This window comes from Anguilla anguilla, chromosome 4 (genome assembly GCF_013347855.1).
Source record: "Anguilla anguilla isolate fAngAng1 chromosome 4, fAngAng1.pri, whole genome shotgun sequence".
In the NCBI taxonomy this organism is placed as follows: Eukaryota; Metazoa; Chordata; class Actinopteri; order Anguilliformes; family Anguillidae; genus Anguilla; species Anguilla anguilla.
This window is the reverse complement of record NC_049204.1, coordinates 9,358,743-9,473,874: the sequence shown is the minus strand read 5'-3', so window position 1 is coordinate 9,473,874 and position 115,132 is coordinate 9,358,743. Positions and strand designations below refer to the sequence as shown.

Sequence of the window (115,132 nt, the reverse complement as noted above, 5' to 3'; positions counted from 1 at the left end):
GATATTGAGTGATAGCGAGTAATGAAATAGAGATAATAAAGTATTTTGTTAAACAGATGCTCCAAACTTCCAGAAGTAGTGCTTCATTAAGGGATAAAATCCTCTCAATGCATATGAATCGATTTCAACATTGCAATTTCCTCATTTACGTGAATTATTTAAAAAATGAAAACAATATGCCCCAGGCAATGCAGCCTTAAAACCCTTTCCAGACACTCCATATCCTTTTTGTCAACAGAAATTAGTAACCATGGAAATTAACAGGCAAAAAGAACAAATGACACAAAGAAAAATAAAATCATAATAAAATTCTGAGCACACATAAATTTCTGCTTCAGAGGCTTTCAAGCTGAAGGTTTAGATGCTGTGAAGGACAAATCATTGTGGTGACTTCATCAGAGTCTTCTACCACCAAGGTCTTTCCAAACATCGGGCACAAAGGTATCTTTGTGGACAACTAAAAAACTTTGAACACAATTGATTCACATTTCAATTCTGAAAGCACTTTGAAATTGCCGAGAGAGAACTAATACTGATAATCATTACGGAGATGGCGAAGAATGTCAGATCTATGGTGAGTCCATTTTTCTCATTGTGAGGAAGGTGAACGCTTGATACGCTGAAAGAAATGATGCAAGAAAGAGTGAACTGAAAACACATCAGACACAAAAAAACAAATGCCATACAGGCAACCTTGGCTTCACTTGTTGTCCTACAATTGGAAGATCAGGAACCTGATCGACACAAAACAGAATGTTGTTATTAAACTGGGAAGTAGACAAAAGAGAGCTACTCAATGGAGGAAAAAATGAAAGGCTGAGCAATGCTTCCATCAGGATAATAGCCTATTTTTTTTTCTCTCAACAAAAGATATTTAATTATCTCAAAAATCCTCACACTAAGTGCTCTGGGAGCCTATCGTTTCTTCCTCATCAAGTCTGAAAATCTTAATTTAACTTAATTTTCTGGCCATTTAAACAAAGGTAACTAAAAAAAAGAAAAGAAATGGAAATACTGTGCTCTGTAGAAATGCTCATTACCAATCATCAGGAAACAATTTGACAAAGCCTGCAATGAAAGCTTTTATGAAACCAGAACCTGTGCTGAAGTCCCATGGACGGTGCTTTGCTGGTTGTAAACTTCAGTCGCTATGCAGATGCAAATGCAAATTCCGGAAGCCTTTTGTCTGGCAGTAAATGCACAAATTTCCACCTTTTTTCTCTGAAGAAAAAAAAAAACAGACCTGGCTTCCGTTTTCCAATAATGAATAATTTTTTGTCCTGGTGAAAAACTACTAATTTATCCATCAGTAATTACATGAAATTCTAACACAAGAACATGTTTCCTCCCAAGATTATGGGCCTTTCTTTATTAAATATGAAATATTCTATAATGAACTTTATATGGTATAATGTGCTAACAGTTGAACATACAGTTCATAATGCAACATAATACAACTTAATAAAAAATTGATTCTACCATAGAACCCCAAATCAACCTTTAAAGACCCACTCTTGGTTTTGAAAGCTAAACCCGTACACATAAAATCCTGTTTTTATTTGTGCGGACTCAAGACTGATGCTGAGCTAAACTAATATATGCACCTTTAAAATGAAGAAGAATAAAGAACCTATAACCATTTGTATGATTCATTATGGCTTAATTAAGACTTTTCGTTCTATCTCATCCTTGAAACTTAAAAAAATCAGGAAATATTATCTTTAGATTTTATTTGATAGGCTTACCTGGAATGTAATAGATTTCAAGTGGTGTACATAATGACCTCAATTATGAAGACATTGTTCCAGCATCAAACCTGCTCTTAAGATTTTACTGGTTAATTTTTCTATATTATTTTAAAAAGGCATATAATTTATGGGTATAGAATACATGGATCATATTGTTAAAGCTTAAAAGACTGCACAGTATGGGATGTGGATTTTAAAATAGAATACTTGAATAGAATGCAAGGTCTGATTACAATTATGTTTTCAACTGCAGCACTTTGAAATCACTGAAGCCAAATTTTATAACCCAGCAAAAAGCATCCTGGATCCTTTCCAATCAGAATTTGGTCGGTATAATTTTTTGCAATCATATTTCTCTGCAGTAACCCTATGCAATCAGGTAATCAGAGAGGAACATTCAGAGGACAAATAAATGTGAAAAATGTGTGCACTCTCTGTTTGCATGAACTTTGTCTGGAGAGCTCCCACTTAAGGCTCAATTACAAACCAAAACATTCGTGTTGTGATTGTTCAAATTCAACATTTAGCCTTTCGACCGCAGCCTGTTAAAATTCTGATAGAGGAACCTAAAAGGTTAAATACAGCAAATACACCTTTTTTGAGTCACAATTAAAAAATAAACATTTGCCAAATGTACTGTGTGAGAGTACCCACTGATTTGTTTATGTCAAGCATGTATTCTGACCTAAGTGCCAAAAATTCCATCAACATACAAAAAAATAGAAAAGTGAATTCTTTCAGTGCTTCAAATACCAAAACAGTAGCATAAGGGTGGAAAAACTTATGGACGTCGACCATAAAATGAGGAATGAAAAACTGGAATGCTTACTTTTATTTTAAATCTTTCATTGAATTCCATTTCTGAGATGTATACCACAGAATTCCACAGTACCCCATTACCATTTAAGCCTATTGAGTTTTCAGCAACAAACATTTTCTTGACAAACTCATAGACTGACTTCATGCTGTGGGTTTCAAGGAAACCTAATGGGGTTTTGTACATAAAGGAAATAACACAAACTGAGAGCACCTTCATTTTTTCTGGTCTGCGTTTAATTGAATGATAAGGCATATGTGTGTACACACACACACACACACGCACACATATACACACACAGAGCATCAGCAATTAATATGGCATGACCATGGTGTCTCAGTTAAGTGATACTGATACACACAAACGTACCCAGCATTACCCCATTTTGTCAAAGCTGATTCTGAAGGATACAGTTTGTATGTAGATCAAAAGGTCTATTTTTTCCAATAACATAATGTCACATAGAATTGTTTCTTCTTGATTAAAATGTGTCCACTTTTCTTTAAGTTAGAATTCTTTCTGCAAAAATGCAGACTTAATGTGTACAATTTATTTAAATTCAATTGCAGTGATTGAATGTAAATAATGAATTAAACTGTTCAAACGGTTGTATAAGTGACCTTCCTTACAGTGAAAAGACAACTGTAGGCATTTCATTTTTCATAAACCTTTTTTTTTTTTTTTTGAAGATTGGATTAAACTCTGTTTCTGATTCTGCAACAGAATTTAACGATTGTATATATTCTCACACATTTTCCATATCTCCCACAGCAGCAAATAAACAGTGGACGATGGGGTAAAGTTACTGCCAATCTTGCAATCCAATGTTGACAATGCAGAAGAGCTTGTACATTTTGTAAAATTAACTTGACAAGCAAGTATAAATAAATCCTTTCTGGTGTGTAAGTGTTCATCAGCTGTTTTAAACATTCCTTTAAATGGTGTTCTCTTCCACGCGGCAATTTGTTTTATGTGATACTTTGATGTGACACTTACAAGTTTGAATGACCACATTCTTCAGATGACAAGATGAAAAAACAAGTTACTTGAAATAATTTAGGAAGCATCAGGTAGCAACATTGCTTTGGAGTGCAGCATGTGTAATTTGTGTGAGCTAAGATAGCCAATGTTGTTTCTTGTAACTTGGCCTCATTTTGATATCAGGACTTTCACTGGCAGGCTAATTACGTGAAATACAGTCCTTAACTGCACGTCTTAGTTGTGTTGATCAGTTCCCAGCAAACTGTCAGCTAAGCCTTTACAGTTGATGATTTAAAATCAGTAAAATCAAAAATGTTCTGGTCACAGAAGCTAAATAAATCATTTTACAATTGTGTGACTTGTGTCTTGTGTTAAATATATAGTAAGACTTACAACATTGTTTTACTCTCTCCACAGCTTAGCTCATCAGACGCAAATCAATCAGCCCAAGAAGAAATGATGGGAACCAGGTCAGTGTACAGAATAGATCCTGTCTAATGTGGTGATGGCGACAGAGGGTGATGCATTAACAGTGGTAGACAGGGAGACGTCAAGGTAATGGAAATCTTTACCGTGTGCCTTTGATGACCATAGTCCACAGACTATCAATTAAGCAGGGTATATGATGTAGAAACCTATGGCCATCATTTTATTTGTGTTATTATTTAGAAAGATGGACAGGGTTATGTGACTGTATAAGTTTACAATATAGTATTTTGGCAAAAATCTATTAACTCATTTTATTTGCTAATAACTGGAAGTAATTTAAAATGATTTTGTGTCCCACTGTAACAAAGATCACAATAATGAAGGAATCTGCTTTTTCATGCAGGATGAAAATTTAAAAAAATAAAAGGACAGAATATGTGCACTGCATTTTGAAAAGTCAAGTTTATTGATCAGTTCTGTTTTGAGGTGAGATACGGTACAGGATGTCTGTACTGATTTATAAAACCGGTGTAAAACTGAAATGCTCTGAGTGTACAATCAGCAAGGGAAATTGACTGACATTGATTATATGGTGTTACACATCATCTGACCCTCCAGGGAGGAACAGAAGATCTGAGAGATGCGGAAATTCCATTTTTTATCAGTGTTTTATTCAAGGTGTAGGAAGAGAAAGATCGTGACCAACAAAAATAGACAAAAGACATCTGCTTCTCACCCTTACATGATTTAGGTAAAAATAATAAACTAAAATGAAAAAGACATCAACCAAAACGGTAGGACGGAGTGTGGCACAGTGGGTAAGGAACTGCGCTCGTAACCGAAAGGTCGCAGGTTCGAATCCCGGGTAAGGACACTGCCGTTGTACCCTTGAGCAAGGTACTTAACCTGCGTTGCTTCAGTATATATCCAACTGTATAAATGGATACAATGTAAAGTGCTATGTAAAAAAGTTGTGTAAGTCGCTCTGGATAAGAGCGTCTGCTAAATGCCTATAATGTAATGTAATGTAAAAAAACAACACAAACAGCCTTTCAGGCAGCTAGCTTCTTTTCACTGTCTCTGCCTCTTTCTTGCTCTGTCTGTCTGTCCTGGTTTGGGGATGCGTTCAAGTCTCAGACACCTATGGTGTTTCTCAATACCAAGAATGTCAAGTTCAGACTTGAGTTATTGTTAAGAACGTTCTTGTCAAGTTTCTTTGGTAGATCGCACTTCCCAGAATACAAGGGAAGAGAACACTGCTCTATGTATTTGAGATGCAATGCGTGCTTGTGATGTGCAGTTTTTCTACCACTACAAAACAGCCAGCAGCAACCTTTCCTGACAGTCTCCTCTTGCTCAGTGCATCAGATTTTTTTTTTTTTAAGGCTAATACACTAATTTCAGTTATCACTCTTATACTGATATACAGTACAATGCCCTCCATAATGTTTGAGACAAAAAACATTTCCTTGATTTAGATTTGTAATAAAACAATTCGCATGTGCATAAAGTGCAGATTTTCATCTTTTATTAAAGGGTATTTTTATGCATTTTGGTTTCATCACGTAAAAATCACTTATTACAGCACTTTTATTCCTTTGACATCTTTGGCGTCCTCAGCAACAAGCATCCCTCAGTCTTGTTGCCAGGTGATGTCCAGCAGTGTCCTTGGCCACAAGGGTCTCCTGAAGAGGGTTGTCAGGCAACTGCATGTGTCTCCTCTCCAGTCCATCTTCCAACCAAGACCCACGCAATGGGGCAGTGACATCATTACGTCCACCTGTAAGCAGTCCCAGACTGGCCAATCAGGAGAACCAGGAGAATTCCCAGTGGTCTGGCCGGTCAGTTGGCCCGGAGAGTCCCGCCAGTGTTAAAACGCAAAATGAAATACGTAATTCAAAGCTAAAGAAAACACAGTGCAGCCACATCCAGTCAGATCTATTGGCCTACACTCCCTTCTCATAACAAAGTTTTGATGTTACCGAGGAGGTCAGGGTTGTGTCAGCTCATCAGGGTCTTATATAACTATCCCTTCTTGTCAGGAATTTCAATTACAGCTGTCTAGAGGTGGAAGTCACATTTACCATGTAAAAGGAAGTGGACATTGAAAATACAATATATTTGTACAGGCCAACTGCAGATAAATTGTTGGCACAATCAATAAATAAATGAAACACAGTTTTCTTTGTTCAATTCGCAAAATGGTTGTGTAAGGAAAGAGCACAACCTGAGCAAGAATAAATGAAGATGATTGCTTTTCAATCTACAATCTTTTTTTTAATTTGGCAGACACAGCAGTGCACAAATCAGCTTGGTTGGTAAGCAAACATCACTGCAGGGTTGGTTTTCTTCTTTGTTTCTTTTTTTAATCAGAATCAGAATCAGAATCAGGTTTTATTGCCAAGTAGGTTTACACATACAAGGAATTTGTTTTGGTCAGGTGGTGCATAACAGTGAACATAAAATAAGATAAATAAAATGAAATAAAATAAAATAAAATAAACATAACATAAACATAGTGCAAACGGTAAACAGTAAACAATAAACAATAGTGCAAGGGGATAAAGTGTTAGAAACATTGAGGTGTAGTCTGAAAAGGTGGGTTTTTAGATGTTTTTGGACAACAGCCTGTGAATCTCCCTTACTGACTCATTGAAGAAGGCTGTTCCCCTATTGGAAGATGAGGGCACGGAAGAGACAGGCCTGAGAGGTCTGGTTAGAGTGTATTATGTCCTCATTGTCTGAAGATAGGAAGGGGAAGTATCTTCTTGTGGCATTGAATGCTTGGTTACCAAAATATCAATATACAGTTCATGTTTTATATCACAGTATCTGCATTCGGGGCAAGTATGCTACTTAAATGGAATGACCTACAACTAGAGGATTAAACCCATCAATTAAATGCCCTATACAGACAAAAGACTGCTTTCATTTTTGCATATCAACTTTACAAGCCCTTTGGAGGGATATTTGATCCTGTGTGATCTGTGTGTAGGGTAATGCCAGGTAGATTTTATCAGGTAATATCTTGTTTTACTCAATGAATGGGCAAATAAATTAACTGGCAATATGCCCGCTCTCATAGGTTCAGCTGAAGCAATCTCCAAGCATCCATATCCTACTCAGAGTTATTTGGCTTATAGCTGGATCAGGCCAAAACTGTTTGTTTGTGCTGTGGGTGTTTGAATACAGATAAGAATGCCCTGGCCACCCACAGCTCATTGGTCTGTTCAATCAAGCACCTTTTTTTACCACCGTGAACCACAGTAATATGGCCCCCATTCATTTGACAACACAATGTCAGTATGAAAAACTAAATATTAAACATATTCTGATCCTGTGAGTTCCACATGTGATACAGCTCTTTTTTTGAGAGCTTGAGCTATTCAAAGGCTGATTGTTTAAAAAGTGGTTCTTCATCTCCACTGGCAATTAGGCAGTGTAATCATTTCTATTTAAATGCAGTTGTTTTCATTACACCTTATAATGTACTCATTACCACCAAATTAAATACAGCTGGGAAAACGTAACACATTTTGGACAAATTGCAGACTTCGTTGTTGCTATGATGAAGCATCCACACCCTTAGAGACAGGTTTAGCGATGGAGGTGGACACTAGTGGAGACAAAGTGAACTTGCAGATAGGCCTGGGATATTGGCTGTTCAGAGACCTGGCCTTCCTCACAAACTCAGGCCATATAAGTTAATGGGTTTCAGTTCCTGTCGGTCAGTGCTTTGGATAATGAAACAAGACAACAGTAATTGGAGCTGTCATGAAATCAAGTCTACAGTAGGCACACTCATTAATACCACTGCAGGGCAAGCAAAGCCATGTTTTTTTTTCCACTGGATTTACGAACAATACTCATTTTTTGACAAAAGCATCCGAGACAAAAGCATCTATTCATTTTTTAAATATCCCAGCCCAATTGCTCACAGGCTGTTAGCATTAGTGATAATTAAGGATCCATTTTTAATTCAGTCTCCGGTTGTATGTACAGTAATTCCTGCTTCAAACAATTTATTGACCCACCTGGAGAAATGGTTTTTCCATTGTGAATATTACCTTCAGGTTCCCATGTAATTGTTTATCCCAGCATTTCATTACCTTTGCCAACAGTGCTAGCATGCGCTTTGCAGCTTGTAGGACACTGAGGTCAAGCTACATTCACGCCTATTTTGAGGATCACTGTGATCACTGTTGTATGAATGATTTCACAACAGTTTTGAATAATGCTGTCTGTGGGTATTCAGCTGTCTCTCAATTACGAGATCACCCTTAAAGTTTTGCCCAATCAAGTATCAAGCAGACATGACTAAATCATTATATTGTGTTCATAGATGCCAAACCCAGGGCGGCCAATGGTATATAAATACATCTCATAAAAAACATATTTTCAACGTACAAAAATTCCAAGTTACTCACACATACAAAGCACTGTCTATAACTCATTCATTCAAACTGGCAAAATCTAGGACTGCCAATTAAAAGTATTGATTTCAAAATGATGCCAAGTTATTGTACTACAAACAATATAGGCTATCTCCCCTCACCAAAATTAAAGAAGCTGTATTTCAAAGCAAAGCTAGCCAATGTTTCCAAAATTGTTGCAAGTCACTTGGCACTGTGTTTTTTAATCTTACCATTTTACAATGTCATTCAAACTTTAAGAATGGTATTTGTCAAAATTATACACTCCCCAGAAATAAGGGGGCCTTGCTGAAATCTGACTCCCATCTGATTCTCTGTTGCCCATATCAACAATTGCTTTTGAGGGGATACAGTAGATGTCCAGATGTGTCAGCACAGAGATACTGGTATGTGTCAAACACTGCAATCTAGAAATAAGAGGGGAGTCTAATTTTGACAGCCAGACGGTCAACTTGCCGAAATGTGACTCCCCCCTCTTACTGATTCTCTGTTGCCCATATCCAGAAATGCTTTTGAGAGTGTACAGTAAATTCCCAGATGTCTCATCACATTGATTTGTGTGTGTGTGTGTGTGTGTGTGTGGGTCAAACACTGCAATCCAGAGATAAGGGTGGGGGGGGGAGGTTGATTTGGCAACCAGACTGCAGCCTTGCAAAAAACTGACTCCCCTCTTTTACTGACTCTCTGTTGCCCTTATCAACAAATGTTTATTAGGCTGTATAGTAGATGTCCCGACTTTTTCACTACGGTGATTGTGGTGTTTTTGAAACACTTCAGTTCAGAGACAGGATTTTGATTGCACAAAAACAAAGTCAAGAGTGAACTTTTCAATGTAAACTCTGTTAGCCATATGAGGTAGGTTAGAGGTTAGAGGTAAGTTTAGGGTTAGGGTTACAGCTAGGGTTAGGGTTAGGGTTATACTTAGGGTTAGGGTTATGGTTACAGCTAGGGTTAGGGTTAGGGTAACAGCTAGGGTTAGGATAATACTTAGGGTTAGGGTTATGGTTACAGCTAGGATTAGGGTTAGGGTAACAGCTAGGGTTAGGGTTAGGTTTATAGCTAGGGCTAGTGTTACAGCTAGGGTTAGTGATAGGGTTTGGGTTAGGGTTACAGCTAGGGTTAGGGTTAGAGTTATAGCTAGGGTTAGGGTTAGGTTTACAGCAAGTGTTAGGGTTAGGGTTACAACAAGTGTTAGGGTTAGGATTATAGCTAGAGTTAGGGTTAGGGTTATAGCTAGGGTTAGGGTTAGGATTACAGCTAGGGTTAGGGATATAGCTAGGGTTAGGTTTACAGCTAGGGTTAGGGTTATAGCTAGGGTTAGGGTTAGGGTTACAGCTAGGGTTAGGGTTAGGGTTAGGGTTACAGCTAGGGTTAGGGTTACAGCTAGGGTAAGGATTAGGGTGACAGCTAGGGTTAGGGATAGGGTTATAGCTAGGGTTGGGGTTAGGGTTACAGCTAGGGTTAGGGTTAGAGTTATAGCTAGGGCTAATGTTAGGGTTAGGGTTATAGCTAGGGTTGGGGTTAGGGTTACAGCTAGGGTTAGGGTTAGAGTTATAGCTAGGGCTAATGTTAGGGTTAGGGTTACAGCTAGGGTAAGGATTAGGGTGACAGCTACAGTTAGGGATAGGGTTATAGCTAGGGTTAGGTTTAGGGTTACAGCTAGGGTTAGGGTTTCAGCTTGATTGAGGGTTAGGGTTGCAGCTAGGGTTAGGGTTAGGGTTACAGTTATGGTTAGGGTTAGGGTTACGGTTAGGGTTATAGCTAGGGTTAGGGTTAGGGTTACAGCTAGGGTTAGGGTTAGGGTTATAGTTAGGGTTAGGGCTAGGGTTGCAGTTAGGATTAGGGTAAAAGCTAGAGTTAGGGTTAGGATTAGGGTTACAGCTAGGGTTAGGGTTAGAGTTATAGCTAGGGTTAAGGCTATGGTTACAGCTAGGGTAAGGATTAGGGTTAGGGTTATAGCTATGGTTAGGGTTACAGCTATGGTTAGGGTTTCAGCTTGCTTTAAGGTTAGAGTTACAGCTTGGGTTAGGGTTACAGTTAGGGTTAGGGTTATAGCTAAGGTAAGGGTTAGGGTTACAGCTAGGGTTACAGTTTCAGCTTGGTTTAGGGTTAGGGTTACAGCTAGGGTTAGGGTTATGGGTAGGGCTAAGGTAAGGGTTACAGCTATGGTTAGGGTTAGAGTTGGGTTAGGGTTACAGTAAGGGTTAGGGTTCGGGTTAGGTTTATAGCTAGGGTTAGGGTTAGGGTTACAGTAAGGGTTAGGGTTCGGGTTAGGTTTATAGCTAGGGTTAGGGTTAGGGTAACAGCTAGGGTTAGGGTTAGAGTTATAGCTAGGGTTAAGGCTATGGTTACAGCTAGGGTAAGGATTAGGGTTAGGGTTATAGCTATGGTTAGGGTTACAGCTATGGTTAGGGTTTCAGCTTGCTTTAAGGTTAGAGTTACAGCTTGGGTTAGGGTTACAGTTAGGGTTAGGGTTATAGCTAAGGTAAGGGTTAGGGTTACAGCTAGGGTTACGGTTTCAGCTTGGTTTAGGGTTAGGGTTACAGCTAGGGTTAGGGTTATAGGTAGGGCTAAGGTAAGGGTTACAGCTATGGTTAGGGTTAGAGTTGGGTTAGGGTTACAGTAAGGGTTAGGGTTCGGGTTAGGTTTATAGCTAGGGTTAGGGTTAGGGTTACAGTAAGGGTTAGGGTTCGGGTTAGGTTTATAGCTAGGGTTAGGGTTAGGGTAACAGCTAGGGTTAGGGTTACAGCTAGGGTTAGGTTTATAGCAAGGTTTACGGTTAGGGTAACACCAAGGGTTAGGGTTAGGGTTACAGCTAGGGTTAGGGTTAGGGTTAGGGTTATAGCTAAGGTTAGGGTTAGGGTTATAGCTAGGGTTAGGGTTACTGCTAGGGTTAGGGTTAGGTTTATGGTTACAGCAAGCGTTCGGGTTAGGGTAACAGCTAGGGTTAGGGTTTGGTTTACAGCTAGGGTTAGGGTTACAGCTAGAGTTAGGGTTAGGGTTAGGGTTAGGGTTTCGTTTACAGCAAGGGTTGGGGTTCGGGTTACAGCTAGGGTTAGGGTTAGGGTTATAGCTTGGGTTAGGGTTAGAGTAATAGCTAGGGTTAGGGTCCCAGAATCAGTTAATCACATTTGATGTAATGTTTTTTTCTATTTATCTAATAGTTGCTAATATTTTTATTTCTGGTCAAGCACCCTGAGTTGTAAATTGTTAAAAGACTCTGCTATGGGGCAATAAAGACGAAGGGAAGACTGGAATTTGAGGGAGTGGGACCATTGATCAAAACAGTTTAAACTATTTTCCTTGGAAACTCATTAGCTTGGATATAATAACATAATATAGTAAACCAGTATGAACCTTGACAGAGTCTCTGGAGTACTTCTCAAAGAATGGTTTTGTTCCATACATCCCCTCTTTCTTCCTCTCTCCGAATATAATTAGATCATTGAAATCATAGCCACCTTTTTAGATTATTAATGACCAGCCTGTTTATCTTAGTTCTTATACTGGGAGATATTGCACTTTGTAATGAAGAGTGAATGCTCACATACATATTAACATAATGTGTCCATTTGGTCAGCTCAATTGCTCAATTATTGTTCAAAGGAACTCACAAAGTCATTCAAGCAAATTCCATTTCAGAAAATCAAGGGAAATTAATGTGCTAAAAGATGCCATAAAAAGGTGCTATAAAGCCAGGAGCATTCCTGCAAACTAGAGCATTAGATCAGTTGTGCCAACCGGTGATCTAGCAATACAAAGAAAATCCTTAAAATATTTCAAGGCAGTCTACTGCATACACTTTCAAGGCTCAGGAATTCTCTTTTTTTTTAAAGCGCTTATTGAAGACACTTACAAATCAAGCGTCCATTCATCGTTCACACATACCAAAAATGTTTCTGGTCTTACTTCCAGCTAAGGGGATTGATTACTTCACAGGAGCCAATGATTGAACCTGAATCGCCTGGGGACTCATCTGATACATATGATTAGTAGACATGCCGCTGCTAAATTCATGTGTAGGAAGAACATTTTGAATTTGTGAAGGCACATTTTACTCATTAATGTCAGACACACGCTCATTTCTCGGTCATTTCTTTCTCAGTTTGCACACATGTCCAAGTCTTTGAACTCCAGTGAAAAATAAATGGATGGAGTAAATTGATGCACAACTTTAATTTTAACTAATACAATCAATGTAATATTTTTTTAGCAGTTAAATATTGACTAAAATTTAAGATAAGAGAAAAGGAAGCCAGATGAAATGGGATGTCAGTCATTATTTCAGAGCGTAAAATAAGTTGAATATAATGGCCTTTCACAAGAACATTATATTGCTAACCTGAAGTGCAGCCCTAAGGAATCATGAGTTACGGAGGTCTGATGTTTATGGAAGTAATGATATTGTCTCTGTATTTAGTTTTAAATATGATCATTTGATAAAATAACAAATTGTCTGTGGTTATATGCATACACACACTTTAGAATAAAATTTGTGTCCGTACACACATGATAAATTCTCTTTGAGAAGCCGTGCTAAAGTATTCAAGACCACGGATCACTTGGAGAGCACTTGCAGAAATGGGGCACATTGCAATATAATGTAAATGTGTGGACACTTTGAAAAGTATAATAAATATATTTTCCATAAATGTGAAATCTGAAAGTGGCAATAATTAGTTTTCATTTTAACACATTTCCCATATATTTTGAAGAGTAATTATTTCTGATCTTGAAACAAAATTTTTCTTTTTTTTCAGTAATAGCAGTGTTTTCCAAGAATGATGATTGGTGGTTACCTTTTTATATTATTAACACTGCAATGAGGACACAGCTCATTGTGCAACAATGACAAGACAAATTACGGATGAGCTTTCCAAAAAATAAAAAGCTTTTTTTCAAAAGGGAAAAAAGGGCTCAAGAACATCATACATTAAAATGTTCTTTCCCTGCCTCCGTATTGATAGTTTACCCCTTCTGAGATCATACAAGAAGAAAAACATTAGGTGTGAGTGTGAGTTCATAAACTATGACAATATGATAATTGCTCACAAAGACATGAGTTGTTTATGAAATGTTCGGGTCTGAGAATGTGAGACATGTTTGTGTTCAGAAAACTGCCTTCTTAATTGTGTCCTCACTACTTTCATCAGCTATGATTTAGGTATCTTTTAAATCACTTTAACTTTGCCTATGTAAGCTCTTGGAAATGGACATTTTCACTTCTCTAATAACTCCTTGTGAAAATACGAGATTTGTATGCCGTGCTGATCATTTTCTGTTTGGGTTTTCACATCTATATCTTCCCGACCTCTCTGCAAAAGCAGAGATTGGCACATTGGTTCTGTTCACCAATGCAGGTAAAGCATCACGCACACATCTTTTTTTTTTTTTTTTGTCTTGAAGTGAGGCAAAATATGGGAAATGGCCAAGGTAACAATAATCAGCATTGTGAAACATCAAGCTTTTGGTCAAAAATCTACCGTTTAGAGAATGGCATGCCTAATATGACCCATGGAATTTATGATGACCTTTCTCAGCCTCATCTGGCAGTCAGCTCAAAACCTCCGGCCATCAGAGGATATGCTGCAGAGGCTTGAAAGCAAGATTGGCATCACATTTCTGCCTCAGATAGAATAGATTAACATGACCCTCTTGGTCGACCTAATCATCGTAATTAAACTAGGGTTACCATGGTGATGCTTGTTTGGGGATAAAAATGGTATCAGTTGACATCTCCTGGCCTACCACGTTTTGTCACACACCAAAATGTTTCATTGATATTTCATTTGCATTTTTAATTTATTTCCAGATGAAGCCAAGCTGCTTAATATGCAATTAATTAATGGCTGGTGCAGATTAGTGTTGAGCCAGGAAATGGCTACCTCTTTCTCAATTGTAACCAACAATTGGCCTCTCTCTTTCATTAGCAGGCTCTTACTCTTCAAAGCAAAGCACCTGCTTCCAAACACTGCTGATACAAGTTAGTGTAATCAAGGTAAACAGATTGTTGCTTCCTTGCTATTCTTACTTGTCACAGAGACATCCGAAAGCAGAATGTGCATCATTTTTTTGTTTGTGTTTTGGTTTGTACCTCTCATTCACAGTGCAGTGCACAAAAAATAATATAATATTGCTAGGGAAATGTAAGAAGAGTTCCTATTTAAAGAGCCAAAGTAACTTTGCTGTTTAGATGATGTTGGTAACTTTAATATAACATTAGATCACTTTAGCTAACACTCTCATCTACGGACATTTACAAAGTGCATGCGGAAGATGTTAAGAAACATGCAGTAATGATGCAAAGTGTCACAACCTGTAGCAAGTGTCATTGCATAAATCAACAGATATTTGGATAAGGTACATTGTATCTTGCTAAGACAATGAGGTAGCAGATCTGTAAATTTTAATATCATTGTGGCATTCGGTCCGCCAGAGAGGCGGATTGGTTTAGGCTGCACCGGCTGGTGGAGAGAGCACCCGCACTTGGGCTGCGTTAGTTAATCAGCCCAGGTGCTTAAAGGTGTGCTGCTCTCCACAGTTCGGGGCCGAGACCGGGAGCTAACACGGAGAGTGCAGTTATGATTTTTGTTTTGTTTTATTTTAAGCAAGAAAGAGAAAGAAAGCAATCCTCAGCTGGTATGCCTGAGGAGCTGGACCTGGCCGGGAAGGCAGGTCAGCTACGGGCGGCGCACAGGAAAGTGGTCGTGCCGTTTAACCTTCTTTTGTCTTTGTTATTTTAGCTTGTTATTTCAGCTAATTGTTTTTGCCTGGAACCCGTGAGGGTGAAGGGTGAAGTGGTCCGTTTTTTGTGTTTGTGTGTGCGCGCTCTCTCCCCATGCGACAGAAACGGTGTTCCCCGGTACTGCCGCATCTCTCCTCCCCAGGGTGTCACTCTTGGCGTGTGACAATTACATTTTACACATAATGCACTTTCACAAAGTGCATAAGTCAGGCAATGTGCCATAATGATACAGAAAGTTATGTAAGGGACTATACCTCACTGAGTGTGTCACTATAAGCAAGGGTAGGTCTGGAGTCCCCCTGGTCACCTGTGGTGTCCCTCAAGGCTCAGTCCTTGGTCTCATTCTCTTCCTGATCCATTCCTTCCCACTCGGCCAGATCATCCAGCAGCACACCATCTCCATCCACACTGATGATACCCCCACCCATCTAATATTCGCAAAAAGAGTCAGGGCCTCATTTATAAACGATGCATATGCACAAAAAAGATATGTATGTACGCTACGGATTTAGGATTTCTAAAAACAAACTTGGTGACAAAACATTAGTGCTGGATGAAGAATTCAGATTGTCCAAACCCCTCGCATGTGTTACATTCAGAGTTTCAGTTTATGCCATCAGGGAGACAGGATGCAGTCACACAGCACAGATGCATAATATTCAAGTGCTCTTTTATCCAAGAATCCATTCAAATGCTGAATGCAAGGTCCAACAATGTGATTTCAATCTGATGGTGAGGGTTTTAATCAGGGAAATATTTAGGTGGATGTAAAATTTGTATGTTTTGTGTGGATGTATCTGTCTCTCATTTTTGTAACTGTTTGAAACTATGTCACTTTTAGATGGCAGGAAGCCTTGTGGATATCTGATCTTCTACATACATTTCAATTTCAGTATTTCTCATGTGGGACAACAATCTCGTATTGAGAGAACTGGAATCTTTCCATTCTCATCTATTAGGAATGGTCATATGTTGCATGATGTATTTGATGTTAAAGATCTGTGACCATTTGAAGACAGTAAGACAACTTACATGCTCTTTGTGTCCTATTACTTTTTATCATTTAAGCTCTGCTCAGCTATCCGTGAGTCCCTTGACCTTAACCAGCCTGTCATTAAATCCCTATAATGGTCTGTGCAGAGACCTTTTAAGGGGCAGGGGGCCAAAATGAGAAAAGGACAGACCAACCTAGGGCAACAGTTTTACAACACCCAGTTAATCGTACAGAATATATTTCACCAAATGAACGTAAATTAATGACAATATCAATAATAATACAAATGTACATTTTTTTTAAAAATCAAATCAAACAGGCATATCTGGGCACTTGAGGCAAATGCGCTTGGTGCCTGGGTACCTGGAGCCTCCATGCACGTGACTGCATGTAATCCACAAGCACCAATTAAGGCTCAGGTGTCCAAATTCATTGCTGGAGGCCGGCAGTGTCCACTGGTTTTTAAGCGTTCTTCAGTACCGGAGATTCGTTGAAGTTATTGATTAGCTAAAGAGTCCGTATACTATGTTCTAAAGGCTTTAATTAGCTGCTGATTAAAAGGAAACCACAATAAACCGCAGACACTGTGGCTCTCATGGACTGATGCTTGATATCCTGGAATAAAGGTCTGAATTGCTATTTTAGACTGGGGGTTTTAGAATTTCTGTAAAAATTAATTAAATAAACAAACATGAATTAGTTAAAGGGTCGTCACAAAAAGTACTTTACCTTTGGTACATAAATTGGATTACTTTGCAGTACTTTTCAAAATGGCCTTGCAAGACAAATTGTCTGCTTTTAACATTATGTGCAAAGGGATGCACACAAACATGCATGCAAAAAAGACTTTTAAAATATCATGTGATCAGGTTTCCTGAAATTACATTCTCAACAAGTACATGTTGTGCCAAACAAAGATTTCAGAAGGTCTATTCAAACTTTCTCTTTTCCAGCTACTAATGGGAACATTAATAGAACTTATATGTCTAATAGGACTGACTACACACAATAAGCATCCTAATATGAAAGATTTTTTTTTTTTTTTTTAAACTAATGGCTTATGTACTAACAGCTTTTGATAGCAGGCAATGGAGCTCTTATCTTTGCTTTAACCATTAGCCCGGCAAAACATCATGGGTATGTACAATAATCTGGATAATCATCTCCTTTATAGAATGACCATACATCCTTGTATGTATTCTTTATTAAATGCTTAGCCTTTTTCCATTTCAAGCAAATGGGCAAATGTGTATTCTGGTGTGTGCAGGCTTTATCAGCCGTCCGTACACTTTTTAAGGACCACAGAATTAAACATCAAATATGGAATGAGGAAGCAGTAGGTATTTGGAGACCAGCTCTGCATATCTAACTTAAGACAGGAAAAATGTGTCCCACCCCTGGATTCCTTATATAATTCTGGGCTGCCCACTTGTTTAATAGCCTTATTATAATTACTATGAGAAACTTTGACCTTTTATCTGCATTTTATTAGTTCTGTCGTGGCTTTTTGCCATAATACCTTCATAGCTCAAACAAAAAGTGGAAGTATATGTACCTATTCTAGCACAGTACTTAGTTTACTAAAATGATTCATGTTCTGTTCATTCATTCAATTAAAAACACAGTTTCAAGTCTCACAATATTATAACCTCATCACCCCATATCTCGTCTCATCTTTTGGGATTTATCTCTCATCTAATTGCATGGTCAAAACAACACCTTGCTGGATTTGAAAGGCACTTCAATGAAAAATAAGTGTAAAAAAATCTAATTCACTTGAATTTAGAAACAGGAGTTAGAGGTGAGATATTTTGAGTATTTTTCTCCTCCTGAAAGAGAATGTAAGGGTAGGATTGTTTTTGACAACCTGTTCGGTTCAGAGTCTGAAGGGGACTCTGTTAACTGTGTGTATGTGTGCTCTAGACCACTGCTGCAAAATGCTTCCCTTGTTTGGCTATATGAGCTTTTCTCGACCTGAAGGAAGTTATTTCAGAACCCAGTGGCAAATTGCTAAGGGATGAGGCAAGATTGACATCAATGCAATATATTGTTCCCCCAAATCATATGTACACAACGCGGCCTTGTACAACTTGTGTGCTGTCCAAACGGCACTTCTTCCTGCTTGCTCAGTCCACCCCTGAGGGCAAGTTTTTCCCTTTCAGATGAATTTTTCTTTCATGTTCATACATGCAGGCTGTCAACATGGTTCTGAAGGGATTTTGTTTTCAGTTGCCTGCAGTTTTTTTGCCTCCAGGTTGCCCCAGTTACTTTCTTTTAAATTTTGATGAGCTAAATGTTTGGTGACTAATAAGGACAAGCTCTTTTTTTTACAACTACCCTTTAAATCTGAGTATCTAAACAAATACCAGGATTTTGAAACTGCATTATGTCTGCTGTTATCTTGTTCTTGTAACTTCCTGTTCTTGCGATGCCCACAAGCTGAAACTGTAATTCCAGAGAACAGCAGCACTAAAATTATTTCCTGGATTCACATGTTTCAAGTCAAAGAGGATGAAATAATTCTGCTTTTCTTTTATACATCACAATGAAATATTAGAAGTCAGATAATCTCATAAGTATGAGTCGAACTTCTTTTCCTGTTGCCAAGGGAGAGAGAGGGGGTCTTTGTTCAGGTTGGGCTCACAGGAAGTAGTTGGTCTGGGACTGCGGAGGACACTCTTCCACCAACACGTCGACAAGGAGAACGAAGGAATGCTGGGAGAGGGATCCCTTTTTGATCAGGCCGTGCTGATGGATTGCCTGGAGAAAGACAACAGGATCATACCTGAATGGTGCAGGAGGCTGATGACATCTGGCCAATTTCGATGTCCTATTTTCATACCAAGGGCCCCCTTTCAAGCCATTTTACAGTCTGAATGGCTGAGAAAATGTCATTTCACTTGCCATTTCATCTCACGAGGCATCGGGACGGCTTTGACATGGACAGGGGCTGTGTGAGGGGAATGCACTGGGCAAAAGAGCAGCTTCTCACAGTGCTAACACCATACTTTTCTGCTTATTTCTTAGTGTCATTTGAATCAGGGCTTTCAGGGAATGCCCCTGATTGACTTTTTGGAAGTTTCTGTTTGTTAAACAAGATAAAGCATTCATTACGGCAGAGCAGAAGTATACTGGTGGCAGATTTTTATTATTTTTTTCAGTTTCTCCATTTGTTTTTTTTTTACCATCGCTTTGATTAATGCTCTCTCTGTCCACGTTTGGGCAGGGCCTTCAGGGAATGCAGAGGGCAAAATTTTGCAACGAAAGGCAGAATTTATACCCCTGTCAAAACCCCCCATTTATGAAACAGTGGAACGCCAGAATGGGTCGACGGCTTGCCTCTGAAACCCAAGACTTTTGCCGACGTAACAAGGACACTGCTGTTTTATTGGAGAATGATTAATTCCGAAATTCTGAGCCATATGCGAAATATTATATCAGAGCAGCATCCAACTCTATATTATATGTAACTCGAGCATCAAAGACTACAGCCCGCCGGTGTTTATAATGCATTAGTGGAACAAACTATTCGCTGTACTTTATTTACAAATCGAGCTCAGCTGCCTATTAGTTGCAGATGTGGCTATGAAATTGCTTTGACCTCATTCATACCAAAATAATAAAGGCTTTGTTAGTGTAAGGTTTCTTTCACCCACCTTAAGAGTTTGAGCTAATTTTTATCGAAGGAGTGGTGGCTCAAAGAAGATATTGCACACCGCGTGAAGCACATTTGGAGGAATGTGCCGTGCCAGTCCTTCCTTCTGCTGAATGCGGCCCTTCCAAATCAAATTGCAAAACGCCTTCCACATCTCATTAACTGCAATGACGACATTGATTTTTCCCTTTAGAACAAATCATAATGTGTCTGTGGGAGTCTTGTGATTGATGTCTTCTTTTCTCTCACGCCCAAGGTGTGATAGGAATGGGGGGGGGGGGGGGGGGGGGGGGAGTGAATGCAAACAAAGAATTTCAGAGAGAAACGAAAACATCCTGAACCCACAGTTTTGCTGGATTAAATTGATTTCTCTGGCTATGATATTATGTATATGAGCGACCTAGACAGATACAAGTAGACCAAGGCATATTGATCTGTCAGTGATAACATAATAATCCACTGGAATTTAAAGAGCCTTCTAAACGAATGAGAGCATTCATCTGATGAAAAGGAAATAAAAAAACAGTTTCTCTCAACCAACTTCTTCCATTTGATTTTTCAACATCAGACTAATAATATAGACTTTTGTTTGGTTCAGAGAATTAAAAGATGCATAAATTACTTGCATATGTTCTACTTCAAAGTGCACAAATGTGGAATATAATTACCAATTCCCTGTTTAATTATAATAATATCTTAATAAAGAGATTTTTGTTTGCAATTCTGCCTTCAGTTTTACCTTAAAATATTAAGCATTTTGCTGATTATTATTGTCAGGGCCGGCTACAGTTTTGAGTACTTTAACAACAATATTAGAGGTCACAAAGGCTATTCAATCCAAAAGCTATTCAAAAGCTATTTTTTTGTCATTTCAGTGCATAATGCAAAGGGACATTTTTTCTTCACATAAAAGCCCCTCGCTTAAATACATGCTCTACCCTATTGTTGGGCACTCAAATGCATTAGATTCACACGTGCAGTTCCTGCAGAAGCTGGAAAGTGCAGTATTGGAAAGTAAACGCATCTACACTGACAGAAAAGCAGAGATGTCATTCACTTACTCCCACCTCCATTTCTGGTTTTGCGGTTGGCCGAAGGCAGGCACCTAAGCTGTTAAATAACTTCAAAGCATTGACCTTACTGTTGACCTCTCCAGCCTCTGCAATGTAGACCTGCAGGTCTTACTGGTACTGAACGGGGCACTCTATACCAAAGCCTCCCACAAAGCTCTCCAGCTGGCCTGCAGACGGAGGGCAGAGCTGCAGTAACCCTCAGTGACACAATTCAAGTGCTTTCCTGTCAGCTACATATGTGACCAGAGATTCCTTTCATGTTTCTTTTTACGCAGTACGGCGGCTGCTTGTCACAGAGAACTGTCCATTTTCAGCTCTCGAACATAAAGTAATTTGTGTTTTTAATATTGTTGTGCTGAAGTGAATAGTTTGGAGTGAGGATGTCACTGACTGAGAACTTGAAGTTCCTGGCCCTCACAAGTGCTGCTGAGAAAGAAAGGGAGGTAAAACTGTTCCGTATCGAATGCAATATACCAACGGCAAATCCGCACAGCCAACTTGTGTGTTACTCCACATCCTGGCACATTTTCCTTTACATGCGCTCTTAATCAGCTTGAATGAAGATTCGTTGAAATGTACCATCAAAATATTTCATGTTTCACTGCCACATTGTTTGCTTTGTGGAGTTTGCCTTTACTCCCCGTGTCTGCATGGGTTTTTGCCGGGTACTCTGGTTTCCACCCACAGGCCAAAAGACATGAAGTTTAGGTTAATTGGTGAGTCTAAATTGCCCATAGGTATGGGTGTGTAAGTGAATGGTGTACAGGCCCTGTGATGGATTGGAAATCTGTTGCTGTGTTCAACTCCATAGCGGGCTCCCAGCATTCAAAATTAGTTCTGAAGCTTGTCCCTTCCCAGTGGTTGGCTGTGGTATTGCAGCTGGTGCCAGAAAAGCAACATTGCCATAGGTTAACGTTGCAAAGCAAGTCCTTACACTAGCCCAATAAAACACATTTTGAGAACATTTTAAGGTTCTTATATATGTTTTATCTGTGCCAATTACTGTCATTGGGATTGTTTTTTTTTTGTTTTTATACTCCAAAAAAATTAGCCTGAGTTATTGCTTTTTTGCAGCATTCCACGCCAGCAGTATCGGTTATGCACATGAAGTTGAATAGTGCAAGTCTGAAAGCAAGAATGTATTCACTTTGAAAGCTAGCTAGCTGACTTGAAATTATCATAAACATCATGGATGGCCTAGCTAGCTAGAGGAAAACATATGGAGTTGGAGTTAACATTAATTCATAGATAACTGCACTATATGATCAAAAGTTTCTGGATACCCCTTGGTCTGGGGCTTTTTCATGGATCAGGCTAGGCCCCTTAGTTTCAGTGAAGTGACTCATGTTCTTGATGATTCGGGGCATCACCACTGTTTTGGGAAAGTCCTTTCCTGTTTCAGCATGACAATGTCCCTAGACGAGCGCCACATATAAATGGTTTTGTCGAGAACGGTGTGGAAGAACTTGACTGGCCTGCACACAGCCCTGACCTCAACGCCATCCAACTGCGAGCCCTTTATTTATTTTATTTTTTATTGTCTCCTTTATTTCAAGAATACAGTTTTGCAACTTCATAATCTTTATGAAATTCGGTCCCTGTGGGTGCTGAAATCGATGCTGTAATGCTAGATGAGCCTGACACCACTGGGCGTCAGGGCTTGCTGGTTTTATGGTAGTAAAAAGCATGGCCTTTCTAGTGTTAACCTCCTTGCATTAAAGACCAGGACCAGAGCAAAAGCTGGAGGCAACAAAAAGCAAACAAATTTATGTAAGCAAAATACTTTAAATCTTAACAAAATAAATAGGTGCATTATTTACAGGTTAATTGTGTTAAAATATTGTTTTAGTTTTAGAATTTTCAGTTACAGAATTTCAAGAAATAGTGACTCACTGGGGCATAGCCAAGATCAGCGGGAAATGCTCTATTATTTTTGACAGAGGGAGCACCTGTTCACCTGTATTTAACCAGCAAAGCAGCAGCCTCTCTCCCCCAAAAGCTCTTTGAATCTCATAGGGAGTTGCTAATAGCAACACACTCCTGGCAGGAGATGGAAAATTGCCTGCACTGTTTTGAAGTCATTATAAGTTGGCAAAATAAAGTGCTCCTTCTCATTTTCAAGAGCTAGAATTCAAATTTCATTACCATGGAAATAATTAGCAGATCTCCCTCCCTTAGCAATCTAGTTTGCTATAAATTGGCACTCACAACCTTGAACTAGGTAGTGTCTAACATTTTGTAAAATCCTTTCTTTTCTTTGTTAGTTTCCTCAGGTGATTAAAATTCTTTCAAAACAAAGTAGAACAGGAAGCACAAGTAGAGGCTCATAATCTCTTAAATACAAAGTAGTGCACATTATGGAAAAAAGGGCCATTTATTATAGTGGAAATTGTACAGCTACAGTAAACCTGAAAAACGGCTGGAAAACATCTGATATTTTGTAATGTTTTGCAGAGGGTGACTGTTAACATATATATATATATATATATATATATTTGATAGGCAACAAAAATATTCAGCTGAACAATGCTAATTGGTTGTTCACTACACACTATTGTAATGATCCATGTTTTTACTAAATTGACATAAGTAAAAAATGAACGTTGCTAGTTTAACAGAGTTGTACAAGTGTTTCCCTAGATGTTACAGGAAATTTCCCACTGATATTAGTCATATACTGTATCAATGACTGGCTATTTTTTATTCCCTTTATAAATGTGAAAATTTGTTATCAAAGATAAGTATCATGTTGGTAACTGATAAGCACTGTTTAAGTAAAACCTTCAGATTGAAGCATTAGGAAGTTCTTTGATAAGATTTCCAAATGTTTTTTTCTATTTTTTTATTCAACTCCTGCTCCTAAGATAGCTTAATAATAGGCGCTCTTTTTATTAAATGTGCTAAATCTGATTTTGAGGTTGAAATAATATACTGTATGTTCACTACTAGAAGAAACATAAACGTCTGCCATCAATACAAATCATATTATTTATTTGTTGACCTAAACTCCTCTTACCTCTCTTCTGGTGTTCCATTGATGTACTGAAAAAAAAATAATAATAATAATAATAATTATTATTATTATTATTATTATTATAATTAATAATAATAATAATAATATATGTTTTTCAGAATTATTGTTATTGTTGTTGTTGTTCTTTTCCAAGTACTCCAAAATACTTTACAGCAGTACAAACTCAAAAAAGTGAAAAAAGTGAAAAAAAAAAAGCGAAGAAAACAATAGTTCATAGAAATAAGCAACCATAGCAATAAGATCAAGTAATAATGACAATAGAACTAAGTAACTGAAAAAATATGTAATAAAAGTAGCAGACAAAATATCTTACAGGCTATTTTGAACAAGTGGATTTTGCCAGCATTTTTGAAAGTGGGGAGTGATGGAGAGTCTGATATTCTGGGATAGAGAGGTCCAGAGTAATGGTGCTGCATTGGACAAAGCATTATCCAGTAAAAACAAATAGAAAACAAAAGAAATTCTTGAGCTAAACAGCATACTAATTTACTTTCTAATTTATGTTGCTACCCGACTGCAGAGATGAGGTTGCAGAATGTGCACAATGACAGGATTCGCCCTGCTCTTTTTTTTTTTTTTTTTTTTTTTTGGCTTTGCGTATTTGGTGTCCCAGAATCCCTTTGTGGTCACCTAACCTGTGGCCTGAGCTAGACACGACCTCTGATTGACGACTCATTGCTAAACGGCCCGATACCTTTTTTTCCCTCCATCACCAGCAGAAACGGCCTTCCAGACCCTCTCCAGTGCCTCCTCCAGCTGCTGCTCCCTGGGGTGACGTTACCACGCCTGGCACTCGCCTCATGTCACATGTGGTTTCACTAGATCAGTCGTAGGGCTTCTTGTGGTTTAAACCACAGCCCATTAAGCAGATTTTGATTTATCCATGTGTCCTTTTCAAATGATGCAGTCATTTGTGCATTTGTTAAGCATTTGTTCGCATTCTGATTCTGGTATGTTGTGAACAGGTGCAAACACAAAACAGTGGGAAAGAAAATGGCGTTGACAAATTTGCTTCCACTCAGCACAAACTTTGTTTCGGTACATTCTTAGCGGTAAAGGGGTGAATAGTTCTGATAGGTAAGAGCAACCACCATGCTGGAATCCCATAACTCAGAAAGTCGGAATAAACCTTTTCAAAAATCTGCTTTTAATTAAAGAAATACTTTCCAAATATGATTTACATTTGATAATATTCTTTTTTTTATGATTTACCAGTGTGAATTCACCCACTTGCCTCTGTATAGAATTCCTGCTGTCCAAAGAGTGAGCAAGCAAAGTCATTGGAAGGAATTGATCCCAGCAGGACTTGGAGTCCTGAAATGCTCAACCCAGAAGCACAGCAAACCATAATCATAATATGACATGTTAGGGAGATTCAGGAACATTGAGCCATATTACTGTGCTAGGTTTAAACAATTTTCTAGCTGACACATAACTTGCATATTGGTGAATAGGATCATATTCCAATGTCATTTTCACATTCATGCATGGTCATTTCAAACATGTTTCTTTCTGAAAGCCAAGCTAAGATACAAATCGTCAGAGTCCTACTTCTCCATTCTCTCCAGTCATGATTTTATGTCTACTGTGATTTCATAAAATGGCACCAAGGTGTTCCTTTCCCCATTGTTGTCTCAGGGGCAAATAGTCCTGTGCAGTGATTTACTTACATGTTACAGGGGCACTTAATAAAAGTGTGACATGCTGCCACAGCTACAGAACAGCCTACATGTTCCCTTTTGTTGGTAAGTCACACCTGTCCATTTCTCTGGAAAACATAGGACTTTACAGTCCAAGACCTCTCAGTTTACAACAGCTGGACATAAATGTGCTTTGTCTCTGGACTGCAATAAACATAACTGTCTGTGTTGAACAAAGGAAGCCGTGTTTCACAACGCCATAAAGCAGTCATGTCTTAATGTTTTGGGTATGAATACTCTTGCCACGCACACATGTGTGTCTGTTTTAACAGTTCATATAAACTGGCCCAGCTGACCACACCTCCTGTTACTGATGTCACAGCTCCAGCGACGTAGCCTATGACAGTCTAGTAGCAATCAGTGGATAACAGGGATCATGGGTGTGCATTGTGTGGGCTGTTTAATGATAGGGTCTTTACCCAATGACGGAGCAGACAAAGGCCCTCGATTTCAGCAGTGACCGAACCCCCTGGTAGTCTGAATAAAAGCGGCCAATCGCCATCTTACCCTCGCTTTGTGTTATTTCCAGTAGGGAGCTCTCTGCTCACCAGCGCCTGGGGGATGTTACGGAGTAATGAGCACGGCAGGAGAGAGCGATATACATTTTGATTTCATTAACAGTTCATCAATGCCAATTCAGTCCAAACGCATGGCGCTCCACTTTTGCTGTGTTTATTGCATGGACCTTATCAGTCTTATGATATCTCATCTGGCTTATCAGATATGGGGCCTGGGTCCTGTTATTCACTCCCTGCAGATCCATCGTGCATTTGAAGCCACATGAAAACAACAGTTAAAGTCACCATACTTTAAAACAGGCACTGCTCGCTGATCCAATAGCTATGTAAAGCTTTCAGAGGTAAGAGAATAATCATTTGCTTGGGAGTTCATTGACTTGAATGACACTGAAATCATCGTTGACCAGCATACTGCCCTTGCTTCAAAAGCAGTGATTGTCATGAAACTGTATTGTATTTCAGGCCAATGTCCATATTGAGGGGAAATTGTGTCCTAATGTCCTTGCACTCACAAAACATTGATCAGCCCAGAGAACAGAGCTACACCCACTGCCCTGTTGCAGATCACACCTTCACAGGTTCACTTCAACTAAGTAGAAATGTCTTGTTTCACCTCTCTCACACTTGTTTATCTCTACTTTTAAATTCCACACCATAACATACCCTAACCCTTCTTCACATTGTGTTTGTCTTGTACCGCCCCCACATCCACTTGACAACCTTCTAGAATGGCTTAGAATCCTTCTCAGCATCTTTCTGGAAGATGGCACACCCCCTCGCTCTCCTTTTTGGGACTTCAACCTTCCCACAGAGAAGTTCCATTCTTCTATTTATTTTTTATCCTCTTTTGATCACCCCCTTTCTGCATCCCATTCTACTCACAAAGCCACCAATAGTTTTGACTTTTCCACAGCTAACCTCCAACTCCACCCATCCTCTAGAACTGTCCTCACCTGCTGAAAACAGCCAAGGAGCAGGTTCACATTTTGAATTCACATTTTCTGGATGCTGAGTGAAGGTGGCACAAAAGTAGCTTATCAGATGGCCTCTCAACTCTCAAACTTTTACCTCTCTCAAATTCACTCCTCTGCATTTAACTGCCAGAAACTATTTTCCTTCTCTCTCCGAAGTCCCTCTCCACCTACTCTTCCCTCCCCTATTTATGCTGAGGATTTTGTTTCCTACTTTGAGAAGAATGTCAACAACATCCGAGGCTTTTTTCCCCAGCTTCTGTCTAGCCCTCCCCCAAGCCAACTCTGTTCAAACCCTTCTTACTTTTTCTCTCCTGTTTCCCAAGATGAAGTCCTAAAACTTGTCTCCACGAGTCGACCTACCACTTGCCCTCTTGATCCTATCCACTCCTCCAGACTATTGCTGCCAGCCATGTTCCTTTTCCCACTACCATGATCAACTCCTCCCTGACATCTGGCTATGTTCCAATAGCTTTCAAGACAGCTAGAGTTACTCCTCTTCTCAAGAAACCTTCCCTCAACCTGTGTGATGTCAAAAACTACAGACTAGTATCTTCCTTATTTTTCTAAAGGACTTTCAGTGTTGTTTCTATCCAAATTTCTCAATGTCTCTCTCAGAAGAACCTTCTGGAGCCCAACTGATCTGGCTTCCAGCCTGCCCACTTCACTTCTTCTGTCACTGAAGCTGAAGCTGGGAGTTACAGCTGTCTCACTCCCCTCAGTCCTCATCCTCATAGACTCATCTACTTCCTTTGACATGTCTTTGACATTGTTAACCATCAGCTACTCCTCACCACCCTGATGGACCTCGAAATCCCTGGGCCTGCACTGTCATGGTTTGCCTCTTACCTCTCAGATCACCCTTATCACTTATCATGGAGGGGATCTCATTTTCAATAGAAAATCTGGGATCTCAATGGTTCCTTTATGCTGGGATTCCCCAGAGCTTTGTCCTGAGCCCTCCTCTTCTCCCTCTTCTCCAGATCACTTGGCTCAGTCATCACATTCCACAACTTCTACTACCGTTGCTACACTGGTAATACTTACAGTAAGTCTATGACTCCTTACCTCTGACACTCGAGTTGAGGCAAACATCTCTGCTAGCCCAGTTAACATCTCCAGTCAGATGTCTGCCCTCCAGCTCAAGCTAAACATTGGCAAGGCCGAGCTGCTCTTTTCCCCTGGCAAATGTTGCCCTTTGCAGGACCATCTCCACTGACAACACCAAAGTAAGACCGCAAGGTATTTATTTGTGACTCTACACAGCAAACTGTCTTACATAGCCCACGTTGATCCTGCAGGTTTGCACTCTACAACATCTGCCAAATTGGACCCCTCCTCACCAGGGATGCTTTTGATCTTCTGGTTCAAGCTGTACTCATCTTCGGCTTGGACTACTGCATCTCCTGGCCAGTCTCCCACAGCGCTCTCTCCAGTCACTTCAGCTCATCCAGAATGCTATAGCCACCCTGGTTTTCAACACAATTTTTCCCACGTTACCATCCTCATGTGTTACCTCAACTGCCCTCTCAGTGGCTGCCTGCATCAAATTTGACATTCTGGTATTAGTGTATATGGTAGCACTGTCGCCTCACAGCAAGAAGGTTCTGGGTTTGAATCCTCGGCTGGGCCTTCCTATGTGAAGTTTGTCTGTTCTCCCCATGTATGCGTGGGCTTCCTCTGGGTACTTTGGTTTCCTCCCACAGCCTAAAGACTTGCACATAGGCTAATTAGAGACTCGAAATTGCCCATAGACATGAGTGTGTAAGTGAATGGTGAGTGAATGGTGTGTGTGCCCTGCGATAGATTGGCGACCTGTCCAGGGTGTATTCCTGCCTCTCGCGCCATGCACGCTGGGATAGGCTCCAGCACCCCCTGCAACCATGCCCAGGATTGAGCGGGAATAGATAATGGATGGATGGATGGATGGATGGTATTGGTGTACAAGGCTGGTAAAGAACAGGCTATGGTCCAAATGTACACTCCAACCCATGCTTTATGCTAGCTCTCTCCTCCCTCTGGTAAACTGATCATCACTCCACCTAGCCTCCACTCTTCTCTCTACTGGCTCCTCAATGGTGGAACCACCTTAGTCAGAACAGCAGAGTTCCTTCTAACCTGAACACTTTCAGGAAATACCTCTACCCCTTTTCTCCACCCTGATTCTCACTTCCCTCTTCCCCTTCCGTCTATCAACCCAAAAAAATACTTTCTCTACCTGCCCTCCCACATGATATTTCTATATTCAAAGGATTATTATTTGCATTAAACAATACTTGTGATCTTAGTGATTTATGAATCTAGGCCTTTTCTTTGTTTGTACACATTGTATGAAGCTCTGTTTACAAGAATCTGCTAAACACCTAAACCTTTTTAAAATGGGGGACAGTCATGGATGTGGGCAGACATTTCTGGGAGCAGGATTCTGAGAAGGCTTGGCTAGTTGGCTTGTAAATTAGCTTGGGTTTTGGTTATTTCAGCCTGCAAGCTATTTTCACTGGTTCCTAATTTTGGTCTGAGAGGAAAGATGCATTAATAAATTAAAGTAAAAATAGAAAAATCCAAGGATTAGTCTTCAGCTACCTCTGAAGGATGTACAGTGAAGTGGATATACAGTATGTTCCTAGCATCCAAACAAAAACCATTGGGTAAATAATAATATTTGTTTGGCATAGGGATACGTGTGGACAATAATTTGTGATCCTAGTGCTGTAAAGTACATATTTATTTTTTAAAAATCAGTATTGTGCCAGCCTGAAAATATCTTTGTTAACAAAATGGTGTCTGGGACTAGAATGTGAATTACAAACAAAAGCAAATGTTTGTGCTCTTGTTTATAAGACAGAGATGTTTGTAGCACATTCCATTTTCCTCACAAGAATGGATAACCTATCCTATTCCCAGTGGGAATACAGGAACATGTTTTTGTGTTTTCATGTCGTAATTATGTTGTAAATATAAAAATAAATATGATCGAGTTGAGTTGTCAGAGACCCATTTCTAAAAGCACTTTAAAATTGTAAAGGAGTCGAGGAAGCACTTAAAAGGTCAGCCATGTATGCCAGCTTCTTCTCAAAGCATGGCATGAAACAGCCTGTGACTTTAACTGCTGCTCCCAGGCTTTCTTTTCAACTCCTACTTTTGAAGTCAGAGAATAAACTGACCCCTCTGTATTTCCCAATGTGTGCTCATAATATCCTCTCACATTGAGGAATTCAACCTCCTGAAAAGAACTAGAGGGAGGGAGAGAGGGAGAGAGGAAGGGAAAGGGAGAGGGAGAGAGGGAGGGGGAGAGAAAGAGGGAGGGAAAGGGAGAGAGGGAGGGAAAGGGAGAGGTAGAGAGTCAGAGACAATAAGAGAGAGAGGGAGAGGGGGGCAAGAGAGAGAGGGAGGGAAGGGGGCATGTGGGAGAGAGAGAGAGAGAGAGAGAGAGGACTCTGGGGCGTTATAATTAGTTGCACCTGTTTCCTTGAACAGGGTTCTGGTTCCTCTACAAAAGCATGTAGATTACTCATCAAAGCAGTGCATGCCGCTTGTCTTGAATGGGCCCTTTGTTGCCCATTTGTCAGAGGCAGCCCGCGAAGTGCATGATAGCGCTGGCCGAGGAGTAATGGAACTTTAATGTAGGGTTCCAGAATGACACCAAATACACAGCCTTCTGACAACAGAAGGAGAACGAGAGAGAGCATGCGGCAGGGTTCGAGGGTCTCAACCGCTGCAGTTTACATCAGATTCCAGATGCACTTTTGCCATAATTAAAGGCATCAACGCCGCCAAGGTACGGGTGGGGAGAAGCTTGTTTCCTTCCGGGACGTGGGGACAAGGGTTCAGGCACTGTATCACATGGACAGCACAGCTGCGCGAGATCTGGAAACTCCTTGTTCAGGTCTTAGTGGCAGCACACAAGGTTCACTCATTCTCTCAGAACCCAAGGGAGGTCTTGGCACATGGTCACAGTGGCATGCAGGACCTAATTTACACCCTTTCAAAAGGATAACGGATAAAAAAGAGTGCTCTGTAGTCTGAAGGCCTGCCTAAGCTAGGCCTGGAGCAGGTCTAAAATGAAAACTTGTTTTCAGGCATGAGTTCATTATGTTTGTTGTGGTTCTCAGTTGTGGTATATATGGTATGATATGCAGCCGATAAACCACTTGTTGTTTTATTTAGCAAAACAGAACTTTGGTGATCACATTTGACTCACCCTCCTTCTCACTTTGGCAGGACTGGGTTTGAAATTTGAAATTCATTTGAAATTGTGCCTGCAGCGTTTGCTGTTGTCTGTCAGCCAAACTGCCAAAAAATGACCTTGTAACTAAAGGCCACACAATCCTTATTAGTGAGACTAAGAGAGGGTTAAAAACGCATTCACTTATGGTACCTTGCTTTCCCAAAATAGAATGCAAAATAGGTGAGGGAGAGTACGGTGAGAAAATGCCAGAAAGTAATTCATCTGTGTGGAGTAGTTTTGTGGTCACTGCTGATAAGGATGAGGGAAAAAATCAGAGCAGCAAAATGTAGCAACCAATAACATTTTCACACTGTGTGTTTGAGTGTGTGTGTGTGTGTGTGTGGTTGTGTGTGCAACTGCAGGCCTGTATTTGGCTGCTGCAAATCTTAATCTCTTAAATGAAAAAAGTCTTTCATTTATTATGGAAGTAATTATCTTGTGACTTGTGAGTTGATTTTTCGTTAATGGTACTTTATTATCAAACAATAATTAATCCAACGCTATGACAACAACTATCATTGGTTGATGCATGGCAAGCTGTGTCTCTCCCTCAGTTTGGGTCAGACTGGGTCTCAACCTGCCTGTATCTGTTTTGGACTGGGTCTGGTTTTCCAAGGCTTGGTTTGAGTTTGGGTTCAGGTGTCTATCATTTGAAAATATTTACTCACATTGGGTATTGATAGAAAATCCACCGGTGTACTTTTGGCCAGGTAAAGATTTTGAGACCTATGAAGCCCCCTAGACTGCTGACTACACTCAGACAGCCCAACCAATTCCATATCATCTATAAGTGTGCACACCTTAAGCAACATTGTGCAGACATACAAGAAACTTAAATTGAGATCATGCACTCAAAAAACAAACATTGAAGAAATGGTGAGTTTACAATCCTGATACACGAAGGTACACTGAGGTCTTTCTTTCTTTTGTGTACCTACTGTACACATGTGACATTCACAGTTAAACATGCTACCTTATTACAGGCAAGACATTGCAGTTGTGCTCTTGAATGAGCCATGCAAACTTAAGTACCTGTAAGTAAAAATCCTGCTAAATGACGAGATGGTACTCAAAATGTAAGCTATACGAGTTGCCCTGGGTAAAGTTGTCTACAAAACAAAGAAATGAAAGAAACAATTCTGAACATTCACCCACCTCATCTATACATGTTGCCTGGGCCCGCTATTATATTCAATTATGATGAGTTCATAGAATTATTAGACAGGGACACAGGAAGTAAAGCAGGCATTAAGATTTCCTTAGAGAAAGAAATGGTAATTGTTTTTTCAAGTACGGTGACCTCAAGAATAAGATTCCTTCCCGACAAAAGCCCTTGTATTCAAAATCCCTTTTGTTTTTATTCATGCCTTGACTACAAGACGTACCAACCTTGAAAGTAGCCGGCTAATGAATTTATGGAGACAATAACAATCTTCTCAGCTAAGTGGTGATGGCTGCCATTTCTGAATCAGCCCCCAAGTGCACAGACAAAGACAGACCCTTTGTTATCAAATGCATAGGCTCCACAAGAGTGAATGCCGCATAATTATTATCTTTCATTAAATAGATGTAAGTATGCTTCATAATCTGAAGCGCAGGCATTGTTTGACATTGAAATCCTGTTTAAAAATATTAAGCGCATATTACTGCTGTTATTGAAAACAGTCACTAATAGAATTAACTATGATGTAGTGATTTATCTTCCCTTCAGAGAAATGGAAAGTAATTCTTTGCACACAGCAACCAAATTATATGCAGTACTTTGGGGAGTAGCACCATCTAGCGTCTAATATTAACAAGTGCGATCCCTTCATGAAAAAGTATATTTAGAATTGTGTATGCTTAACAGAGGAATGGGATCACTGGGACAGGTTCAAAGCCAGAATTAGAGGACTATACGTCTAGATATAATCAGATTAATCTGCTAGTGTTATTCCAGGAATAAAATAATGCATTGTTTTAATTAACTATAGTAATTTAAACAATGCATTATTTTATTCCTGGAATAACACTCAAATGTTGAATTGAACTAGAAATAATTTTGCCCTGTAATAAACTGATGGGAACACCTGGAGAACAACAAACCAGTTTCTGTATAAAAAAAATAAATAACTTTCTCTCATTGGGGACTGGATATTCAGTCTGACCACGGTGGCTAATTTGGCTATTCGAACACGGCCCCACATTCCTGGATTAGACGGAGTGAGATCCGGCCCGCTTAATGAGGCCGGCGGCCCAATTGTAGCGGGCTAGCGGTGAACAGAAAGGTATGTCCTGTAATAAACCTGCTGAAAATAAAGAGCGGAAGAGCGGGCAGCTGTCTCTCCTGTTTATCGGCTATACTTAGGCGGACAAAATCCAGTGGACGGGCGGGCCTCTGCGGAAAGAAGGCTTACTGCAAGAGTGGCGAGAGACATTTTTTTCTTTATTTTTAACAGGTGGTTCGAGTTCCCAGCAACAGTCACCTCCGCTTCGTGCCCCTGCGTTCACGGAACAGTATCAAAGCTAATGAGGGCTGATTAAACAAACACCCTGACAACTGGCCCTGGTCTTTGAAACGCTACAATAGCCTGATTACCACTTTGAGGTGAGGGGGAGGGGGGGGGAGGGGGGGGGGGGGAATGGGCGTCAAGCCAATGCACTCTGATGTTTCTTTTCTTATATAAAAAATAACTGTATGCAAAGCTGGGGGGTGTAAACATTAAGGCCCTGCGGAAACTTCCGTTTTCGTCCTCCTTTTCAAATCGTCTGCAACCATTACACCTCCATTTTAAGATCATATCATCTTCCATTTAATTGCTTTGACTGAACAAACAGCCTTCTCCCCAAGCAGGGGGTGATTTGCGAAGCATTTCCCGGCAAATAAATTGGCTCCTGCTCACTTACACTTGAAGGTAAATGCACGGGTAAATGGAATCTCATAATTACCCTAAGCCAACGTCAAATCAATAAGTTACTGTAATTTTTCGCTGACGCTCCCTTCAGGGAATGTTTATGCAAGGGATTCAAAATTACAGATTATCTTCCGTGGTCTCAGGGAAGTCATACAGCTCTCTCCCCTTGCTGTCATTAAATGCAGGTGAAAGACACCGCGGGTCGCTAAAAAAAAGGAAAAATAACTGTACAAGGCACGAGTGATTTCAATTATTTCCCTTGGACAGCAATACAGGGAATACATGCAGGGATGAGGAATTATTTGCAGTTGCCCAAGGCGGCAACACAAAGTGTAGAGGGAGGCTAACTGCCTATGTGGGGCTGTTCGGAGATTCACACAAGAAAAGGTTCTCACCCGGGAACCCCTGCAAAGCCGAACTGGGATAGAACAACAGCCCCGTAAAGGGGTAATTCCGATTATGCTTGGCTTCAGAACAAACCACAGGGGGTCAGGGGTATTCACCCTGGCATAGGCCGATTCTGCATATTCAGCCCCACAGAGGCTTTTTTCACACCGGGCCGCGTGTAGCTCACCCATCGCCATGGCGTCAGTACAGCGTGTGGTGGGGTGTGATTCACCTCGCTGGACCTACTACGAGGAGAACTTTTTTCAGGAAATGAACTCACACTTGTCCTAGAGGTTCCACAAGGGCAATGGCTCTTTCTGAACGGCATTCACGGTGGTCCACGTAAGGATCATTTATGACAAACAACAGATTCTATGGAACTGCGTTTCCAGTTTAAATACGAAATGCTCGACTCAAATATCTAGAGCCACTCAAACTCTCTCGGCAGGCAGGGATTCTGACCGTTTCATTGCCATTCCACGTCATCCTGCACAGTTTTTGCCGATCAATACTGTTTCACCGCACAGTGCGGCTCCCGAAAAACGACCGATGCAATTAGGTACACTAAAAACTCGGATGACAAGGTCACGCAGACAAAATGATTTCAGCAAAGCTGCAGCCACAGCAGTGCCCTGAATGATGCAGCACTTATTTACATGGCCACAGTCTCTCACCCAGCAATTAGCCGCCTTTAAAAAGTGAAGAAAGAAAATCCAATTTCACACAAGAGAAGAACTGTCTCAATTAAACCAAGGCCTCTCGTACCTCATTTCCCTTCACCTCCAGCTGAACAATGTCATTGTATACCGAGACATAGAGGCAATGCAATTACCGTTGGCCAAAACAGTCATGTTCTTGCCCTTTGGGTGCTGTTCTAATCGCTCTCCCTAAGTATATTGAAAATGTTTCGCGAGTTAAAGGTCTCCATCTGTACAATTCATGAACAGCCTTCCTTCCTTTTTACCTTTACCTTCTCTTCTTTGGTTATCATTAATTTACTGTTATGGTCCTTGGAAAATATAATTTGTTCATTAAAAATGGAAAGGAAACACAATCAGCCACACAGATAAAAGCCTCAGTGCCTCTTCGTTGGCGGTGGAGACAGCTCCATCGTTTAACAGACTTGAGCGCAAGCCAGGTACTCACCTCCCGGAATGTCACTGACAAAGAGCATCGGAGAGGTAAGGGGTGGGATGGGGTGGGGGTGGGGGGGGCTAGGGGGGCAGCTCTTTATTCAAGCACTAATTAGAAAAATTAGATCTATGAAAGGCAGCGAGTGATCTTGGCCTTGAACCGTGCCTGTATACAGCGCGGCACAAAAAGCGGACGACAATGGGCTTGTGGAAATAAATAATTTAATCCATTATCTGTTCTGCGAGCTCATCAGCGTGCACCCACAATGCTGCGATTGAATTGCTGATTGTACTTCCCCTGCACAAGAGACGCCCACGCTCAAATTTACTCGCTGGGGCCACGGGCTGCTCGGCGTTCGGGGAAAAAAGCCCACCTCGTCATCTGCTGAGGTCTAACTGGTCCGAAGAAGCACCTTACGGTACCAATTATAGTTAAGCCTAATCTTCAGTTGAGGAGTCAGACCTTTGTGGTCCTGTTCACCACCTCTGAGAGCCTGTTTTCATAATTTGATGTCTTTTTCACTTGATCAACTATAACCGTTCAACGAAAAATGGACTGGATCACAGTTATCTCTCATTTTTGTTCTATTACCAAAGGTCAAAACCATTTGGGACCTTGTGGGGAGGTGATGTTCACTGTGCTGATAAATGGATCATCCTGTCAGCAACAGGGAACTGTGGGAACAAAAAGTAACAAGCAGAGTCAAGGGAAAGAAATAACTATCATGTGCAAATAACCAGGAACTCCTAATACTCCTAAAACAAAAATGAAAAGAATATCAAGCATTCTGAAAACCTAGGTTAGTCAGGCAGGATTATATGATTTTCTGATAAAACATAACATATTTCTCACTCCTGTCTCTTTGTTCTTAGCGGTGCCATAGTTTTTCAGTGACAGCGCCATGACAAATCAATTATCAGTGAAAATCATTTTAAAAAATAAAGAATTATGGGAAATAAAAAAATCAACTCAAGGACAAGGAACTAAGTTCCCCAATTCCACAACCGTTTATTGTTTAGCAATATATATTAAAACGTGTTGCATCTGATAAAGAACTGAGGATGATTCTTATGGCAGAACCAAATAAAAGTAGCAGCAAGCGGTGTTGCCAGGTCAGATAATTATTTCCAGCTCAATCCCATCCACAAAGATCAGAAACAAGCCCCCAGACAAAATTGTCAACTGGGAGTGTCTAAATGAAAACATTTCCAATTTTACGGGTATATACCATGAACTATAAAAACATATGCACAGACTGACTATGACATCACCCTCTGACATTCCATAGATTTGCAAAAAGGCACAGAAGTACAATTTTTGTGTCACCATTTTGTGAAAACTGGAGCCTGAGACTGCACAGTAGGGAAAAGCAGGGACCCTTAAAAAAGGTCCCAGTCATCAGCAATGCACATGAGGTAGCCCCCCTGCCCCACCCCCCTCTTCCGAGTGACATGGCAGTGACACAAACCGTTACTGATTGGTCCACAAAATATTAAATATTTCCCAAATGACACTATAATTTAAGTAATCGGCACATGGGGAGACAAAGAAAAAACACCTACTGTGACTACATTTTCTTGTGGAAAAAAATGAACATTGCATTTTCACTGTATCATTAACTTACATTGAAAATACCTGGATGATCTGTACTCGCGGTGGACAAACTCCAGGTGGTGTTGTTCCTCACTTAGGAGAGCAGAACTGAAACTCCACCCGCAGAAGTGCACTATAGAGGGGCAACTCCACGAACACTGCAAACGTAACTGCTCTTCGAGACCAGTCCAGGCCCTTGAACCTTGGTGATGAGAGAAAAGATTTGAACTACTGTGACTGCATCCAGTGTTTAATTGTGTTGCGAGCAGCCCATTATACTGTACAACAGAAAAGGCTGTGCCAGCATGTCCCTTTGAGGTTTTACATTAATACCGGTAATGGAGGGGTGCAGACAGTGTTGTTTCAGGTGGGAGAGAATGATAAATGTGTTGCTGTTTACTGCAGCCAGCATGCAACACAACTCATACAGTATCTACTGTAGGTCTGTCTAATAAAGGTGCTTCAAACTCCTAAGACTATCCTAAAACAGTATACAATAAACACTGTATACTTACAATAAAAACTTACAACACATCAATACATTATAGCATTTCCAGCAATGATGAATGCCAACTCTACTTCAGTCATAATAATAATAATAATAATAATAATAATAATAATAATAAGACCGATGGAGTTTTGTTTATGGTAATAAAATACATTTCAACAGATACTTTCCCACTACTTCCCATTGGAATAAGGTGTAACTGTTGGGTCACCATTAGTATTTAAATGTAAAACCAAATAGCACATAATCACATATTCTAATACATACACACAATATCTTAGCCAGCATAGTAACTGCCGTTTTTAAAAATCTCACCTTTGTTTTAAAGCAAAATAAAAGCCAATGCAAACATTGGCTGGTACATTTGTTCTGCCAATCAGCACTTACTTTTCATACGGGCTATATATACATGTGCTCAATGCCTGTGTACAGAGAAGAACGTGTAGGTACCACAGCAGAATCCAGTGCTCAGACACTAGGGGAAGGATAGATTGAGAAGTGCATCATGCAAAAAGACCCCACAACCACTCACTGATGAAATGCACTCAAAGGAATACAAATGTAAACAATCCACCTCAACTACTCGCCACCTCTTGAGCTTAAAGACTGCAGCCTGCCATACAATGTAAAGTGTAAGAGGTTTAATAGAAGCCAGGAGACAATCAAACCATAAAACAAAACCCCTCTGCACCTACAGCTGTAGCGTAAAAGACCTGCCTCGAGCAGGCAGAATTGCTTTCCAAGGAAACGTGCTTTAATAATTACAAGCAATATTAAAAATCCACAAGACATGGTCTCACAGGATATGTTATATAATTGCTCACCGTAGCCAAAATCTGTACAAAACTGAAGCAAAGGAAGCACAAAAATAAACTGTGATTGGTGTTTGATCGTGTAAGGAGAAATAATGACGCCCACATTATATTTCAGATGCAAAATAAATATAAACTACTTGCCATTGTTAATTAAGATGCTCTTCTATGTCAGTGCCAGGGAATTGCTAGGACAATGTAATCATTAAAATATGAGACTGAACATGCATTCCACAAGACTTGGTACATTAGACACATGCCAGCATACAAGTATTAACAGTAGTTTTTGAAAGTTCTAGTATACTAGAAAGGCGAACAGCTAGTGCATCATGGGATATGTGTTATTTAATGACACTACTAGACATAATATTATGGCTATTTTGACAAATCTAAACAAACAGCATTGTGAATAACTTTTTCTTATGGATATCCAGTATGTTCAAAGTAGCAAGTATTCACTACTGGGCACACACAAGATGTGAGACCTTAATTTCATTAAAAAATATATACATTTTGTGTTGATCTCTAAACCGTAGCCTAGAACTACCTACTTCGCACCACCCACGAACCACATCTCCCTCTGCTGGTCGCTCAGCATTTTGGCACCCTGAAGGGCAAAGCTAGCAGTGGATCTCTTTCGGTACTCTTTCAGAGACTCTTTAGGGTTTCGAGGGTTTTGACTTTACAGCAGTGCAGATGCGTTCTCTCAAGGACTGGACCGCGACATCCAGGAACAGGGCGAAGAGAGCTTATGCGAGACGACCAATCACTGACCACAGGGGTGATTGTGTCGCCTCCGACTCACCAACGAGGCTACGGCTCAAGGATGTGGCGGGATGTGTTGATGGCAGACTGGAGTGGGTAATAGAGGGCATCGGGCAACTACGGGTCGAAGATTTAGAACCAAGCCCTGAACCATGTCCCTGAACTCAAAAACATTCAAGGGGGGTAAGAGATGGTTCCCTGTACCTGAACCAGTTAGAAACAAGCAAGAGACTCTTGGTACTAGATAGCTGTAATTTTTGGCTCCTGAGACAATGGTTGGATTGGCTCTTATGCTGCTCTCAAAGAAATTGCCTCTGGACCAGTCTCATGTCCTCTGCAGGCTGACCACCTGTGAGGCGGGGGGTCTAACTGGAAGAATTGCTACATTCTCAATGTCATTAACCATTTGTCAGTGAGAAAATAAATATACACACTTCAAAAAGTTCTAGCATAAGGTTCAGTAAAAATATATTAGATAGTCCAAAATTAAGTCTTGCACACTTATTTATGTTGCAAAGATACTGTAACATGACATTCAACCTGAGTGTTGTATACCAGCCATGTTTTCCGTATTGCGTTTCTGGTGTGTAAGATAATATAATCAATATCAGACATATAGTTCAAGATCAAGGGGGAATTTATCGAAATAATTTGGGAGGTTATACTGGCAACACATCAAGAATCACGGTAAACGTGTTTCAGCTAAAACCCATTAAAATGGCTTGGCTGATCCAAAACACAAATATGTGCGTACATTTCATGTTTTTGTAACTGCAGTGCTACATGTGGTGTTCTTGAGAGCAATTAATTAACGGGAACTAAATATTGAATTGCAGTTCCTTGAAACACTAACTCATTGATTTTACCATTCATGTGCTACACGGTATGAGTGCTTCACGTGTTTAACGTATAATTCATTCCATTCATGCAGCTGGATATTCGGGGCAGCAATTCACATATGGCGATTGTTCCACAGACATGATTAGATATATGGTTTGAAAGAGATCTATGGACCGCCTCGTTGTTGCCTATTTAAATTTGTTGCTGTTCCATCTCAAGTTTTTGTTGTTCCATTATGTTTTCTGAGGGTGGCAGCAGAAAGTCCGAGCCGAGATTGCCAGTACATTAGAACCACAATTTTACTAAAGTTTACTTGGCTTATTAGCACTGCTGGATCAAATTAGAGTATACTGGTTTGCCCCTGTGCCCAGATGCAATGTATGTGGGCCATCAAGTTTAATTTGTCTTCCCTGGTAAACCCATTCAAAGGAGAGCTTGCAAAAAGCTCACTTTGTCCACTTTCCCCAAAATTGCCATTTAGCAACCAAAATTGCAACCATTAGCACACAATGAATTAAACTAGGGTCCTTAGGATCACCTGCAGTGCAATTCCATTATGCAAGTGTACTAAAAGCACCAGGTAATTTCGTCTTGAACCAGAAATGAAAAAGACGTATTTTTAGCACTACTAGTCCAATAGCTGTGTGCCTGCAGCCTGAATGTACAGTAATAAGGCTGTCGGTATTCTTAATGAAAAGACCTTTTTCAATTATTTAATTTGGCATTATGGACACATTAGTAGGACTTTAATAGTGATAGGCTTTCTAAGGCAGTGCCAGGTGGGGAAGACTGTTTTGTTGTGAGGAAGGCAACACAGTACCATATGGTGATGTCTCCCTCCAGTGGCTAAACTAAATAAAGATAAAGGCCTGGATTCAATCAACATTTTCGATTTACTTTGATTCCCAATTAAATTAAAGTGTGTGTATCTGTTTTTCTCCACAGTTTGGTGCGATCTGCAATCACAAAAAATGAACTTGCAGAACAAACAAATGGACTGTTAAGGGAAATGTATGGTAAATGCAGGCCAAAGAGCCCTTGTGTGCGTGTGTGTGCGTGTGCGTGTGCATATATATACAGTATTGAGATTGTGAAGAAATGTGATGTGGAAAAAAATATCAAGAGAGCACTTTGCCATCAGCCTCTCTTTACTGCATCAGCTAAGAAATCAACAGTGTAGAACAGAATAGAAGTACTTACTGTACACCACAAACAAACTGAAACCAAAATAGACATGGAGAACAAGGCCATGGCATTTTCTTTTCTCAATTAACTTTCAAGCTCATCAATAGTGCATCAATATGGAGTGGATTCCTTTTAATTGAGAGGAGATAGTTATTATAATGCATTCAGTTTGTTAATGAAAGAATGCACACTAACATGCTTCCAGCAAGAAGTTAATTGAGTTTTGTTTTTTCCTCCCTGAGAAGGGCACTCCCTCTTCATTACAACAGCTGTCAAATGAAGGATTTCATTTTGGGCTGCCAATTTTGTACAGAGGGATTTGTTTATGTTGAGTAACTCATCTTGGATCCATCCAAGCTAAAAACAGCCCCTAGACCTTATCATAATTTTGCATTCACAATAGTGCTCAGAAGGTTTGGATTTTAAATAATCAGCTCAGTGGTTGTACATGTTGTATGAAATAAAAAGTTGTGTTAGTTGCTCTGGATAAGACTGATAAATGCAATGCAATGTAAAATACAGTATTCGATTTTATATATATACATACATATATATATATTCTTGTAAATATGTTATTTTTATTTTATTTTCAGTTTTATTTCTTAAGTTTTGAATTATTTGAATTATTTGTCATTTTTAACCAAAAACCATCTACTTCATTTGAACTTTTCTTTATCGGACAAGGAATTTTCACTCAAATAAACAGTTTACTCTCTGCTCTCGCAGGGCTTTGAAAGGGGGTGTCCATCTAAGGGTAGGCTAGCCGTGCGGCTAGGTTAACCGGCGAAGGTCTTCCAGTTTTCCACGAGGAAGGAAAATAAATTTAGCTGAACTTACAATTCATACATGTATGTGTTTGTGACAAGTTGTGCTGCATTTCAAGCCTGTTACTACAGGTAGACCACCATACAACATTTGAAAATAGTAAACCAAAAAATGTACCCTGCATGCATGCAGGCTTATGCCATTATTTGGGCTTTTTCTCATTCCTTTCAATATCACCCCCTATATTTTTTCAATCTATTTCTCACTATTCTTAGCTTTGACTTTTTATGTGAAAAGAGCTGCACACAGAACGCCAATTTTACATTCCCAAAATGATTTTGGCTTCACATCGAAGGCTGCAAAAATTCAATAAACACCACACCCTTCACATGGTATCTTCTGTCCAAGAAATGCAAAAATGTACCAAAATGTTTTTTGTTTTTGTAGCAGGGGTAAAGAAGGAACAGTGAAGTGAGAACAGGTGGCTGGACATGTTTGAATTTGGCATTTATTTAAAGTGGTTCGCAGTAATTCGAAACATAATACAAAACAACCCAACGAAACAAGAAGCTGGTAGTTCAATGGCTGAAACCGACGACTAAAGGAAAAGAACAAATATTAATATGAATTTGGCTGCGGTGACAGGGGTGATCTGGGTTTCTCACTATAGACCGTAATGAAGGCACTATCGAGTTTCTTGTTTTTTTCTCCCCCTCTTTTGTCTTCTCAGTACAGACGCTGTACAAACGCAGAGAAACACTGGGGGCGACGCAATGCGTGGGGCTGCGGCCCGTGTTCGCGCAGACGGGTTCGACTTGCCGCTGGTGTGCCGGCGATGTGCCGTGTGGCCAGATCGTGCCGAGCATTTCCGCGTAACCTAGTCAACTGACCCGGCGCCCGCAAGAAATGTTCTTCTCCTGCCGCCCGGATTAAAAACTCCATTTTAGTACCAGTATGAAACAAGATGCAAAGACATTCAGCTGCTCTTGTCTCAATAAAATATCACTGTACTTAAACAGTTAAAACTGTAAACTATGAAAACGGTCTGAAAGCAACAAAGATGACTGCAAAGTATTAATGCACTTAATAACACAATTACTGAATGGCATTAAACATTTCTTTTGTTAAGTTTTACGTCTGCTCTACTAGAGAGCAACTTCAACCTTATAGGCTTACAGCCTACAGTCACGGAAAATGATCATTTTTTAAAATAAAAATGTTAACAAGCAGATTGTATATATTTGTGTAATAAAATATGTTAAAGTGGTTTTTACAGACTATTTCAAAAAGAGAAAGACAATCTGTTCGGTGGTTACAAAGCATTTTATGGGACTTCAGTTGCTAGTATGGAACAGCCTTGACAACCATTAAAAAGGTGACTGTATCCTTAAGATTTTGCCTTCATTGTTTTTCAGTATGGTACAAATGTCATAAATGATATCCACATTGCCTTGGGTGATCTACAGTTGGGATCCACCTCTTCTTTTTTATATGTTTGGTCCAGATGCATTAAATATGCATTATGTACAGCAGCAGCAGACTCAGTTCAGTTCTGGCGCTCCTTTTCAGTGACACCTGTAAACACTTTATAAAGCACCCTAGTTAAAAATACTTCTACAGGTAAAAGTACACAAGATGCAGGTCATGAAAGTCCGATAACAGCAGGACGCCACAGCTGTTAGCGAAACGAGAACGTGCTATCCACGCGACTAATTCGTGAATGGCTCCACCCTATAGTCTATGATGATGACTTCAAACAGTGTGAGGTCACTTGACCATTCAGCGAGACATTTTGAAAATTGTCCTCCTGCATCGTATAGCCTAATAGCAGTCATCTTCAGCTTGAGAAGGCTTTTAGATGCACTGTTTTGTGTTTGTATTCGTGGTGATAAGATTGCCTGCCACCCATCCTTTTTGAGAAAAAAAATCCCTTTCTGATATATATTTAAAAAAAAAAAACACTGGTTAACAAAATTATTTTGAAAAAAGTGTGTGTGTGGGGGAAAAGTATAACAGTGAGAGAGGGACACTGCCATTTAGCAGTGCCTGCTGTGCGTTCGTGGAACACCCCCCCTTCGCTTGACTGGCTGAAGTTCATCAGGAAGTGGTAAAGTACACAGTCTCAGTGCAGGTCCAGGATGACGGAACTTGATGAACTGGACCTCTGTAAACAATGCCTCGCACCCTTACTCAGGCCCACCAAAAAGTGGCCTCCTTCACAGGACTACCGCAGAAACGGACGCAAATAAAACCGGTAGTGTTTTGAAAAGGGCTTGGGTGCTGGGTACCGTTTCCGCCGAGCCCCTCACACGGTCGCAGCACCCCCTGCAGTCAGCCCTTTGTCACAACATTTTGTTTCTTCTTCCTTTCACTCCAGTGTATGCGACAACAACAGTACGAAGACGAAGCTCACGGTCTTTTCGCAACCGCTTGACCGGTTCCCCCGTTCAGTTCATTTTAGGGTAGATCTTCTCGTAAAAGAAGTTCTGAGCGAGGATGTAGAGCTCGCCGTCTTTTTCCCGCACCGCGTGAGCGCGGACGAACTGGAACTGCTCCAGCGCAAACTCGTAGAACTCGTTCTCCATCTTCCAGATGTCCGACTGCTGCAGCTTGGCGATGGACTCCTTGGTGGGCGGCTTCTTCTCGCTGGTCTTCCTCAGATGGGATTTCTTTCCTGGTACCAAACAAACCAGATGCGGGGGGTCACGGCATATCCCGCTAACACCTGCCACAACACCGTATCACTCCCCGATTGTTTATCCTGTCTGAACTCTGTCTGAAACAGTTGCAGCTAATTTTTATGGAGGCTACCGTGACCATCTGTTGTAAAACATGCACACAGTAAATCCGAGCAGCAAGTAAATAACATTTTAACAGCCTGCATACCTTTGAATGTCCTTGTGCAACAAAACCACATAAAAATGAAGGTGTGTTTACTCCCCTATTTCAAATCGCTGTAAACAAGTTATTTATGCAGTAAATATCTCAAAAAGTTCTTTATTTGGTCCCTATTTGAATGTTCTGATAAATCTGAGGGTATGTACACATGTAATTTTGGTATGCTACCTCTATCTACCTTATTAATTTAACATTTTTAAAGTAAATTTAATTTTGGCAACTCAATATAATTATTCTGACCTAAACTAACCATTTACAATTACAGCATCTGACATTTTAGCAACGTTTCTAGATAAGCACATGAATGACACCTGAAGACAGTTCTTGGGTCCCTATGTGAAATGCTTTACAGTGATCTAATGTATGAGTACGTATACACTGTTGGAGTATAATACAACCAATTAGCTCATTTAGCCATGGTAATTGGTGGACACAAAAATCTGCACACACATCGGCCCTCCAGGACCGGAACTGCCCACCTCTGGTCTACATTCTAAAGCTCAATTTTCCATCCATAATGAGATGTGACTTGAGGGGCGGGTCTAGGGGCGGAGCTAAGGGAGGGGCTATGGGAGAGGCCTGTAGAGTACCTGTACGGTAGAGCTCGGTGGCACCCCTGAAGTAGCGAGGCAGAGCGGCCTCCAGCATCATGATGAAGTCCTCCAGCTCCTCGGTCACACCCACTAGAAGGTATTCGTTGACCAGGTTGTACTTGGCCTGCTCCACTGCCCATCTGCTTCCCACATTCCTGGAACAACATTATAGCATCAGACATAGCCAGGTTAAAATTAGCATGGCATATGCCATAGCACTATCCAGCTCTGAATATTTAAAGGGACCCTTCAATGTAAAGAAACACATGAACTCAAAATGTGATGATTTATCAATTAATTCCATTAAATTCCATCCTTCACCCCTTCAGAAAGTCAAAGGTTCACCACCAAGGGGTGGCGACTGTTTTCAGTTTTCCGGGGTGTGGTTTTAACACTCACTACATTGACCTGAAACAAAGGCATTCAGTTGAATGTGAATCATTAATGAAAATCAACCAACAGTAGGCCTGAAAAAATACCAGGCTTGATATGGTGCTAGATACTATCTAGTTTGTAGGTGAGCACTGGGTACTCTTTAGTGGTAGGAAAATGGCAAGCATTGTTCTCATCATTATTTTTAGTTCATTTCATGTAGGCAATTTTGAAACCAAGACCAAAAGAGAGATGTTCTTAATTTATCATTCTCTGCAACTCTTGCTTTTTTCCCCCCTGAGTGTAGGTTCCCTTTAAAGCTGTGCTTGACTAAGGTCTGTACAACAACATGCATTACAGAGTTGAAGATTACATTAATATGGATATTCAAGTTCAAGTGTGAAGTGATAAATGCCTTGAATTAAACAGTGTTGTGTTATACAAATCCATAGTCCTGTTGAACTGTGATATGCGTGTATTTGCAGAGAGGGATACATGAAAATGAACAATAATGAGTATTGTACCTTAACGGACCTGCGTTTTGTAGTCGTTCCAGTGACCTTCGGTATGCACTTATTGTATCTCACTTTGGATAAAAGCGTCTGCCAGATAAATGTAACGTAATGTGAACAATCCTGAGTAATGATCGTCAGCTGCCAAATATGTCCCACAAACAGCCACAGCATATACATGAGATCCAATATACCCGATGGAAATATGAACGCTCCCTTGGAGACTAGGCGAAGGTAACGGATTGCGTATTTTGGCGCACGCGTGATTGCGCGGCTCAGGGGAGGGCCTGCGTGCTCACCAGCATTCAGAGTAGTGACCGCAGAAGAACGGGATCTGCAGCCAGAGCTTCTCGGCGGCGCAGTCCGATCCGCCCGCCCCCACGCACTCGTCGAAGGTCTGAAACGCAGGACACGCCAGCCGAACGTGAGCCGCGCGCCTTCCTCGGAACGACGCGCCAAACCAATTAAAAACAAGCGACGGAATGAGGAAACGACCTTCTTGTCTCCCTGCTTCCGCCTCCGCAGCCCGGGCCTGTAGTCGTCGCCGAAACGCAGGAAGTAGTAGTAGGACACGAGGCGCTCGATCGGGTCGCGGACGACGTTGATGTAGATAGGCTTTCTCTTCACCCCAAACCTGTACAGAAAGGGAGGGGGGGTCAAGGGGGGGGGCGGCAGTGAGCCAAACAGCAAGAACACCGCTATGCTTTATTGATTAATATTACTAAACTAGAGAACACCCACATTAATGACAGGGAGATCTTATTGAACGGGGCTGTAAGAGATAATCCTGAGAAAACTTTGAAACTTATTCAATATCTCATGAAATATACAAACTATTAATGCACTATTGATGCACTATTAATGCATTTCTAGTAGTCCAGAAAGATGCTTAGTAAATTTCCACTTAATAGCACTGAAAAGAAGTTTTTATTTGTGTATTATTATGAGCACTTCTTGCGGAGAGGAGTGTTTTATGTGGGTTTGGATTGAAGAATTATAAATAGCTCTAAGAGACCCTCAATACAGATGAAAGAAAACGAGGGCAGAAATCTCAAATGTTCATAGTGTTGTGGAAGTGTTTTACAAACAAGTGAGCCATTTCATACCTTTACCACTAGATGGTAGCAGCTACACAAGTTATTTTTAGAGAATGAGAGTTCCGTCTTGATTTTCCATCACCAGAACATTAAGGTACCGTTGAATTATAAAATATAATTAGTCATACTGGATATTACATACGCAGCCTATTTGCGTTTCATGAAAATAACAATATCCCATCTAAATGCAATGAAGTGCTAGGTTACGGATAAGCAAAGAAATCCTAAAATGTGGCATTAAAAAACAAGAAAACATCAGGGTTACGTAAAGGCTAAAAATCTAATCTGATCTAAGGCTACAAAAACAGTTGGAGATGGAGTAAAGGTTAGAGCTGTGTATATCTGCAATTAGAAAAACAACTATAACATATTCGACTTAATTCATACCCAACAACGTGCTAACGGCTTCAAACTGCCTATTGTTGTTTAACCGTGAGCACTGGGCACGGGTAAATGGCTGAAACAGTTAAGGAACTGCAACTTGTTTTTAAAATCTGCGGTGTAATCGCTCAAGCAAATATTTGCAAGAAGCCCCATTTTCAAATTGCTCAAGAAAAGCTGGCCTGCTCTTCTCCCTGCTAAGAAAAAAAACAAACAAAAAAAAAGGAAGAGACCCACGGGCCAGCGAGGTGCTGGGCTCTCCTCTCCCCCCTCCCCACGCCGCCCCGCCGCACTCACTTTGTGAAGTCCAGGAAGGCCACGTGGCCGTGGTAGAACCCGGGCTTCATCTCCCTCCAGGACGTGACGTTCCTCACGAACCGCACCTGGCGGAGCAAACCGTTCGTCAGGGGGCGCTTGCCGACGCCGAGCGTGAGTGTCGCTCCCGCTGCCTTCCCAGCAGCCCCGGTGGGCAGGGGCGGACGCGAGCGAGCGAGCGAGCGACCAAGCGCGCATCCCTTTCCGCGGAACGGATCGGCTACGCAAACACAGACAGGATATTACCTCGGCACGGGCAGCGAGAATAATACTTTCCCCCCTCGAGGGCGCACGCTCTCTGTTCTGATCCTCGGTGATATGAATACCAATGCATAAATTCATGCCATTGAGACAAAATAGTACTTTCGGAGGTGGACCGGTGCATGCACTCCTATTTGAGAAGGCCAGATCGGCTGAGGTTACGAGATTACTGAAAAATGCTCCCTCGGCTTATTTCAGCCGCCGGTGAGAAAGAATATTCCATAACTTAAATAACGCGGGTAGCAATGATTGCAGATTATGAATGCCAGGTCTGCAATGAAGATGCCTCTAATCAGAATGAATTCTGTTTCTGCATGCGCTGCACAGGCAAAGGCCTCTTGTGAAATTCTTCACCGCTTCATCCGAGCAAAAGTACACGGAGCGGTGTTTTATGGCTTCCTCTGGGAACCGCAGGGAAGGCTGTGCAAATTCAGCAGCACACAAACTCTCTATTAAATAAACCCTTTCACTCTCAAAGCCACACACGGTTTAGAATCTATCGAGCCAGCATTTTGCACAGTAGACTTAACCGATTTGGAAATGCCAGCTGCTTTTTGTTTTGAATCAACCCCCCCCCTCACCTCCACCCCCACCCCCCACTCCATTTCTCCCTAATGTAATCAAATGCTTTTTAAAACTTTCCTTCACCGAATTCGGCCGAGCCAAAAACGCTGTCATTCTCACGTCGATTACAACACATAAATTATGCACGACATCTCGGAGACGGCCGCCAAGCAAATCTCACTTTGAGCCGGAGAGACGGCTCGTTAGAGAAGCGCGACGCCCCGGCCGCCAGCGCCATCTGCCGCGGTCCGAGAAGGGGCTCCCGCTGACGGGCGCGGTCGATTATGCCGACACAAACCCGGGAAAGCGAGCCCTCCGAGCACCTGCTCCTCCCCGCACCTGACAGCAGCGTGACTGCATGAATCACTGGTATCACATGACACGCTCCATCGGACGGAGATGTGTCACTTTCCCGCCTGTTTTTCGGGTGGGTTTGATGCAGAAAGCACAGGTCTGGCTGAAGTTGGAGGGTGCCCGCTCCCTAAGGTGCCCAAAAGGTGCATGGGCATCCAGTTTATGGAGCACGAGCGGCGACACCGTGGGAGGGAGGAAACATGTGGCCTTGAAATATGATTTGGCTGTTAATACGACACCTTTGGTAGGAGGGGCTAAGCGTTCACCTGGCAACGCAAGGGGAGTGTCTGGAACGAGGGGGCGGGGCTCTCACCTGGTCCTGCAGGGACATGACGGGGTTGTTCTTGGTGGTGTTGATGTGCAGGACGTGGTACTTGTTCTTGCCGCACAGGTCGTAGGCGATGTTGGTGAAGGAGGTGCTGGCCGTCTTGGGCACGCGGTTGTAGATGATGACCACGTCGTTGCTCTCGTCCAGCTCCAGGCTCCTGCTGCTGTCCATGGTGTGCCTCTCCTCAATCTCCCGTACCTCGTGCCTGGCGATAGCCCGCTCTGCAGGGGTGACAAGAGAAGAGGGTCCTTATCTGGACATGTGCAGGCTAGGAGCAAAACCCAGGAGGGCCCATCAGGCCTCTGCGTGGGACCAACGAAAAACCAAACTTCCGCAGAGGAATTGGGACAGGAAGAATCAGAAATTCTGATCCCAGATCAGTATGACAACACAGAGCGGTTGGGATAAAGTCATTGGCGCATTTAGGAGAAAACCCAGGGGGATCGATTAAGGCCACTGCGTGTGACCAATGAGAAACCAAACTTCCGCAGAGGAACTGGGACAGGACGAATCAGAAATGCCGATCCCAGATCAGTATGACAACACAGAGCGGTTGGGATGAGGCATCTCCAAACTCAGCTCTCCCACCTGGATCAGCTCCTGGAGGACCAACCTGTGGGATGCCTTAAAAGCAGCCTGCGTGAAGTACACTGCCTTCACACTCAGTGCTCCATTCCCGAAGAACTGATACCAGTCAGTCAATCTGACTAACTGCACCTCATGCCCTTGCTTTGCCATTAAAACCAGCCCTGGTGGTTTTTATTTTTATCTCCTCCACTGCTACAGAACTAGCAATTAAATTAATAAATAACCCTTTTAACAATACAAACCGAGTCCAACCCAGCTTCCGCTCCCAACGGTGCTGAGAGATTGAATAAATTACCTTCTCTGGAAAAAAATAAATGGACAACAGGCAGTGTAACGACATCACGGAAATGAAATTATCCTTTGACTGAGGAATCACAAAAGCAGTGAAGTTCTGCTGAAAATACAATACAGTCTATTTCTGAGGCAAGAAATAGCACTGCGTAGAGATATTTGTGGAACAGTTTGAAAAGTGAGGAGAGGGGAGAGTAATCCTACAGTGGGAAGATTCTTTTCCTCTCGGAAGGTCGAAAGGCCGCGTGCATTTAGTCAGAGGTGGAGAGGAAGGGTTGGGTAATGGAAGAAATGTCACCTCTCGCTGACACACCATAAACGCGCACCGCGGTGCTTTTAGCGATCGAGCTGCACTCTGTCCTTTCCGCGTCTGCGACGGCGTTGCCACGGTGCCCATTTCCACCAAGCCACAGGAATCTGGGTTCTCATTTCAGTCCAACCCGGAGGCATCCAATGACTGACAGGAAGTAGGCTAAATGCGAGTTGGGACACACGCTGCACATCTTATTTTCATATGCAATTAAAGACTCCTCCACATCACTTAGCTTTATATTTTTTGATACAACAATGCTAACACTGTATATGCAGCCTATACCTGAATATCACATTTCGATGTGGTATACCACGTACAAATGTGCACCCGGTTTAGCAATATTTTATTGTTTTATACAATCGCATTTGTGTTCCGATTAAAACGTGTTCAGCTTAGGGTGCGGGTAGGAAGTTACTGATACTACTGACCGAAGATCAGCTTGATCATTGCTCCTGTAAAAGGTGTAGGGTAAGACTTGGATGGGTAGGCTGCTTTTGGACAAGCACTTTTGCCTCCAGAGTCTTGGAGAAGTGGCTTCCATGTTTCAGCATGGAGAAAAGAGAAAATGAAGGACAGTCCAATACAATATGGTGGATCTGGGATTAGTGGAATAAGTAGGTTCTTGTATGCGGTTGTGTAGAATTATCACGGAGTCTCAGGCCAACGCATGAAGTACATAGGCATATTTAGGAAAACGGGAGAAGATAATTAAATTCTGACAAAGAAATTAAATTTAATTAAAAAACAACAACAAAGCAACATTTTGAAATGAAACAATACTGTTTTTTATTTGTATTGAAAGCCACCACATGGCTCATACAAAATAACACTCCAGTTTAAACAGTGGTGCACATTTGGTTTCATACCGCTGAGCACTTGAATACTCCACATGAGTTTTTAGACGGCAAAAAGAAAAAAGGAGTTTGTCTGTGGCAGCTGTGATATGGTGATAATGCATCTAGTGGGTGGGTGTCAAGCCGGGTGGGGAGATTCTGTTGTACCCTTGACAATTTCAAAGTGTAGCCACAGGAACATGACTATTCCTAAATGTCACTATCACATTGACTTTAAGCTTGGACACCTACAGTAACTTATGACAGGATCACCCGATGTGTAAAGAGAGCAAACCTCTGGTTTTGGACCAGTCCTATCCTCTTGAAGTACCGAAGGGCTTGGTTTCAAAAACAGGCCACTCCGTAATTTTTCAGAACATTAACACAGAAATGATGCATTCTATTGTCCAGAGTCCCTTACTGTGACACTTCGATAACATCCTTTTTTTTTTACAGCGGTCTTGTCAGTCACAGTCTCTCCTCACATTGATCCGTTTCGACCCATTTCTCTTCACCTCTGGCAGCGGGGAAAGGCGCCACACCCCCGTGGCACGTAGCCATTCGGCAAAAAGGATCATCAGAACTCTGGGAAATTATGAACATTGGCACTTCAGCTGTGCCTTACCCCAGAAGAAGAAAAAAAAAGAAGAAGAAAAAACCATGATACAAATCTCTCGCAACAGTGCACTTCCATTCGAATGAGGCATAAATTTGAAATGGCTGGAGTTGCACTAAAGGCTTCACCCTGCCCCATGGTCAGTTGATTTAGTGAAACTGCATTCTGAGTGCTAGCTCAGTAAAAAGCCAGAGTAATGGGGTGCCTAGAGAAATGAAACGGCCTTTACTAGAGGCCATCCCGGTCCCGCATGTCGGCACCGCCCAACTTCTGCCATTTTTCTTTCTGAGGAGTGATGGGAGGGGGAAACAGAATTGTTTTTTTGTTTGTTTTTTTTTTTCATTTTTTTTGTGTGAGGAAAGAAAGCTGTCAGGCATCTTTTTGTCATGCCTTCTCTGTGGACGGGGAAGGGAGGAGGCGGAACCTGGATCGATACGGCGGGCTCCCCGGGCTCGGTTTGAGTTGCCGCCGATCCGGATGCCGCTCTCCCTGTCGAGTAGGCCCGTTCGATACCTCCGTCGAACGGGGAAGACGCCCCGCCCACGGAGGAACGGCAGCCCAGGGGCCACGCCCTTCACACCAACTGACAGGACTTGGCCACTGAGAGCTTAACGTTGCCAGGCACCAACGAGCTCCACCTGATCCCGGCTAAAGTGCCACGACAGCATCGTTATCGCTGAATTAATATGAGAACAGGTGGCTGCAAAGACTGTTGAGTTTGGGGGGGGGGGGGGGGGGGGGGGGGACTCAGAGCTCTTTGTTTAGACTGTGCGAACTTCTGCCATCACAACTGCTGGTTCAAACAGTGGTAAAATTAGTAATGAGAAAACCCAACCTTCAAAATTACTCTGTGATAAATCTAGGCCTAGCCTATATGCTATATGTTATTCTGCTCCAGAAAGCACAGGGTTCTACACAATTTTTAATAAAGGAGATATGTGAAAAAATCTGAAATACTCACATGTATAGAATGCACTGACATTCATAGGGGCTGCAATATTCAAGGTTTACACAATCCTTCTTTGTTCCAATTTCCACTTCACTTACAGTAAGCAAATCCATTTTTGATGTTTAAACAAACATATTTGGCCATCTCTGTGATGACAAAATCATAATGTTGAGGAGACCTACTTCAGTTCTGGTAATTTTTTAAGAGCAAATTAGAGTACTGAATGCCCTCTACAGCATTTCATGTTTTGTTTATCATCATTTATTTTGACAAAATTATACTGTGTTAAGTGGCCTCTCGAGTGGATCCTCTAGCTTTATCACCAGGCCTTACCACAGTGATGTGCAACTCAGCTCGGAGTACAATCCTGACCGGAGGCAAAGAACCACACAGTAAAAGAGTACAAGGTACAAATGGCCATAGCAACACCCAGGGAGGGAGGCTTCCGGTCAGCAGGGTAAACCCAGTCTCATTGTGCAAGAGCAACTAATCTCGTCAAGCCATTGATCAGGCGTCTGCAGTTTGCCTGTGCTCCGGCACAATGACTGCAGACTGTGTCCTTAAAGGGACACTGTGCCCTGTGGCATGCACACTAGTCCTCTCCCAAATTCACAGATGATACTGCAAAGGGACAGGCCAACAAATAGCCTATGACTAGACATTTTTAAATACGAAGGGAAAAGTAAAAAAATAGACGCTGGATGTTTTTTTTTTTTTTTTTGCATCATCAGGAACATGCTTAGGACACTTAGGACAAATATGAGATTACATATTGATTTTCTTGCATGCACTGCATAATAACGTGATGTTTTCATGAAATGAACTTTACAATTGATCGATATTTATCAACATACGTGTGTGGATACACCGTGTGTCTAAGCGTGTTTGATAAATCCGGCAGAATACAGTTTGTTTCCGATTATGCGTACATTACCACACAATATTATTTATCAAAAATATTGATAAACGAGGCCCATTCAACGTATTTGAGCTCATCACTACACACAGGAAAAAACAACCCACACAACTATTCCTTCGTGAGTCAGTGAATTTTCTTTTCTTTTCCAATATTCTGATATTTCAAGATCCTCTGAGCATCCGTTTTGAACTGCCAGCTCCTTCTTGTGCCTTTTATGACAGGCGATTACAAACACACCATTCTTCCATCAAATAGCCCGCAACTGGAGGCCTCGGCAATATTATTGCGAGCTGTTGCAAGGAACGACAAATAGTTTTCATATTATTACGCTTGGGCATTGACTGAAAAGAATAGCACAACCCACAAGGCAACAATCATTTGGTGACTGAATCAAGGCACCACATAGGGGAGGGCTGCTTTCACAGTATTTCTAACAGGCTGGCCCTATATTGACGAACCCGTTATCTAAAAATAGAAAACGAGGCAGAGGTGGAGAGATACGCAATCAGACGGATGACCACAATGGCAGGTAAGATGGACGGACGTGAAAGGGCGCGTGTGTTTTGCACGTTTACACTGCAAGGGCACTCGTTGACTCCTGCAAGCTCTTAATACCGCAATTACACAAATATCAGCTTGTTAATTGGCCAATTCGTCTTCAGAAGCAGAGGCCCACCAGTGCATAAAATAACCATCTTTAAATATTGATCATAGCTTAATAAGCCGCCATATATTACGTCCCGTCTTACAGGTTTACACTGGTGCGTCATGCTCCTCGTGCGCTGATATGGTCTAGGGCTGAAGAGGTCATCTGTCTCGAATACCACATTGACCCACGGGTGACTAACAGCCACGGGCACGTGGAAAAAAGCAAAGGCCCCAGAGGAATTCGCAGCGTTTCGGCTGCAGTTTCCCTCCCTCTCTCTCCCCGTCTTCCGAACGCCCACGGTTTCCTCTCCTAGGAGCTGAGGAGAGACACACAGCCGGCTCAGGGCGGTGGGCGGCGGGTCGGCGGGGGCGGCGGAAATCCTTCAACCCCTCGGCTCATTCGCATATTCATGGGCGCGCTTCTCCGCTTCCGCCTCGCTCCGAGGCCGGAGAATAAATCCCCTCTTGTCCGCGCGCGCCCGCGACGGCAGCGGCGGCGGCGGCGGCGGCAGCGCATTAGCATACCGTAATTATCCAAACAACCCGCTCCTTCGCCAGACGTAAACAGATTTCCAGGTGATTAAGCCTTTGATGATGATATCGAGCAGCCGAGGCGTAATTACAAGCGGCGTTTTCCGCGTGACGGTCCGGCGGGAGATAATCACCGTCTCCGAACGCCGGGGGGGGGGGGGGGGGGGGTTCCACCGGTGCACCCCACCCCGGTGCGACGGGGTCCAGTCCGCATGTCGCCATGCCGCCCATTGAGTGACAAGCTCCAGAAAGGCATCTCACCAGTGGGTCTTCAGGACATCTGCCACAGTACCTCAACCGTACATGGGAAGTATATGTTGCCCATCACTAGGATCTGTCTGACAGTGCCTGGAATATGGACAGGCGTGAAACAGAAGGTTCCTCAGCTGTAGCACGATGGGCAGTGAGAAATTACATAGATGGTGAATAGACAATCGCCTCTTCCAGGAACAACTTTGGTTTGGAGAAGATTGAGAAGAAGAACACACAAAAAGGCTTCTTTCAATATACTAGGAATCCCCCACAATCAAAAACTTTTGTAAATAAGCCTACACAAGATTTAAGGATATGTCAAAATTGTGTGTGGGAATATGGTGTTTTTTTTAATTCAGAACATTTTGGGGAAGCTGGAGACCATGAACAACGGTCTTCAGAAGTCTGCCGTATACATGAACACCTCGCAAAGAAGCACCAGTGACAGGCTACGGCGAGGAGACAAGTCAATAATACACAAACCATTTATCGCCTCAGAGGCAAAACAAGTCGTAAAACAACATGCAGTGTCAGTTCTTGGCTCTCGATACTGTTTGTTGAGCCTGTTCTCATTCAAAACCGCTTTCGCTCCAAAGCTCGTACCTTCCCAAAAACTGTTAAACATGCTCTTAGAACATAAGACGGTAAGAAAAAGAACGAGAGGACTGTTCCGTTACATAAATGAATACAAAAATAATGGGCTGGATAAGCCTGAAGAGCAGCACCTAACCTTACACAAGGAGCCAAGGCATCACTTCAGGTGCCAAATAAATGCCACGGTCTGAGCATGGGGCTGTGAAGCCTGCCAAACGCAGACGCTGATTTATGTATGGGTATTTAAGATAAGCCTCTCTCCTCTATAAATTTACTTCACAGGTCCATTGCTGAAATGCCCACCCTCCTCCTGCCTGTCACTGTCAAGTTCACCGACACCTACCCCGCCCCCTTCCCCCACGGCCTACCCTATCACCGACCTCGGCCCCTTCCCCCACGGCCTACCCTATGACCAATCTCCCACTCCCTTCCCCCACGGCCTACCCTATCAACTCCACCAGCATCTAGTCTCTTACTGGCAATGACTCAGAAATATCCATCCCTCATTCTTTCCTGCTCACTTCTATATGTTATTAAAATTATTTCGGAAGTCGGTTACTTTTGCAAGTCATGCAGCGTATTTCGTTCATGTGGGACACCACTTGTTTGTGCCAGAAAGTAATCTTTCACGGTATTGGAATGGCTCTCAAATAGTTCCATTTGTATACAGAATTGCACTCTCAATTGGAGGATTAAAAATGTACAAAAACTGTTCTGTTTCTCTGACCATTTCACATCTTTTGCTTTCTTACGGGGACTTCAAAATATCTCATATTCCAGATTTCTCAGTCTGAGTATAAACACTGCCAGAAATATTGAGTTTCTCATCAATAACTAATTCAAAGTTTATGCGTTAAACAGCAAATTGAAGTGTTCATCACTAAGAAGCACAAAGACAAAAATAAATGTCACCAAGAAACACAAAGGTAAAAGCCGTGCACGCAAGGCGTTACACGGCACTTAAAAACCTTTCAGCCTTCGCTCAGTGCAGGTGAAACGCCAATGCCGTGAGAACAATGCAAAAGCGAAACTCTATACCGTTTATCCAAACGGGAACAAAAAACGAACGCATTAGAGGAGCTCCCCTCCCCCCTCCCCGGAGCACCCGCGGCTCCTTCGCAGCCGGTCCGGTAACAGAAGACTAATGAGCCCGCGCACTCGCTCCGGTTCTTAGCGGCGCACAGTCGCCCGACAGCGGGCCCGCCCTGCGTGTGTACACGGGGCCCTTCAGGGGGTGGAAGACAGTGTTGTATTTCTGTTTGCTGGAAATCCTTTTTGCTCTATTAAGGTGAAGAGCGAGGGTGTCCCGTTTCACGGGCGAGGGGTGGGGGATGGGGGGGTGACTGCTCTGTGGTGGGGAGGGGGGGGGGGGGGGGGAGAGATTGGGAAACACTGCTGGAAGACACCGAGTCTCCTCTTCAGGTGGCAAACTGTGTTTTGGTGAATAACGGCGACGTAGCCAATGCGTAACAAAAAGGGTACACGGGTGTTAGATTGTGTGTGGTGCTCGAATAGCATTGGGCTTTTACGGGGGGGGGGGAGGTATTTTCAGCATTTCAGGTTGCTGTTCGTTCTGTCGTATCCTTGCGACATGTCAGAGATGAAAAGTATCCCTCTCCAAGGCATTTGTGTCAAAGTAAGTGCCACAGCAAGAGACCTTAAGGGCAGCTATTGGACCTTCATTTAAAGGCATTATATTGCATCTACTTAGTGCTTATGTTGCACCATTACTCTGCAGAAATGCAGCTAGCTTCTGTGTCTACAGTATTTAACCTGTGTCGCATTACCATGACAATTTTGGCTAACAACTAAAAAAAAAACATATTTTCACTTCTGAGTGCACATTAAGGTCCTATTCCATTTGCTGTGTCAAATATATGTCCGAAATTACTTTCTAACTGCATCTGGTTTGTTTCCCCATTCTTGGAAAAACAATAACATGGCTAGCTGACGAATGAATACTCAAGCGTTGTGTTAGCTGATTTGCTAGCTACACTTCTCACTTCTTACCTGAGTGAGATTGCAGGCTCATCCTTCTCATTCTGACCTGTAAGGCATTTTTATTTATTTATTTATTTATTTTTTTTACAAAATGTCTTCCCAATTTTGGCATGGATAAGAAGCTGTACTGTTATTTGCCTGTGACCCATCTGTGCTAGACTGCCTCAGGGACAAATAGAAGGCCTCAATCTACTCTCTCAGGTCGATAAAATTTCCGTAACTTTTTCTTCTGTACTTTCTCTTCATAAATCCACTACTCTTCACAATTTCCAGAAACCATCTACTTCTATATTAAAATGATTCTATTGTCCAATGTCAATAAAGGGGGTTGATTTCCATAGGGTCAGACAAAAAATGCAGATCCCAGCAATGTCTTAGGACTGGTTCTTCATTGATACCAGTAAAATAAAAAAAATGAACGTGGATTATTATGGTGTTTGTATAGAGAAAAGAACACCAAGAAGTGTGGCGCCGTCCGGTGGCCGGCTGGCTCTCAACCCATAAACAAATCCCCCCACATGATTGAAGGTTCAATCCTCTGGCTTGGCACTTTCTGTGCTGTGATCCCTTCTCCGTTACCATCTCTGCTTTACCCATGTATGAATAAAGTTAAATATGAACGGGTGGTGGACTTCCAGCCTTCCTTTAAAAACAGAGGAAAGAGTTCACACAAATCTAATCATAGCCTTGATTTCCAGACTCCATTTGGGTTTAAAAACCTGTTTTTTCAGCGGTGGGGATGGGGAGGGGTGAGCAGGGGCAATCAATGGAAAGCAATTTTGGATGAGATGATTCTGAAACAAGAGAAGGGTTCATTATGTCCGAACAGAAAGCCTCTCAAAATGGCATCCATCAGATGATGCAACTGCCGCCAACTTAGAATCTCAGTGGCACCAGAAACTGGATGCTTATAGGTAGGAAAGCAGCATGAACTATAAAACAATAATTAAAATATTTTTAAATATTATTAAATTGATATTTGTATGTCCGCTGCACCAACGCAAATGTTCATATTTATTTCTGTTTTTAATAAGTCATTGTATTTCTCAAAATACAACTGGAAAATCTGTCTAATTCCAAAGTGCCATTTCTCATACTGCTCATACAGAATTGCCTTCACATTTTAATATCTTCACAGCAAGGAAAACCGTTATCTCTGTGCCCTATTGGATGTACTGAGGATTATTCTCCAGCCTTTGAAGTTACACTTCTTCAAAATCCTAACACTTCTGTTATTCGAACAGGCTGCCGGCTGCATTCAGGAGTCGAATGAATACAAGGACGGGCATCATTGGGAAATAAAAAACCATAGATTCTATTAAAAAAAGCAATAAAAGCAAATCAATAAAAATGTAATACACCCTATGCGTGCCATCATTCGAGGACCTGATATATGTTACATCAGTGGTGTGGTGCCCTACTGCTTCTTGAATCTTAATTCTTTTCATCTAAAATCAATATCTTCATAGGATGGAGTGTAGCACAGTGGGTGAGGAACTGGGCTTGTAACCGAAAGGTCGCAGGTTCGATTCCCGGGTAGGACACTGCCGTTGTACCCTTGAGCAAGGTACTTAACCGAAATTGCTTCAGTATATATCCAGCTGTATAAATGGATACAATGTAAAAATGCTATGTAAAAGTTGTGTAAGTTGCTCTGGATAAGAGCGTCTGCTAAATGCCTGTAATGTAATATTGATATCTAGGCTATACAAATCCACTGACAGCACAATAGTCAGTTTTTACTGCTAAGAGATCACACCTGGAGTACATTTCTAGGCTAGAAATAACGAAACTGGTACACAACAGTATATGACCAAAAGTATCTGTACACCCCTTGGTCTGGGGCTGTTTTTCATGGTTTGGGCTAGGCCTCTTAGTTCTAGTGAAGTTTACAGTATTAAGCCGTTCCAGAAGAGTGGAGGTTGTTGTAGCAGCAAAAGGTGGACTAACTCCATATTAATGCCCATAATCTTGTATAAGATGTTGGACGTCAGGTGTCCACATACTTTTGGCTATGTAGTGTACATTGCTAACTAGCTAGCTAGCTAAAATGTAGTATAAATAAAATCAAGATAACTAGGGGCCTGCTGGGATCATCTGCAGTTTTGACTCATGGATGACTTGTGTGTTGCAAGAATTATTTTAGCATCTTGCCAAAACCTCCAAAAAAGTTACAATCCAGAAGCTGAAATGCACCATACATGCAGCTGGCGCAGGAAAAGACCAAACGACCTGAAGTGTCTCTATTGCACAGTGAGGCAGGGAACGGCTCAGGCAATCAAAAGCTTTCATCACCAACGCCAAGGGCAAATATATCCTGGCTAAATGATGTCATCTCCTGGGCTAATTATGAGCCACCCAGTGGGATTCCCAGTCGCAGGGAGCCCTATTACAGCCAGGGCTTGATGCGGAGGGGGGGGGGGGGGGAATGGGGTTGAGACACATGACTGCACCGAGTTCCAGCACATCAGTTGGCCCGATCAGGCACCAACGCACCAACGATTTTTAAAATTCTAGGGACCCCGTTCATTCGTTCCAGCCCGAAGTACCACAGAAGGGAACGAAGCGTAAGATAATTCCAAAATACGCACAAATCTGCGATGAACGAGCAGGAAGAGCTCTGGGTGATACCGTCCTCCCTCGGTCTGGGGAGGTGAGGGGGGGCCGGGAAGGCCCCGGATTGATCGGTCCTAATAAGGTTTGTTGATTTAATTGGGTGCGGGGCAGATTTATCGCCCATACGCGATGGCTAGGCAGTTTGGGAGGCAGGAGGGACGGTCCACGGGGCAGTACATTATCACACAGTACCTGGCAGGGAGAAGACCCTTCGGTCTGACAGGACAATATTGCTGACAGGTCGCTCGCCTTCCTTCTGATTAAATGAAAAATATACTGCGCGGTGCGCCAAGACCTGGAGAGAAAAACTTTAAGGGGTAGTTTCTTTTTTTTTTACTACCTCCCTTCCCTCTGACTCTAGGTCCACTCAACTGAAAATGAAGCCGGCCGGTTAGGCCTGTCTTTTTTGATTGGCCAGCATGTGGATGTTGATCGAAAACGGCAATGGGCCAAAAGCAGGGGAGCGAGCACAGGTGGAACCATTCAGCTCGAAAGTTGAAATTTCACTCCCCGACTCTCACAGCTCTGCTCAGAGAGATCACCGATTCCGCCCTGGAGCCGGCTGCAGAGCAAGCAGTGTCCAACTTTGTTAAAAAAAAAGACCGAAATTTCTTAAGGAAATGACCTCAGCGGGCGACCACGTCTAATCTGCAGCGGGGTTTACGGAAGCAAAGGTTAGCCGATCCTGTGGATGCGCTCGGCTAATTTTGGCCCATTCAGCCAAGGCTAATGCAACGATCCCTTCAGCGGGGCACACACTCTCACAGCTTCAAAGGAAAAGGCATCGCCACGGGAAGAAGAGGAGCTTGCAGGTGAGCGTGGGCGGGCGCTGCCTTTTGCCTGCGTCTGAATAAGATGTAAGGACGTAATGAGAATCCTTTAGCAGATTAATTAAATGATACCCAAGCGCCGGTTCCAATGGATCAAAGAGACAATGCGGCGTCCGCCGTCAGCTGACCTCCGCAGGGCGCAAATAATAAACAACCCCGGGGAGCTTTCTAATGGAGTCCCGCTTCCGCTCCCTGCCTGCGTCCGACGTCTGAGTGTGACACACGCGTGAGGGAATGAAGGAGTGCGCGTGAAGGCTGAACGCCAGCGTGCGCGGGCGGGTCCAATCGCGCGGAGGCCCGGCTGAACCGCGCCTCGTTATCGAGACCCGTGGAGATAAGGCGTCCCGACCCCTGGCTCCAGCCGCAGCGGGCGCAAGAGGAGCTCACCGAGGGGACGCGAGGGGTGCGAGGAGTGCACGACACTAATGCCACCGGTTTGAGTGACTCGTCAACGTCTCACCTCGAACCGTGATTGTTTTATTACAATGGACTCCCGCTGCTGTGTGTGTGTGTGTGTGTAAGAGAGAGTCTTGAAGCAAAGCTTATTTCTGTGGAACATTGACGTAGACATAGCCTATAGCCTAACTCCTCCCCCAGTGACTGTTCCGGAATCCATTTCCAGTCTTGACGCCATACGGTTGAGGTCAAGATAGGGATGGGAACCTGCAGCAGTTGTAGGGGGGACATCAGAATAATATGGTAACTGCATGACTGCAGTATATTAAACATTCATCATTAAATAGATGACTCTTTTGAACACGACAGAAAAATGATTAAAAAAAGGTATTTTAAGCAGGAATCCAAGTGTATAAATGGCTCTGTGCTCTTCACTGCTGTGAGATATTTAACTTTCCTTCTTTATAAAAAAGTATTTTCTGCTACACTGTGTAAGTTGCATAAGCAGCTTGAACTCATATGTAATTCCACACAAAGAAACTGAGAGCACATCTCGAATTGACATGGCAAATCTGATTTTGCTATACATGCCTGCGAGATATATTTGCTAATTTTGCCTCCAGGATTGAAGATTCCCGATGTTTTCTTGTTTTATACTAGAGAAGTCTTAAAAAAGATCTCAAGAGTGGCAGCTATGTTTTAAAATCAAATTTCACTACTTTGTGGCATTAAGAAAAAGAAAAAAACCATCAAAACCCAAATAAATTCATATTAATTAAGTGGGTGTATGTGTCAATGGGACACATCATCTAGAGTCTGTCTCAATGAAATAAGACCTGATGAATTTCTTTAAGTGATGAACACATACCTGTTGAGGGAAAACAAAAAAAACAACAACATTTATTAGCATTCTGTAGATGAAATGAAACAAATCACATGGGCCTATATATAGGCCTAGTACTTAATAGACTGTTGCAGCACACTTCTGAAATTATGAAATAGTAAATGAAGCGCACTTCATGAACATGACTGACGCTTTCCGCTTCACGGGAGGTTTACCTCATTAGCCACCAGAAAAAGCTTCACAATTAGCGAGTAATGAAGAGATGTTCGGTGCAACTTCAAATGACGCACATGACTTCATACAACACTACCAGCGCTTATTTCAAAGTAAACTGTGGAAAAAACATGTACCAGCATCTTTCAAGGTCAATTTACATACAGTATGCGTGTACAATTTGTGAAGTTAAAGATGTTCTGCCAGTTCTGTGTAGATGAGAGCCTGATATTGTCATTCTTTAAATGTGTGGTGTGAGCTTCACTTTGTAAGTGTTATTTAGACACTGGTAGGGGAAATGAACATAAAATCTCATTACTCGTGTTGCCAGCCTGCAAACTCACGGATTCCATCCCACTCTCTCTCTCTCTCAAGGGAACTACAGGGCAGCTGAAAGCCTATTTGAGTTGTGTGGATGTAAAATGCTTACAGGAAGCACTTGACAGCCATTTGGGAAGAGCCATTCGAAAAATTCCCTGGAGCGCAAGGACAAGGTGTCCCAGAGAAGACTTCAAAATGCTTCTCCCCTTCAAACTGTTGTACAACAGCCACTACAGTAAAGTAAAAACAGGAACGTGGACATTTACTGGAGTAGGGGAAAGGACATAGTGCTAGATGTCTATTTTTTATGTATGTCCAGTAGCTGTGGTTTGTGGAGAGAGATGCCACTATGCGATCTGAGCCAGATGGGTTGTAACTGGTCACCAGTACAGAGAGATGAGCAAAATTCTGGCACCAGTGGGGAGCACTGGGGTGTACCTCCAAAGCCATGCAGAGCTAATGACCTGTACAAACGCATCAACTGCTTGAAAACAGATTCACGCCAAAGTCCCTTCAGTTGGAGCTGTAGGCAATACCAGCTCTCCATCTAATTCCTCCTCACTCAACACCTAGTTTAATACAGGCCTTTGCCCAGTTGTTACGCATCTCCCTACAGAGATCAGCGACGCATTTGGCCAGACTCAAGGACACTAGGTCAAAAGTGTTCTTCGTCAGGATATCAAATAGCAGAGCAGGGATCAGGTCACTTTGCAAACCCCATAAAGGAACTCGGATAGAGAGGATCTCTTGAACAAATAAGTCTGAATAAACTGCGCAGGACGCGATTAAGATGAACAGAGGAATCGCTTCCTGTGAAAACTCTCGTCTTTCACCAGCAACAAATCACAACTGCAGGCAAGGGTGCTGAATAAAGAACTATTGACTGATCCCCGCATGTTAGGAGAAGATTTATTCAAGATTTATCAGAGCATGTCTTACTCAGGCCAAAGATGGCTGTGAAATATCTCGGTTCTGCGCTTGCTTGTTTTTGACTGCCCCGCCAGACAGGTTTAGTGTCCATAAATACGGTGCTGAAAGTCTTTTTTTTTTTTTTTTTGCGAACAGTGAAGTAGCACCCTTGATGCGTGTTACTGAGCGGCACAGGAATAAACTTGTATCTTGGAGCAATGGCTCCTTTCAGATACCCTGGGTTTTGTCCAGTGGTGACTGGAACGCTGGCCTCAATACAACAAACTTTAAAATGCCACCCCCCCCACGCCCCCCCCCCCCCCCCCCCGCCCCCCCGAAAAAATACATTTATCAGACAGGCTACAGGGAGTAATGAGGATCTTTATTCTCAGTCAAACTGGCCCAAATAAGTGGTCGTAAGGACCACATGCACTCCTAGGTCCTGAGCCCTAGTCATCAGACTACTGAAAATATAAGTAAAGGCCTGCTTTTTAATTGCTTCGCTTTTAAATTGATAGCCTTAATGTCATACTTATTTTTTCTAAAGTCTAAGGCTTACCACCAATATATAGCAACACATTTAATCCGCATTCATATTTCAAAGCCTATTTTCCAGTTTGGTCTTGGCTTCAATTTTACAAACAACAATCACTGCAGACATAAGCAACACACATATAGCTAAGTCTACACACATGCAGCTGTCTGAACATGACCTGTGTGTCAATTAAAATGAATGTCAATTAAAAATGCTGTTTTAAAACTGTGCATCTAAATTGTGGGGGGGGGGGGGATGTAAAATTATGAAAGCAACTGAAACAGGCTCTTGTGTTGTTGAAAGAAAGTCATGAAAGAAAAGTTGCAGACTTTCAGCTGTAAAATATTCACAGCGCTGCACAGAGACGAAAAATTTGGAACTGCGCATTGAAGTGAACATGAAAGGCCTTCAGTTTATCTTTTCAGTCGCACGGTGGTGAAGCGGCAAGATGGTGACCTGAGGTGAGTTCATCTAGCAGAGACAAATTAACCAGTCATCTATCTGTGCCTTTCATTATGCCTGATGGCTTCCATCACTGCACTAAATGCCACCTTTAACTCGGCACATCTCAGCCTGAGAGGCAATTACAGTTCCTGCATCTCTTCAGTGTTTTTAGAGGGCCAACTGCCTCCCAGCCACTCCACACGCACAGTGAATGACTGGGAAAGGTCAGTATGTGGTTTAAAAAAAAAACATGCTCAGGAAGTTAGCTGGGGGGGGGGGGGGCTGGAGAGCGAGCTGGGGGGGACTGAGAGGTGGGAAATTAATATGCCCTGCTATATTCGTCACCATCTCTTGCTCTCTGTCTACCTCTCAGTCCCCCCCCCCCCCCCCCCCCCCCCCCCCCCCCACTTCAATCTCACCCAGCAAGCATTCTGGGGAGTTGCATTTATTGAGAGCAACCCTTCTGACACTGGAGGAAATGGCTACTTTAAGTGTTCAATGCTGGTGAAGACGAAATTTCTGAACTGGAACCGAGGGAATTTTCGCACCAGTGGAGCTGCAGACAAGAAACAAAGTTTAGTCGGTGGATTCATTTCAGTGGCCCAGTGAGCAGAAATAAAACATTTTTTCCAGCTGTCCCTCCTGATGGATTTTAATCATCAAACTGCACCTTAATTCATTAACTTTGAGTTATTAGAGGATCATGAATGAGATTATCATGACAGAGCTTAATGTATTGTCATGACTGTACAGTTGTCGCCGTTGTAACAGTATATCATTCAATGTATACAAATACAGAACAGGGAAGTGGCTCTCATTTATCTCCTTTCACACAGATAATATGTGACTTTTAATCATTTCATGTCACAAACAGTCCATTCTCCACAAGGTACGGCTGAGACAGAAAACAAGTCCATGGTACAAACTGAGCCAAGGCCAGTAAAAACTTCAAAACACCAGAAATCCCTCCTTAAAACCAGCAATCCAGTTACTCGTAGCAAGGGGATATGCAGTAGCTCTCAGAATGGGGTCATATTAAAGTAATGTTTGGATAAAGATCAAGATAGCAAGCAGAAGCTAAGTGAAAAATCCATCTGTATTCTATGATCTCCTGATAGAAAAAAAAAGTCAGACTTGTCAGTTAGATATGCTCAGTATGCTAACTGGCTAGCAGACAGCATCAGTAGACAGATAATCGGAGTCAGGCAAGAGTCAAGCGCCAATCTCACTGAATTCTGCCATTTCATCCCATCGACAGAATGCATCCTTTGATACAATAAAATGAATTTCCCAACGGATGTTAATGTAGTAATGTGTCGTGAAAGCAAATAGGGCATATTTGCATGATCAGGTTACCGCATGTTTCTGTTCTTTGTTCTGGCTCAATCATAATAAGGCCTACCTGGGAGTTATTATTAGAATGGGAACCAGAGTCCCCTGTTCCAGCTGTCATTCAGGTGATGCTGCATCAACAACCATCTGTCCTATAGATCCTCAGGACAATGTGAAGCTGTGTATGGAGCTAGCATCTTTCTCAACTGTCATTCAGATGGCAGGCTGGTACCATGCTCCAGCCTTTCCGAAACAATTAATTTCAAATAAAAACAAGCTCAAACTTTTCCACAAAGACTGCATATTTATCAGAGAGGAAAAGTCGATGTGCATCAAGCTAGCGACTCAAAAGAAAAAGAAAACAATGGTGTGTGGGGGGAGGGGGGAGGTTTAGGGGCAGGCAGGTGCTCAGAACAGCCACCATCATCAATAAATTGCCTTAGCCAGGCAACTTCTCTGAAGAGTAAGACTAGCTCAATAAAAAATGGAGCACTCTAAAAGTAGCTGCACATATGTAACTTAATTTAATAGAAAATTATGCTTTTTGAAGTTGAAATGTCATCCTGCCTTATTTGTCCCTGTTCCATTAAATTAAATTAGGTTACATATACACAACTGCATTTCCAGTGCTCAGGTCAGTCTCAACCTGAACAGTGAGGAAATTCTTTTTTTGATAAGGGCATATTCACCGTCAGACAGTGGAAGGCCGTATCAAATTTGATTGTGCCCGGGCACCCACACTGGCGTACGGAGGGTAAAATGACAAAACCTGTAAAACTCCTGCCACTTGAAAGTGAAATGTGTGAAATCTGACGTTTTCCCAGAAAACGAGAACAGACTGTTGTGGTCAGGCCAGCTCGGCGCATGTGGCATTCCTGCATTTGTGTGGAGACGCGTCTGCCATTTCCTTCCCTCTCATTATCCCAGCAGTTTTCCAGATGCCTTTGAAAATGCCAGGCCGCTGATCATAACGACCGTCTGCCGAGGCGATGCAGGCGTCGCCCGTGAACGTTTCATCGCGGGAGGAACGAGAATGCCCAGGGCTGACACCACGAGCGGTGATTTTCGACTTGAGTCTTGAGCTTAGCACAAGCCCTAATAAATCCTTGTTTCCCCAATTAAAAAGCCCGGGCTTTGATGAAAACTGATCTAAGAGGCCCCGCAGTGTATTCAGCCCTGAGGACAACTCTGCTGGCACCGCATTGGCGGCTTGGTGCGCCAAGCATTACCGGTCCTCTCCAATACGTTTTACCGAAACAGAAAGCACGACTCTCTATTTAAGAGTGGGGGAAAGACACACCTCAATGAAATCATAGCAGTGAGATTAGAAGACTCTAAAGAAAATAATGGGGGCCGAAATCCTGCCCTCTTAGTGAGTTTCCAGCTTCGCCACAGTGCATGACAGGACATGGACAAACTACAGCTGTGGAGCCATTCCAAGGAAGAGGATTAGCGTTTAGCTGAAAATCACACACATGGCCCGAACTGCAGAAGGATCGCATGACTGCGGGAAACGGGATCGTGCCATTTAGCACGAAAAATAATAACCCGCACGCCATTCTGTTCAACACATTAGTCAGATCCCCGTTTGGATATTTATTGCTGCTACAACTTTGTGGCTGGCTCACAGCAGAAGACCCTGATTATGGGCTACGAGGGTAATCTACGCTGCGGCGGGATCGGCCTTGTTCAGCGGTTTCTTCTCCTCCTGTGGAGTTCCTGTCCGTTAGAAACGCTGAGCAGAAAGGGCTGTGCATCCCTGCTCTGTAACGTCACTGTAACTTCAGCCAACCTCGGGCTGTCACCGCTCGGCGAAGTCCCGCGGCTAACGCGCTGCCTGGACCTGCAGGTCAACCGGGGGGGGGTGTCATGTCCCTCTCTGTCGCTCCACGGAAGTACAACAGAGTAAGACGTCAAAGAGGCTCGGACAGTAGCCGACCGCATGAATGGAGACTGAGCACTCGAGGGAAAATGGAAAATGGTGCCCTTGGAACAAGACACAAAACCCCTTTGGCTTCAGGAGTCAACAGAGGAAAGGGTGAGAATAGAAATGGCTTCCTAGTCAACTTGATGACCACCAGGCTAATTTCTCATCCTCTGCTGTCGATACCAAAAACGAGGTTTCTTTTTAACACCAGCGAGAAATGAGGGTCTCTAGTGCTGATGCCACTTTCCCTATTGCATTTCTCAGTGTTAGCAATTTAGATAAGAACCTCTGTTCGATCAAGATTTGCCCTTATCTTTGACTAAGCATTTTTTCAGTTTGCAGAGTTCATTTGGGGTCATTACAAAACAAGCCTGCGGTTTGTGAAGAAAAAAATAGTCAAATTTAATTGCGAGTCAAACTTAAGGATGGACTGCAGGACTGTTGTACTGAATCTCAGGTACACCCTGCTGTTGTACGCAAGAGGATGTCACACAGCACAAATCCCTCCGGTGAAGTTCCAGCTGTATAAATGAGTGCCAAAATGTTAAAAACATTTTACAACTCCAAAATGGGGCCTACAGAACCAATGAATACTGTTTATGAATAGTTTGGGAGCTGGATGACCAGGAATCACCATTGTGCCTGCGAAACTCGAGAGATATTTGTTTTAGGGCTTTATGCATGAGGAATGGACCGCATTATGAAGCTTCCTTAAAAACCAGAAGTGATACATTCTAAGACCGCAGCATTCCCCTGCTTCCTCTCCTGAGAGCATAAATCAATAAAGATCATTACCTGAGATGTCAACAACACGCCTGCCCCCCCTTCCCCTTCCCCATTCTCCATTGTATTCAGGCCGCAGTAATATCTCACAGTCACCTAATTTGCTATATGCTATCGTTAGCTCATGACATGATTTGCACGGTTTATCCCCACATAAACACCTTGTTAGCATTTAAAAGCTCACTGTGGTACTCATTATAAACCTTATACCTTCCTCCTCTTCACTATACCTGTGATTCGAGGACCCAGAAACCCCTTAACATGAGCAGATCCCAAAATCTCATTATTTCCGTGGTGGGTATTTGGCGCTAAGTAGGACTTTTTTTTAAAGTAATTTTAAAAATTAGGTTTATTGCAAATTATGAAGTCAGGCCGAGTCAATCAAAGCATTGATTCTTGAGTGTCTCGCCACATCTTGAACACGAGCGACAGCGAGGCTCGGCGGTATAATTGAAATTCGCCACACTCCATTTAACTTGACACTTTATAATAACAGAGCGGCTCGTTTTTAATGTCCCCCTTCAGAAGGGGAGCATCACTCACCGAGGAGATATGTGCCCGACGATGGCAGCGCTCGCAGATTGCCGCTAACACAGTGACCTGTGCTTGTAATCCCATCCAGAATGACTTATTAATTTCCGATCTGGACGGTCCCTAGGTGTCTGCTCAATGCAAATGACATCTAATTCCTAACAGATGGCAGTGTCTGATGTGCATGATGGGATGGACATTAAGGGGACTTAACACATGTTCATGAAAGGAAGCCAAGGAACATCGCCAGAGCCAAAATGGTGGTTTCCAGCAAAGGAAAAACAATAGAAAGAGAGATACCTTGTCAGCAAGGGCTTTTTAGATTTGAGCATGTTGATGTCCATGTCTGGTCAGTAGATATGCCAGTTTACTAAGGCATGTGACCAAAAATCATTTCACTTTGCATAGCCATCTACAGTGAGCTCCATAATGTTTGGGACAAAGACATTTTCCACAAGTACTGGCTCACTTGTGTTCATTGATGGTGCAATAAAATACAATAAAAAAATAATTCACCATATTTCTACATTGAGAAACCAAAGTTACCCTTAAATAAAAAAAATACATTAATTTGTGGCGTACAGACCCAAAATCTTTTTTAAAAAGTGATAAAATGATAAAAAAAGGCAATTAGTTGACGTGATAGAGGAGGGAATAGTAGAGAAGGGCATGTGACATGAACAGAATGTCGAACATAATAAAAGCCTTTGATTGACAGGGTGCAATAGCACCCTCCTAGGACACTGCACACTGACTTGCAATTTATTTTGCACACTTTGCAGCAAATCCATGAAGGTACAAACAACAACAGACCGACAATTCCAGACATAAAAGTGTATCAATTGCGGTCAAAACTAAACAATAAGGGAATTATCTGCCAGTGAATTTAAAACAAAATAAACATAATTCAGTAGCAGTATAGAGGAAATTCGATAGATGAATTTTTGAGCGCAAACATTCCACTGGAGCAAGCTAACAAATCTTTAATTATGTAGATTTATGAAAAGGCACATATGAAATTGTGCAAGGCATATAAGAAATCAAAATGGTTGATTATGCTTTGCAGATTGTATTTGTTCTGAAAGGAAAATCAATTACATCCAATTTAAAAGTTATGCTTGTGGACACTGTGTACACTGAGGTCATAAATTACTGCTGAGTCATGGATAGCATCAAAAGTGCCTACTGAACTTTGATGTTGATTTAAACAATGTAATTTAATTTGTATCAGATAATGCAATGTAGGACTTGATGCCAAATGCAGTTCATTTAACTTGCAATGCTAACATTGTGTGACTCATGAGTACCATTTTGGCTAGCAGTTTCCCAAAAGTCGACAAGTTGATTAAGCAGGCCTCAAAGTGTCAGTCTCCATCATTAGATATAACAATAACACAATAACATTAAAGAGATGTTTCAATATGTTTGCACAAATCAGTAGAGATCGTATGTAACAAAAGTTAACAGTCGTCACAATCACATTACAGACTACAGTAATACCGTCCAGAAAAGATATATTGGCCACATATGATCTTAGGTAGCATGATTCAAAGATCTATCTCAAGTTTCCCATCACATAAACAATGGCAGTGAATGTCTCTGAGAATCTCTGCAGGACCTCCAGGACAAAGCACCTGGAACACTCCTTCAGAGTCAACCATACAAATGATCACAACTGGAGAAATGTCAAAACAAATGGCATATTTTTCGACCCATAGCTCTGTCTGCAACCAGCACTGATCTCAAGCCGCTGTGAGAATAGAATTTTATGACAGGCAATCAGTCGCACAGACGCCGTGGTTGCAGGGAAACTGTGAATGAGTGCTGCTGTAAACGAGCGATGAAGAAAATGGCAGCCACTTGATCAAACGGTATTTGAAGATACTGCCATTTTGAAAAGACATTCTAACATTGACCCATCGCTCAGTTCAGTTCATGGTGAAATAGACCAGTGTGCACACAATGCCTGCTTTTTCCCCCAGTTCTGCTCCAGACCCGCGGTGCTGAGTCAGGATGCATCCCAGGCTCTGAACACGGCTGGGGCCCTGACAGAGGACTGGCCAAAAACCCTGCCTGTGGAGCACATTCAAACAAGACCAGGTCAAAACCTAGTATATGGCTGGACCGAACCGGCCGACCAATGGTGTAACTTCATCACTCAGTCACTCAGTCACAGACATGCGCGGTGTAACTTCATCACTCAGTCACTCAGCCAGTCACAGACATTCGCATTTATAGGGCTGGCCCCGCTGTTGCGGTCCAGCCAAAAAAAAATATGTGGAAAGAATGGCGTTATCACGCAGCAGCTGAACGATCTGGAAAGGAGACAAAATGGCAAAGCTGAAGATACTGAGTAGCAGACACAATTTTCTTAAGACTATAGAATAGTGTGTTCCATTCGGAGGGAAATTTAGTGAAACCACAAAGCCTGCTGAATATTCTCATTAATTTATTGCTTGCTTCCTAAATTGCAAACATGCTTATTGCATGTAAATTACTTTCAAAGATTCCTTCAAGCTGAAATCCTCATACATGTGCATTTACAATTGTGTGAGCAGTATATTGTTACACTCTTACCCTAATCTTTGCCTTCTAACTGTATAAATGTATCTCTAAGTTGTTTTTAAAGTGCCATGATCTTTGTGGTTAAAATCCACCAATTTTCTGAAATACAAGAGAAAGGTATTCTTTTAAATCAATTTAATTAATTCTTGAATGATATAAACCATTTTTGTACATATTCCGCCAATTGCATGTCTCTGGTAATATTTTAATGACCATCATTGTGTTGGCTACTGCGGTTAATTGAGAGATGATCGCACCACTATAGTGCTTGAGCAGGGATACTGTTTGGTAGTTTGCACAAGCAAGGGACCCTCACCCTACAGAAATGACTAGTAAATTAGATTTGTTTTTCCTTCAAATTACATTTATCCATTGCCCAAAAAGCTATGCACAGTACCCTGGGCTTTGTTTAACCACAGTCAGGGACAAAATAATAGTGTCCTGTGTATTGAGACTACCAATTTGTTTGCTTGTCTGCCATGGTCTGAATTTGACACCAGGCTATTTGCACACTGGAAAAATGCCTTAAAATGATGAACTACTTTAGGGGGGAAATAAAAAAAGTAATAATAAAGAGCATTTTTTGAAGTAAGCACACATCAAAATCCCACGCAAATCTGAGAGGATCAGGCAGCAAACAGTTTCTGGTCTGGTTAGCAAAGAATGCATTGACCGTAAATCTAAATCTGGAAGATCTGTACAGGGAGGACATTGTAATAACAATGATTGCATTTTCACCAGAACAGTTAAGTGAGAAAACTGGCAAACAGATGGGAAGTTTTCTTTCAGTGAGGCAAATTCAGAAATGAAAATATATAAATGAATAAAATGTTCATATAGCCTACAGCATCCACATGTAGTTACGTGCCAACTTATTTTCCAAAATAATAATTCTTCACCAGTAAGCTCAGCACAATAAAATGCCAGAGAGCATGATCTTAAATGGCAAACTGTAAACCATTAAAAGGCACTTATGCTCATACGCTTAAAATAAGTTTGGAAAACCAAATCCTTAAATTTGACAGGCTTAGTGATTTCTGTACCACTCATTTTCACTCACTACCTGCTCTGCCAGTATTCTTACTCCTCTTATGGTTGCCCTCCTCAAGTGGTTTGCTGTAATACTTGCATGGCATATTGACACTGGACAATTTTTTTTTCATGTCTTCTTTTGGCAGCGCTTTCTATGAATGGTTCCTCATAAGAGATAGTGTACAACTCCTTTAAAGGCACTCCATACACATGTATAAATGCTAACATCAATAACCATAAATGGGCATATGCCGTGTGTCACTTGGTACGTCATGTTATAGTCCTGCATCAGCTGTTACACTGAATCACCATGGTTTGCACAACTTCTACATGATGAAAAATAGCCAGCACTTCAGTGGCTAAAACTGAACATGAATTATGTCCACCATTTCACATTACAGAAACAAACTGGAAAGGGTGTTTGGCTATACTGTAATGCTATGTGCAAAATTTCAGATTGGGAAATTTGAAGATTAATTGCAATTTCCAATCTTGGAATTGCAGTGCTAGACTGGCTCACTGGCAAGCCTACAAAGCAAGGTTGCTATATGGCTAGCCAGACAGGCTAACAAACTGACGTTCAAAATAGCTAAGCAAGTTAGTCATTTAGCTTGCTAAGCAGTCAATATATCATTCAATATGTAAAACCATGTTGCATTTTTTAAATCAAATTGCTTGAAATTGCTACTGCTCAATATTTCATTTTGTTTGTGTTTACTGTACTTGGCCATCTCTCCATAGCTATATTCTGAATCTAAAAAAAAGAAAGATTTCCACTCAATGGTTTATTTCCTATTATTGCTTTCTCATTTAAACTTACTGTTCACAAGCACATTATACTGAAGCAAGAAGTAACACTGACAACAGGAAAATTAGATAAGCCACACCAAAAAATAGTCTTTCTGCAAGGATGTGGGATTCACTTTATCACAGACAGGCTTTCTATCCAAAGCATAGAAAAAATAAAAGAGATCTGGACCGGGGCCTTAAAGTATTAATGATTGAGGCTTATCTCAGTATGCTACCCCTATCCAAGAGCCATCTTGAAACCTAATTCCATTTAGCAGCCTAGCCAGGTTCCGGTACACCAAGACAGAAGAACTTGCTGCCCTCAGCCGATAGTCCCTACTGACATTCTTTTAATTACAAGACAAAAGCCAAATCTCAAATAATTAATCATGTTCTTCAAAATGGGGATTTCCATTAACTTTAGTCCACCAATTAAACAGCAGTATTCGTCTGGACAACCACTGGTAATTAGGCCTATAATCTATTTGATTAGGGAAACAGGAGTTATTATCAAAATTTGGATAAAAAACACAAAAAACACAAACTGGACAACTAATAGTGACAATTAATTAAGAAGAGAGCTAGTATAGCACAGTATATAGCTGAGTATACCCACATTTTAAAAAGTACTAACATAGATATAGATTCTTTAAAATGTGGACGTCATTTTCAAACATTCCGACTATTTCTCCCTAACAAATATTGCCTGAGGTGTGGCAGAGACAAATGATTATAGATGTTCCATTTTCAAATGACTCTATTCAGACATTCATATAAATAAATATAAATCCAAGTGCTGCACTTTTAATCTGGAATATGTAATGCTCTATAAATCATCAGGCTGTGGAATCCACTTAGGCTAGTAGCCATGTAAGATAGATTTTTTTTCCAGGATGCTGGCAAGTTATTTCTTCATTTGTTCACTGGGAAGCAGGGCTGCCATTGTTGAGGGCGGAACGCACCGCCAGGCATGTTGGCCCAGCCCTGGAGGAGGGAGGGCCCAATGGTATGGAAACCTCCGGTAAATATTCTTGAATGATATATTAAAGGAATGAGTTATCACTGAGAGACGTACGAAACTGGCATACTTGCCAATTTTCTCATTGAAATTTTCTACAAGCTGTGCATTTTGTCAAATTGGTACAGTTTTCCGAGTAGCTATCAACTCAAAAAACATTACACTATCCTCGCAGGTTTGCCATTCACTGCAACTATTGCCTCGCAACAAAAGACTAGTGTACAAAAAAGAAAAGACAACAGGAAAAGATAGCAGGATGAAGCTAATGTGAGGCAGTTCATGGCCAAACATTTGAAGACAGATAAGCAGAAGGACCAAACAGCAAACCTGTTCCCATTGCTAGCTGAGGGTGAAGAGGAAGAGGAGTAAAATGAGGCAGGCTATGAACAGAGGAACAGGTAATCTCGAATGTTTTGAATTCCAGTCTGGAAAAAATAAAAATAAAAATGATAATAGCCTGTATGTAACCTACTGCCCTAGTACACAGCCCCTTTGCTGATACTCGTCACAGTTAGCCAAAATCTCAAATGAAGGATGCTCATTCAAGCTGACGACACAGTAATAGGCGAAACTGATATTTCTGACACCACAAGACATATTCCTCAGGCTACAGCTGCTCTGTACCTGGGTGTGCTTTGTGATCACTGACCAGTGGAATTTTCCTTTTTTCTATTTGAGTGCTCCTGACTTGTCATCCATATAATAGTTCAACTTATTTATGGGAACTCTAGATATTTGTAAACCCCAGTTTTTCATGTTTTAGTCTCACACAGGTTGAACACCAACTGTGTTTTATATGTATTAGGCTATTCCAAGGCTTTCATTCTGCTGCGGCTCAAAGAAAAACAAACACTGTAGAGGAAACCGCTATTCCTTATCGTCATGTTAATGTTCTTCAACGTTCATTTTCCCATTGGCTGTCAGAAGTCCCTCACAATTTGATTCACTTCCTCAGATCACTCACGAAAACAATTATTAGCCCTCGTCGCCATCTGACACAGTATATGATCTTAATCGAACGTATAAATTCAGACTGGACATACTGAAATTCAACAAGGATTTTAGTACACTCATGAATATAAAAAGGGAAAACCATCGTATGGGTCTTGCTGGTTTTTTTTTTATGGAGCAGACTTATGGCTGATGTCTCTCGATTATAAATTGCTAGCCTTTTAAAAAAAAAAAAAAAATCGTCTGCAGCTGGAACAACCATTTAGGAAGGCAGAGATATTGACAAGACTGTCCGGTTCAGAGAACCCATTGATCACAGCACACAATACAGACATGAGGGATGGCCCCATGCCAAGCACACTGTCCAAATCACAAACAGGGCCACAGTCACAAAGATCTCGCTTTATTAAGAACATAGCAGTAGTTACATAGGCCCTCATTCACTATTGCCTGTCAAACAAAGTCATTTTTAAATTGTGAGATTTATTAAGAGGTGTGGTAAATACAAGAAGAAAAAAAAAACAACTCACAGCAATGGAGATGGTGTGATTTAAAACAAAAAAAACTAGCCATTGACAAAAGAATAAAATAATGTTGGCAGGGCAGAACAAAGCAGACTCTATTGAGACTTGAATCAAGGTTGTTGGAGACCTGATGAGTGCTCATTAATATTAAGCCCCTTTCTCTGTGGATCCCCTGAGCCGACAGAGAGAACAGAGGGAGAGAGGCAAAAGGGCAGACAGAAATTGCCAAGGGCAAGTCAACTTCTCTGGGACAAAGTAAAGGGGGTGTATCTTTCTGGGGGTGCGTGTCACTATTTAGGGGTCAAGAAATGATTTCTTGTCTTTAGTGTTGATGGCTCAAAGTAGGCTAAATCATTACAAAAGGCTTCAGTAGCAGGCTATTCATTTGAAAAACTACAATAAACAGCATGACTTTCTGTGGATGTCAACATAAGAGCATCACAATTTGTTTTACATAAAGCTTGTCCGCACAGCAAGGCATGCTAATCACATCTACCCAGTGAGCTGAAAATGAAAGCCCAGGAAGAAAGAGTATATGCTTGATCATCATGCGTTTGAGAGGACATGCGATCCTGGACTCTAGTTAAGTAACTCCGGATTGAGGAATCAATTGAGGATAAAAGAGCGGACATATTGACAATCCTGGCAATCTAAACATGTGGCTCGTCTTCGCTTCACTGAGCCAGCGTATTCCAGAGGGCCTAATTAGAGGCATGACACTCCATTTCTCCCTCGACTGACACCGAAGGCGATTTCAACCGTTTGTTTACCCGGATTTCCTCTCTAGACGGTTTTATTTGAAGTCCAAGGCTCACCGAGATTTTGTTTTTTTTTAAACTACAGATTCAAAATGAGTAGACACAACGGGGCATGCACAATTATTCATATCTTAAATGGAAGAACTGCTTTTACTGCCAATTTCATCAACTGCAGAATTTTAAACTCCTTGCCTTTTGACCAGTGGATTAAAAAGATCAGTAATACACTCAAGAAATACAATCAATGAAGACAACTTAACCATAAAGAAGTGATTGCAGTCTAGGCAGCTTTCCAGTATTTTTTGCAGGGTACAATCAGCAAAGCGATTCCAAAATGTCAAGATTAAGCCTTTTTTTTGAGACGGGCACCCGGTGCAGCCGCGGGGGTGGCTCTTAGCTGTGCAATCATTCAGATCACAAACCCTGGCTCAAAACCAAATATATGAGGAGTTTCTCATAAAGGGATATGCGCAGGAATTAGTAATACCTTACAATACAGCTATTTTCAGAAAGAATCTTGGTTTTCATTTTCAGTGATAAATGGTGATATTGCAAAATGGACGCACCACGCTGTCACTGAAACTCGCCGTTCCCCCTGTGACAATGAGGGGCAATTTGGGTGGAATGCTCAGCTGGGAATTTCTCTAATGTTCCTGTGCATGTACCCTGACCTCTTATGGTGAGGAAAATAAGATGGATTCAGCCAGTGCAAATAAAACCACCAAAGACCATTTGGTTTTATTTCAAAAAGTCATCGTAGAGCCTCAAGACTGTTGCAAACTAGGATGTTCAGATGTAGCAATGAAACACACAGCCAGAATAATACCTTCCTCAGTTGATCATTTATTGTTTTCTTAAACAGATATTGAAATGTACAATCTAAAACAAAGCTCAGACATGAATGTACAGCAATTACAATAAAAATGTACATAGTTCACCTTTTAAAGGAAAACTACAATGGATCACACTACGTGCTAAACTATAAAATATAAAAACCATAAAAACTACTAAACATAACACTAATGCCTCCTGCACACCCACAGAAAAAAATAAGATGTGAAAGGGTCTTGAAGGAAATGAAAAGCTCAACTCCGCTGTCTCACGAATCAGTGCTCTGACTGAAGGGAGTTTGATCGCAGCAGGAAGCTGACCTGACACGGTGCTGACAGCTCAGGGGATGCAGACGAGCTCCTGTCTCCGCTCGCGCTTTCTTCTCTGCGTGAGCTCAGCGAACACAGGGCACCCCTCCTACTCCCCGTCAGCCCACCGTGAAAAAGCCGGGCGGTTGTTATGCACAGGCCAACAGCTCACCTTGCGAACGCCCAGCTTAGACTCCCCCGAGCCGGACTGATTTATTCATGCGTGGGCTGCCGCGGAGGCCGGTGAGATTGGCGACGCCCGCTAGCCAATGGCGATAAAAATGAGCAGAGAAGGCCCGCTTGACTTAGCGGAGCCAAAGGATGAAGAGCCACACAAACGGAAGAATTCCATTGGTGTAGATGACCTCTCATCAATACAAAGATGACCCGCTGAAGCCGATATACATCACCATTCCAAACTGCCTCCCCCACCCACACACGCATATTATAGGCGCCCACCACGCATGCACATATTATAGGTCCATTATCTCCAATGAATACCTCCTCAGCTGTAATGGGCATTATCGGTCACAGAGCAGCCCTCTATGCCTCTTCCTAAACAGTCGGTCAAGTGAAGCATCTGATTCATGCATAATTTATGGCTGATCCTCTTGCTGATCTGACCCAGGCTCTTAGCAGGCGGTGCACACTGCACTTGATCTTTCCCGTTCTACGGTCTGAATATTGTCATTAAAGATAGTGGCGCAATGCAAGTAAAATGTGAGAACAGCAAGAATAATGTGCTTTCTGAAGTTGCGTCGTCATTCCCTTTGGGTTTGTTAGCTTTATTTTTTGCGACTTCCGGATCAAAAAACTAGACAGCCAATGGGAGAACTGCATGGCGTTTTTCCTAATTCTTTCAAAATAATTCATGACATTTGGACGTCTGTTTACATATGAAAAACAGAATGCTTTTCAACCTTTTTTTTATAATCTTAAAAAAGGGTAATTAAAATTTTTTTAAAAAATTGCTAATGGCTAAGTGGTCAGCAACTGTGCACACAGTTAGGCTACCACACACAAGGCTGTATTTTCAGGTACCATTCACACGCCTAAGCTGTTCGTTGTTACCCGCAATATTATGTTTTTATTTTGTACAGTTGTATATATTGCTGTAAATATCGTTATTGTTGTTGTTCTCATAACTAATTTCCTTAAATTATTTGAGTACTCACTTTAAATCTGTTAGCTGGACAGTGGTAGCTTTGACCAGCATGAAAAGCTGCCAGGCTAGCTGTAACGTAAATAACATTCACAGCAGTGTTAGCTTTTTGCTACCAAAATAGGCTAATTATTTCGGTTGGAAAACGGCATCAGATTTCAGTGGATCCAGTGCCATTTAAGAGAGAAATGTGTCCGGATGAAAACACAGACTGTGACAGGGATGGTTATGTGAAACTCCCATTCATTTTCTCGATAGAGAAATTATCCTTTGATCCAGAAATCCATATGGGTAAAGGTTTTGCTCTGTGTTACGTCAGACTTTTGAAGCCCATAAACCATTTCAGCTTGATGTTTACAAACCTTTGTTAAGCCAGATGGGTCTTCCTTAAACATTAAATTCACATTTCCAACATTGTTTAAGAAGTTGTGAATCAGGCTTTAAGTCAGGCAAGCTGAATATAAATTTAATCGAGGCAGATCCAAAGGTTGCAATTTATCGGTTGAACAAGAAGCAAAAATAGGACCGCAGGAAGTTCCTTTCTTCTTTAGCTCTAGCAAAATTACACATTTTTCAGCCCTGCAGGTTATGCATGCAATAGACATCAATATGGACACTTCCTATACCTCGCACATGAATTTGAAAATAGAAAATGCAGCAAATACAGCCCTTGTAATTCATTATATAATTCAAAAGCCCTTACACCGCCCCCAAGTTCCATACTTTAATTCACAATGTCAGTGCCTGCTGTTATTGGTGTAATCAGCAATGTTCTCTCACCCTACTCCTCACAAAGAGAATACAGCAACAATCTGACAAACTCTTTTTCGCATGCTGATTCTCTGCATCCAATCTTATACAGGGAAGCCAGGCTCTGATAAAAAAAGCATATTTTATGCTACCAGACGGTCCCCTGAGATCAGTAAGTCTGGCAGCACGGGATTTCATCACTTCAAAATCCTTGATGGTGCCTTTTTGGTGATGGGTGAGAATTGCATGACAAAACACACAAGTCTTATCTATTTTTTGCCACTTCTTTGTCAACCCTGGAAATAAGAGTGAGGTCCCACAACATGCTGGGATATTCATTGGATTTTTGAGGTCCAGAGTATTTCAAAATAGACTGAGATAAAATTAGGACCTTTGTGGCAAACAATACCGATTCGGTAGTGAAAGTAGTGAGTAGGATGGAAAACCAAATATGAGAACACCACTCACTGTCCTGCTTTACAATAAAAAGCATTTCCCATGAGCAGAGTCCTTTGGCTTTACAGAAGGTGGGTGTACCTCCTTTTTGTATAAGCTGGAAAAGTCATTTTCCATCTCATTGTTTCACGTCACTGTCTCCTGTTCCCATTAGCATAAACCTTAAGCCAGTCAGAGAATGAAAATATAAGGACTTCATCCTCTCTGGTCCAGGCATGTCAGCTACAGAGGAGCCAGAGGAGCCCGTTCATACTCCAGAACACAGCAATGCATATTTCCTGAACGGCGGCTGCTGATTGACCAGGAAAGAAATGCACAAAAGACGCACGGTATATGATTAAGAGAAGTCGCAATGTGCGAAAGAATGTGTGGATGAAAACAGTGCCTTGAAAAACTCAACTGAGTGAGCATGGATGATGCCATCCCCGGATGCGGTAAACTTACGCCTCACAAATGCCAATCTGTTGGAACGGTCACGTACGATTCATCATGATGTGGGCGGCTAGAGGTCAGAGTTGCAGCTGGGTGCCTTTGGGAGTTACACGGTCAGTGACCTTTGAAGAGCGGCTGCTGATTTTACCCACGGCCAATTCATATAAAAAAAAGGCATTCACGTGAAAAGTACCGGCATGCCGTGTGATGCAGACCACGGAGGGGAGTCAAACCCACGGCACGCTCGGGCTAAAATGCAAATCTCCTTACCAGAAGGGAATCGGCTAACGCTGTGCCGTGGTACAAGAGCACGGCATAGTCGGCGTGAAACGCTGTCGCCTAATGCAAACTCATTTTGCATTGCCATACTGTAGCAGTGCACAAGATGTGCTGGCAAGCAAGTGCAGAAAAGCAGGGATTACTGTACATTTATATTATATGATTGTGTTTTCATTATTTCAATGATACACCCAAGAATGCTTAAAAAAAAAAAAAAAAAATTACCAGTTATTGTCATAGAATATACAACTGCACACTGTGCCCATTGGCATCATTACCATTTTGAATTTACTAGAGAACAACTCATTAAAAACTAACAAATAGGCCTTCGCCAGCCAAATCCTTTCAGACATTAAAAAAAAGCATAATAACATGTTTTCCTCCAATTAAACCTGTCAGATTAATTAAGACAAAGTTCTGCTCCTGCAGCTTCCATAACTATATGGACAGCCTAATGTGTCTTGCAGGTCCCAATATTGTAAGTAACAGCAACCTTCCGACCTGGACTGCTTTCTAATGGGTCTAAGGACATTCTCTTTAGGAGACTCTCATTTGAAAGCCACAGTGACATGAAGTTCCTCTGATTCAAACTTCTCTTTCCCTTACCACCAGGAAACTGAGAACTCTGCAGCTTTGTTAACCTTGTGCATTCTGTGGACCCCACTAGGCCTCATGCATACTGTGGGTAGCCGTGCTGCCAATACAAGCAAGGCTCCGTAAGAGTCAAACATCCAGTCTTTGGAGTCGGCTACGGGTGGGTGCTTCAATGCCCAGCACTCAAAGTGTATGTACAGTTGTGCACGAACCTAGATTTACCATGGTTTCTCTCACCCATCTTTTCCCTGAGAAGTATGCTCACAGGAGAGCAGGAGTCACAATTTGTTCAGGACGAGATTACTCGCTGCACACTCTTTAATTACCACAGTGAATTTAAAAAAAGGCAAATACAGGCCTGTTGTGCAGGAAAGAATTACCTTATAGTTGGTAGTTCTCACCTAATTCTATCACTATTCTTCCTGTCATACATTCAGTCTCCTTATCTTTCAGTCCTTCCCTGTCCCTTTCTTGCTCACCTTTTCATTCTCCCCACAGCTCTCCTGTGCCAAGGCACGGGGGCATGCATCCCATGTGGCAGGCGACCCATGAAGTATTGCCCTCCGCTTGACTGCCTTACCAAAGAATTCCCACTCGAAAGGGTACAAATGGCACGGCTGAAATGAAAAATGTCGAGCAAAAAAGTAAAACCACTTCTACTCATGGGCAATTGGTGTAAAGTGGGGAAACTGTGATCCAGTTCCAGGTAGGAAGAATTATCACCAGTTATCTACACTTTCATGATTTCATGATGCTTACTGACAACGAAAAACTATTAATTTAGCTCATGCTTGATAATGGAAGAAAATGAAGTCATTACTTATTTTCTCCACCCACACAAGCACACATACACCTCCCCATTGTACTACCAAGTCATTGTGTTCCAAGGTTAATTGTACTGTTCTTTTGGCCGCCAAGACAAAATGTCTACCTGCTTTCTTCCCAGGATAAAATCAAGACAAAAACAAGACATAGAACATAGCCTACTTAATCTTCTCATAATCTCGCTTTAGTGAAACTGTTGCAGGGAGGCACATTTACCGCATGATCTTGTTTTTAAAAAAAATATTATTTCTGCGTTGCTTCAGTTAGAAAAAAAAATCTTGATAAGGGCAATTGAATATGTAACGTCACTATTAATGCAGTCATTACTGTATACATGACTAACATGACAAATGCTTAAATAGTCTTGGATTAGCCTAATTTGAATAGAAAGAGCTGCAAGATGAAACTGATTCAATTACTAGCTTTGCATTGTTCTTTTCAAAATCGTTCCACATGATGATTCAATGTTGAAAATGTAAAACTGCTTTTATTTAATGAAATTAATTTATTTAATTTAAAATGTACATGCACGTGGAACCATGGGAACACTACTGATTAATGTAATACAAAATGCAATGTATGAAGTATCACTTCAACAATTAGGTCTCTTATTTCCTCTCCATGCAGAATGTATTGTCGTAACCACTGAAACCACATTTTTTTACTAAATCCCCAAATTGCATACTACCATACACTTCCCTCCTCACCTGAGTGACTGCCATTTTAGACCTACAGTTCTGATTTGCCGTCAAATTCAGATCTAAATAATGCAACCAAACCATCTTAAAACCCTAAAGGCGTAAGGTAATGTGAAGTCGGGCCAATGCAGCCTTCTGTGTACCAGAACAGAGTATGGCAGAAGCTAATGACTCACAGCAAACTACAGTGGAAGGACCCCTGATTTAATGCCAGTCTCGCTGATAAGCAAGCCAAAATGAAGCACTCCTGCGTTGTGGGCATTGCGAACCCAAAGGTTAAAGCAGCTTGCTTAACCTCGTAGGTCCACAATAAAATGCAGTGACCTTGTCTCAAGCTCTGCAGCGGGTCTGGGATTTAGTGGGAAGAGAAGAGGCATCCATCACTGGCCCACCTCCACAGGACAAGTGAAACGGTGCTGGCCAGGGGCAGCTAACAGCAGAATCTGTAGCAAGCCAAGAGCTGCTCTTCTAAACAGCACAAATGTCCAGTAGTTAGTTTTGAGAATAATGATTCAAGAAATTACATACAATATTCCATAAATGTGGGTTGATTAAAATAACCACTGTTGGCACCTATTGAATGTCATGAAGCCATATATTTCCTTATGATAACCTTTTATTGCTTGAGCTTTACCTTTTAATTCCTCTTTCAATTAATGTTTCAATTCGAGCTTCAAATGAGTACAGCATGTCAAAGGGCCGTAGAAGTTAGATGAAATAATTTGACTCCGACACAAACATATACATCGTACCAGATGCTTTACATCCACCGTGTTTGTTTGTTCACTTGTCCTGAGCGGGAGTGTGGGCAGGAGACGGGAGGGGTGCTCGTGTCATTCTGGGTCAGTTAACCAATCGATGCAGAGCATGTGAAAAAACCTACAACGCCCACCTGAAACAGCCTGTTCAGCTCAACGGGTAAGAAACACGCTCGATTTATATATTTTTTTAAATGTACTGCAATATTTTTTTTTTTTTTTATCCAGGAGAATCCATATTTATGCGAATTTCTCCAAGTTCAGTGCTTTAAGGCCAGAACATGTGTGCCTCTCCAAAGACTTCCCAGCATGTATCTCTTGACATCACAAAAACACAAAAAGACTTATGCTGATCCTTATCCTAAAGTAAACACAATGCTTCAAAAGACATCCCATACTTCTGATTTATCCACTTAGAACACCTCCAGGATTGTGCACCTACACCTTCCCAGAGAAAGAAGACCCAAATGTTGAGTGGTTTCAATGGAAGGCCACTGAAGGAAGAGCAAGAACAATTAGATCAAACGTAGCCATTTGAGAGACTGCATCAATGAGCTCTACCTACTAGCTACCTTCCTGATCCACACACTTATAAAGAGGAAACAGAATCAAAACTTAGAATCCGATAAAGCACCTAAACATACCCAGTAATCCCAGTTGATTGTGCAGATGACTATGACCAAGAATTCAACAAAACAAAAATGCAGATTTATCATTATAGAGTTAGGACAAAGTGATAATATTCACAGCATGTGCATCCAGTGGAGATATCCTTCGTGATTACCCGTGATGACTTGGACGTGATATCTGTGACAAGTTTGCAGTGCCTTCATTTCTCTATCACATCATTACAGACATGTGCCATCCTAGCACAAGCTAAAAACTTTTGATTGTGGTGCAAGCCAATAAGGGTAAAGGTGCAGTTGATGGCAATGGAGGCCAAATGGAACACTTGGTGTTTTTGGCTTGGTGGCTTCAGTGCAGTCATTTGCAGCACAAGAAAGAAAGCACACTTTCACTATAAAGGTCATGTTCATCCCAGCCTCATAGATCAAATACAGAGGAATCCCTCAATGTCATATGGGTTAATATCAAAGCTTTTCCCAACACCCACAGCTCCCAAACAGTTGAAGCTGTAAGAAAATGTGTTGTTTGTGATACAACATTCATCACAGCATTTATCACTTTAACAGTAATTTACACCCAGCATCAACAATAATACATCTTAGTGTTTATGTTTTCCATCTTCCCATATTAAAACTAGTCCTTGTCATCTATTGTTTATTTCATGTTTACATGCGCACATCTACAGCAAGTACTGGCCTTTCGAAGGCCTTTTGAAAATGGAGCCATGTATCATAACATTCTTTCCAAAAAAATTGTTTCAGCCTCTTTATAAGGAGGCCAAATAATTAGTAATTTAGAAAGGAATCAGACTATTGAATATCCCGAACAGAAATGGCAAGTTTACTCCTGCTCTTGATAAAGGTGACTTGGAATTTTATAAAGAGACAAATCAAAAGTCAAAAGAGTGAAACCCGCCTCCTCAGATTGCGTCACTGTTCCCCTGACTCCCTTCACATAACCTTTTTCTTCTTTTTCTATTTCTTTCTTTGGATTTCCTGTTGAATATATTTTAGGTATGCTGTGTAAAGCTATGTAAAAGTTGTGTAGTACTTTCCATAGTTACAATACAATTTTTTTTTTAAATATACACTTACTGATTATTAATTGGCCTCTGTGCCTTACTGGTGAGATTGAATTTTGGTTTTACACTAATGTCCACTGCTCTGGATAAGGGCGGCTGCCAAGTGATTGTAATGTAATCTAACAAAATTTAAGATGAAATATCTACAAACACAGAGTCAATGTTCTGTTTTTTTTTTTTTTTAATTATTTCCCATGGCGCGCAGGACCTGCCGCCGTGGGCTATGCATGGCAAATTGTGGTCACTCACTCACTCACAACCTTTGAGGGACGTTTTGTGGGATGCAAGCGCAGGTGGTGCCAGCTAAAATGTGTCTGCGGAAGTGAGTTGCGCCGTGGGTCTGGACGGTTACGTGCTTGTTTTTACAAAAATTGCTAAATACCTTTCACAACAGATGATTCCTTCATGCATTCCACAAAGACAGCAGATCAAACAAAATGTTGCACCATGTGAAGTGGAATAAAGATGAAAATATATTGGAAAGAAGATATCTGTAATAGAAAGATATAACAGAAAGCTCAAGTGATATTAGGACAAAACTTACTAACACACAAACGTACTAACAACGAGCAAGTTTAGTAAATACCTGCCAGCAACTCAGATTTTTCCATCAGGGCCCGCTCTTTTTTTTGACGCGCTCTCGTTCCCCAGTCATTTTCCGGAAACATCCGGCAGGAACAGCCGCAGGCTCAGAGAGGAGCGAGCGGCTCGCGCAGGGCACCGCCACGCTCACATTGCCGCTCGTCTGCCAGGGCAGAGGAGCCGCCACCGCCCAAGCGTGCCGCTCCTGGCCTTTGCTGGTCCCCGGTCGAAGGAGTTTGATGAATTCGCCGTTTCTCGGCTTCGGACAGGAGCACCAGATCAGCGAGCCGGGAGCAGGATGTTTCCTGAAAGGTCTCACCCCCTCCGATTCCTCTTCACCATCTGCGGACATGTTGACTGATGACACCCTCCCCTCTCATCAGAACGGCCACATGGCGTCCTGTCAGCGGTCTACTGCGCTGTCACTGCACATCCCCTCAAATACCACTGGGGAACACAGGATGCATGGAGAGGTAACTGACAACTCCATTATCTGGCTTGGTGTTGGAGCAGGAGTGGACAATGGCATTTTTCCATCTTGCCTGTAGTTCCTCCCCGTTTCAGTGCTGCTTTTAATGGTTTAAGGTTTTCTTTAAACCAACGCCCATTTTTTTACAACACTTCTCTGATGCATTTATTTGACTACTTATGATTTTTAAACTATCCTCCTCAGGATATAAAGCTTTGTTATACAGTGCAGTCCATAAATAGTTGGTCAGTGACAGTTTTTTTTTTTTTTTTGGCTCTGTACTCAGCACATTTGATTTAAAATGAAAGAATGAATATGATGTAAAACAGAAGACTGCCAGCTCTAATTTGAGGGTATTTACATCCATATCCAGTGATGAATTACAGCCCTTTTTATACTTAGTTCTCCCTTTTTAGGGGACCAAAAGTAATTGGACAAGTTAACAATCTTAAATGAAGTCAGCATATTTAGTGCTTGTTTACAAATCTTTTGCATTTGATGACTGTCTTCTGCGAATCATCATCAAACATTGGGCATCTTCCCAGGTGATGCTCTGCCAGGCTTGTTCTGCAGCGATCTTCAGTTCCCATTTGTTTTGGGAGATTTTTCAGTCTCGTCTTCAGCAAGTGAGTGAATGAATGTTCAGTTGAATTAATGTTGGGTGATCAACTTAGAAGGTCAAGATCGTTCTACTTTTTATCCCTGAAAAACTCCTTGGTTGCTTTGGCAGTACATTTGGGGTCATTGTCCTGCTGCAAGGTGAAGAGCTGTCCAGTGAGTTTTGAGGCATTTGGTTGGATCTGAGCAGATATTTCTGTACAGAATTCATCCTGCCTGCTTCTGCCATCAGCAATCACATCATCAATAAAAAGACAAGTCCAAAAAATTACTTTTCAGCTTTGAATAACAATTTGGGAAGGGAGTAGGCCTACATCAAGAGAGACTTACTGAAGCACTGAAAATGCAAATTGGTAATCAATTTTCAAAACAGAAGAGCAGTAGCCTGTTGGTTCATAAAGATTATAATAAAGATGGCATTCTTTTTTTTAAATGGGCACAGAAAGAGAAATGACTAATGACTTTGAATGGGGTGAACAGTGATCCGTTGTGCCTTCTGCCTGCCAAACAAAATTAGAACTCCGCTGCTGTAAGGACACACAATCCGGCACTTGATGCCATACCTGACGCAAAGTGACAGATACCGACAGCAATGTTACTGCGGCTAATGCAAGCTTGGCAAGGAGATACAAAAGGCAAATATAAGAAGGCTAACACAGAAACGAAAGTCCTCATATGCAAACCAGGAAAATGGGTGTAATCTATCATTGTTAGATGGGATCTTAGGCCACATCAACAACACAAATGATTTCATGCAGTTCTGTAAATCCATTAAATTTAGAATGCTGCATGGTAATTTGTAGAAGCAGAGATCTGATTATCTTTGAGTTTTTTTTTTGCAAAATCATTTGAAAACCCATTACCTTAACCCCCCCCCCCCCCCCCCCTTTTTTCATAATTGTGTGCTCAAGAAAAACAACATTTGTATGAATAGTCATGGCAATTTAATTCTGGAACATAGCTTAAGAAACATGGAACACAAATATACCATTATCAATTTATGTATCTTTTAATATATATAAGGCTGTCATTACCCAAAACAACTTCACCCAAATAGCTGGATAGTCATTCATATACCATTGATAACCCAGAGATGATGTAGAGGAAAATCAGTTTGGAATTTACAACATGAGATATAGAGCAGTCCATAGAAAAAAGTTAGTGAGGTGTTTTTTAGCCAACTAGGACATAGCCAGACTATATCCGGGTAAAACCTGAGCTAAACTGGAGCTAACCTGAGCTAACCTAGTCCGTTTATGTTAAAGACTCTCTCAACCTAGATTCCCACCCCTCTAAATTCTGCCTAGAATCCAGCTTGGCTCACAGGAACTGGTGTGTTTAAGGGAAACAAATGTTTAGTACTGGCCACATTGCCACTAGGCCTAACACATCTACAGATCCATTCCCTGACTAAGGCCTAAACGCCTCACTAGGGAAACCAGACACCTGCGTATCAGGTGTCTCCACCATCTGACAGAAGAACTTTTAATAACCTTTAAGTATCGTCATTCTGCTAGCAGCGGTGGCTGCATTTCCTGTTCACACGCATATCACTAAGTTCAAGCCCCCATAGTCACCAGGGAAGCACTCAAATATAGAAAACTCTCACATGTTCTGTATGCACATAGATAACATTCAACAAAACAACTAAAATGTGTTTTAAAAAAAAGAAATACAAAGATGCCATATGTGAAAGCAGATATTTCATATGTGAAAGCAAAGATGTTTTTTTCATTCAGAATGAAAACCTATGAACCATACTCCCCACTGACAATATATAAACACATACACAAATGTGCGCGCACACACTCATTCAGTGGCCACTTTATTAGGTACACCTGATTGTTGTAATGTAAATAGCCTGCTCTTCTGAATCATGTGGCTGCAGTCAATAAAGCAGATATGGTGAAGGTTTAGTTGTGCCACAAAACATTAGAATGAACACCACATGATTTTGACCACTGTATGACTGTCCTCTGCCCAAGCCTGTGTGACAAGTGGCTTTGACCACTGTATGACTGTCCTTCACCCATTTTCCTCTAACCTTTCTCATGAAGAAGGTGCTTTCACCCATAGAACTACCACTCCCTGGCCATTTCTTATTTATCACACCATTCTCTGGTATCCAACTGGGAAATATTTTGTCTTTGAGTGAAGATGAGTTGAGGTAGGAGACAATAAGGACAAAACACAAAACAGCCCAAGAATTTAGCTTTGTCATGAGATGAGATGTTCATTTTCGGGCGAGTCTGTGACCACCACAGTTATTTCTGGAAGAAACCCCGAAAAGTGCCTCTTAGTGCTGTACAGTAGGCATGAAGGATGTGTCACCAACATGTAACTGGGTGGATATCACGCCTTCCATTGTTCAAGGGTGAAGTTCTTGGTATAGCTAAGAGAAATATTTCAGGTCGTGATCTCCCTTAAGTGTCTCGTTCACTCGCTGAATCCCTCCCTTTCTCTCCGTCTCAAATAATTCACAAAAAACCCATTTATCAAAAATTGAAAGAGTACCAATATCTACAGCCATAGAGACAATCATTGGCATTCTTTACTGGAGAAAGTGACATGGCAGGCATTTGCATATTTGTTTGGGGGTAGCTGGGAGGGAGAAAAGGTCAATTTGCCATTACAGAGCACGTCTTGTACGGAAATATTGGAGGGTGAGGTAGAGGGAAAGATGAGTCATAAACCACATCCATAATTTCATAAAATTCTGATGAGCTGAGCAGAATGACTCAATGTCAAGTCATGATCATCCACTGGCTCCATTTAAATATTTTAGGTAATGGTGCACTGCTTTCAATTCTGTGATCCACTGCAATTCACCAGTTACTAAAATAGAGTGTTCCTAAGAAGGCTTGGGGATACAGATGATATGGTCCAAGCATTTCGCTTATCGCCAGCACTTCACCCAAACCTGAAGAACAACCCCTCTCAGCCTCAACCATTAGAAAAGCTGCACCATTTCAGACCAGCAGAGAAGACAGATCGGGGGAATAATCTCTCCCTGACTGACAGAAAGAGATGTGATGAGACCGTATCTCTGAAATCTCCTATTCGTGCTTTTATCTTCGGGATCTGCTCCCTCGTGTTTGCCCCGAATCGGACGGATCAATATTGCTTTCTCCTACCATATGTTGTGCACACCATTTGTAGCTGCCCACAGTGAGGAGGGTTGTTTTTCAAGTGGCCCCTGTCACTGCAAGGACAGGAGCTTTGATGCCAGAGAGTTTATCCTGGGCGCAACGCTCTAAATCTGGACCGCACATCAGATACCGGGCGATTGGTATTGTGTGAAGTTCCCACGGGGCGTCTTATTTTCACCGGGGAAAAAAACATAGTTATCACAGGATCACATCCGTTTTCAGCTTCTTGACTGAGATTGTAACCCAAATATCAAAACAGCCCATTGCCAGAGACTTCGAGGCTTCAGATTCTGAATCTTCTCTGGGCTAAGTCTTCCCCAGAGGCTGCAATACCTTGCATTTTAAAAGGATATCTCGCTCCTTCGTTTAGGAAAAAAGGAAATGGCTGTCCTGTACTTGCTCTCACTGGGCTCAAAGAACTGATGAAATAGCCAGTGATCAAGATAATGACAGAGCGGTTCCACCCTCACTCTCAGTCTTCACAGACCATTGCAGATGGGGTGAGTTGAGGCTGTGCACGCTGGTAAAGGCTCGCCGCCAGCTGCGGTACTGCCTTGCCCTCCCCTTCTCTTTCTCCAGCAAACTCAGTACTTCATAAGGCAATCTCATGGTAGTGAAAAATGGAAATCAGACAAGCCAGACTAAGGAAGAGAAATGTAATCATGAAGAGGAAGATTAACTAAAATCCTGTCATATAATTTCATACAAATGTTCAATGAAATTTAAATAAAAATCAAGACAGAAAAGCCAAGCAGGGCTTTGTACATTAGCTGACTGTGTTAGACAAATATATATGCACCCTCTGTAAGAAACTAGATTTGGGGGTGTGTAATGTTTAATATTTATAAACTGAAAAGTTATGCATGAAGAAAAAAAAGTCAAGTTTGTCATGAAACAACTCCAATAGTTGCATCTTCATCAGATATCAACTATGGCGCAGGTCACTGGAATCCTGTATCAGTAAAAACACAGTACAGAATGGAAATACTTAATACAAAACTTAATACACCTTCAGCATAAACATTATTTATTAAAAATTAGTGCCACATTAATCTTTTGCCCACAGCTGTTTACACTTAAACATGAACCAGAGAAAGTGGAAGGGGTAGAGTAACAATGAAATATGAACATTGTTTTTTTTTTCCCCCCTAAAGTTTACTTCTAGATACAGCCCAAGAGAATATGCAAAACAATCAAGACAGAAGATGGAACAATTCAACTAGACATAGGTTTCGCAGAATCAGAATGAAGAGAGAGAAACATCTGTTTCTCAGTCCTTTACATCTCATGCTGATCCACTGAGGTCAGATGAAGCCCAATTTTATTCTGCTACTCACAAGTTCTTTCCACTAACTGAAAAACACACTGGACTACATTCTTTTAGATTAACATGTGAATATGTTTTCTCTCTCTTTACAAAAAAGATACAATGCCACAGCTGTACAAAATAAGTAATTGTACCTTACTGAACCCGTGTTCAGCAGTTGTCTACGATCATGAAAATGCACTTTTGTAGGTCGCTTTGGATAAAAGCGTCTGCCAAATGAATGTAATGTAATGTAACAGCGTTATACTGAAGTTCAAGTAACCAGCTACCTTGCAGCCAGCAGTGATGTCATTGCCCTTCTGAGATTTAGAGCAATTAAGAAAGGTTCTAAGAAGTGTACAGTCTGAAGGTACTTTCATGCTTTACATTAGAGTCCAGAGGTGTCATCTGTGATGGAAGCCATGCTGACACAAAGGCTATACCCACTCCCTCGGTGACCCCAGGAACAATAAAATGACAGTAACAATATACAGTACAATAAAAAGTAAGCTTTACGATAAGAGGTACAGAATGAAATCTGTACTGATTTATATAGACAATGAAAAAAAACCTGAACTATGAAGAGCATAAGACCCTTCAGTCTATTCGGTCTTGACTTGACTTAACCAGTCATTTGAACTTCAATTCTAGCACAAAACTGAATGTACAGTAGGAGAGCTGATTTCCCCCCCAAGAATAAACATGGCCATATTTTTCATTTGGTCACACAGACATACAGAAACCAAAAAAACATTACATTAAAAAAAAAAAAAAAATATATGAGAAATGAGAGGGGATCATCAACCTCTCCCTTCGGCCTAAATGTGCCATGTTATGAATAACACTGCCTTGCACTTAAGGTTTCAAAACACTCGAAAAGAGTGTGTCCTAGAGTTAAAATAAAAAGTACATAGTCTATGGATTCACAGGACGTTCAACTTGATGCAGCAATACTGGGGAATTCCTAATGGAAGGTCCTGCAGCCCTTTAACCTTTCTTGAACACTCTGCAGCTTGTGGCCTGGCAACCTTGCTACTACATTTGCAGTTGACCAGATCGTTCATCATTGTGTGGGATGATTAATACAAAAGGTAGCCTCCTGGGAAAGATTAATAGAGAAACACTGAGGGAGGACAATTCAGCGGGACCACATAAATCACAACCAGAAGGAAAATATTCATCATCCCGCTAACCAATAAGACAAAGGTGTTTGAGTGTTTCTATTTAGGTTTAAATCTTTCACCCCACAATTAATTTGATCAAAAAATGTGATAAAAAGAACAAAAATAAAAATACTATTACAAAGGAACATACTTAAGAATGCTTCTAGAAGTTTCCAACTGGATTAGAAGTTTCCAAATGGTGTTCTTACAGAAAGGAAAAACCAAGTAAAACATTTAGAGACTTTGTCCCCAAACAAGGTCAACAGATGTGATTCTGCTGTAAAATTCAATTTTCAAAACTTCCAAAACAAGATATAAACATTCAAATTCCTATAATATAGAAAGAACCTAACTATAGGCTAAGTAACCATGGATTAAAATAATTTCACCCATTTACCAGATAACAGGTAAATTAGTACAAATGAATATCCCTTTAATAAAATCAGAATGTCATTTTTATCAGTAGGCTAATTGTCTTAAAGTAAAGATGTATAGTAGACCAGAAGACATGAATGGCTTCAAAGCTATCTGAAAAAAGCAGACTGTAATCCAAGCCTCAGCTGTAAACATAACTTTTAAACCACAAACAAGGATAATTGACTACTTGTACCAATATGGGTTAAGCAGTAAGTCCATGTGTATCAGGCTGTTCCATAAGACTGTGGAGGAAACAGGCTGTATTTAGTAAGTAGCCCACACTCAACATCCGTCTTACGGTTGTGCCATCCACAAGCTTGATTTAAAGTTCATGCTATTCATAATTCCAATATTTAGATATCAAAATTGATTATCACAAAGTTCAAGACCAGACATGAAACATGAACTAGATGTGTCGCAACAATCCCTGAATGTCTTTTATCAGCACATTTTATGAAATGTGAAACACAATCACATAAATCAAGAACTTACAATAAGAATTTAAACACAACACTTCAAAGTTCAATATTAAAAAATTATACATCACTAAAAAAAACTCCTTTTGATTGTTTTTAAATACATTATCCATAGCTTTGGTTCATAACTTAGCATTAGCCTACAGTATGTACAGTATGATTTACCTCACAATAAAGTAACAGCTGGCTTTTCATGGTGTCAGACAAAAAAAAAAAAAGTATTTGCTGTTGTCGCTTAATTTACAGTCATGTTAAATTAAAGTACCCCCACAAAAATGGTCAACCTGCAAATGCAAACAAAGAGGTCTTGTGTGGACAGTGAATACAGCAGGCATCCTTAGAGAGGGAAACAAGTAGCCTAACCTGTGGGGGGGACTATAACATAGCCTTTGCACAGTAAAAACAAAATCAACATATCCATCAAAAAATCAGGGCAATCGGGGCGTTTAGCTATAATTTCCGTTTTTACAACAATAGCTCCAGCAAGTTCCCGTCCGAAGCTGGCGTCTTTGAGATAAGACTGAACGCTTCCGGAGAACAAAGCTTACAGCTGTGAGAGGTACCTGTCAATCACCCCTCTGCCTCCCTCTGTGATGCTGCCTTCACTGGGGACAGCCACCCGTCGTCAAGAGTGCACCAAAAAAAAAAAAAAAAACCCCGCCAGCTACTTTGAAGTTGGGGATAAAGGAATAGAAAGAAAGAAAGGGAAAAAAAATCCATTGAGCTGCCTCCACACGACTCTCCCGGTAGTTTTGTTTCGCTAGTCAGTATGAACACCCACTTCAAAAAAAAAAAGAAAGAAAAACTTCTCAAAGAAGGGAGAGGAGCGATAGTTTTCTTTGTTTTACCGTGAATAGTTACTAGCTTGAAAGCCAAGGGAGTACCAGCGATACAAAATAAGACTTCTGTTTGGATCACAGGTTTATGCAAAATTGTTCGTTTCAATTAACGGATTCATGCGGCTCACCTGCAAAATAGACCTAATCTCAACATCCTTTATTCAGACAGGAGAGCAAGCAAAGCTGCAACAGAGTGAGGACTGAACCAAAAGCAGCAGTGCCAGGCATTCATGAACGAGATTTAATAACACTAAAATTATACCAAACTTTCTCCATGATTTTTCTATGCTGAGCTTCTCAGGACAAGGCCTTGGTCTACATTACCTTGTCTACCTTATTCCCTACATCAGTTGAATTTGTAAGGCAAGGCAAACCATTTTCTGGACTTCACTTTTGTTCAGTTCAGTTGCTATACATTTCTGTAGCGAGGGGTCAAGTTCAAATGTTACTTGGTAACATAATGAAATAAAAACAGCATAGGAGAACCGGAGGAAGCCAAAGCATTCAGTAGTATTCAGCGGTCTCTGGCAGAAACTGGGATATTAGCCACCAAACATTCAGCTCCTACAATCCGTGAGGGTACAATTCCATAGTGAAGCGAGAACAACTGCGAGAGCCATAAGGGGTAAATCAGTTGCGCTGCATGGAAAACGTGCTTCGCAAACTCAAAAAGCCGATTAATCCTATTAATCATGGAGGATTTGAAGGGGATTGATTTGGAAAACCGGGCATTGCATTGACACTCCATTCACTGCCAAGGAAGAGCTCCTTTGCAGATTTAGAAAACAGACAGACAAATGGAGAACACTCGCATGATGTTTTACTCATTTCTAATTTGTGTATGTAGAGTTGCTAGTCCTAGAGCCTTTGACTGCCTTTGTAACCATGACTGCATAGAGCACGACGCCTCCCCCAAAATCTTTCCTCTGAAAATATCAAGAAAAGCCATGGGAGAAAGGCTATGACTAATTTCTTGACCTGCATCGAAATTATTTAATGCTTAGCAATGGAATTGCTTTCAAACGGCATGGCACAGAAAGAGAGGATTACGAAGGAACCTGCATGGCGAAGGTTTTAATCTGTGGGAACTGCCAGGTATCAGCTCAGCATGATACAGTATGACTAACCACTTCACTAAATGTAAGGGTTGTCAAAATAAATCATCTATATTACAATCTATATTATCAATACCATAGCATGCATCATCAAAACTAACCATGGTATGCCTCCCTGAAAAGTTCTTGATGGACTGTTTGTGATTAACCTGCCAGCTCAGAGCCTAGTTTGATATTTGCAGTCAACCGATTCAACAGAGTCTCTCTTCTGTTTTGCCTTGCATCTCAAAACAAATGCACGGACGTCACAGTCAAACAGCATCCTCTTTCAACCAAAGTTGCCCCTAGTTGATGTTTTACATGCCAACATTACGTCAGCCTTTCAGCTTGTGAAACATCAGCTTTAGTCACCATGCACCAACAACCACCCCTCTTTCAAAGCCACCAAGATCTCATCTTCTAGCCATAGTAGTCAAAATAATGGACAACTCAGTCTGCCTACTATTTTTGAACACATCCATTAAATGAACAAACAATAGTAATTACAATACTTTAACGAAGATGGGGGTATCAAAGTTACAACACAAAGTTACAAAGTTATGTGTTGGGTAAACTGGTCCCATTTACCCAACACTGAAATGATCTATCTGTATTTGGCAGCCGCAGGTGGTCTGTAGCTAGTTTCAGACCCTGATAATGTATACCATAACCAGAGAAATCTTCCCAACCATTTGCAGACATGGACCACAAAAAGGCAAACAGATGGTGATTGTGAATGCAGCACCATCAATCAGCCTGCTGGCATCTGGCACATCCCTCAAGCAAGTGAAGCTCGAAACTCGATCAGGCAGTTTCACTCACCTGACAAAAAAAAGTACATAAGTCCACTTGTGTCTAATTTCATCATAGAGATTGTACAATTTTTTCATTAGTGGAGAGAGCCTCTTTCAGAAAAATTGTTCAGGGAATCAGTGCTGGAAAAAAAACTGACGTGTCAAAAAGTTCTGGTGCAGTGGATTGCGAAGGGATTTGAATCCACAAAAGGATTCCTGACAGACAGCATTCGAACTGCGTGTACCACCGCCGACATTCGGACGGAACGCAACAGAAGCTTTCTTGGCCACACCTGGCCACTGGATTGAAGAGGATGCATTTCAGAGGAGCTGAAATCATGTCGCTGTACACATGATTTACTTGCGGAAAAGATCAGTGAATTACCCAGAATTCAAGTCACAAACAAGAGAGTGCCAGAGGGACAGACCTTAATTCAGTAGTATACAATGCTACATTTCCAGTGCTGTATAGGTATGGGGAATGCTGCCCCATCAAGCTGTAACTTGGCGGGATGGCCTACCTGCCATCCCAAAACATAAGCCAAGCCTACGAACTACAGTACATGATAGCTAATTATCAAATAAATCATCTGCTCATGAGAGGAGCACTAGCTATCACCCTGGAAAGGGTGAGTATTCATTTTAAATAATGGTTTTATTAAAACAAAAGTTCCAATGAGAGTGATGCATTGTGGCAGAGCTACAATGGGAGAACAGCACAAAAGGATAGCAGCTGCACTGGCAAATGCAGTTACATGCAGGATTTTCAACACTGACCCACACATAATAGCTTGGAGTCACTGTGTTAGAGATGCAGATGACCTGGTATGTTTAATGTTGTAACTATGGTTACCAGCAACCTATCCTGGGGTTTCGTGAAAGCTGAGTGCTGCATTGGCCCATTAATCATCTAGGACGTACAGAGCATCGATTCTGGGCTTTGACACGTATTTACTGTTGATAAAGAGCTTTGCTTGGCTAAATAAAGCAAGCTTCCAGTGCTAGATTCAGCTCCAACATCATTTAGCCCAACATACCAACAGCAATCTGACCAAAATAATTCTGCTCTGTCAGGGTGCTGACCATCATCTATGAGGTCTGCAGAACTGAGAGGCTCATTCTGAGGCAAAAATCTACCTGGTTAATCTCTATAGAGTCCCGATTCTCATTTGTTTACACTTAAGCCACTTGCACATTAAATGTCTCTTCTGGAAATAGTACAGCATTGCAAATGATGCCATTTGAAAAAATAATGGCATCATTTAAATGGCATTATTTAAAAAAAGAATGCTCACAATGTATTTCCCAGCTGAAATCATTTTCATTATTGTACATCCCTTCCACTAAAAACTACCATCAGCTGTAAGTTCACCCCCAAAAAAATGAGGTAAATGTGTAATGCTTTTTAAAAACAGGCCTTATACATTTGGCGCTGCTCCAAGACAAACACAAAGTGTGGCCCAGACAACAGATCACACAGACCATGTAGAAAGGCATAGCTGCAAACAAGTGCCTTCTGCACAGCACTTACTGTAACCTCTTCCATTGGGGCCACGCTTTCTTCCATTTTAAACACAGGCACACTGCTCTCAGCATACTTCATGCGGTCAGTTTGTCCCTGCACAGAATGCCTATTCATTTTTCATTACTGCAGTATTGGGGGACTTTAAACATTTATTGATAACTGCCCATTTAGCCCCTGTCAAGCACAGGCAGCTGAGGAAAGACCTGACAGCGCTCTCAACGACAGGAGTCTAGAAAATTAATGGGGGGATTAACCTTTTGAAACTTTGAGCCTGGAAGTACATCCATTTTATTTCAGCGGGTTACTGAAGATACAGGCTTTCCTCGGTCTCTGGCTCCGGTAGAAGAACAGCAGAAGCGTTTAATCCTTAAATGGTTCCCGCGGAGAAATCCAAATATGCTTTTAACGCCAGGCACGTAAAAACGGAGGTCTCTGTGAATAAACTCGGTTTCACTTTTCGAACCCCGACTGTGCTCGATAGAAGGAGGGAAAGTAAAATTAAGCCCCTGTAATACACAGCGCCACGATGAGTGGTGTGTTTGAGGAGGTTACTATGGGGATTACGGAAGCAGGCTGCACACACTAGATCCCTTTTACCACTCATCTTTAGTGGGAATTTCTTTTGTAAAATGCTGTTGTAATATTTTATGCTGAAGGCTTCAGACATAAAACCACTACTGTGACTACCATCCAGGGATTCATATTTCTGTACAGAGAAATGAAATGAAAGCCTAATTTCCCTCAAATAGTTATACCGTGGAACCAAAATCTGATGTAAAAAAAAAAAAAATTATAATCTAAAAAATATACATTTTTAAAAAATGTAATTTTGCGGGGGCGTTCTGCATCGGTAGTCCTGCCAATAATGCACCACTGCTTGTGCTGTGTCAGAAAATCTGAGAGTTATTAAGATTACCAAATGCAGTCTATAAAATATTTTAAAAATAACAAATTCAGCAGTTTATGGTTATGACTTTCATTTCTTCCATTAGACACAATTCACCCACAGGTACTAGGCTACATAGCAAGCAAAATTATACCTGCCTGAGGTGCACATAGCCACATTAATCGCAGTATAATTATCTTAACAAATATGGATATTCAAATGCATGTTTTGTAGAGCAATATCTTTCATCAAGGGTCTAATCTAAATCCTAGTTCCAAGGATCCTAACTACAGAACACAGGAACAATGGAGGTTGTTGATTTTTTTTTTATGCCTCTGCAAACAACCAGAATAAGAAGCCATGCCCAAAAGAACGAGACGGTCTTAAACACGCACTGTCCTGCCCAACGTCAGCCTAAGGCTCAGCCAACAGCTTCCCCTGCGGCCCGTCTGAGCCCCCGAAGCACCGAGCAAGCGGACCGCAAGCAGCCCTTTTATTTATTGCTCTGGCCCCCCCTCAGTCATCAGTTACTGGTTCAGAATCGCACGCCCTGCTCAGGAGGGTTTTGGGGGGGGGGGGGGGGGTCACTCACTGGGAAGCAGAGTGGCAGAGAACTTGGCGGCAGCGAAGTTCTGACACATCGAATAAATCACCCCAATCGGAAGTTGTCAGAACAAGGTTGGCCTATTAGGGGCAGGTTTTAAAGCTCTTGCTGTATAAGCTATCCTCCACCTGCCCTTTTCCATCCTGAAGTGGCCGCTGGACAACCCCTGCTGTACGCTTTGGGGACCGTCTTGCTGCTGCCTAATCATCCGGGAGAAAAACAAACAAGTGTTCATAATCACTGTCCAGTCTACCATGGAAAATACTGTAAGACATACATGTAAACGTGATGTAAAATACGGATGTAAAGTATACTCCCTGACACAGGTAATGGAGACATTTACAGTTACGTGTACAAAAATAAATAAATAAATAACATTTTCAGAAAAAAATTAATGCAACCCTATCCCTATCAGTCAGACCCCTGCAGACCAAAATATTCATTATGGAGATTCAAAAATGCTACTCCTAATAAGAAGCAATGATGACATTTCTTGAGAAAATGCATATAGCATTTAGGGGACGATGGGTTAGTCACACAGCAAGGTTAGCGGCCTCATGAAAACCAAAGATTACAGCACCATACAAGTGCATTCCAGGGGTCATCAACATGAGTTAACACAGGCTTTTTATTTAATTTTTTTTACTGTGAACAATGTTTTTGGGATTACCAATGGCATTAAGGTGATTTATAAAAGGAGAATGCAAAAATATAAACATAATATAAATATAATATAATATAAACATAATTCTGTGGGTCTGTGGTTTCAGGCAAGTGCTTTTTACTACCGGTGTATGATATATCACTGAGAAGTTTTATATTTCAGTGCTGCTTAATCAGAAAACACTGGGAAACAAACCACAAGACAATTAAATATGTTATAACTTGGTCTCGATTGTTGATGGTGGTCCGATTTTTGCCATTGCTTTTTGCAACAAATAACATATTTTTTTTACTTTTAAAACCATTTTTACATGTGTAAATGTTATCTAGCAGCCTCCCAATTCACTGATGCCACATTTGACTAAACCCACTGTGCAGAGAGGAATTTTGACTAGAAAAATAAAAATAAAATCAAGCCAACCAAACTTACATCTAATGATGTGATGGCAGAATTATGTAAATACTTAAAAAGCGAAGTTTAAGTCTTTTGGCCAGTTTTGCCAGTAATAAATGCACTGCACAGCAGCTATACCACTATGCGCCCTGGTTCTGTCATATGGTGGAGCCTAAGCAGGTGTAAGCTTGGTTAGTACTTAGATTTGAGACCCAAAAAAATATGTTGCTGCAGGGTGTGGAACTGTTGGGGGAGCAGAGGGAAGGCTTCCCACTGGATCAAATCAAACCTGGTGCAGTGACAGTGACACTGTGCCGTAGGAGGTGCCATCTTTTCAATGAGTTGAATGCAGTCGCTAAAGGTCGCATGGCACTTATCACAGAGTTGAGTGTTTCCTGCGGTCCTGGCAACCCGCCAACTAATCATGCCCCCAGTTCAACTGGTTCAGTAACTCCCTCTCCCACCTCCTCCTCCTCAGCTGAGATGTGCTGAGCATTCTGCTGTGAAATAGCTGCTGTGGATCACCCAAATGGGTGCTGCACACAGATGCACATTGGAGGTGAAGGGGCATTTCCACCCACCCCCTGAAATGATCATAAAAACTAATTTATAAATGCAATACCTTCTTCTTCGTTTCCTTCTTCATTTTATTTTTCTTCTCCTTCTTATTAACCTGATAGAGTTTCTTCCTACAGGTATAAATTGGCCTGCACCTCTCCCTTGTGTCAGCTGTTTACAGCAGTCCCTCCAACTAATCTTCCCCTTTATCCCGTCTTATTTAATTTTTTTATTTATTTCTCTTCTCTCCCTTTTGTCATTCCTAGCCGGGGGGGAGGTGAAATGACAAACCTTTTTTTTCCTGTATGGAACCGTATATACACTGCAGTATTATTATTAGACAAACAGGATTTAATCCAAAACAAAACAAGGGACACATTTTCACCGTCGAGAAGAAAAGGACAGCCTGCTTTTATAGCAGGCTTGCAAATGTGTGACCACGGATTTCGCTGCAAGTTGAATCCAATTTCATTCCATTACATTCCATCGGCAGCACACTTACGCCTGAAAGCTTAAAAACACGCAACCCAGGTGGCACATTTAGCTAAACCTCCAGGGAGGGAGCGCCGAGCGGCAGGGTCCCCTCTCGCCTCATTGCGCAACGGTGACTCCTCTGCTTGATGAGGGAACCTGCGGTCTGCCTGCACCACCTGTGCTAATCGTGTGGTTCAATAACAGCGCAGCTCAGCTGCCGAACTGCAGACCGAGTGAAAGTGACAAGTGGCTGGGAGCGTTTTATAGGACACACAGGCTAGTGTGCATCCTCATGAACTTAATAGGACAGATAACTTTCTAGGATTTTTTTATATTATATCAGTTTTAGTGTACGTTTGAGATAAATCTTTGTACAAGCTGCATTGGAGTTACTTGAAGCGTATTTTCTTGTTTTAGATCACAAACCCTTGGATGCCCTATACCTGCCATTGTAAAGCAGGCAAGTCATCAGAAACGTCTATGCATATCCAAAATATCCTTCATCTTGCATATAAAAATGTCCAAGCCAATCATAAGCATATATTAAAAATTGAATATTTTTATTTTTTTTTAAACCCAGAAAGTGAACTATTGCTTTAGGACAGATAAAGACAGGCTGTTCTTTTTTTTTTTTTTTAACTTTCCCATTTCAAAAACAAGAATTTAACTTTGTTTTCCTTTCTATGGAACATATATTGTTATCACCATACGTTGTCATTCCCCAAAGTCAAGCTCCCTGTTGTGACTGAAAGCTCCTCCGAGTCTCTACAACATCATTTGTCCATTTGCAACAAGCACACATGTAAACTGCCACACGCGTTTAACTAAAACACGTGTAAGCTGCCACACATGTAAACTGCCACACGTGTAAACTAAAACACGTGTAAACTGCCACACGTGGCCTCTGAAGTACATGCATCCAGCTGCTGCTACTTTTCACTCTGCAATCCATTAGCTGTGGACTGCACATGCAGTGGAACTGGGACAGGCAGACCACTGGGGCCCTTGCCGAGGTCAGGTACCCGGTCGACTAAAACCCGTCGCTCTCCCTCGATCTGATGCTGTAACCCATTATGAGTGTGCAAGGCTCCTGACCACGGTCGCTCCTGACCACAGTCACTCCCGGCACGGTCCGGACTAGCCCAGATTCTGGACCGTGGGCTGTGTCGCAACACCGAACGCCAGCATTTTATCTGGACTCATCACCTTAGTGTGCCGTACAGCAGCACTGAATGCCAGCATTTTATCTGGACTCATCACCTTAGTGTGCCGTATAGCAGCACCAAACGCCAGCATTTTAGCTGGACTCATCACCTTAGCGTGCCGTATAGCAGCACTGAATGCCAGCATTTTAGCTGGACTCATCACCTTAGTGTGCCGTATAGCAGCACCAAACGCCAGCAATTTTTCTGGACTCATCACCTTAGTGTGCCGTATAGCAGCACTGAATGCCAGCATTTTAGCTGGACTCATCACCTTAGAGCACACTTATTTTTTCTGTGAGAGAGAAATGATGCCCTTTCATATAAACAGTGACCTTTGCCATCAAATGCTTTGTATATATTTTTTTTTTTTACACTAAACATTTTTACATTAAAAAAAAAAGACTTTTGGCATCAGGGAAAAGCATTTGAAACTTCACTTAACTATTGCCTCTTGACGTATAGGCTAACCAAAATGATCAAAACAGGAAAAGTGAGTTAAAGCAGTAGTTTCTCTGTACACGAGAATTGGTGGCATTTCTCTCTTGGTATACTGATTCAGATAACACAAGTCTGTGCAGACTTCTGTACAGTGCAATTTTATTTTTTGCTGCCTGCAGTCTCCAGTCCTGGACAGCACAACCACGTTTCCTTCAAAGCACATGGAGCCAGCCAGCGCATTTTACCACACCACGGTTTGCAGGTCGGGCATGAGACCGAGGAAGACGCTTCCTTAACAAGCAGGCTTGTGCCGAGGGATCGACAGGTGGAGGCTGCTCGTGCGCGGAGAGTTTCTCTCATCCCAGGTGACTGAAGCCAGGCAATTACCGGGCAGTGCCAGAGCCAACCGCACATCGCCCTGCGGGGCAGCTGGCCACAACTGGCACCGGCACAGTCCAGACACAATGCCACACCGCGGGGCCCGCGGTGGACCGCTGGATCAGCGCCTGAAGAGGACGAGACAGCCGGCAGCCCTTTCATTTTTTTTTTTTTGAACAAAAGCTGACACTAATGGAATTTTTTTTTTTCCTCCCACACACTCAGCTTTAGGTAGTATTTTGTCTGAGGGTGATAGAAAATTGCAAACTATGTTAATGCAAGATAAATCATAAATGCACTGCATAAATCCAACACCGCATCCTTATTTTCTGTATAAAACCTGATTTAAACCTTGGTATTATCGATGCTTCTTGTCCAAACTGAAATGGGATGTCTGAAAGTAGTAATCTTTGTAGAAAATGTAATGCAAGCTACTAGACGCCAGCATTCATCTTCCTGACCTGTGACCTTCCATGTCTTTCTCCCCACCACATTCACAGGCTACATTCAGATCAGAATTAGTGAACATTTTTTCGTTGTTTTGTTTTTTTGATTTTTGCAAATAGCCTAATGCTGGAATTCAGATCTACCACGCCTGAACTAAACTACAGAATTGAAATATTTCAATCATTTTACTGAAATGAACATTATTCAAAGCATTCAATAAGCACACACCCACCAAAAACTTTTCATTTATGGGTTATAAAAAAACCCATAAAAACTACAAGTAAACAGAATTACTAGATCAAACACGCAGGGCTACTGGTAAATTCATCAGTTAAGCTGTGGACATTGGGCTCTCTTTCGTACAAGGAGGAACAACTGCAGGAAAGGCAAGCTAATGAGAATGGAATAGTTTCAATTCACATATTTCAAATTCAATTGGCATTTCATTCCAGGACTGAAGGGAGAGCACAGTGCCTGAATCCTAAACTTAAGCACCACACATCCCTGTAGGTCATCCGGAGATGACTGTATTTAATTAAATTCAGTTAGCAATGGCGTAATGGACTAAAGATTCATAACTCATCCATAATGCAAATGTAAATCAAACAGGAATGAAGGAGGGGAAAAGGCTTTACTTGTTTGGATATTTATGGCTGGTTTAAAATGTAAATGCATGGCTTCAGGAATTTTTTTATTTCAACTGTTCACAGCAGAAAAAGTTTTCTTTTTACAGCAATTCCAGCTAGCAAATCAACATTTTGTGAGCCAATGGATTACATCATATTACATAATTTGGAATGATTTTTCAACAACCATGGATTAAAATGGTGCCAGAATGTCTCAAATTGGATTTCCTGTTTAGAACGGACATGTTTTTTTTTTTTTTCTTTTAAAAGCACTTAACACTTTTCAAATAAAAAGGTAGCCTACATTCCATTGATACTTCTTAGGGAATGTAGGTCTATAAATGTCCACAGGATGTAACATGTAACAAATGGGTATCCCCATCCTAACATCCAGTACAATTATGGAATATTAAAAACATTAAACACTGCAGACAAAAAAGTGATAACCATGATATTACAATCTGAATGAGAAATATCTAAGAAGACTTAATTTGGTAGTTAAATCATACTGCAATGTCTAGTGACCCATTTCCCTGCCAACTTCACATGAATTCCATTTTTTCCTCTCCATGTCAATAGCCTACACCTCCCCTTCTGTTAAGCAATCTTGCATTTATTCAGTACACCTACTTCATAATTAAACCTTTTAATCAATGCCATTATTTCAACATTTCTGAAATAATATCATTTGGCTGAAAAAACTGATAGAAAGGCATCTTGGTACTGCCCTCTAACATTTGAAATTTTCTTTTTGCGTTCTGGCCTCACCCCAATCATGATGTCAGAGTACCTCCTTGGAGGTACTACTAACATCATATAACCGTCAATCAGGATAGCCAGTGGGAAAACTGTTGCAGCCCACAAATTTATCGGTTTACTTTTTAATACAACAGAACGCTGCCGGCACCTGTTTGGTTAGAGGCCTTGCAGTCTTTGGTTTCAAACCGAAACATGGCGGCCTGTTCTTAAAACTCTCATATTCCACCGAAACAGAACACTAAAATATGTTTCTGAAAACATCTGAGGCGAGACAGGCCACTTAATTGCAGAATCTTGATTCATATTTGATCTGCAACACCTAGTTTGACAGTTTGGTTCGAGTTTCATGAGGCAGGCACAGCTGCGCTGTACGAATGAATTTGCATAGAGAATACTTTATGCAAATGAGATGGACACACCTACACCATCCACCCCAGGAAACATTTTTCTAAATTGTGTAGTAGGCAGAGTCAGACTGAAACAATGAGTGCAATTACTTGTTGAAGCTGAAATACTGTATTATTTGCCAAATCTATCTGCTGGTTTACCTAAGCCGTTTAGCCAGACTGGAAAGGTCTCCAGGGCTTTAAGGCTTAGGAATATTGAGATTACAGACTATGTGAATATTTTAGACAGAGTGAATGGGAGGCTATAGTTAAAATTTTGTCTTGATCAGGTAAAAACAGCATGTGCAACCTTTGTCAGAAACAAGAAATATTTTTTTTAATTGCATCTGTGAAAGCACCCATAAAATTACAGTGTGACATTTATGGAAATGACCGAAGCCTTCTTCAATGAGTACTTTGCTTTTTTTGATTGATTTGTCTCTATCTGAAAGAATGCCGTGAGATTGATTGAAGGTTACAAAAATACATTCAAGTGCAAGAACAGGGTTGATATAGCCTAAGCCCACAAGAACAATTCCAAAAAATCTCACAAATTAGGCTACATCAATCTATAAATCTTGGGACAATAATCACCATACCTGTCGATATGAAATAAATGATCTTTCATAATTATACAGGGAGACTCAAATGATGTTGAGGGCATAATCCACTATCCTATTCCAGAAATTATGTACCATTCTAATATGCATGCGTGTGCAAAATGTACATGTTAAATTCACAGAAGTTGGTCCTCAACATGTCAACTAAAATTCTTTATGAGTATTACATCATACACTCTGGGCATGCAGCAAATTCAGTATGGCTCTAACACACACAGTCTGCACAGTCCATCAATCACTGTGAGGCACTCAATCACAGAAGTTGGTAGAGGGCCATGCCTCCAATGTCAAGGAAAATACAGTGCATTCAAGTGAAGCCTAAAAGATTCCCTGCATCTCTCCTCCTCTGAGATTATCAAACCTAGCCTGAATCCAAAGAAAGGGATGGGCAATGCCATGGAAAACAAAATATCCAACTGGGAAATGTCAAATAATGAAAGACAGTGAAAGGGGGGGGGGAAACATGTAGTGGTGGTCAGGGGTTAAGTGGGGGGACTGTTCTGCCTGGGGTCTTAGGTTCAGCATGGCTTTCTCCTCTTGAATGAATGAGAGCTGCCAACAAAGCAACAAGCAAGTGACATCTGATTAGTTTAATCTCACTTCCCTAATTAAACTTCTGTCTGCAGCAATCTGTTCCTTGTATTAAGTATTCACTGGTATCAGGCAATGCATCCCCACTGGCCTCTTTGCAATTTACACAAAGCTAGAAGAGAGGCCTTTGCATTAACAGTGGCCACGCTGTATACAACACCATAGCATTTTCATCCCATACATTACATTACAACTATCTACCAGATACTCTTGCCCAGAGTGATGTATAAAATTTAACATAGTATCCATTCAGACAGCTGGATATAAACAATTTGAGTCGTGTACCTTCCTTAGAGGTACAATGACAGTGCACCACCTGGGAATCAAACCTAGAACCTTTGGGTTACATTTAATCTCAACAAAAACATGTTTACAGCGTACAAAAATGGCAAGTTACTCACGCATACGCATTTACAATGAAAATCTAGGTTGACAGATGTTCTGACATAAACAGAGCAGGTTAACTCTAACGTAGCTCAGGTTTTACACGGACGTAGCCTTGCTATGTCCTAGTCGGATAGAAAACGTTCAGTTTTCAACCAAACGTAGCCAGGTTTTCACCTGAATGCATAGACAGCGTTTCACCAACCTTTCACAAAATTTTCATCACAAGAATGGGACATCAAGCACTTCATTGCCAGCTAACAACTGTCTGTTCACTCTATTGTTAACAGTGCATTTGACAAACAAACATTGATTTGATTAAATCACTTGGATAACTAGGTAATAGCCTGGATATGTTATCTGATGTCATTAATAGGCAGAATTATAGCTTACCTTCAAGCAAATGTATGTGTACAGATTACAGTATTGGCATTACGCTGCTACTGTGGTCGTCCACAAAGTTTTATCCACTGCAGACTGTTTTCCAAGTTTGTCTTCGGCTTGGGGAATGGAATAAAAATAAAGACCTCTCCCCCCAACGTTCAGGATAACAATGTCTGTTTTGCAAGCTCCCCAACAACAACTCCAGAAGACACTTTGTAACTTGTAGCTAAAGTTTTTTGGGTTTTTTTGCCATCAGCTACAATGATGTTGCAGACAGTGTTGGAGCTAGATGTCGGAGTAAGTTGCAGAGCAACCATTTCTAAGCAGGGCTTGGTGGACTGCAGTGTCAATCATAATTTGCTAACGGTCAATTAACCACTTTCATCAGATGACTTTAATCAGATTTTTTTTACTTTGTTGTTATTGGCAGATGCAGCTAAACTGGAAAGAATTTTTGATTGTGGGATAGAAGCATTTGTGATGGCAAAATTGGCAGAAAAAATAAGGAAAAAACGAAAAAGAACCCAAGTTTGGGGCTTTATTGTCTGGACGTGTGAAGTTTTATCTGAATTCTGTGTGTTTATATGAGGTCAGAAGGCACAGAAGTTAATGTTCTTAATGGCTGAAAGTCTGTGGTAATTTTGGTAATTTCTGTAGAAAACCCTGAAAAGTGCCAAACTCTCTGTATAGGTATGGGACATGCCCTGCATAACTTGGGCATAACTTGGATGGCATACCTGCCATCTCAAATTAGTTTGACATTGTTTACCCTTAAACAAATTCAAGTCCAAAACACAGTACTCTCTAGTGGTTAGCTAGATAAAGAAAGCTAATAGTGGACTAACGCTAAAGAAATGTCCCTTAGTCATAAGAACTCGACTTGCAGCGCCTGCTACTTGCAGTTCAGCCCATTCAAACAAACTCCAAGGCGACCATTCTCCGGACCTGTCAAGTTATGGCACGGTAACTACAAGAGTTAAACTAATTAGCATGTAATGTGCATTGTCTAACCTACAAAACGCGAAGACCATTTAATTTATTCCCACTGAAGCCGCGTAGCTATGTATAGCTATAAGAATCCCCAGTGTGATCTAGCTACACTGGTAAACGAGGTGTTTCTTTTCTTTTCAGAACAGTGTACTCTTGCTAGATGACTGTCCAGCTACCGGATAGTTATTCAGCATATTTTTGGATCGAGTAGTTTGCTATCGGACTATAGCTGCCAAGCACATCGGGTTTGGGTGGCAGCAACATGCGACTGTGTTTAGTTATGCGATCTGCCATCCGATTCAATGCTAGCAAGCTAGGCAGCGCTAGCTACCGTTACACAGTGCGCACGGAGATGCTCGTAGCAACACACAGGCTTACCTAGCTTTCCCCGAGACTCCTCCAGTTTCTGGATTTGGTTTTCTAGGAAGAGCATCGCCACTCCAAACGCCAACATCGCCAGAAGCTGAAACTTGGGCGGCATCATAATCCTTAGGAGCCCCATCAAACTGTCAGGTCGCTAGTCATACCGCGATCGGCGAATCAAAAGAAAAGCGAGAGTGTATAAACAAAAATGATGCTTTGATAGCTTGCGCTAGCTAGCGGTGTCCAATTTGCCGGTTTGCTAGCGATGTCCCAAGCAGGCTAAATAGCTCGGTCCCTAGCTAGCCAACGAGCTATGAAGCCACTTTGGCTGTCACAAGCTGTCTAAACTGAAACAATCTGTGTAACTGCAAGAGGACGATCCCAAAGAGCGACATGTAGTTGCAGACCAAATGCTTGCCTGTGTTGCCTCCAGTAAGACGAATGCGCTCAATCTCAGTTCGCCTCACCGACCACTTGCTCTTTCATCTCGGATTCGGTCGCCACTGCTCCCCGTTGCTCAACGCAAGGCGGAGTGTTCTGCGTCACGCAGTAATCACACATTCAAGCAAACCCAGACTTCAACTCCCACCCTTGAGTACAACTATTGGACGTGACTGCAGCTGCATGCACAGCCCTGTTCAATTATTCGTCAAATGTAAGGTAGGTTACGTTTCCTCGGCTATGATTGGATCGTTAAATTGTCACACGAAAAATGATAGGACAGCGGGGGGCAGTCATCAATGGCTTGCGCAAATTAAATATCCGACAAAATTTCACAATGAAATTGACTTTTGGACTAGTCCAGAAACGTATGTCTTTTGTTTGTATTATCCACATCTCAACAAAACACGTTTACAACGTACAAAAATGCCGAGTTGCGCACGCATACAAAGCACTGTCAAAAGTCATTTATTAAAACTTGCAAAATCTAGGCCTGCCATTAAAAGTATGGATATCAAAATGAGGCCAAGTTACAACAAACAATACTGGCTATCTTAGCTCACACAAATTAAACAAGCTCTGTTCCAAAGCAATGCAACCAGATAGGCTATTTCCTAAATTATTATTATTGGCCAGTTTATTTATTTATTTATTTATTTATTTATTTATTTATTTATTTATTTTTGTTCTGTTTTTTTTTTAATCTGAAGAGAAGAATGTGGTCATTCAGTGTGGTCATTCATGTGGTCACTGTGTTACTTATGTGTCAAATTTATAGTGGAAATAATCTGCAATACAGATGTGTTCACCTAAAAATGTTTAAATTACTACACAATATGTTTGAACATACAGCGTAGACCTGTAATGTGGGTATATAAAATGCATAATAATAATAATAATAATAATAATAATAATGATAATAATAATGATAGGCCACAATAAAATACACATCTCCAATCCTGGCCTAGGGTGCAACAAGAGGAATGGCACCCTCTATTATCAAACCTTACACTCAAACTGCAAACTGCAAACTGAGAACCCACCTGTTTAAATTGCATCACCTAATTCTAATAATATATCATGGTTTCACAAGCTCTATCTATATTACGTTAAAAACTATATTCTCAGACCCATTTTCTAACGAAGTACCACACTCTCAATCTCTCTCTTGAAAAATGCAATGGCGTTTATGGTCTGATATTTATTTGTTTTATTTCTTACTTCATTTTGCAAGACACTTTATAGTCACGATGCACAGCCACTGTTCAACAACATCAGACAGTTTGAACAATATTGTCTTACTTCTGCAAATTGATAATTTTAATTAAGATATTCTACAGCACGGCCAGTAATCGGCGAGGTCCAACTTTCTTTGTCTTTCTTTTTTATTTTCCTCGAACACAATTCCAAAATAAAACGAGCCAAAAAGCATAACTGCGCTCACGGTGTGAGCTCCCGGTCTCAGCCACGATCTGTGGAGAGCAGCACACCTTTAAGCACCTGGGTTGACTAGCTAATGCATCCCAGGTGTGTGTGCTCTCTCCACCAGCCGGCACAGCCGAGACCAATCCGCCTCTCCGGCAGACCGAATGCTACAGATACATTGTTAAAAAGGACAGGTTTGTGTTTTATGGCGCCCTTCTGCAGATTTGCTGAGCTTTACATTATCTGGATGGCTCATCTGATTTAATGTGCTTACAATATGAGAACAAACACAAACACATGAGCAAAGGCTTGTACTATATTAATGAGGATCAATTCTTCAGAGGTCCCTTGATCCATATTTGTCATGTTCATTCAGTAGAGTATAAGATGTTGGCTATGTCTGAAATAACACACTTGCCGTCAAAGCACTCAATTAAAAGGCTTGGTCACCACCTCATCAACAAATCTGTCCATCTTGTTCACCACCTCTTACCTTTAAACTGGTTATTGGCCTGAAGCTTCTGTCATGTGTCATCTTCAATAACAAAACTGTCAAATATCTAAATAATAAATTAGTGTGCAATCGCATTGCTTTCACTTAATTGTGTTTTAGTCATGTCAGTATTCTCCTTTTTGTCACGTTAGCTTTGGTTGTAAATGTTCTTTCTCTCAACTCATCTTGTTTTTCTATGTTTTATTCCTTTTATACTTCATAGAGTGTACATGCATGACGCATGGGGGAGGGGGCATAATCACATCAACATGGGCGACCAGTTTCTTTAATTTAGCTTTACACAGAAATCACAGTAGCAATGACCAGAAACAGCAGAAACAAGATCGGTACTGGTGTGTCAGGCTTATGGAAATAGGTCCACTGGTGTAGCAGACACCCCCACATTCCCCATGCCCAGAGAGGGCCCCACGTAGTCTGATTTTTAAAAATGAATTAAACCTCAGGTTTAAACCCCCAGACCACAGAACTGCATTACAAGTGGAACAGCTATCTGAATCTGTGAAATCAGCTGTTCCAGTTCTAATGCAGTTCTGTGGTTTAGAAGCTGAAACCTGAGGTTTAAGCTCCATCTGAGCACACCACAACTGACACATTACAGTTCACCGAAGAGATTGAGGACAGGTTGGCTTCCTCGAGAGGAGGTGTGGCTGTTATTCCCTGGTTCCCTGGTTTGCAAGTTTCAGCAGAGGTTGGGGAATGGCAAGAGGAAGAGGGCCATCTACTGTTTTTTAAATCTCCTAAAACTAGGGGACTTTGAGGGTGTGGGTGTAAAGTAATTATATGCTGTCTGCACAAAGACACACAACTTAAATGCTTCTAGGAAGTGGGGGTCCATCAAGAGGGGCATGGGGGGTGTTTTACAAACACCAACTCCCACAAAGTTTGGGAGACCTCCAGTGGAAGATGGGGAAGTTGCCTTAAAATGCCCACTTGGCACATCTGGACCCAAAGAATAGTGGGGGGGGGGGGGGGGGGGGGGGGTGTGACTGATACAGTAGCTCATATTTTCACAAAATGTAATAGACTAGCAGATTTGTATTTGTGTTGGGGGTGGTGTGTGGGAGACTGGGTAAAAGGTTTTCGCTGTAGTTTTTTGTGTTTGCCCCTGGGTACTCGTATGGCCTCAGGTAGAAATTGTGTTCAGTGAATTTTTATTTTTGGTCATGAGAAGTTGGCTACATGGATAACAAGGAAAAACAAAATTAGGTCAGATGGGTCTATCTGTGCAAGACTGCTTTTTAGACTATTTGTTCTGGCATGTTTAAGGGTGGAATATGCATATGCAGAAATTGCAAATGCCTATGAAGGGCTTGGAATAATATGGACTGCGGGGGGGGGGGGGGGGGGGGGGGCAGTGTGTGTGTATGAAGGAAGGGTGTAACGAGTGCCTCTCCCATGAAGGCTGTGGCCATTAGGGGGTTGTGTAAAGGGTTGGATTGGTAATGGGATGTATAGTTTTTTGTTTTCTCTGTAGTTTGTAGTAGGTTTGCCATGAGAGGGAGAGAGAAAGAGAGACAGACTTGACCTCAACCTTTACTTGAGTCTCAATGATTTGAGATCTCAAAGAAGGCCCACAGAGCCCAGACTTTTTTTTTTGTAAAACCACAAAAAGCAGAGAGACAGAGAGAGAAACGAACAAACTGAGAATCTTTGTATATCATATTTTTTTGTTTTGCTATTTTTTTTTGTTAACCAGTGTCATCCATCCACTCCCAAAGAACCTGCTACATAATAATTAGGGCCACCAGTTTATCTCCATTATGTGACCTGCAGGGATTTAAGCTTGTATTTCAATGGGTTATCCTCCAGGGTTCCTCATAGGCACTCCAACAGCACAGTCAATTGACTAATTGTACAATTGAGTTTCTAACTGAGACATTTATAAAAAATTAGTTGATCTAATATGGGGAGAGTCAGGAAGAAAAGTGAACATGAGTGGAAGTTTAAAGTGGGTAGCACTGTCACCTCACAGCAAGAAGGCCCTGGGTTTGAATCACAGCCTAGGCCTTTCTGTGTGGAGTCCTCCTCCAGGTACTCCGGTTTCCTCTCACAGTTCAAAGACATGCAGGTTGGCATGGCAACTAAATTGCCCATGGGTATGAGTGTGTGAGATTATGGTGTGTGCCCTGCAATAGATTGGCGACCTGCCCAGGGTATATTCCTGCCTCTCGCCCAATGCATGCTGGGATAGACTCCACAACCCCCTGTGACCCTGACCAGGAATAAGTGGGTATAGATAATGGATGGATGGATGCCCACGGTAGTAAGTAATCAAACTGAATTTAACATGAGTGTCACTTGTAAACATTGCTGCCTGTCATCATCTTTGCTTATTTAGTGGAAATTACTTTATCAACTTAATTTACTGAGGTGAGAAGTGGCATGACAAAGAAACTTTTGTGACCTCTAGCTAATGGAGGACTGAAGTACCATGCAAAACACCAGGGGAGACAAACTGGTGGGCCTAATAACAATGTCAGGAAATCGAAATAAAATCAGGAAAGTGGGAACCCTCTCGACTACATATATGCATTCATGTACGTGATATCATTATATCACTACTAACTGAAATAGCAGATCTCCCTGAAGTGTTGTTACATATCATGGATCATGGTGGAGAATGCCCTCGGCA

General features: G+C 41.5%; 1 protein-coding gene across 2 annotated transcripts; it reads right to left on the bottom strand.

The window, feature by feature from the left end:
- Positions 1 to 42,699: 42,699 nt before the first annotated feature.
- hs2st1b (heparan sulfate 2-O-sulfotransferase 1b) lies at positions 42,700 to 110,731 on the bottom strand. Of its 2 annotated transcripts, none has more exons than XM_035416046.1 (7): positions 110,539 to 110,731; positions 49,870 to 50,105; positions 48,360 to 48,445; positions 47,080 to 47,218; positions 46,884 to 46,981; positions 45,698 to 45,855; positions 42,700 to 44,883 (listed from the first exon to the last, which is right to left on the bottom strand). In XM_035416046.1, the coding sequence occupies exons 2-7, from the start codon at positions 50,053 to 50,055 to the stop codon at positions 44,657 to 44,659; spliced, it is 894 nt and encodes a 297-aa protein (XP_035271937.1). In that variant the 5' UTR covers positions 50,056 to 50,105; positions 110,539 to 110,731; the 3' UTR covers positions 42,700 to 44,656. The 2 variants fall into 2 exon arrangements, with proteins under 2 accessions (XP_035271937.1, XP_035271936.1); XM_035416045.1 differs by having other exon boundaries at positions 110,136 to 110,730.
- Between the last annotated feature and the right edge of the window lie 4,401 nt (positions 110,732 to 115,132).

What these genes read in the sequence shown, in the direction of transcription:
- hs2st1b (XM_035416045.1), bottom strand. Translation starts at nt 110,259, where the DNA reads ATGGGGCTCCTAAGGATTATGATGCCGCCCAAGTTTCAGCTTCTGGCG. An exon ending in TCATGTCCCTGCAGGACCAG is followed by an intron (nt 48,446 to 49,869) that starts GTGAGAGCCCCG and finishes TTGCTCCGCCAG; the next exon opens with GTGCGGTTCGTGAGGAACGT. An exon ending in GGAAGCAGGGAGACAAGAAG is followed by an intron (nt 46,982 to 47,079) that starts GTCGTTTCCTCA and finishes CCTGCGTTTCAG; the next exon opens with ACCTTCGACGAGTGCGTGGG.